Source organism: Chelonia mydas, chromosome 1 (genome assembly GCF_015237465.2).
Source record: "Chelonia mydas isolate rCheMyd1 chromosome 1, rCheMyd1.pri.v2, whole genome shotgun sequence".
Taxonomy (NCBI): domain Eukaryota; kingdom Metazoa; phylum Chordata; order Testudines; family Cheloniidae; genus Chelonia; species Chelonia mydas.
Genome location: NC_057849.1, coordinates 255,845,780 through 255,960,378, shown reverse-complemented (window position 1 = coordinate 255,960,378; position 114,599 = coordinate 255,845,780). Strand labels below are relative to the sequence as shown.

At 46.4% G+C, this 114,599-nt stretch overlaps 1 protein-coding gene and 2 long non-coding RNA genes across 5 annotated transcripts; 2 read left to right on the top strand and 1 right to left on the bottom strand.

The window, feature by feature from the left end:
• The first annotated feature begins 43,108 nt into the window (after positions 1–43,108).
• PDGFB (platelet derived growth factor subunit B) lies at positions 43,109–73,054 on the top strand. 3 transcript variants are annotated; one of them, XM_037881931.2, is made up of 8 exons: positions 43,109–43,271; positions 48,386–49,309; positions 62,402–62,498; positions 65,464–65,544; positions 66,567–66,766; positions 68,547–68,688; positions 69,108–69,275; positions 70,620–73,054. In XM_037881931.2, exons 2-7 carry the CDS (start codon positions 49,220–49,222, stop codon positions 69,242–69,244), a joined length of 747 nt encoding a protein of 248 aa, XP_037737859.1. In that variant the 5' UTR covers positions 43,109–43,271; positions 48,386–49,219; the 3' UTR covers positions 69,245–69,275; positions 70,620–73,054. The 3 variants fall into 3 exon arrangements, with proteins under 3 accessions (XP_037737859.1, XP_027687048.2, XP_043399551.1); XM_027831247.3 differs by having other exon boundaries at positions 43,138–43,271; positions 48,211–49,309; XM_043543616.1 differs by having other exon boundaries at positions 43,139–43,271; positions 48,211–49,309; positions 69,108–69,271.
• A 1,439-nt stretch (positions 73,055–74,493) lies between these two features.
• LOC122465176 lies at positions 74,494–95,165 on the bottom strand. Its single transcript, XR_006289806.1, has 3 exons — positions 95,155–95,165; positions 77,177–77,181; positions 74,494–74,696 (listed from the first exon to the last, which is right to left on the bottom strand). It is a non-coding gene; the product is annotated as an uncharacterized LOC122465176 (long non-coding RNA).
• Positions 78,650–81,632, top strand: LOC122465175. The gene is made up of 2 exons (XR_006289805.1): positions 78,650–78,939; positions 79,469–81,632. It is a non-coding gene; the product is annotated as an uncharacterized LOC122465175 (long non-coding RNA).
• Positions 95,166–114,599: the final 19,434 nt, after the last annotated feature.

Here is a 114,599-nt window from a genome sequence, read left to right as displayed (position 1 = left end):
TTTCTTTTATGTTCCTCCTCTTTCTTAAATCAAGTCATTGGTCAGCTTCTCTCTCCCTGTTATTCTTTCTCAGAGGCTAGAGGATGGTTGGATGAGCTCCATTAGGAAATCGAGTGAGTGCCCTTTAAAAGTGAGGCATGATGGGGACCATCTCTAGACTATAAAGTCCAGTGGTACAGAGCTTACTCTGCTGATGGTTTTAACAGAGAAAGGGCCTGGTGATGTACTTGGGAAACCAATTCTGCTGGTTGTGGGCTATGTCTGATTTGTTTTGATTGTTTTTTTTTTTTAGGGTCAACAGATCAGAACTGTATAAAACTGGCTCCCCGTGGGTTAGTGTGTGACAAACCATGTCTGCTGGCACGCAGCGGCATTACAATCTTAATCAAAGCTCAGCACTGGGATCTTCAGCTCCCAAAACACAGGTCTCTATTACTTGTGCCAAATGAGAACTTTTACCAGAGAACAGTAGTAGGCTGTAATAATTTCTGGGGTTAGGCACTAGAAGGAGACGTAAACACACACACTAAGCCACTGTGTGTCATATGGACTCCTTGTTAGAGAAGCCAGACTGAGAGTCTTAGGGCCACAGAAGTTCAAACTCCACCAGGAGTGCAACATTTTTCTGACTCTCCCTCCTGCATATATGCTAAGGGAGGGTTATAGGTGCATTTCATGTCAGGAGTTTACATAGTCGGGACGTCACAAGATCATGTTATAGGAATTCACATGCTTAACAGGGAAGATGCAATTGTTTTCATGTGGCAGCCAGTAGGGGGTCTTCTTTGCCACATGCCCTGGATCACTAAGACCCTATCTATCCTAGGAAATGGAGCTGCGTTTGAATGAGCCGAAGTATGTTTGAGGATCCTTGTTTGGTCCTGTCTGTACAAGCTGGCTTATTGACTTTTGGTTTTGGATTGTGGTGGGGACAAAGCCATGTTTGGAAATGTTTTTCCACTATAGCTTAATTTTCTAGTTGTGACATTCTATACCTTGGGGGAGCGTACTGTAACCCCTATATTCCTCATTTTCACTAATCGTGATCTCACATACAAAGCATGCCTTGTAAGGTATTGGGGAAAGGTTATGATCTGCTGAAAGTCATTTCTCTATCCATAGATGTGTATCATTAATGCATATGAAGTTATGAGAACTGTGTAGTACGGTAGTCACTAAAACATGCTGTAAACTGGGGAATCAGCCAGATATTAGCTCCCCAGGGGCAACAGCAAGGAAAGTAACCAGCTCCCTGGCGGGGTGTGAAACAACCGATCAACAGCCATTGTCCAGTAAAGGAGCTACAATGCAATGACTCACCTGCATGAGGCTACACCAGGGGAATTGCTCAACCTTGCTTGGAGAGACTCAGCAATGCCCCCCAGACATGCCTGGACTTGTGCTCCCCAAGCACATGGACTGAGGGTATAAAACAGACAGAGTGGACACATACTGGGCCCTTCTCCTGCCCCCACCTATGCTACAAGCAATTAAGACACTGAGAAGAAGACAAGACTCCAACACAGGAGTTTGGCCCAGGTTTAAGGAACAAGCCTGTATATTAAGGACTGCAATATCCAGCGGGGTGAGAAAAACTGCTTAATCTAGATGTTGCCCAGTCTAATAGGGTTGAGAGTTTAGACTGTGTGCTTATATTTTCTTTTCTTTTGGTAACCACTCTGACTTTTTGCCTATCACTTAATGTCACTCAAATCTATCTTTGTAGATAATAAATTTGTTTGTTTATTCTATCTGAAGCAGTGCGTTTGGTTTGAAGCATGTCAGAGACTCCCCTTGGGATAACAAGCTTGGTACATATCAATTTCATTGTTAAATTGATAAACTCATATAATCTTGCAGTCAGTAGCGTAGCCGGGGGGAGAAGCGGGGGGAGCGGCTGCTCCCCCTCTGAGCACAAGTTAACTTATAGGCGCCTTTTTTAATTTTTACTCACCCGGCGGCGCTCCGGCTCCTCGGCACTCTGGGTCTTCACGCACTCCGGCTTCTCGGCACTCCGGGTCTTCACGCACTCCGGCTCCTCGGCGCTCCGGGTCTTCACGCACTCCGGCTCCTCGGTGGCGGGGGCCTTCACTCGCTCCGGATCCTCGGTGGCATTTCGGCAGCAGGGGCCTTCAGTGCCGCCGAGGACCCGGAGCGACGCCCGGTGAGTACAAATGGGTGGCACCTTTTTTTATGTCCGCTGCCCCTGTTCGCTCCACCTAGCTACGCCACTGCTTGCAGTGTCCAGCAGGCAAAACTGGACACTGCAAGATGGAGGGTCCTAGGGTTGTGTCTGGGACCGGCGATATTGGCTAGTGTCATTCAGTTGCACAATCCAAGGAGCAGCTTACATGCTAGAGCAGGGGTGGGCAAACTTTTTGGCCAGAGGGCTACAGCTGGTATGGAAACTATATGGTGGGCCATGAATGCTCATGAAATTGGGGGTTGGGATGTGGGAGGGGGTGCAGGCTCTGGGGGTGGGGCCAGAAATGACGAGTTTGGTGTGCGGAAAGGGGCTCTGGGCTGGGGCAGGGGGTTGGGGTGCAGGTGGGGGGATGAGGGCTCCGGGGGGAGGTGCAGGCTCTGGGGTGCAGGAGGGTGGGACTGAGGGCTTCAGAGGGCGGGAGGGGGATCAGGGCTGGGGCAAGGGGTTGGGGCACAGGAGGGGGTCGGGGTGCAGGCTCTGGGTGGCGCTTACCTCAAGCAGCTCCCGGAAGCAGCAGCATGTCCCCCACCTGGCTCCTATGTGGAGGCGCGGCCAGGCAGTTCTGTGCGCTGCCCCGTCCGCAGGTGCTGCCTCTGCAGCTCCCATTGGCTCTGTTTTCTGGCCAATGGGAGCTGTGGGGGCGGTGCTTGGGTGGGGGCAGCATGCAGAGCCCCCTGACAGCCCCTGCGCATAGGAGCCGGAGGGGGGACGTGCTGCTGCTTCCGGGAGCTTGAGGGCTGTATTAAAATGTCTGAAGGGTCAGATGCGGCCCCCTGGATGTAGTTTGCCCACCCCTGTGCTAGAGGCTGTATGAGAACAACTTGGGAGTGTGGATTCTCACAGCAGAGCAGGGTAAGGCTGGCTCCCAGAGTCGACGATTGGAATGGCCTAGCAGATCACTGGTCCAGATAACACCAGGGGAACGTCACACTAGTGTAGCCAGGCAGGGCTGGAGTAAGAGGCCCTAAGCACTGGAAAGATTATGGTGCCCCCCCCCATATCTAATTCAAAATAAAAACAATATTATACCGTAAAATAAAATTTTATATTTTGAAATGACACAAAACTTACATGTATGCTGAAATTAAAATAGCTTCTTTCTAGATTTTCTGATTGCAAAATTCTGGATAAGTTCATAAAAGCTGACTCGACGAAGCATGTCCTCTTCCATACACAATAGGGCAAGGGAATCAAGTCTATCCTGACACATTGTTGTTCTCTGAGGGTTTTTTATTCTTTTCAGCTGAGAAAAAGAGCATTCTGCGGAGCAGTTAGTAATCATCAGTGTTAGAAAAATATGTAGTGCGAGCTCTACATTTGGAAATACACATTGTATTCCGCCTTTCAGTATTGTGTCATGAAGATCAATGTGACTGAATTTCATTTTTCCTGTTTCATTAAACTTTGTGCACACATAACAGTGGAACTGCCGTACTTCTCCACAGAGATTCATGTTCAAGTCAACAGGGTATGAGTCAACTAGGTTTTGGGAATCTTGTGAATATTGTTCGTCAGATAAGTCCATATCATTTAGCAAAGAAAATCTACTTGATACTTCTTTGTACACTTCACCTCTCCTCTTCATATGAGCTTCAAGTGTATCAATTATAGTGTAGTAAGTAGATACGTGAAATTTGTCTCTAGGATTCAATGCTGTTTCTGTTGCACTGCTATCATTTGCTTGTTTTTTCCTGATTCGCTTGTGGGACTGGGCTTCTTTGTAGTTAGTATCAGGCAAGATATCTTTTGATATGTCTTCAGATCTTTCGAAATCATCCCTCAAAGTGTGTAAGTGGTCTGCAAATGATTGACAGAGGTCTGCACATGTTTTCAAATCCAATTCTTTTTCGTGGAGAGCTTGACTTGTGTGGTAAAAGTGTTGTAAAATTTCATTCCACATGGTCAACATGAATACAAACTCTAGTTCTTGCATCTTGTTTGCAATGTTTTCTGCCTCTCGTACAGTTTCTCCCTTTTGTGATTGGTCTTCAGCTAGACTTTCTAATGCATCCACAATCTTTGAGTAGGACTCCAGAATTGCACTTGTTGCCACTGCATGTGCCTCCCAGCGAGTATTAGAAAGAGATTTCAACACACGATCATTGCCCAAATATGTTTTGAGAACTGCCCATCAGTGTGTTGAGGCGGAGAAAAATGTATAAAGTAACCGGACTGTTGAGAAAAAACTTACTGCCACCGGACAACAATCAACAGCACGGCGGCCAACAAGATTGAGAGTGTGCAGCACATGGTATGAATATGGCATATTTGTTCTGTTCTAAAAGCTTCTTCTGCATTCCTTGATAACGCCCTGACATGTTGGCAGCATTGTCGTAAGATTGACCTCTGCACTTTGAGAAAGCTATTTTGCAAACTTGGCACAGATAACGCAGTACTTGATTTGCCATTTCTTCACCAGTGTGGCTTTTCAAATTGAGGAACGTTATAAATCGTTCAACTGATCAATATGTGAAAGATCAGGTGTAGAGTCGACAGATAAACTGAAGTGCCCAGCAGTACTTATTTCATCCACAATAGCTGAACGAACTTTGTCACTCATTAGACCAATGAGTTCATCACATATTGTCTTGGATAAGTATGATCGGTTACCTTTGCCAGCATTCCCATATTTTGAGATGTTTCAGAGTAACAGCCGTGTTAGTCTGTATTCGCAAAAAGAAAAGGAGGACTTGTGGCACCTTAGAAACTAACCAATTTATTTGAGCATAAGCTTTCATGAGCTACAGCTCACTTCATCGGATGCATACTGTGGAAAGTGTAGAAGATCTTTTTATACACACAAAGCATGAAAAAATACCTCCCCGCACCCCACTCTCCTGCTGGTAATAGCTTATCTAAAGTGATCACTCTCCTCACAATGTGTATGATAATCAAGGTGGGCCATTTCCAGCACAAATCCAGGGTTTAACAAGAACGTCTGGGGGGGGTGGTGGTAGGAAAAAACAAGGGGAAATAGGTTACCTTGCATAATGACTTAGCCACTCCCAGTCTCTATTCAAGCCTAAGTTAATTGTATCCAATTTGCAAATGAATTCCAATTCAGCAGTCTCTTGCTGGAGTCTGGATTTGAAGTTTTTCTGTTGTAATATCGCAACTTTCATGTCTGTAATCGCGTGACCAGAGAGATTGAAGTGTTCTCCGACTGGTTTATGAATGTTATAATTCTTGACATCTGATTTGTGTCCATTTATTCTTTTACGTAGAGACTGTCCAGTTTGACCAATTTTGAGATATGGCCTGCTAAAAATGGGTGAAACTGAGCCACAAAATCCAACAATCCCCAGAAATTTCCATTCTGCAATGATCCAAATGTGTCATTCGAGCCCCGGAAAGGCAGACTACGTTCAGCTAATGTTTGAATAATAGCTATAACACGCTGCAAGACATGTTGCCAGTATTCACGCTCCCCTTTAATTTGTTCTTCCAATTTTTGTGTCAATCCAAAGCCCTGTCTTCAATTTAAATATGTCAACATTGAATCTCTGTGAGTAGTGCTATTTTCATGTTGTTCAATTAAATCAGTATTCCGCCAGTCACTAAATCCATCTGCAGCAAACCGGGATGTTGAAGGTTTATATGCAAAAAGTTTGCAAACAAAACAGTACACAGACCCTGTTGATGGTGAATACAGCAGCCATTCTCAAGTGTATTTCTCACCATTCGCTTTCATGCTGAAAAATATATCGTGTTGATTCGCAATTGGTAAAAGTCCACTGTAATTTCTCAAATGGCCCAGTGTGGTGTTGACAGTCATTTGTGCCCACGATCTATCCAGTAAGCTACATCATTGGTACTGAAATCAACCCACATACCAGGATCTTTTCTCCTATTATTTACAGCATGAGCAGGTTCAGTCTCTGACACACGCACACCTTCTAGAACAATGTCTGTTTTACCACCAGGAGTAGGATGATCAGTTACAGTCTCTGACACATCCACATGTTCTGGAATGGTGTTTGTTTCACCAATAGAAGAAGGGTCAGTCTCTGAAACACCTACAGGTTTTGGAACGATGTCTGTGCTACTGAGAGAAGATGTTGCTTCTGATGGATTCGCTTTGAAAAATGATGTCGGCTTTGGAAGATTTTGGAAAATTTCACTAGTTTTTTGTTTCTTTTCTTTCACCAGTTTACATTTCTGTGCTCCACTCAGTTGGTTACGTTTCATCCTGCCCCTTATCTCAGTTATCTGAACTTAAAAAACAAACAAACTACACAACGTACACTGAAAAAAGAACAGGAGGACTTGTGGCACCTTAGAGACTAACAAATTTATTTGAGCATAAGCTTTCGTGAGCTACAGCTCACTTCATCGGATGCATTCAGTGGAAAATACAGTGGGGAGATTTATATACACAGAGAACATGAAACAATGGGTGTTACCATACACACTGTAACAAGAGTGATCAGGTAAGGTGAGCTATTACCAGCAGGAGAGCGGGGGGTGGGGGGTTGCAGACTTTTTGTAGTGATAATCAAGGTGGGCCATTTCCAGCAGTTGACAAGAACGTCTGAGGAACAGCGGGGGGGGGGGGGGGGGGGGGAATAAACATGGGGAAATAGTTTTACTTTGTGTAGGTTTCAGAGTAACAGCCGTGTTAGTCTGTATTCGCAAAAAGAAAAGGAGTACTTGTGGCACCTTAGAGACTAACCAATTTATTTGAGCATGAGCTTTCGTGAGCTACAGCTCACTTCATCGGATGCATGGAACAGTATGCATCCGATGAAGTGAGCTGTGGCTCACGAAAGCTCATGCTCAAATAAATTGGTTAGTCTCTAAGGTGCCACAAGTACTCCTTTTCTTTTTACTTTGTGTAATGACCCATCCGCTCCCAGTCTTTATTCAAGCCTAATTTAATTGTATCCAGTTTGCAAATTAATTCCAATTCAGCACTCTCTTCTTGGAGTCTGTTTTTGAAGTTTTTTTGTTGAAGAATTGCCACTTTTAGGTCTGTAATCGACCTACACTGTAATCGATCTACTACGTACACTATTTTTATGTATATATAATATATATATAAGAAAAAAAATGAATCAAGTATGTATAACTCAGAAGAATATATCAATAATAAAACATAAATTTATTGCAATACATGACAGGATTAGATTTCCTTGCATTATTTCGATCTATGTTAGTAAGACGCCCTCCTGGTTTAGGTGGGGATAAGTAATAAAAAAAAAACCAGAAAAACGGGGGAAGAGTGTGTAGGGGAGTGTAAGGAAGTCTAACAAAGTTCTGATTTTTCCCATGATGACTACTTCGATGCTTTTTTTGAAATATCAAATATCAAATTTTTTCAAAAAAAAATCTCATTTTTTTTGGTGCCCCCTGCTTTGCTGGTGCCCTAAGCATGTGCTTAGTCTGCCTATTGGGTAATCCAGCCCTGCAGCCGCGGTTTAAGGAATATATTTATGTGCAAATAGCATCTGGGTCTCTTGAGAATTCAGCTACTCATTCTCTTGCCTGAAATTCTCACCTTCTGAAGGTGCCATCCTACTGACTGGCTGACATGGAGATAATTGGGATGTCAGCGATAATGGTGATCTTGGGCAGGGGAATTAACAGCTGGTAATTCTCAAGAAACTCAGATCCTGTTTTTGTGCTAATATTGCCTGAGTTCTAAGAATAAGAGAGAGAGAGAGAAACATAGGAAATTGCAGCGACAGAAGCAGAGTTGCCTCCCAAACAGAATGAAAAGCTGCTGACGCCTGTCTGAGAAACAAAGAAAGAGATTCAGAAAGGCCGCATTCATGGGCTGGAACTACATACAGCTCTGCCAATGCATCACACTCCCTGCTAATCTAGTCTTGGGTTCTCCACATATACAGCTCTACCCGTGCACCTTAGTCCCGACCTGTAGCCCCCTGCAATTCCAGGCCAGGACTCCCTATGCACAGTCTGTGAATTCAGGGGGGTGAAATCATGGCCCTACTGAAGTGAAGGGGAGTTCTGCCACTGACTTTAATGGGCCCGGATTTTGCCCAAAGTACCTAGAGGTACAAGCATTTGCAGTACAACCGTGGATCAATTCTCTGTATCCCAAAGACTTAGAGACTTCATAAGAACCCAACAATTTCTTGGGGGCGGGAAAGAAAGGGAATAATGCTGACATTTTTGAAATGGAGTCAGCTCTGGACAGGACACGGGGGAGGGGGAAAGCCCTGGGACTTCCTTCTAACCTGGATCCAGCTGCTCTGAAAGCTTTGGCTGGCATGTCAAAGGGGGTGGGGAGCGTGCATACAGTAACGCTTCTCTACGGCGTGGGCGCAGGTCTCTCTGCCATTTCAAACGGTTCATTTTCCGCTCCAAAATGCCAGGGCAGCTGTCTCTCTGTTTCTCACACACAACAGACCCTCTGTCTCTAATGCACAGAAGGAAATTTTGAGCAAAAAGGCCCCAAGGCCCGTCTGACTTTTTCACACAAAGTCAGGAGGAAAACGTCAGCACGTCATTCTGTGGGTCCGTCTCTTTCAGACCTACGGCCACCCCTATTCAAAGACAGTTTGATGGGGAGGGGGGGATGACAGACAATGTAGTCCCCTCTAAATCTGATCACCTCTGCCAGTCCTTGGCTCCTTCCACTGACAGATTACACAGAACAGCACTTCCTGTCACCAGTAATGTTACTTCCTGTATGCCAGTTACTCTTTTTTATCCCTCTCTCCTCCACCTCCTCCCAGATTCTGTGGGCGTGGTTCAGTGCAGGGAAACCACTTTGCAGGCCCAATGCCTAAACATCTCTAGCCACATGGCATCTTGGCATTCCCAATAAGTGTTGACCAGAGGGTCTGGGGAAGAGTCGCACTGACTGGTCAAGTCTGGTTCTGACATCTGAGTGCCGGATTTAACAATGACCAGCGTCAAACCCCCCCCCAATCAAAACCACCCCTGCACCGAGGAAGTTCCAAGAAACCAGCTGTGGTGTCCAAAATTCCAAGAATCTGGCAATAAAAAACAGCTGCCTGTCAGGGTGGTGGGAACTGTTCTGACCTCTCAACACCTTCCAAATTAAAGGGGATAATGGTAAAATCTTAGGGCTAGATTGTTCTCTGGCCTCAGGGCTGCCCTAAACTGCAACAAAGGCCAAACCCGCACCCATAGCCTCAGTACTAGGAAGGCACATGCCCCTGTCCTTCAGGCCAGGCACTTCCCAAGTGCTGGCAGACTGATTAGGGTTGCCATCTTTTTAACTGCTGGTAACCAGACCCCGAGGCTCCACCCCCTGCTCTGACTCTCCCCCAAGACCCCGCCCCTGCTCTGCCTCTTCCCCCCCAGGCTCTGCTCCCATTGCTCACTCATCTCCCTCCCTCTTCTCTCCCCATTGTTCACGTGCTGCATCATCGCAAGGAGTCTGCCTGCAGGTAGGAGGTGGCCCTGGCTGAGCAAAGGGCTGGCGCAGGTTAAGCCTCCCCCTGTTCCCCGATAACCGGACTTTTGGTTCGGATGTCATTTAGGGTTGCCAGGTCCCCTTTTTGACTGGACTTTGCAGTCAAAAACTGGGCAGGAACAGGGCCACTCAAGTTGCCCAACAGGATTTGGCCCACCTTACTGAGGTTGCTACTCTTTCAAAAATATGCAGGAATGCTCCTAGGTCATCAATTGAGCCCAGTTTTGCCAAGCTGGGTACTGGACTGGCAAGATCTTCTTCTCCAGAAACTACCCAGGGCCCTGGGATCCATGGCTCTAGGCACTGCAGGGAACATTCTTGCTGTCGTTGCTGCCCCTGTAACAGATTCAACAAACGAGTATGCACCTGCTTCTGTTGGGCTGCCAGCATGCAGACTACCTCCTTCATGTTCCCTGAAGGAGAAAAAAAAGTGTGTTTGGGGGGGGGGGGGCATAGTGTGTCCGTCTGCCCCATATCTTTAAGGTAGTTGGTATCTCCCTCTGTCCACAGAGGGGGTCCCCACGATCCCACTTTTAGTACCAATAGGCGGTGGGGCTCACTGACCCTTGAAGCGCCCCCTTGTGTCGGTGTTGGATGTTGCCACTATCTTCAGCCTCAGCATCTCCTGAAGGCCACCTGCCTCTGGCCCCACAGACCTTTTGTGGCTCAGCCCTCTGGCCAAGTCCCCTAAGTTCAGACCCCTTCTGGGGTATCAGAAACAAGTCCAGCGAGACTGAATAATTCTTTGATCCTCTTGGGCTACTGAAATCTTTTCCTGTCTACTTACGAACTGTATCTCAGGGCTTCCCTATCTCGCTGCCCTTATAGTGCCCTGCTTCCATTGCTGCTGTCTGTGTACCCCAACCCTGAGACACCCTGTCTCCTCTACCACCTCTCCGCCAACTGAGCTCCTTCAGCTTACTTCTTACCACTTGGCTGGCCAGGAGCCAGTTAGCTACTCCCCTCTCCAGGCGCAAAGCATGACTACTTGGGAGCCTTCGCTAGCCTTGCAGGTGAGGGGGGTTAAGCCCCATCATGCAGTGACAGGGCACTGCTGTGAAGAAGCTCATGGTGCCTGCATCTCAACTAGCACTGACAGGACACTGCTGTGGGGAAGCTCCTGGTAAGTGCTGATTGAATTAGTTCTCGGTGTCTCCGTGTCTGTGAATATGTCCATAGCGGGACATTGGTATGAAAATGTCCAGGTCCTGTTAATACCCATTCAGCCTCTAAAAATAGACACAGCACAGCAAAGAATGTATCACCAAAATAGAGTTGACGCTGGCTCAGTCAGCGCTGAAGTTGACACCGGGAAAGGTTCCCATTGTGGCTCTGCAATGAGATTCTGCTCTATTATTGTTTGCATTTATGCTCTGAAACCACAGTGGTGACTTTACTGCCCATGAGACCAATGTCCAAGCCGAGGCTGCGAAACCCTCCCATGGACATGCAGCCGGGCTCTGCCAATGCGCCTCATTCCAGCCCTGTAGCAACGTCTGCTATGCCAGTCTTTGGGCCCTAGACACAGTCCTGCCACAGTAAGTTGCTGCACGCCTACCACAAGCCCTGCTTCTTAGCTCGGCAGCTCAGCTCAGCAGCACCTACATGCTGACCTACAGCACCGCCTCCGGCTCCAGCGCTCGCAGGGAAGTGTGAAAATGAGGGCTCAGAAACAGTGAGTCACTGTCCAGATGTAATGGACAATGTGGGAGGAGCTGTTTGTCACTGCACGCCACTTTCCCCCTCTCCCAAAAAGGAGTGAGCAGCGGAGGAGGAAGATGGAGGCAGGAAAGCCCTTGTTTGTCCGTTCCCAGGAAAGAGCAGGAATTGCCATATGAGGAATCACCTGGCCTCAAGAACAGCTCCGGATGCTCGACACTGACCTTACCTCATCCCAATCCGTTAGAAGCTTCTTTCTTGGCTGATGGGATGCTCCACTTCCTTCAAGAAATTTCTTCTCCTGCACAGCCTCTTACTCCAGGCTAGCAGTTAGCAGCAGCTGGTTTCCTCTAGGCTGCTGATCCACTTCCTGCTCCTTAAACTCCAGCTTTTCTACACCTGCTGCTGCTCCTGGAGCTCCCACTCTCCTGTACCTTATGGAGAGCTAGAATAGCTACGCTCCTGCAGAGCCGCATAGTCGAGTGGTTTGCTACTGGACTCTGGAAGTATGAAATTCTGAGTTCTAATTCCACCTCTGACACACGCACTCTCTGTGACCTTGGACAAGGCCCTTAAGTGCCATGTTCCTCAGCTCCCCATCTGTGAAGATAATAATGCAGTGTCTATCTCACAGGGCATTCTGGCTTTTAATTCACTGATGTTTGAGAAGTTCTATGCCTTATTATTAGGACCAAACTCTGGAACACAAACATCTTTATATGTTATGGCCTCCTTTATTGCCCTGCTCCCACGGAGAGCTAGGCCAAGATAGATTTGCAGAATCTGAGAGGCAGCTGGGATACCCCAGGAGTGGGTGTTGGGATAAATGCAGAATGAAGCTAAGAGCAAGATCTGGGTTGCACTGTGTAGAAACTGGAGCCAGTAGTGAGGATGTTCATATAGAACAGCGTTCACTAGGAGACAGAGTGGGACTGGGGTGTCCATGGGAAACAAGAGAGGAGAGTCACTGGGAGTGGGAGCGCGGGAGGAGGCTGGGGGTACATAGGAATAGGAGTGGCATTGTGATTCTCCTGAGCTCGGATTCAGGAGTTGGAACAGAGGAAGAGTGAGACTTAACTGAGGAACAGGACTCCGGCAGCTGGGATTCCCTTGAAACTGGACACCGGAGTGGGGCTGGGAGGCACTGGAAATTGGGACCTAGAATGAGAAACTCCAGGGATGGACGTCAGGGACTGAGTGCACTAGCTGGAAATTGGAGCCAGGACACACATGGGGAATGGGAGAAGGAAGGTGAGATTTTTTTTCAGGAATGGTGCTGGGATACTGAGAACTGGAACAGGAGTTAGGTTGAACCAGAAACGGGAACTTGGAGCAAGGGAGGGAGCACTCAGTGGAAACTGAAGTGGGAGGTGGGGATGTACCCAAAGAACGGAAATGTGGGATGGAATGCACTGGCAAGCTGAACCAGGAGTGGAGCAGGGATACAGCAAGAGTAGGGAATGGTGTGTGGTGAGCTGCTGATCTTACAGCCACTACCGCTGTGATACTTTGTCAACTGCTCTGCTAAGGGGTGTTTGTATTTTGTATTGCGGTAGCACATAGAGACCCTAGTCAGGGTTGGGGCTCTGGTACAGTAGGTACAGTATAAAAGCATATGAAAAGACACCATCCCAAAGGGGACATAGTTCAAACCAGAGAGGATAGAGCCCTAAAAGAGAATAACCTCATGAATGGGAAGGATCAGCTGAAGTAACAGGTTATTTCTAGACTAGGAAATGAACGAAGTGGTCTGATGGCCCAGAGGGAGCATGGGGAGGTCTGAGATCACCAAGCTCATGAAGCCATTGAAAGAGAGGTTATATCACCACTCACATTCCAGAGGATAGGAACTGGGGGAGGAGGAAGGGGGACCGGATGTCAGGCCAGAATGCTTAAAGAAGTGATGTTAAGGATATCCCCTCTCCTCCTCCTCCTGAGCCAAGATGTAAGGATTCCTCCCTGGGCCCCTGGAGCAGCAGGGGAAGTCACAACAGGTGTTCCAAGGAGGGGGAGCCATGAATTCCTCCCCACCTCACACACCTCTCCACTAGCTCCCACTGCTTCTCCCAGGTGCCATCTCTTCACTTGGCTTTGCATTTTTTTCTGTTTCACATTTAGAAATGGAAAACAGAGACAGAAAACATACAAACTCACCCAAAGCAAACGGGGGCCTGCTGTTAGGTCAGGACTGAGGGGCTGGCAAGTTGTGGCAGAAGGGCAAGAGTGTTGCAGCAGGAGATGCCTCAGGGCAGACTGGCATGCATGGGCAGAGGGACAGAATCAGAGCAGAAAGGTGCCGCAGGACAGGGTGGAGGAGCCTTGGCAAAGCTGTGTCAGGACTGGAATAGCTGGGGATGTAGTAGGTCAGTATTAATAAATGTTATAGATCATTATTTATGTGTATTATTGTAGTCCCTAGGAGCCCTCCTCCTGGGCCAGGACCTCCTGGTGCTTGGTGCTGTACAAACACAGAACAGTGAGACAGTCCACACCCCAAAGAGCTGACAGTGTATAAGACAAGAGACAGCAGATGCATACAGATAGATGGGGGAGTATAAGGAAACAGTGAGACAGTATTGGTCAGCTCATCTTCAAATGACTTTATAAACATTAACCAAACAGTTCCCTCTCTGTCCCTGTAAGAGAGGTTAGCATCATTATTCCACGGGGGAAACAAGTTAAATGACTTGCCCAAGGTGATCGAGTGAGTCACTGTCACAGTCAGAGGTGGAACTCTAGAGCGTCTGGGCCCAGGCTCAGATCATAGAATCATAGACTTTAAGGTCAGAAGGGACCATTATGATCGTCTAGTCTGACCTCCTGCACAACGCAGGCCACAGAATCTCACCCACCCACTCCTGTAACAAACCCCTAACTTACGTCTGAGCTATTGAAGTCCTCAAATAATGGTTTAAAGACTTCAAGATGCAGAGACTCCTCCAGCAAGTGACCCGTACCCCACACTGCAAAGGAAGGCGAAAAACCCCCAGGGCCTCTGCCAATCTGCCCTGGAGGAAAATTCCTTCCCGACCCCAAATATGACGATCAGCTAAACCCTGAGCATGTGGGCAAGACTCACCAGCCAGACACCCAGCAAAGAATTCTCTATAGTAACTCAGGTCCCACCGCACTTAACATCCCATCACAGGCCATTGGGCATATCTACTGCTAATAGTTGAAGATCAATTAATTGCCAAAATTAGGCTATCCCATCATATCATCCCCTCCATAAATTTATCAAGCTTAGTCTTGAAGCCAGATATGTCTTTTGCCCCCACTGCTTCCCTTGGAAAGCTGTTCCAGAACTTCACTCCTCTAATGGTTAGAAACCTTTGTCTAATTTCAAGTCTAAACTTCCTGATGGCCAGTTTATATCCATTTGTTCTTGTGTCCACATTGGTACTGAGCTTAAATAATTCTTCTCCCTCCGTGGTATTTATCCCTCTGATATAGTTATTGATAGCAATCATATCTCCTCTCAGTCTTCTTTTGGTTAGGCTAAACAAGCCAAGCTCTATGAGTCTCCTTTCATAAGACAGGTTTTCCATTCCTCAGATCATCCTAGTAGCCCTTCTCTGTACCTGTTCCAGTTTGAATTCATCTTTCTTAAACATTGGAGACCAGAACTGCACACAATATTCCAGATGAGGTCTCACCAGTGCCTTGTATAATGGTACTAACACCTCTATCTCTACTGGAAATACCTCGCCTGATGCATCCCAAGACCACGTTAGCTTTCTTCATGGTCATATCACATTGGTGGCTCATAGTCATCCTGTGATCAATCAATATTCCGAGGTCCTTCTCCTCCTCTGTTACTTCCAAGTGATGCGTCCCCAGTTTATAACAGAAATTCTTGTTATTAATCCCTAAATGCATGACTTTGCACTTTTCACTATTAAATTTCATCCTATTACTATTACTCCAGTTTACAAGGTCATCCTGATCTTGCTGTATGATATCCCGGTCCTTCTCTGTATTGGCAATACCTCCCAGTTTCGTGTCATCTGCAAACTTCATTAGCACGTTCCCGCTTTTTGTGCCAAGGTCAGTAATAAAAAGATTAAATAAGATTGGTCCCAAAACCGATCCCTGAAGAACTCCACTGGTAACCTCCCTCCAGCCTGACAGTTCACCTTTCAGTGTGACCCGCTGCAGTCTCCCCTTTAACCAGTTCCTTATCCACCTTTCAATTTTCATATTGATCCCCATCTTTTCCAATTTAGCTAATAATTCTCCATGTGGAACCATATCAAATGCCTTACTGAAATCGAGGTAAATTAGATCCACTGCGTTTCCTTTGTCTAAAAAATCTGTTACCTTCTCAAAGAACGAGATCAGGTTGGTTTGACACGATCTACCTTTTGTAAAACCATGTTGTATTTTGTCCCAATTACCATTGACCTCAATGTCCTTAACTACTTTCTCCTTCAAAATATTTTCCAAGACCTTGCATACTACAGATGTCAAACTGACAGGCCTGTAGTTACCCATATCACTTTTTTTCTCTTTCTTAAAAATAGGAAGTATGTTAGCAATTCTCCAATCATGCGGTACAACCCCTGAGTTTACAGATTCATTAAAAATTCTTGCTAATGGGCTTGCAATTTCATGTGCCAGTTCCTTTAATATTCTTGGATGAAGATTATCTGGGCCCCCTGATTTAGTCCCATTAAGATATTCAAGTTTGGCTTCTACCTTGGATGTGGTAATATCTACCTCCATATCCTCATTCCCATTTGTCGTCCTACCATTATCCTTAAGCTCCTCATTAGCCTCATTAAAGACTGAGGCAAAGTATTTGTTTAGGTATTGGGCCATGCCTAGATTATCCTTAACTTCCACTCCATCCTCAATGTTAAGCAGTCCCACTTCTTCTTTCTTTGTTTTCTTCTTATTTATATGGCTATAGAACCTTTTACTATTGGTTTTAATTCCCTTTGCAAGGTCCAACTCTACCTGGCTTTTGGCCTTTCTCACTTTATTCCTACATGTTCTGACCTCAGCAAGGTAACTTTCCTTGCTAATCCCTCCCATCTTCCACTCCTTGTAGGCTTTCTGCTTTTTCTTAATCACCTCTTTGAGATGCTTGCTCATCCAGCTTGGTGTACAACTCCTGCCTATGAATTTTTCCCCCTTTCTTGGGATGCAGGTTTCTGATAGTTTCTCCAACCTTGACTTGAAATAATTCCAAGCCTCCTCCACCTTTAGATCCAAAAGATTTTCAGTCCCATCCACTTTCCTAACTAATTTCCTTAATTTTTTAAAGTTAGCCCTTTTGAAATAAAAAACCCTAGTCACAGATCTTTTTTTGTTAATCATTCCATTTAGTTTGAACTGAATTAGCTCTTGGTCACTCGAACTGGACCCCACTGTTTTCTCTCAGGTGTGGTACAGCTCAAGGCTGAAGTATGTTGGCCAAGCTGTGCAAGGGAAGCTGGCTTGGCCGCTATCTGGCTCTTCATGCCTCCCTTTTATGAACAGGATTTTTCAAATGCTGAAAGCCCACGCCAAGCCGTATGTGCATCTCAAAGGCATCTGGATGTGTGTTTGCAGCAGGGGCCTCCAGGGGAAAATGGGGACTTGCATCAACAATCCCAGACCAGGAGGGAGAGATGAGAGGCATGCTGGCTGGTGACCCACACCCGGGGGGTGGATGAACAGCATGTCAGTGGAAAAGGGACAGCAATTTGCCACGTATTTACACAGGACATGTGGCAAGTCTTGAATCATGCCCCTAAGGAAACCTGTGACTCCAATATGAGCCCTTGTTGTATGACTTCCCAGCTCTTCTCACCCCGTCTCTCTCCTTACATAGCTGTACCTGTCAGGACCTGCATGGGACACAGATACAATTATACAGCTGTAACAAGTCTCCCCAGCCATCTCCCTGCCTCCAGTGCCTGATCACTGCTCACTTTCCTCCCAGCTCCATCCAGAGCCGGGAACACACACCCAGGGCCGGCTTTTCAGAGTGGCTGATTGCCCGCCGTGCCCACTGATGTCATTTGGAGTTGTGGATGTTCAGCACTTTTGCAAATGAGGCCTACGGTGTCCCTTAGACTGTCAGAGAGGTGTTTAATGGTGGAGATCTCCACAACGAAGCTTGGGGGGAGGGTTGCTCTTGTCTCGCTAAGGGGGATGGATGAGTTCATTCCTGAGTATCTTATCCTCCAAATGATTCCCTGCTCCTACTGGCGAAGGACTGAGGCCAGATGGGGCTGAGTAACAGGGACAGTTTTAAAGAAATGCATGGGAGACGTGAATACAGATGAGACGCCAACATCACTCTCTCTCTCCCAGTCGCCCCTTCATCCAACCCAGTGCTCACCTCATAACCCATCAGCCCACTCTTACCCAGTCCCTCTTCACTGAACCCAACTCTCACCTCTTACCCTACCTGCCACCCCTGGAGCTCCACGCTCACAGTTACCAGGCTAACTGCTTCTCCCACCCATCCTGCTCTCTTAGTGTGCACCTCCCTCCGCCTCTCTCTCCAGGTGCAATCCCACGATTCTCCCACTCTCAGACCAGGCCCTGGCTGCAGTGCCCTGAGATCAGCCATGATAACCTCAGCAGGCTGACGTGTCTTCAGTGTCTGCTGCTCTGTCCCTTCTGTGACTAATGACGGTGCTATCCAGTCACCAAACACAGTTCCTAAAGCAGAGTGTTATTTATTTAGAAGCAAAGCTTTTAAGACAAAACAGATCTTAAAACAATAAACCAGTCTCTACACACATCTGCTTCTCCCTAAGGCTCACCATTTCCAAGGTCTGGGGAAGATCCAACTTCTTCAGCCTCCCTCTGCAGAACCTCTCTCTGTGTCAGCCTGTCCCCCGGACATCCCCTGATAATCCCCTCCTTCCTCTCTTGAGAGTGCTTTTTAACTATTTAGGCCTGGTCTACACAACACAGTTAGGTCAATGTAAGATGCCTTGAGTTGACCTAGCTGTCCATGTGTCTACACTTAAGTTTGTCTCCCACTGACATAAGCACCCGTTTACAGTGACGCGGGGACACCACCTCCCGAGCAGTGTTGGGCCATGGTTGATCTACGGAGGTCGACGCAGTGCAAGTGTAGACTCAGCATTACTTTACAATTCTCCAGCCGCTGTCCCACAATGCCTGACATGATCATTCTCATCACAATTGTGAACTTCACTGCCCAGGGGTCATGGAGACAGCAACCTCCTGCCCCTTTGAAGCCCGGCAAAGTTTTGAAATGCCTTGTCCTGATTGCCCAGCTTGGCGAGCACACCTAGCAGCTCTCCACTGCTGCGTGCAACTGCCCAGCTGACAATGCCAGCTACACACTCCAGATGTGCTCTGGCTTGGAGTAGACAGAGGATAGTGGATCTTCTGAGTCTGTGGGGAGAAGGGGCTGTGCAGGCACAACTATGGACCAGCTAGAGAAACATGGATATCTATGAGCAGATTGCACGGGGGATGCAGAAGAAGGGGTACAATAGGGACCAGCAGCAGTGCCATGTGAAAGTGACTGTGGCAAGCATACCAGAAGGCCAGGGGGGCCAAAAGTCAATCCAGTGCCGAGCCACAGACCTGCCACTTTTACAAAGAGCTGCTTGCCAGGCTTGGCAGAGACCCCCTTACAACCCCGTAGACAAGCGTGGATACCTCTGAGGAGCCAGCGTCACAGGCCCCTGGCCTGAACAGAGAGGAAGAGGAGGAGGATGGGGGACAAGCAACTGGGGGTCTAGCTAAGCGGGAAGTCAGGAACTGTCTGAGACTCCACCACAGTCCACTCAATCCAGGCCATTAAGCATGGGAGAGCCTGATGCAGGGGAAGGATCCTTGGGTAGGTGTGTAAATTTATTCCCCCTTACAGTGATGGCGCCCCCAAAGACTGTTTATTAATTTACTCACACTACACGTGGTAGTGGTACAACAAAGAGCGGTAGTGTTGCTGTCTGCTTTTCATTCCCTGTAAAGTCAGATAAGGGGGGCATGCAGAGCAGTTGGTTTACGCACACAGGGATGTCCCTTGAACCCTCCTGAGAGATCTCGATGAAACTTCCATGGAGCTACTCTGCAATCCTTCCCGAAGGTTTCTAGGGATGGCGGCTTTATTTCTCCCTCCATGGCAGGACACTTTCCCACACCACTCAGCAATAACTTTGGCAGGCATCATTGCATCACACAGGCTAACAGCTTATGGGCCAGAGAGGATTCGGGATACCAGCAGCAGCTGTTCTTGCTCTGCCTTCTGTTACCCTCAGTGGTGAGATATCAGCTAAAATCACCACCGCTTGTGGAAAATGGTGCTAGTACTCAGGGCCAGGGCCCTATACTCTTAGATTCATGCAACGAAGCAATTCCCTCCTCATTTCCTGCACCTCTGGCAGGCCATATTCACCATGGCCAGCGCTGTGAGTGGTGCTGTGCACAAGCGCTCCCAGCCTTAAGTGTCAACAAGCATGTCTTGTTTGAAACTTTAGGGGAGCAAGAGAAGGGAGTTCTGAATCTTAACTTTCCCTTTCCGTTGTGACTATACTGACAATGGTACCTCTGTGTGTCATCTGCGGCTGCTGCCGTTGTAGCCTTGCCCTCCTCCACACCCGTGGAATGCCTGAGTTAGATAAGGAGGAAAAAGAAGAGGACTCAGGATGACATGTTCACTGAGATCCTGCAAGCCAGTGCTGCATCAGGGCATCAGCAAAGGGCCTGGAGGGTGAACAGTGCAGACAACCTGGAGAAGGAAAATGCACACAGAAGAAAGGCTCAGGAGTCCCAGCAGGAAGAGGAGAAGGAGATGCATTGTTAGAGGGCTTTTCCTCAACCCTCCCGCTTCCCTGGTTCTTGTCACACAGACAGCAAGCAGCAAAAGACCAATAGTCCGAAGTCCAGACAATGCAATGTTTATTGGGGTTAGTTTCCAAGCAAACATATTCCGAAGCCCTTCACACCAGTCGGGCTTATCTCTGTACGCCGATAGAGTCTGTTCCCATGTTCCCTTCCCAGCTGTAATGCTGCAGAGCATTTACCCCGTATCCTCCTTCCCAGCTCTCACGCCGCAGAGGCTTGCCTGTGTCCCTGTTCCCCGTTCCCTATTCCCGTTTCCTGCCCCATTAGCAAGCATGATTCCAATTTCCCCTTCCACTTCCTGTTTGACCCAAGTTTATATAGTAATATTCTCAGCTCCACCTTAACCAATCATTTTACTGAAATTTAACCAACCAATCCTAACATATTGTAACATAATTCTTTAACCAATTATATCCCACTTCCCTAATTAACTTACACCTAGCAAAATGAATTATACAGCAGACAGAAACAATTAGAGAACCAGACAGATTAACAATAGAAAAGTGGGGGCCATAAAGATAAAACAATACAGAAATGAGGATTTCACAATTACCACCATTGATAAGTGATTTCTTGCCAGACAGAATGCTATCAAACTAAGTTTTCTTTAACCATCTTAAGATCTGTTTCTTTATCTAGTGGTGATAGGCACTATCAGGACATGATTGTCTTCCTAACAGCCCAATACCACCTTATTTCAATGTGACTGGTTTGGAATGTGAGGATGTGACCGGTCGCTTCCCAGCTTATGGCTGCCCCTGCTGCTCAGCCAAAGGTCTTAGCCTAAGAACAAGCCCTCAGACTATCCTAGTGAGAGAAGGCCCATACACAGGCAGACTGTGATTTTGATTCTTTGTTTTATACCTCTATAACTAGCTAAGTGATAAAAATACACCGAAGTTCTTAAAGTATAGGCCTTTACAGGCAGGCCTGCATAGCTATATTCTTACATGCACCAGGACATAATGGGGCTTCTCCAGCAGCAAACACAGATGCTGTAGACTCATGTGGAGCTACATGTTCAACAACCATGGACTCACCTTCTTTTGCAGTCCATGGAGAACTCCACTGCAGTACCTTCCTACCCCCCTGCCGGCAATACTGCCCCCCCTCAACATTCCATGTGGCATCGGGGGCCACATCACTCCCCGTACCATTCCATCCTGGGGACATTAAGGACTACCACAGCTTCACATACAGTGACCTCTGAGAGCCATGGTTTCTGTATATGTAGGTAAAATGGACATGAATGTGCTTTCCATTTGTTAATTTCTGTTCCATTAATTTATTAAGTTTTTAATGTATTTGCTTTTAACTTGCACAGATTTTTCTTTGCCCTGTTTTTTTTACTGAATACACTTTTATTCTTTGGAAAATAAGGCATCTCTATTAGTTCACAACATACGCTGCAGAGTGCCTAGCAGTTCTGAAAGCACCTACTGACCTGTTACTGTACAATGTGACAACTCATAGGATCAGTGACACAGATAATAATCATAAATGTACAGCAAGCACTGCAAAATTAATATGTGCATTGTCAATGTTATATTCATAGATGTACACCAAGCACTGCACAATTCCTAACAGGCCCTGAAACAGCAGGTCCAGGTAAAGCACAGTATATCACAATGAATCACTGTGGCTCACTGTTAAAGTGCTCTTTCAAAGCCGCCCTGGGCCACTGAGCTCTTCTAATAGCCCCTATGGCTGTTCAAATTCAGCAGACAGCTGCTCCACCTCCACATCCGCGGCAACTCTTCCCCCTTTGCTTCACAGATATTATGCAGGTTTCAGAGTAACAGCCGTGTTAGTCTGTATTCGCAAAAAGAAAAGGAGTACTTGTGGCACCTTAGAGACTAACCAATTTATTTGAGCATAAGCTTTCGTGAGCTACAGCTCACTTCATCGGATGCATACTGTGGAAAGCGTAGAAGATCTTTTTATACACACAAAGCATGAAAAAATACCTCCCCGCACCCCACTCTCCTGCTGGTAATAGCTTATCTAAAGTGATCACTCTCCTTACAATGTGTATGATAATCAAGTTGGGCCATTTCCAGCACAAATCCAGGTTTTCTCTCCCCCCGCCCCCTCCCACACACACAAACCCACTCTCCTGTTGGTAATAGCTTATCTAAAGTGACCACTCTCCTTACAATGTGTATGATAATCAAGGTGGGCCATTTCCAGCACAAATCCAGGGTTTAACAAGAACATCTGTGGGGAGGAGGGGGGAGGAAAAAACAAGGGGAAATAGGTTACCTTGCATAATGACTTAGCCACTCCCAGTCTCTATTCAAGCCTAAGTTAATTGTATCCAATTTGCAAATGAATTCCAATTCAGCAGTCTCTCGCTGGAGTCTGCATTTGAAGTTTTTTTGTTGTAATATCGCAACTTTCATGTCTGTAATCGCGTGACCAGAGAGATTGAAGTGTTCTCCGACTGGTTTATGAATGTTATAATTCTTGACATCTGATTTGTGTCTATTTATTCTTTTAAGTAAATAAATAAATGGACACAAATAAATGGACACAAATCAGATGTCAAGAATTATAACATTCATAAACCAGTCGGAGAACACTTCAATCTCTCTGGTCACGCGATTACAGACATGAAAGTTGCGATATTACAACAGAAAAACTTCAAATCCAGACTCCAGCGAGAGACTGCTGAATTGGAATTCATTTGCAAATTGGATACAATTAACTTAGGCTTGAATAGAGACTGGGAGTGGCTAAGTCATTATGCAAGGTAACCTATTTCCCCTTGTTTTTTCCTCCCCCCTCCTCCCCCCAGACGTTCTTGTTAAACCCTGGATTTGTGCTGGAAATGGCTCACCTTGATTATCATACACATTGTAAGGAGAGTGGTCACTTTAGATAAGCTATTACCAACAGGAGAGTGGGTTTGTGTGTGTGTGGGGGGGGGGAGAACACCTGGATTTGTGCTGGAAATGGCCCAACTTGATTATCATACACATTGTAAGGGATCACTTTAGATAAGCTATTACCAGCAGGAGAGTGGGGTGCGGGGAGGTATTTTTTCATGCTTTGTGTGTATAAAAAGATCTTCTACGCTTTCCACAGTATGCATCCGATGAAGTGAGCTGTAGCTCACGAAAGCTTATGCTCAAATAAATTGGTTAGTCTCTAAGGTGCCACAAGTACTCCTTTTCTTTTTGAGATATTATGCAGGACACAGCATGCAGCTATAGCCATTGGGATTTTTTTCACCGAGATCCAATCTTGTGAGTAAACAACACCAGCATCCCTTCAATCTACCAAAAGCATGTTCAACTGTTGTTCTGCACCTGCTGAGCTGGTAGTTGAATCTTTCCTTGGTGCTGTCAAGATGATTGATGTAGTTTCATGAACCAGGAGAACAAGGGGTAGCCTGGGTCCCCCAGGATCACTACTGGCATTTCAACATCACCAAAGGTAATCCACTAGTTTGGAAAGAAACTCCCTGTTTGTCACTTTCTGAACAGTCCTGTGTTGTTAAAGATGTGAGTGTCATGCACCTTCCCTGACCAGCCAACGCTGATGTCAGTGAAGCATCTCCAGTGATCCACCAATGCTTGCATGTATTCTGGGGCAAAGTGGCCTGGTGCCAAAATAGGGATATGAGTGCTGTCTATTGCTCCACATAGGCGCCAACTCCATGGGTGCTTTAGGGCTGGAGCACTCATGGAAAAAAATTAGTGGGTGCTAAGCACTAAGCCAGTTCCCCCCTTGTCCCCAGCGCCTCCCGTCAGCCGGCAGCCTTGCTGATCGGCTCCTCCCTCTCCCTCCCAGCACCTCCTGCCCGCTGCAATCAGTGTTTCAGTGTGCAGTGCGATCAGTTTCGCAGTGTGCAGGAGGCGCTTGGGGGGGCGGGAGCGAGGATGGGGTGCACTCGGGTCAGGTGGGCATGGGGTCTGGAGAAGAGTGGGGGTTTGAGCATCCCTGGGGCCCGGAGGAAGCCGGCGCTTGTGTGCTCCACCACAGTTCAGGAACCCCATAGTTGCAAATTCATCCACTATGTTCCTGCACATTGCTGAGAGTCACAGTCCTGCGCAGCAGGAGAAGATTAATAGCCCTGCACACTTACATGACAATGGCCCCCACAGAGGATTTCCCAACTCCAAAATTATTTCCCACTGGTCGGTAGCAATATGCTGTTGCAAGCTTCCACAGTGCAATCACCACTCGCTTCTCCACTGTCAGTGCAGCTCTCACTTTGGTGCTCCAGTGCTGGAGGGCTGGGGCGAGTTCTGCACACAGATCCAGGAATGTGGCCTGATGCATCCAAAAGTCCTGCAGCCACGGCTCATTGTCCCAAACCTGCATTATGATGCAATCCCACCACTCAGTGCTTGTTTCTCGGGCCCAGAAGCGGCACTTCACCATCTGCAGCTGCTCAGTGAACACCACCGACAACTTTGAATTGGTTCTTGCTATGTGCCACAGCCATCTATCCCCCAAGAAATTGTCATGTTCCACCGGGGCGGTGCTGGGGGGAGCTTGCAGGAGCGATAGCCACCCCCAAATTTGCCTTAGCTGCTGCTTTCCAGCTGCCTCGCTCTGAAGGCAGAGCGGAAAGAGTGGTGGCTGCTGGCTGGGCACCCAGGTCCAGCAGAGAAGTAAGCCCGGGCAGGGGGTCAGGATGCCCAAGAGCAACCCCTGGCCCATGTCCCCACCAGGCTGCACAGTCTGGGGCTCCCCACAGTGGCCCGAACTGACCCACTCCAGCCCAGGCTCTTGGACCCTGCTCCCCACGGTCACTGTTCCCCTAGGCCCCTATTGACCCCAGAGCCAGGTACCCCCACCCGGGGAGCTCTTACTGGCAGCACAAGCAGCCAGAGCCACTCACTGCCCAGCTCCAGCTTTCAACGTGGCCAGAGGTTGGGGCCTAAGGGGGGACAGAGGACGAGCAGAGGGCAGGGCCATGAAGGGGGTGGGGTCTTGTGGTGAGGGGGAGGGGCTACGGCTCACCTCAGGGCCCCCCCCCCAGTAAAAAGAGGCTGGTGCTGCCCTTGTGTTCCACGCTGACTCTGTTCTTCTTGCAGTTCTTCAAACACCAGAGGATCACGTGACCTGTGCTTGTCATGCTTATAATAATAGTGCAAAGCTGTGCCGGCTCCACACTTCTGTCAGAGATGGCGGACAGCAAGGAGTGTCACGAGGGTTTGTGGGATTTGGAAACAAAACATGAAAATTATGGGATATAGCTTAGATTATGGGATGAAGACCGTTGCAAGCTGGGAAGTTGACTCCTTGCTCCCAGTCACCTTGGCATGACCCATTTCTGCCCTACCATGCATTGCCAAAACTTCCCAAAAGACTGAATGGTGATAGGTTGCATACTGGGATACCTACCCACAGTGCACCGCACTGTGCATTGATACAAGTACTCCTTGGTGAATACACGCAGGGCAAGTGATGGACTAATTGCAGCAGCTTTATGCTGACATAACTTGCATTGATCAAAGTTTGTAGTGCAGACATGGCCTTATTGCCCAGCCTGGCAAAACAAGGCTTGCATCTTCGTTGGAGACAGGATATTTCATTGGAGACAGGATCCTTGAAGCTAATAGCTTTCCCCATTGTCTTTCAAGTATGTGCTGAGATGTTCTCATCTGGGGAGACATTGTGTTGCTTTCCTGCTTGTTGTTCTTCCAACAGCCCCCGTTGAACTAAAGTATAATGAACATTCCACTAACTCTAATCTAGTTATACAGTCTGTCCCAATAACAAGATGATATTCAATATTCATAACATTACTGCATAGCAACTCCACATCTGCCACAACCACCACACCCAATTCTCCAACCTTCCCCTGGCCTTGTGCCAGCCTCCCCTCAAACCGCCTCAGCTTTTGCTCTATTCTTTCCTGTTCTTTTGTCCTTTTCTGCATCCTCTCCCCCCGTCTGCCCCTATTTCTGTCTTCCTGCCCTCCCTCTGCTTTCCTCAATTTCTCTCTCCACCTCTCCTCCCTCCCCTACCCTCTTCTCCAGTCATTCAGTCTTGCTTCTCTCTGGTTGCCTTGATGCTGACATTTCTGTTGCTCATGCGTGGAGGCAGCTCACAGTGTGGGAACAATGGCAGGAATCCCAGTGTAGGCAGTGTGCCGGCATTGTGCCCTCTAGCTCTGCTTGCAGCAGGTGTAGATAACCCGGTAGTAGAAAGCACCTGCAGCTGGTCTACCCTAGTGCTGCCACCTTTGCTAGTAGCACTGGAGCTGCACTAGCATTAGAAGAACAGTTGGAAAGTTTCAGTAAATCCTCAGTAGAGACAAGTCCTCTGAATCTATCCTCCTGCCCTGCCTATGAGCTCACTCAAAGGCATTCGCTTGATTAGATTCCCAAATGTACAGGCACACAATAAGGCAAGGAAACCCTTGTTATGCTGAAGTTCCAGCCCTACTCCCCTGGGTGCATTTACCCTTCCTATCGCTTTCCTGCCACTCCAGAGTTGCTCAGGTGTCCCTCAGCTAGAACAGCCACCTGGGCTCTAGGGCTGAATCATCCCCTCTTCCTCCCAGATCCCCCATGTCAGCTGGAGTTGCAACAAACAACAAAAAATGAACCACACGCTTACGGAAATCAAAGGGACCTTGGCTAACTGTTCTAACCCATCTAAGGTCTAGATGGCTTGGTATGTATATTCCAGTGTCACCACCACCCACAGCTGTTTGAGCCTGGCTTCCAGTACTAAACACTGTACATACTTGAGTTCACTCAGGGTGGAAACAAATCTAGGTCAGGTACTCCTTTTCCCAGGGTCTGTACCCCGGGTTCGTTCCAGGGAGCACAGAAATCCACTTCTCCTAATAGTTCCCCTATCACAGCCGGCACTCAAAGTCCTTTCCAAGAACAGGGCTCCAGTTCAGGCCTTCACTGCCTCCAAGGGGCTGTGCCCAGAACCCATTCCTGGCAGAACAGAACCTCAGTTCATGTTCTCCCCATCTCCAGAGGGTTACACCCGGAGCTCAGGACTGCAGTGAGGGACAGAACACCAGCTCCGTTTTTTTGCCTTGTGTTTTCATCTGCTATCAGTTTTTTTCACTTGAAGCAATCACAAATAAATCCTGGTCTGGATTTCTGTGCCCACCCAAAAGAGATTTCATATCATTCCCCAGAGCTGGCAAGGGAAATGACCACTCTTAGAATTCCAAAATGGGTCTGAACAGCCCAGTCTGGAGAGGAGTTAATTTCCTGTCTGCTGTACAACAGGGTGGGACGCAATTCAAATTCACATTCCTGTTTGTTGGTCACATTTGCTGAGGAGTCAATCAGTAAGGATGCATTGACTAGCTCAACCATAAGATAAGAGCTTGATGCAAGAATTACTGGGTGAAATTTTCTGGCCTGTGTTATGCAGGAGGGTCAGACTAGGTGATCTCAATAGGACCTTCTGATCTTAAATCTAGGAAAGGCATGCTGGGAATCACCTACCTATTCCTGGGGTGAATCTGATGGCCTCAGAACTGTCTCGTGATTTTGGTAGGTTTTCCTCCAGGCTTTTCTTTCCAGAGCTCTATCCCTTCAAAAATATGGAAGCAGGAGATATATTTATAATTTGGCACCGAGTAGGAAAGGCCCAGGCCTACCCCACTATGAGCCCATCCTCATTAGGCAGAAACCTCTGGCCTTTCAGAAGTGTGTGCAGGCCGCTCCAGTCAGCAGCAGCACACCCACTACACAGTGCGGGCGTGTCACTGTGAAGACACAAATCTGGCCACATTGCAGTGCCTCCTCTGGCTGGTTTTGAGAGTGGCAATGGCAAGGTCAGAAGGGACAGGCAAGACAGCCACTGTGATGTGCATATGGGACCTTCCTAAGGAGCCCTAGATTCTGAGACCAGAAAGGACCATTCTAATCTAGACTGACCTCCTGCACAACACAGGCCATAGGACTTTAGAGAATCGTTCAGGTGTATTCATCCCCATGTTCCCCCCCCCCCCCCAAGGGGTGGTGATGAAATGCTATACAAATGTTCTCCCATCTTTATCAATCTTGGCTTTAACATCCTCCTCATTTCATTACCTGAAATCTTGTTTCTCTTTTCCGAAGCCCCTCGAGTTACACAGCCTCTTACAATAATCAGACAGGCATCATGCAGGGAACAAGGGGACATGGGGAGGGGGTTCTTGCCAGAACTCCCTCAAGACCCCATCAGTGCTATTCCCTGGTTGGCAGAAGAGAGAGCGAGGGGGAAGAAACAATCACAGCTGCTCTGTCACTTGTTGGCAGCTCTGGAAGCAGGTAGATTGTGCGAGGCCTGGCGTTATCTCTGGCGAAAGACAAACAGAAAGGGGAAAGTGAGAAGAAATTCCTGATCCAAAAGGGCCCTTATCTCCCTTCCGTTTCCCTTGCCCCAGAGAGATATGGCGGACTCAATGCACTGTTGTTCCTTAGAGGGCTCTCCCTCCTTCTTTCTCTCCCCTGTCACCTGCAAGTGACTCTGGCTGTGTGGTATTGGGTTCTGACTTACAGCACACACAGCTCCTCTATTTCACACAACACACATGCACACACACAGACACTGCCAATGTACCTCAATTCTGACCTGCAGCACACACCGCAATCCTAGCTTTGGGGGACCCTCCTCCCTTAGGGCTTGCTGCCCACCTCAAAATACACAGGTCACAACTGAATTTCCAAGTTCTGTCCTGAAAGACGACCACTTGCAGGGACACAAAAGGTTGTTGTATTTATTTCAGATGTCATGGTAAAATGTTATCATCACACGAGTTTCTAAACGTTGTGATGGAGCATCATGGCCTGGCAACACGAGCCTTATGTTTAACAGGCCAAGTGTATGGAAAGGTAGCAAACCCTACAGTTTTTCTGTGTTAGGGACTGTGTTAGATTCTTAGGATCTATGATGGGATCATGACAGGTCAAGAGGTAATTCTCTCCTTATCCAGTGACTGAGGACCAAATGTGGGGCTCTAGCACTTTACAATAGGTAGGAAATTACAAAAATCAGGGCTTGGTGGGGAGGAGGAGTAAGGGTGTGTGTGAAATTTATTACTGGATACCGAAGAGTGACCAAAGCACCCCTTTCTGAACAAATGGCCTAGTCTCAACTCCTGACTTGTTCATTTCAGTATATGCACCAATTAGAGCTCAGTCCTGTAACAGCAGCCCATAGAGTCAGTGCATATTGACCCCTGCCATGTGACAATGACCCTTTGTAATCTTGACCCATGCAATGTGACTGGGGCCAAGAAATAAAAATCAGTCTCTTATCAGTACTTCTGCCTGTCACCACTTGATTACAAGTTAACAGAAGTAAACTAAACCTTTGTGGGAAATTCAGCAAATGAACTCCCGGGCAGAGAACTGGAGGAGGTTGTTGCAGCGATTTCCCTATTCTCCTGGGAACAAGTCGTATTGAAAAGCAATCAGAGAAGGTGAAATTGTCCACGCTGCTACACGTGGCAGACCCAGAGACACTGGGGATCTACAGTACATTCCAACGGGAGCAAGAAAAGAACTGCAAACAGCTAGACAAAGTCATTGCAAAATTTCAAGGTGACTTTAATCGATGTAAGAACACTACTTGGGAAAGACATTTTCTTTATTAAATATCAGCTGCCAGCCAGCTACAGCTCTTAATTGTTATGTTACAGGCCTATGAAATAAAAAGCAAGATGAATCTGAACAGTTAACGAAAGGCTGGTCTCAGTAGAGACAAAATTTTACGTGGTATAACTGATAACCAGATCAAAGCAACATTATCGCAAGAAAAGGATTTGATTTGGCAAAGACCAGTTGGTATTAGCAAGGCTAGTGAGAACTGTCCTTATTCTGAACAACTGCACAATCTATTGTGAGAGGGCGTCTCATTTTGGCAGCTGGTGAGGGTGGAGTTTATTTTGTGGGTGGAGTTTGGAAGGATAGCTCTGCACTTCTCCCTGCCTCCTGCCCAGTTTAAATTCTGCTTATGGAGGAGACTATTCAGTGACAAAGAAATTTGACCAGACAGAAGAAAGGTGGAGACAATAGTACAAACTGAAAGATCCCCAAACAAGGTGGCCATATGCAGATGCATAGACATGTTAACCTAGCTAAAAAATGCATCCCTAATTTGTCACAATTAAGTTGTCCACTCAGAATGTTTCTTGCAGGCAGTACAGAATGACATTGGGATGACTGGCATGAGGAAAGCTTTTGGAAATTGACAATACTTGTTATAGAAGCACCATTACTCAAATACTGAGATTAACAAAAAGTCTAAAATCTCATCGGATGCAAATTTGCAGAGATTAGCAGCTGTCTAAATGCAAGGTGATCACACAGTGGCATATGCATCCAGAGCATTGACTAAAACACAACAGAACCACGATAAGATTGGAAAAAAATGCTGGCAATTGTTTCAGTTTACGAATGCTTTCATGGATATATTTATGGACAGACATCGGTGGAGGTAGAAGTGGACTATAGGCTGTTGGAAGCCATATTATACAAAATATTGTACAAAACACTCCCTAGACCTCAGAAAATGATCATGAAACTCCAAAACTGTTAAATATGAAATTCAGGCCCAGTAAACAGCCTCTTATAGGAGGCATGCTTTCAAGAGCACCTCCAGACAACAAAAGGAAGGAGATGCAGGAAGTGGAGTTTGATCTAAATATGACTCTTACATGACCTGTTTCTGAAGCAAAATTTGATGAGTTCAGATGCGGAACACAAAATGACTCAACCTTAAGAAACTGACGATAGTAATTCTAGATGGATGTTCATAAATATGAATATCCCAGACACTTCTAAGCATAAACCTTATTGGGACTAGAGAGATTAAATTGTTGCACGGGACAGAGTTGTGTGCAAAGGATATTCTATCATAACACCACCCAGCATGAGGTCAGAAATACCGAGCATAAATCACAGTGCTCATCTGGGTATAGAGAAATGTAAGAACGGAACCAGAGATGTCCCAGTCTACCCATTAGTTGTGATACAAATACCAAAGGCCCCCTAGTACTTTGCAGGGGACAGAAGATAGAAGGAAAAACAGTTATGGGAAAAGCAGATTCCCAAAGATATCTGATTTGCTTCCAGTCTCCAACTTCATGGGGTAAGAATTTTTCCAATGAGGGCCAAATTCTGCTGAGTTATATCAGTGTAAATCAAGCGTAACTCCACTGAACTTAGCTGAATCATCACTGAGGTCCACATTGATAGCAGACTCTTTTGCAAGTTTCCTGTGTGAAAGGGGAAGCCAAAGGCACACTGAATCTTCCATCATCTGTCATCTATTCCATCATCTTAGTTGTCTTTGCCCTCCCCTCCCACTAAATTTCCCCATGTTGAATCATTCCAATAGATTCATATATTAATATATTTCAAGACCAGAAGGGACCATGGTGATCACCTAGCGTAATCTCTTGTGTAACTAGGCTTGGCAGAATTCAATTTTTAGTTTTTTATAATTTCAATGGACAATATTAATGTTTATTTTCAGCACTTTTTTAGATTTGAGTTGATTTAAATTTTGATGGTTTCATGAAATTATAGGGGGCCAGACAATTATTTAATGACTAGATGTTGAGATTAAAAAAAGTTAAAGCTTTATAAACTGTTAAAACACAGCTTGTCAACATCACATCAAAATATACAAAGTAAATATCCTTAAATCAACAAATCTTACCTGTTTTTACTATTTATTCACTAGCCCATTTGTAACAAGCCTAATTAAAAAATCTAAATCACTGGATTTTGACTCTAAGAAGTTCTCAAGGAGCATTTTTCTTGCTTTTCCTATCTGTAAATTTCAAATATTATTGATGGAAATATTATTTTCATTGGTTTGTGTGTGTGTATGGTGAAATCGATGTTTACTGACATTTACTGATAAAAATCGAATCCTTCCAAGCCTATGTATAACACAAGCCACAGAACGTTCCCAAAATAAATCCTAGAGCATATGTTTTAGAAAAACATCCAATGTTGCTTTAAAAATTGCCAGGGATGGAGAATTCACCATGACCCTTGGTAAATTGTTCCAATAGTTAATTACCCTTACTGTTAAAAATGTAAACTTTATTTCCAGTCTAAATTTATCTAGCTTTAACCTCCAGCCATTGGGCCATGTTATACCTTTTCTGTTAGACTGAAGAGCCCATGATTAACTATATTCCTTGTGCTGATACTTATAGACTGTAACCAAGTCACCCCATAACCTTCTCTTTTTTAAGCTAAATAAATTGAGCTCCTTGAGTCTATCACTATAAGGCATGTTTTCTAATCCTTTCATCATTCTCATGGCTCTTCTCCGAACACTCTCCAAGTTGTCAATATCCTTCTTGAATTATAGACACCAGAACTAGCCATAGCATTCCAGCAGTGGTCACACAAGTGCCAAATACAGAATGGATATGTATATACCTAGGAATAAAGAATATAGGCCATACTTATATGATGGCGGACTCTGTCCTGGGAAGCAGTGACTCCAAAAAAGATTTGGAGGTCATGGTGGATAATAAAATAATCTCTTTACTCCTACTTGAGATTCCACTGTTTATTCATCCAATGATCATATTAACTCTTTTGGCCATAGCATCGCACTGGGAACTCATGTTCACTGATTATCCACCATGACCTCCACATCTTTTTCATAGTTATTGCTTCCCATGGAAGTATGGCCTATATCCTTTTTTCCTAGATATACACATTTACATTTAGCTGTATTAAAACACACATTGTTTACTTGTGCCCAACTTACCAAGCAACTCAGATCACTCTGTTTCAGTAATCTGTCTTTTTCATTATTTACCACTCCCCAATTTTTGTGTCATCTGCAAACTTTACCAGTGATGATTTTATATTTTCTTCCAGGTCATTAATAAAAATGTTAAATAGCATAGGGTCAAGAACCAATCTCTGTGGCATCCTACTAGAAACACACCCCATTTACGGTTGCATTTTGAGCTCTATCAGTTAGCCAGTTTTTAATTCATTTAATATGTGTCATGTTAATTTTATATTTTTCTAGTTTTTTAATCAAAATGTCATATGGTACCAAGTCAAATGCCTTATAAAAGTCCAAGTATATTACATCAACATTATCTTTATCAACCAAATTTGTAATCACATAAAAAAAAAGATAAGTTAATTTGACAGGATCTATTTTCAGTAAAATCATGCTGACTCGCATTAATTATATTACCCTCTGTTAATTCTTTATTAATCGAGTTCCATATCAGCTGCTCCATTATCTTGCTCAGGATCTATGTTAGACTGACAGTCCTATAAACTCCTGGGTCATCCTGTTTACCCTTTTTAATAATATATTCCATATTCACTGCTGCTGCAAATCAGAGCCTAGCAAAGTTTCTGGCTTTGGTGACCTTTCCCCAGGACAATGGCACTATTGAAATCAGTCAGGAATGCCGTTTATGACTTGCAACAGCAGAGGCATTGCTCTCATCCATACAAAGAGGGTTCCGCTTAGCATCAGCACAGCTGGGTGCGGGGGAGGTTGGCCTGGAAAAAGATTGAAACCATGAGCCTGCCTTTCATTTGCACCTGATTTCTCATATTTTTCCCCATGGTGTCAACTCTCTGGGGTCACACAGATGCTTCCATGCTTAGCTATGCTCTTTAGCAAATTTAGTACCAGTGCGAGGTGCCAGATCAACCACTCCGGAGATTGAAGTCCTGTTTACTCACTGCATGACCTGCAAGAGGTGACTGCATGGGTAACAAGCTTCTCATCTACACCACACACCACCACTGTACCTCAGCCCTGCCAGAGAGGGACCACCTCTAGAGTTCACCAGGGAGTTCAGTCTCCATGGCTCACTGAGTCCTTGATCCCTTTACCGAGACTGCCAACAAGCAGCAAATTAGTGCTTGGCGACTGTGACAGTATTTTTCTTTTACGCAGACATCTGGCTTACTTGGAATGAGGGGGGCAGCAGAGATGAGCTGTCGGAACATGGCACTAGGAGGCAGAAACCCCTGACTTATAATCTAGGTTCTGACATTAAATCTGTGTCACTTTAGACCTTTGTTCCTCTGTGTATAAAATGGGGATAATAATACATCCCTACCTAATCTGGTGAAGATGAGTTAGTCAATCTATGTACAGAATTTTGAAGATGGAAAGTGCTATATAAATTATTATTATTTTTACTGATCTTAGAATGAGACCACAGGATCATTTCATTATAGCACAGTCTAAATAAATCTCCCCAAATCTGAACACTCCTGAATTTTGGGATCTAAACTTTTCATCCGGGCTCATTTCTATAATGGGATGAGCCCAAATCACAGCTCTGACTTGCCCCACCTTTGGGGAAAGAACTTTGTGCCTCCAATCCATCGCTACAGCCCAGCCTCTAACTCCCATTTGATTATGACCAAACTTAGTCAGGATTAGAAATGCAGAGATGAACGATTCTGTATCCCATCTCCAGTCTCTTGAAATGCAATGCCCATGGAGAATGGTGCCAGCAGAGTTTCAGGTTTTAGATGCTTCGCAGAGGAAGGGGGTGTTAAGGTGCCACTTTTTAATGCTTCTGATGAAACCTGCTCCTTTAGAATACTTGTGAAAAGACAACAGGCAGAGGGAAAGAAACTCCCATCCCATTGAAAGCCAAGGTGAACACCCTGAGCTCAAAAAGACAATCAGCAAAACAAGTAAATGGCATTGATGTAGTTCTTTAGATCAGGTTTCAGAGTGGTAGCCATGTTAGTCTGTATCAGCAAAAACAACAAGGAGTCCTTGTGGCACCTTAGAGACTAACACATTTATTTGGGCATAAGCTTTCGTGGGCTAAAACCCACTTCACCAGATGCATGGAGTGGAAAATACAGTAGGCAGGTATAAATACATAGCACATGAAAAGATGGGAGTTGCCTTACCAAGTGGGGGGTCAGTGTTAAAGAGCCAATTCAATTAAGGTGGAAGCCAACTGTCAACTGTTGAGAATAGGCCACTTCCACCTTAATTGAATTGGCTCGTTAGCACTGACCCCCCACTTGGTAAGGCAACTCCCATCTTTTCATGTGCTATGTATTTATACCTGCCTACTGTATGTTCCACTCCATGCATCTGGTGAAGTGGGTTTTAGCCCACGAAAGCTTATGCCCAAATAAATGTGTTAATCTCTAAGGTGCCACAAGGACTCCTTGTTGTTTTTTCTTTAGATCAGTAATTCTCTTCAGTCCTCAGGGTGAAAGAGCGGTGGTAGGACCTAGATGTTTCCTGAGACTCATAGGGTCATGCAGGGATCTCAGAACTTGTCTATACTGAGAAAATGCATTGTGTTGGAAAATGTGTTAACTAGCACATATTAACTAACACAGCATTAAACATGCTTTTGCCCTTACTGTGGACAAAGACAGTCATGTTTTAAAACATCTTCAATTGTCATGGTTAATCCTAGGGTCACAACGCCTCTAAATTTTTTTTTTCTTTGCTTAGAGAGAAGGAAAAACCTCCCTCCAGAATGCGAGGGCTTCTCCAGAGAGAGACACAGAGACAGACAGAGAGACCACCCCACAGAACTTTAGTGAACCATAAAGCATGGACAGTCTGAGGTCACAAAGCCTTGGAATGCTGAGAATGCATTTTTGATGTAATGTGCAAAACCTGTCACTGATTAACAAGTCATTGCCCTGACTCTTATCTGCTCTATCCCTGAGGGGTCCATTGCTACATGCTGGGTAAGAGAAATACCTGTGACGCAAACCTCCTGTCCCTTCCCAATGGCCCAGGAAATGTGTGTGTGTGAGAGAGAGAGAGTGTGTGTGTGTGTGTGTGTGTGTGTGTGTGTGCATGCACACTTGTGCGTGTATGTGAGAAAGAGAGCATGCACATGCATGTGTGCTCACACCTTGGTGAGGTTCAAAGATCCTTTATCACCATACCCTCTCCTTACATGCACTATAGTTCATGCTCCCACACATGACCTTGGGTCTGATCCTTCCCTTACAGCGAAGAAGAGATACACAGAACTTAGTCTGTCTGGTGGGAAATAGGGGAAGTTTTATCCAGGAGCTTGGCTGACAGCTGGTTACAACAGAAAGCTGTCCATTCTCCAATGTAGGAATTTGTGTTGGGACCTGAGCCAAAGATGAGGAAAGGCAGGAGGTTACCTGTAAAGCTTTTGCTTCTTTTAATGTCTCTCCTTTCAATTCATGTGCAGAAGAAGAAGAAAAATGATTACGCTTTTAGTTTCCCAGCTCTGAGCTGGAAAGAAGAGGACCATGTGACTCAGTGACTTGTGAAGAATCAATTCCCTGAGGACAAGATTAGCAGCAAAACTGTCCACTGGTGCACACGCAGCTATGTATATGCTACATGAAGAAACATACATGAACTCAGATACATATGTATAGAGACACATACACATATATATATGCATAGACACACACACTGTACATGCAGACACATACACATGCATATATATATTCATACACTTAGACATGCCTATGTCTGGAATCTCTCAGTCCTTTTTCCAGACCTGATGAAGAGCTCTGTGTAAGCTCAAGAGCTTGTCTCTCTCCCCACCAGAAGTTGGTCCATTAAAAGATATTACTTTACCCATCTTGTCTCTAGAATCCCACATGCACACAGATATGCTTATATGATCACGCACACATGTACACAGACTCACTTGCATTCATGTGTGGACCCATATAAAGACATAGACACATATATGTAGGGATACACACATGCTTACTAACACGCATGAAAACAGAAAGACAGACTCAGTCACAGACAGACAGACAGACATAAACAATCATTGGTGTGCATGTGTGCGCACACACACCCACACCACACCACCTGACTAGCCACTCAACAGACCTTGTGCCAAGAAGCTACCTGGGGGGTGGAAGAGGAATTTTGCTCAGGGCATTTTGGAACCAAACCTAACCACAGTCCCTGAGTGGCAGGTCCCACACTCAGTGAGAGTAGCAGAAGTGAAGGAGGGGGGCCTGTTGTCACTGGAAAGTTATTTGTCCTGCTGGCATTGCTGACATTCCAATAGCTTTGACAGTGTGGCTGGTGCTCCCGCAGGGCAGAATGACCTAAGAGAGACTCAAGTGGGGGTGAAGGAGAAAGGAAGGCTGGACAGGTTGACAACAGCGTTCAGGGGTCTTGCTGTGACTGGAACTGTGTTTTCTTGAGATAAGTGTAACCTATTCACACTTGCCCCATAGCTGAGGCAGGAGCTAGGGCTTTACGTATAACTTGACCTTCTATTGTGGCTACCAAACATTGGAGAAGATAAACAAGGTAATCAAACAATTCCCAAACTACCACACCACCTCCAGCACACACACACACACACCCCCAATGAGACTGGGGCAATGCTGCAGGGAACCCTTGACCTTGGAGTGAAGTTCAGACTCCAAAAGTAAATGAGTGTATGAAGAACGATCATTATTTTCTGGTAGAAAACATGTCCAGTCCAGTGAGACTCAGACACCAGGAAGGAAGACAAAGGAAGAAGGGCAAAAAGGTTGTTCTGATGCCTTTCTTCCTCTCACGTCTGTCACTTACAGGTGGTCCCTCCTGGTCATAGGGGAGGTAAAACGTGACAAGCTTTCTCTACTGCTGCCGCCTGTGCTGTAATTCTTTTGGGATACACACGGAGCTGGAAGGCAGGATTTTCAAAAGTGCCGAAGTAATCTAGGAACAGAAGAGCCAGTGAAAGACAAAGGGACTCGTGTTCCTTTAGTCACTTTTGAAAATCCCATCCTTAGGGCCCAGGACGGTCAGTCTGGCACTTTTCACCCACATCTAGTTCGCTTAGAATTTAAAATAATGCGCTAGGAAAAGCAAGCTAATGCTTCTAAGGCGTCATCACAATGAAAAAAAAAAAGCAAAAGCAAAAGACATTGCAATCGCAGATCCTTTTATTTACCAATCTTAATCGAACCATCAATAATACAGGATGTATCCCACAAGCAATCTACTCCTTTTAGGTAGCCATGGGTATGTCTACAAGGCAAAGTAAAAAGCTGTGGCCCTGTGTCAATTGACTCCAGCTCACGGGGCTTGGGCTGCAGGGCTATAAATAGCAGTGTAGATGTTCCTGCTCGGGATGGAGCCTGGGCTTTGAAACCCAACGAGGGAGGAAGGTCTCAGAGCCCAGGCTTGGACCATGTGGGGACATCTAGACTGCTGGTTTTAGCCCTGAAGCCCATGTCCCATGAGCTCAAGGCAACTGATCCAGGCCCTGAGACTGACTCACTGTCGTGGGTTTTTCTTAGTAGCATAGATATACCCTGAATGGTCCTGAGCCACAATCACACTTGGTGATGTCATCAGAGTTACATGAGAGATGCATTTGATCCAGGATGCAGGGAAGCTCTAGTCTCTGGAAATTGTCTGTTAGCTACTCAAGAAAGGGACTGAGTGCCAAATTCCAGTCCTGGTGAAGGCTTGATCTGGTTGAAAATTCTTGGCAAACTTTTTGGAGATTTTGTTGTGAAAGTTTGTGGCTGCCTTTTACTAGCAAATAGAATGGTTGATTTTTTTTTTTAATTCAAAACTTTTGCAAAAAGAATTTAAATTTTTGTGTGTGATTTTTTCCCCCCCTGCAAATTTTGACTGGCTCAATTGAAAACAACATGATATTTACCATAGGCTTCAATTATAACAGCACTTGGCCCCTTGTCTTTTCATTTTGCCTGTGAATTGCCAAGCACACGGGCACTCTACGTATAATAATAAATAATAGTGTTTTAAATTGGCAACCAAATATACATTATGCAAATAAAGAGGAGGGGAGAGAACAAGGTGAAGGAATGGGAAAATTGGACCTCTGAAATCTCCTAATTGCTGGTTGCTGATGGGGAAAAGGGATTGGGGTAATTTTGGCATCTGTCCTTAATGTTGAATGGTGGGAAGGGAAATTTAGCTCAAATGAGCTAATTTATATATATATAATTTCCACCCAGTTATAGAAAAGCCAGTCTTAGAGCAGCTGCTAGGTCATTGTTTGTGAATTTAAAAATAAATATTACTTGGCATAGGCTGCTGGGGTGGAGGCAGCCTCTCTCTCTCTCTCTCTGTCTCTCTCTCCTTCTAGGGAGAGGTAGATGAGGTTGGGAAAAGTTAGCTAATCCAACTGTTTGTTGCTCAGGTGTGTCTTGGCTTTCAAATCTCTCTCCTCTCTGGCTTCTCAATGAGTGGATATCTGCAGCCCAGATGGTGCACCCTATTGGTGTGAGATGGTGGGTCCTACACACTAGAGAATTGGGGATGTCCTGCCATGCAAACAGCTAATGGTGTCAATTTAACTTATTTTAGGAGGCTTTGTTTCTGGTAGCCCTTATTGCTAGTTTCCCCCCTCCTCCGTACACTCAGTGATCTGATGCCTTATGGCAGCCCCGCACAGATTTGGAGACTCAGAGGTGAACATTTCCATTCCCTATCTCTGATTCCCTGAGTCATCCAGTCCTCCCAGCCTGGGATGGGAATTGAACTCATAACCTAGGAATAAAAGGCTCCAGGTTCCCACTCTGATCCGCTAAGCATCCAGTCCCCCATATCCCATTTATCATTCCCAACCCCCTGCACAACCCAGTTAGGTTCTTTCCCCCCGTGACTCAGACTATAGTTGCTACCGTCCTCTTCCGCTGCTCCTTGTGGGGATCCAGTGCTTTCCCCCAGTGCCTCTGCTGCATTTGGCACACCAGCCTTGGCAAACGAAAGCAACATTCCGAAGAGCCTGCCCCCAGATTCTTGGCAAAAAGAAAAAACAAGAACACCCCCTGCCAAATCACGCAGCCACAGAAAGAGTGTGAGGTGTAGGAGGGTCTGGCTGGATTCAAAGCCATTCTCCACCTGCTTACCACACTAGAAACGAAATTGGAGAAGGGGACAGAAACCAGCGATATGCCAGAGGGGGCTCTTGTTAAATTTGGCCAAAGCAAAGGGGGAGTTTGAAGAGATCGCCCTGCATTTGATAGAGCTCTCCCTCTCCCTGGATACTGCTGCCACTGCCAGAGCTGGACTTTGTCCCAGGAGCTTACACAAATACTTCTGCAGAACAAATGCACTGGCATGCCCCAAACTGCTCCAAGTATCAGGTATGTTCAAAAACATCTCTTAGGAAGGATAGAGCTGATTCTCCTGCACCCCCTGCATCAAATGACACCAAGATGTACTATCAATGCGCTCCCTCTATTTTTTCAGAACCAAATATTAACATTTCCTGCAGGTGCTCTTCAGACAAGCTTGTTTGCAAAGAGGTGTTGGCGCCCCCTTGGTGGTGGTTATGGGAAAGCATTTTTGTTTAAATAGGAAAACAAATGGAGAGATCCGCCAGACACTGACATACACCCTGGTTATCACCAGCTAAAGGAGAAAATGTTGGGGGGAGTCTCTGGTTAAAACATGGGCAGCAAATCACTTGGTACCCCACCCCAGTTCCTCTGCGACCACTTGCTCGCTTGTTCTGAGATACTGCATTGTTCTTCTCATATCAGCCACTTCTTTTCTAGGAGACTAGGGGGAGTGGGGGAACGAAAACCGATGTGCTGTGAGTGGAGCTAAGTATAGGGCTGCTAGACTTAGAATAGCAGGGGTTGCTGCAGGTAAGCACGCAGAGCTGTAGGGGCGCTGGGGACTGGAGTACAAGAGAGTGCTGCACGCAGGGTGAGGAACCCTGGCAGAGCTGTGGAGGTGGCCCAGGACCAGAACAGTAGTGAGTGGAGGAGGAAATGGGAACAGTGAAGAGAAAGGAGCTCTCTCTCCCATACATACCTAACAGAGCTATGTACCTCCTGATGGCCAATAGCGGTGGCTCCTGACATTTGCCCCCACCTCCTGCCACGGAATCAGGAGGAGACAGAATCAACCTTGGAAATCCCCTCTGTCTCATCACTGGGGAAATGGGGTCTTTGTGGTGATCTCACCCACCCAGTCTGAAACCTTCTGTACTGATGTGTGAGATTAGCAAAAGTGAGCGAGGAGGGAGGCGGGGGAGGAGGGGACGGGAGGGGAGTCATGGGCAGGAAACCAAGAATACATCAGACACTCTATATTTAGATCTTTTTATTCAGCTGAGGACAATATTCCTTGATTTCTCATTGTTTGAGAGAGGGCAGAGGGCAGGCAATCTATTGAAAAAGCTTTGTCCTAAGAGATGCCACTTTGTCTGGGCACACCAGGGGTGGAGGAGGGGCATATTATGCCAGTCAAATGTGCTTTCTGGGGGTTTTGTTAGTCAAAGAGTCCTGGGTTGGATAGGTGGGAGGCTTTGTATTAGTGATGCTGTCACAGGGTATTAGGGTAACTGTTGCAGGGGGGAGGTTTGGACCTGGAACACTTCTGTACTTTGTCCTTGAACAGTGACTCATACCAGACAGAATCTGTTGTAGGGGTGTGTGTGTGGGGGGGTGCGGATTATTGTTATCTTCTGGGGGCAGGGGATAAGAGCAGGCGGGGATTCAATTTAGGAACATATGCGGAATGGTGTGTGAAAGTAACCAGAGTGGAGGTGGCCGGGGAGGAGGGGAGAGAAATCTGGGGCTGCCCATTTATTCCAGCTCCTAAGAGTGGGACAGAATTGTAACGAAAATAATATATTCATCCTAGAAGGGACTCTGGGTGCAGCCCCTGCGGGGAGGGGAAGAACCTGAGCTGGATTCCTGTGTCCCTGGAATGGACACTGGGTGCAGCCCCAGATATGCTGCTGTGTAAAGCTTGCTATTTCATTGACATTCTTCCCCCTTATTGTGCTCCTGAGGTAAAAGATCTGATAGTATCATGCTGGTGAGATCCCTGTTCACTGTGGGCCTGCTTCTCCAATGCCTTGCACTTTGCCTGGTGCAAGTGAGTGGAGAAATCTGATCTGGTAGAATTCTACACCCACTTTGCATGGGTGCAAATAATTATACAAAGTGCAAGACACTGGAGAATCAGACCATAGGTATGTAGGACACATATACCAATCTCTCAATATAACCAGCTCTCTCTTTCCTGCATTTCAGCTCCGAGTCTATTTTTAAACTCCCTCCTCGTTGCATACCCTGCAAGATATCAAGTGCCCCCTCTATCCTGCATTGTGCCATATCCTGCTATATCACACACTTTACCCTTGGGGATCTCAGTCCAGGTTATGTGTGTTCAGAATTTATGTTGTTTGCAGCATTGTTGTAGCCCGGTTGGTCCCAGGATATGAGAGAGACAAGGAAAGTGAGGTAATATCTATGACAGGATACTTCTGTTGGCAGAAGGTACAAGCTTTCAAGCTACACAGAGCTCTTCTTCAGGCTGGGGAAGGAAGCAGAGGGTACAAAACTCAGTCAGAGTAAAGCATTCTGTGTGAACAGAGGGCAACAGGCACAAAACCAACGCCAACCCAGCTGATGCTAACTGGGCCTCTTGTTGGCAGTCTCAGCAGAGGGGCCAAGCATTGAGTGGGCTGTGGAAATTAACCCACTGCCCTCTCTGTGCTAGAGGTGTTTCCTTGAGAGTGGGTTTGAGCCACACAGGCAGGGAACAGTCCATGGGCACAGCTAGAACTGTCAGTTCTGCGGCTGGTAAACAGGACTTCAGGGTGGCATCCTGAGCTCAGCTACACCGCTGTAAAGCAGAAGGCAGGGCCAAGTCCTGGTCCCAGTAAAGTCACAGGGAGCTTCTTTCGTTATTTTAAATGGGATCAAGATTTGACCCTAGCTCCTTTGGAGTCAATGGAGTTACTGCAGATGGAAATGGACGCAAACAAGATCAGGCCTGGAGGGATAGATTCCAACCTCCCTCACACAGGTATAAACCAGAACTGATGTCAGTGGAGTTAGTTACGTCGGTGTAAAATCTGAATGAGAGCAGGAACTCACCCTCTGGGTCACATTCATCTCAGGCGTAACTTGAGTGGCTTCACTGGAGTTACACCATAGATGACTTTGGCCCTCAGACTCCAGTACTGTTAACCAGGCATCTCCACTGGCATAAAAGGGACACAATTGATATTTGGTTCTCTCTTTAGTCATGAAAAATAATAATGCCGCGGGGGGAGGGGGGAGGGGAGGAGGCAGAGGAGAGAAGAGATGATCACTTTTGTTTTTCGCTCCTCATTTTTACTTCACATCATGAGTCATGTTATCATGTTCTCAGGAGCTGAGTAACTGCCGGGGCTATTTTTACCCTTGTTCTTTTTCAGCAGGCTTCCTTTTCTCTGCCGCTGCTGCTGGATGGACGAAGGACATGAGGATGGTGAGTGGCGGGGGGGAAGGGGAACGGAGGGTGGGATGGCTGTCCGGGGGAGGGGGGAGAATGAGCCCCACCCAATTAGGAAACAAAAGCAATATATTAATATCCAAAAACAACAGGATGAGCTCTGATGTATGTCATATATATATATTATTATTATTTATTATATGGGGGGGAGAGAAATTCCTTTCCAATGCTAGTCACCAGTCTGGAAAAATAAAGAAGGAAAGCTGAACATTTTTTCCTTCCATCAAAACAGGAAAGAGATGGGGAGTGGGGTTGGGAGGAGACACATACACATCGTAAAATGTTGCCAGAGTAAGGAGATGGCTACCCTTTGCCCTAAACTTGGGGGGGAGAGCAGGGGACATATATACTGGGAGAGGTGCATTCTCTCTCTCACACACACATAAAAATACATGCACACAGGTAGGTTTGAGGTATAAATCAATCCTCCCACTCTGCTTTATCTTATCCTCTCTTTGTATCTCTCTCTCTCTCTCATTCACACATCCACTGAGGGACGAAGAGGTTGCCCATTTCCCACCCCCTCCAGGTGTGCATGTGTGGGGTGGGAGGGTGAGCAGTGCCAGTCACCATTGTAAGAGCTCCTTTCCCAACCCTTCTGTATCAAGAACTGTGTATGGTCCCATGGGTCTGGCCTGTGGTGTCCCCTTCCCCGACCTCTTCTTTCATTCAGTCACTGCCAGGGATCCCTTAAGGAGAGTGAGAGAGATTTACTAGCCCACCAGGAGGGGCAGAGGAAATCCTGGTTCAGGTGAGTGACAGTAGAAGTGGGGACTCCCTGGGAGGTCCTGGCAGCTCACACCAAACACTAACTCCCCCGGTGGCATCTCTCTCTGCCGTGTAGTTGTTCTGCCAGCGTTTTATTTAACACCTGAAAAGCAATTAGAGCCCAGAGACCCTGTAATCCTTCTCCAGTTCAACACAAAGACAGAATATGCAAACCCTAAACAACTGTAGCTTTTTCTTTCTCTAAGCAATGCTCCCCACCCCGTCTCTGTCTCCTTCCTTCATTCCCTCTTTCCCTTGCCTCCTTTCTGACTCCTTTAGGGCTAAGTTTGACCTTCAGGAAGTGGGTGCAACTCCCATGGAAGGTTCTGGGGCAAATGATAAATGGTGGTGTAGGTGACACAACTGGGGCCTTTTTCTGATCATACTTATACTGGGGTAAACCTGGAGTAACTCCACTGAAGCCGACAGAGTACCACTGATGTGAAATCAGAACTGGCCCCTGGGGTATGTTAGTCACCCCTCTCCAAGATTTAGGTGGCCTGAATTCATCTTTAGCTGTGACTTCACTGAAGTCCATGGAGTTACACAAGGGATGAATTTATCTGGCTGCAATAATGGTAAATTACCTCCTGCTATTTTTGTCCCGGGGGACCCCACCCAAGCGTTGCTAGTGGATCTCAATCTCGCCTATACCACTCATGCTCTTCCACCCTTGGGTCTGCCCTCCCCCCACAGTTCTGCCAATGCACTACCCTGCAGCACCCTCTGCTGCTAATCCACCCTAATCCTCATCAGCAGCACCCTCTGTTTTCCTGTTCTGGGCTCCCATACAACTCAGCCAATGTATCTCAATCCTGCTCTGCAGTATCACCTGCTATTCCAGTCCTAGAAATCCAACTCAGCTACACTAAGGCACTTTAGACCCTGACTTTCAGACCTCCTATTTTTTTTTTTCTGTTGATTAATTTTAAATAGAATTCATCATGGAGAAGCTGAGAGACATGTCCACAATTCAGGCTGTGTCTTGCTTCCCACTAGAAACCCAATTTTGTTTCCTACCCTTACAAAATCCTCAGAAAGGGTTATTAACACTCACATGTTGCATGTGTGATCTGTGGCCAGCTGAGAATTTTTTGCCAACATTTTAGGTGATGGGGGAGAAGCTGTTTATGTGCTAGGGAATCTACATTGTTTCAGGACTTTTATGTGCATGTTAAACCAATTCCCAATAACAAATAAATGATTGGGGCACAATGAACACAATTTTTCATTGTTTAAAGGGGGGGGGAATTTCTAATAAAAACACTTCCTTATTAAAACTCCAGGCTATCGAACGTGGAGGGATCCTGTAGGGCCATCATATTTGTGGCTTGTTTGATGGGATCTGCTCAGTCATCACTAGGTTGTGACATTGCCTCATCAAGTCATGATGACATATAATGACGCTCTGGCTCAGCATCATCCCATTGCATCCAAACCTCATCCCACTGCAATATGATGTGACATAACATAATGACATTGCCACCACCTCAAAAGTGCTTTGAAGTCCAATGAATGTCTCACAGCAGTCCTTATAGAAGGTGTGATTGCCTCATTAGAAAGGTGACGATTCTGGAAATAATGAGGTGAGCAGCAACTTGATTTCATAAAAGCACTGAAATAAAGAGAACAGAGAACTGGCCAAGTTCAGAGCTGGGGTAAGCAGGTATAGCCCCAATGAACTGGTATTGGGCTCAGTGGAGTTGCATCTGCCCAAATCTGAATTTGGCCCAGTACCTTTAAGATTTTTCACAAGAGAAAAATCTGTCCCTGTGTTAAAAACAGAAAAGACAAATAAATAGCCTCTGAAATCCAAGCAAATCTGAATATTATTTAGTTCTATTTTCAGCCAGGGTTACAGGTGGATGATTAGTCAACTTCCAAACATCCTCTTCCTTGTCATTTAAAGATTCAATTGGGATTAGCTTTTCACTGTTGCTGAGCTTCTAAAAATTCCCTCGCATCATCCACATCAAAATAAATAACTTTATTTCCATCTGACCTCACATGTAATTTAGCTGGATATAGAAAAGCCAGTCCCCCAAAAGCAGACCCTAGAGTCATACAACATTTCCTAATGTCTCATGTCTCGGAGAAAAGATGCAGCACTTCCTGCTAGCTTAGTCCTTAGCCCCACTCACTTTAACTGATGTACCTAAAGTGCTGATCAGCTCCCTCGCTGAGTAGAGACAGCCAGTGGGGTCTATGGGCCATAATCTTGGCTGATGTAAATCAGAGTAGCTCTACTGAAATCAGTTCAGGTATGCCCATTTGCACTAGCTGAGGATCTGACCCTGTATGTTCATAAGTGTGATGACTGATGTGATGTGAACCCGGCTCGGATGGTCAGTGGACCATGCCTAGAGAATGAAGGGAGCAGTAACAGTAATGGTGTTAGTGGGGAGTGTGACTAAAGGGACTGGAAGATCTAAGAGAAAGCTCCTTTAAGTTCTGTGAAATATTGCAGAGGTGGCACTATGCCAGAGGGTGTATCAGACACTGCCTTCCCATGCTTCAGTTCTGGAATTAGGCTTGGGTCTGATTCAACACCTTTCCATCCCAAGCCTTTCCTCCTGCACCTGTGTGCCCTGGCTTGGATCCTCAGCTGGTGTAAACTGGCATAGCTCCGGTGACTTTACACCAGCAGAGAATCTGGCCTCTTGCTCCCTAGTTTAGGATGAAGGCGGCCCACGTACCTTGCTAACTCAGGGCACTTAGCTTTGCCCAGCCTTTCTATGTGAATATTATGCTTTTGTGCATTAGGTTACATTTCTCTTGGAAGTAGGGAGCAGAGGGGATTGCTGTGTTGTTATGGGAGACATAGATACAGTGAATCTGATTCTGCAGTCAGGTACTCCACAGATTCCTGATTTACACCAGAGAATATGAGCTCAAAGTCAGGCCCTTTAGGTATGAATAGCTAAGCTGGGAGGACTTGTGATGTCCAGGGCCTCACACTGCAGAGGAGACATTGCACTGGACACCTTTCTGCCCATCTCTTGTGGTTGCTGATCATGGAGAAGTTAAAGATCACAGGGCACTTCTAGAAGAGTAACTCCAGCATCCTAACCAGCCTCCCTTCCCTCAGTGAATGGGGTTCTAATAGCTGCCGCTATGTTCAGACCATTGCTGAGGAGAGAATGGCTGGGGTCTTTGCCTTTGTCACAGTGCCATCAGGATCTCTCTCTCTCTCTCTCTCTCTCTGCTGCATACAGTGTCCTGGGACCCCTGGGCTCTGAAGCTGAAATTCTCTTTCTACCAGAGAAATCACAAGAGCAAGCACCTTCGCTTCAAATGTGTGAGTGTGTTTGTGTGCGAGAGAGAGAAGAGCATGTGGATGTGTCTGTCAGGATGCACGAGTATGTGATTATGGGAGTCTAATTGTGTTTATAGTGTGAGAGAGCACCTGTGAGTATCTCCCAATGCGTGACTCGGACAGAATACGCATATGGTTGTGCATATGTCAAGAGTGAGAGCGTTGGAGAAAGAGCATGCAGTTTGTGTGTAGGAGAGAGCATGGGTGGGTAATGTCTTTGAAAGAGAGAGTACGTGAGTGTGTGAGAAATCACGTGTGATTTGTGTGTGTGTGTTTTGTTAAGTGTGTCATTTTGTTCGTGAAGAGAACATATGAGTTTACGAGAAGTCACGATATGACTTTATCTTGAATTCACCTGTTAACCAACCCTCTTGCTTCCCCCAGCAAATACCTCCTTGCTTAATTTCCCTTTGGATGTTTATTACATGTGGAGATAATCATGCGGCAAAATTCCTTTTAGTGCCAAGAACAACACAAATTCTGTTGTAACAATGTTTGAATTTTGTTGGCTTTCTTCTGCACACAAAGAGATTGAAGATATTAAAATGACATCTCCCTCCAGAGCAAGTGGGATGGCAGGGCAGGGGGAAAAATGCTGAGAGTTGCAACTGTGACAGTCTTAGTCTTGGGCCAAAAAACTCAACTGCACTGCTGGGAATACCTTTCTCCTTATCTCTCTCATTCCTGAAGGAATTTCTCTCCCCACGTCTATGTGAGCGTAGGGACATCACCAATATAAATTATGTTTATTATTGAGGGTCTTTTTTATTTTGGTGAGTACTGAACTGTCAGTGCCTTATTGGATTTTTTTTCTCTGTCTTTGATATACAGCCAAGAAAGGAGTTGCTACTAGCTGTCTCCACCCCTCTCTCGTCTCCTTTAAAAGAACAGCTGAAAGGGTGGCACCTTATTCTCTTTCTTGCAGACTAAAATAAAGACCCACCAGCTCTCTCCCTGCTACTCTCTCTCCTCCCACTTGATTTTACCTTTTTTCTTGTTGCAACAGAGCATAAGAGGCAGCAGCAGCAGCGCCGCTGAGACTTATCAAGACTCAACACACACAGAATCCAGCCAAGACATTTGCTCACCTGTCTGCAAAACCAAACCAAACCAATCAGACCTCACATACAGCAAAACTACCAGCAACATTCTGAAAGAAAAGACACTGAAACCAGAAAATAATTTAAGAGACAAAAATTCAACTTAAAACAACTTTTATTTTTTAAAAAATATGCCAGAGGAAGAAAAACATTAAAAAAAAAACAACAAAAAAAAATTAAGAAAGAAGATTTATTTTCTGATTTTGTATAAACATTTAGGAAAACTTTGTTTCAGACTTTTTCTAGTTTTTTTTTTTTTTGGAAAACACTGCAAATCATTTTTACCTTTTTGTGGGGGACTCTTTTTTTTTAAAAAAAAAGAACAAAAATTAAGAAGGAAAAAGATAAGTGTGTGGACCATCCAATAAAAGGAAATACTGAAAGATTTCTTGTGGAGAGGGGGGAAAACAGACTTTGGATGAATACATTTTTGGGGGGACTGCCTTTTTAGTTTATTTATACTCCTCTCCTATATTCCTGCTGGCTGATGAGGCAGAGAAAGGGTCCGACAAGTAACCGAGAATTACTTTTTAAAAAATAAAGTGTCTGTTTTTTAACCCTTTCTTCCCCACTCCATGATTGTGGGAGACTAGAGAAACTAACTTGGAAGGGAAAATGAAGAAGTGCGGAGCACTCTGTGAAGGAGGCAAGGCTGGAGCGAAACTGTAAGCAGAGACTGCCTCTCTCACCTCTTTGCCTAAGCGTGGGAATTTATTATTTCTTTTAAAGTCTGTCCTTCAATGTGTCTGGAACTTTTGGGGCTCAGAGTCGGTATGAATTTCAGACTGATCTTCATGTCTCTCTGGTACCTGCCTCTCATCAGCACTGAGGTGAGTGTTGAACCATTTTATTTGACAACTGAGAACAATCAATATCTGGTGAACTTTAGACCCAGGATAAAGTATACAGAGCAGAGCGAGACAGAACTCCTTATAGGTGTTTCTTTGACAAGTTTCATTGTGTCTGTGGGAACGGTTGTACATTTGTAGGTTATTTTTAATAATACTTTATTCTGGTTTTTAAAAGGCAAGAAAATGAATAAGGGGAGAATAAATACAGTTGAATAAGCAACATTTAAGCCGCTGAACTGACAGTAAAAGGGAGTTGGGGAGAAGGATTCAGTTTTGAGTCTGGAGTCACAGATGTAGTTTGACTTCTATATTTGGGGTGAGAGGGGGGCAGTTCCAGTCAGGCCAATGGGGCCACACAGGGGAGGGGGAGCAAATTCTGCACCTGCCCAAGGCTTGCAGTTTGGGAGAGGGCAACAGCCCCCAGCCCCCCTCAAACTACACTCATGTCTGGGGTGCACTCCCCATCCCAACCAAATGTAGCAGTTGCAGCTTCTCAATCTCTCATGCATTTATTAGTTTTGCTTTTTAAAACAAACAAACCAACCTTATTTAGGCAACTCTTTCTGCAGCGCACCATGGCTAGCCCTTGCCCTTGCTGGCTAGCTGTTTGTAGGGGGGGGGAACACCTTCTCCCACCACTCCCTAGAGAAAATATGTAATCCAGTGGCATCTCAGATCTCCAGATGGGGATCTTCAAGATGGGTTCTGCTGGAATTAAACAGGGATGAGCCTGTCTGGCAGTTCAAGAGGGAGCCTGGGGTACTTGTTGCAATGCGGGGTGGGCTAGACAGAATGAGAGAGCTCCCAGCAGTTAAAGAAGGCGCTTGTGGTACATCTCACGGTGCTGGTGGAGTCCGAGGGAATGAAAGAGCTCCGGTGTCGTTCAGGACTTACGTCTCTCTCACGCTGGGAGGTCAGGCTGGGTGGAAGTGGGGAGCTCCCTGAGTTCTTGCAGCTGAATTCTAGCCCTGGTTGCCAGCTACAGCTGTTCTGGGCCGGGAGCTGCAGCCGGGATCCTCCTATCAGTTCTGAACAAACACCCAAGAGGAAGGGAAAATAGCAACGATTTGCAGACTGGAGAGAGATTTCGGGGGGGGTGGGGGGGGGAGGGTTCTTAAAGGAACCCAGGTCCTCTCTTTTGCTTTCCTGGTTTTATCCCCCACCCCAAGAGGTTTCTTCAAACACATTGTGCCCGTCTCTTGGGACTCTGCGATATCTCTTACACCAGTGTAACTTAATTGGGCCAGACCCTCAGCATGCTGCGCGGCGTGTGTCCGGATGAGTCAGAGTGCACCTCCAGAGGGTCAGGACGCCGGGCGGGAGAGCTGCGGCAGGTTGGCTGGAAATGCACAGCTGCAGGGGAGAGTCATTACCAAAAAAAAAGGGGGGGGGGGGGGGCTGAAGAAATCAAGCTGGCGGAGTTTGCTCCTCCTTGCAGCGAGCTGGCAACAGCAAAGACTGGAGTCCGGGAGCGAGAGGAGCACCGCGAGTAAGGAGGACTCGTGCCCCTGCCACAGAGCTATTCAGAGAGCGCTCAGGGCAGGGCGCAGCCAAGGATCAACACGCACGCCATGAAAAAAATCCAGCCCCCTGCACATAGCAAAAGGGCGGCGGGAGAGAGGCAGGAGAGGGTTAACACGGAGGTGAGCCTAGCCGAGATGGAAAGCTGGGACCTGGGACCCAGCCAAGGCAGGTTGTTTTGACCACCAACTGGTGGAAAGAATTCTCCTTTTGTTCTCCGTGCTCCTGGGAGTCGTCATGCAGATTTCACCCACCTCCGCTCGCTCCTGCCTTGCGGTGCCAGCGGAGGACGCCCCCCCCCCCCTTGCCTCACCTATTTGGGGGAGGGGCAGGTGCACTTCGGGCCCCACCCTTTCTACAGCTGCAGTCACTCACCGTGCCAGTCTCATTCCCCGGAGCCAAACCAAAATAAAACCCAGGCGGAGGGAGGAAGGGCTTCCTCACCACGGGTGACGATGATGATCATCCTGAGAAAAAAACAGCACAGGGTCATTCCAGGATTTCGGCCCAAAACTCTCTCCACCTTCTCGCCCTCCCAACTGCAGGAGTTTCCACCACACCAGTATTTCTTTCCTTTTAATGAGGATGAATCAACCCCACACTCCTGGTTACTCCTCCACGGGCTTGCTACAGCTTTATCCGGAACAGCTCTGGGGGAAAGTAATCATCATCATACTTAGCAGCTAGAGAGCATTTTACATTTTTTTTAAAGAACTGGGCAAGCCTTAACCAATTAAGCCTCATAGCCCCTCTGTCCGGTACCGTAAGTGCAGTTTAAAACAACAACAGTAAGAGGACCAAGACAATGCAACCATGACTAAACAACAGAGGCAGTTAAGAGACAAAAAGACACCAGTTAAAGTCAAATCCCCCTGAGAAAAACAGAAAGGAACATTAACGCTGTCAAGTCAAGCGTGGAACCCTAGGCCGGCAAGAAAGAATTTGAAGAGTAACTAGCCAAAGGCACAGAAACTAAGAGCAGTTTTTTTTAAAGTGCACCAGAAGCGGGAAGCCGGCCAAACCATCAGTGGGGCCCCTAGATGACAGAGGTGCTAAAGGAACACTCAAAGAAGACCAGGTCATTGCAGAGCGGCTAAATGAATTCTTTGCATCAGTCTTCCCTGCAGAGAACGCGAGAGAGATTCCCACACCTGAGCCATTTTTTTAGGTACCAATCTGAGGAATGGCCCCAGTTTGAGGTGTAAATAGAGGAGGTTTTGGAACAAGCTGATAAATTAAACACTAATAGATCACCAAGACCAGATGGTATTCACCCAAGAATTCTGAAGGAACTAAAATATGAAATTGCAGAGCTACTAACTGTGGTATGTAGTAACCTATTGCTTCGGGCTTGGCTACACTTGCAAGTTACAGCTCAATAAAGCAGCCCTGGGCGCCCTAGCTCACTCCCCGTCCACACTGGCAAGGAACGGAGAGTGCTCTCACTCCGTGGCTACAGCGCCGCTGATACTCCACCTTGGCGAGTGGAATAACGTTTGCTGCGCCGCCGCTGGAGCGCCGCAGTGCCAGTGTGGACGAGGTGTTGCATTACTGTGCTCTGATTGAGCTCCGGAAACGTCCCACAATCCCCTTAAGTCAAGTGGCCACTCTTGTCATTGTTGTGAAATCGGCTGCAGGAATGCGGAAATGCCCACTGAAAGCTCCCTGTGGGAGAAGCTGGCTGCTTATCAGCTCTGAGAAAAAGCAAACATTTACTGTTTGCTTTGAGTGAGTGAGAGAGAGGCGGGGAAGGGAGAAGAAAGCATGCTGACACACTCTCAGCACCCCAAAAACGCACTCTCTCTTCCCCCACATACACACAACACACTCCCTGTCACGCTTCCCCTCCCCCATTTGAAAAGCATGTTGCAGTCACTTGCGTGCTGGGTTAGCTGCCCATAATGCACCACTCCCAATACCGCTGCAAGTGCCGCAAATGTGGCCACGCCAGTGCGCTGTCAGTGTGGACAGACTGCAGCGCTTTCCCTACTGCACTCTATGAAGGCGGGTTTAACCCACAGCGCTCTACATCTGCAAGTGTAGCCATGCCCTTAAATTGGCCTCTGTACCAGATGACTGGTATCTAAGATCTCACCAATTTTTAAAAAGGCTCCAGAGGGGATCCTGGCAATTACAGGTCTATAAACCTAATTTCAGGTCCAGGCAAACTGGTCAAAACTATAGTAAGATACAGAATTATCAGATGCATATATGAACACAATATGCTGGGGAAGAGTCAACTTAGCTTTTGTAACAGGGAAATCATGCCTCACCAATCTACTAGAATTCTTTGAGGGGATTAAAAAACGTGAAGAGTGATCCAGTGGATATAGTACTTGGACTTTCAGAAAGCCTTTGATAAGGTCCCTCACCAAAGGCTCTTAAGCAAAGTAGGCAGTCATCAGATAAGAGGGGAAGGTCTCTCATGGATCAATAACTGGTTTAAAAGATAGGAAACAAAAGGTAGGAATAAATGGTCAGTTTTCACAGTAGAGAGGTATAGCGGGGGTTCCCCAAGGATCTGTACTGGGACCAGTGCTGTTCAACATATTCATAAATGATCTGAAAAAAGAGGTAAACAGTGAGGTGGTGAAATTTGCAGATGATACAAAATTACTTAAGATAGTTAAGTCCAAAGCAGACTGCAAAGTGTTACAAAGAGTTCTCACAAAACTGTGTGACTGGGCAACAAAAAGTAATGCACATTGGAAAACCTAATCCCAACTATACATAGAAATGCTGCGGTCTAAATTAGCTATTAACACCCAAGAAAGAGATCTTGGAGTCATTGTGGATAGTTCTCTGAAAACATCCACTCAATGTGCAGCAGCAGTCAAAAAAGCTAACAATGTTAGGAACCATTCGGAAAGGGATAGATAATAAGACAGAAAGTATCATAATGCCCCTATTTCAAACCCTGGTATGTCCACACTTTGAATACTGTGCGCCCCTCTGGTCACCCCATCTCAAAAAGATATATTAGAATTGGGGAAAGTACAGAGAAGGGCAACAAAAATTATTAGGGTTGTGGAACAGCTTCCATATAAGGAGAGATTAAAAAGACTTCAACTGTTCATCATAAAAAACAGATTACTAAGGGGGAATATGATAGAGGTCTATAAAATCATGAACGGTTGGGAGAAAGTGAACAAGGAAGTGTTATTTACCTCTTCACATAATGCAAGAACCAGGGGGTCACATAATGAAATTAATAGGTAGCAGGTTTAAACAAACAAAAGGAAGTACTACTTCACACAAAGCACAGTCAACCTGTGGAACTCATTGCCGGGGATGCTGTGAAGGCCAAAACTATAATTGGGTTCAAAAAAGAATTAGATAAATTCAGGGAGGATAGGTCCATCAATGGCTATTAGCCAAGATCATCAGGAATGCAACTCCATGCTCTCGGTGTCTTTAAACCTCTAACTGCCAGATGCTGGGACTGGACAACAGGATGGATCACTTGATAAATTGCTCTGTTCTGTTCATTTCCTCTGAAGCATCAGGCAGCAGCCACTGGGATAGATGGACCTTTGGTCTGACCCGGTATGGTCGTTCTTATGTTCCTCATTTTAGAGAAGGGAAACTGAGGCATGGAATGATTAAAGGACAGACTCTTGGATGCTCAAAATTAAGCACCCATTTGGACACTTAACTAGAAGTGGCCTGATATTCAGCCACAACAACCAGAGGCATCAATGTGGGTGTGCTACACCTCTGAAATCCATACCTCATTTTATGTAAGATTTCAGGTGCCTAACTTCAGGAACCCTGGCTTGAAATTTTTGGCCTAAATGATCTACCTAAGGCTACAGGTGGTCAAAGTAAAGAATAGAAGTTATATGCTCAGATCACTCAGCAACATCTTTCTCTACAGCGCTGCCTGACAGGAATGGGAATGGGAAAGAAAGGAGACATATTTTATCAGTGAAAATGGAGCATTAGAGTCAGGAGAACCCCCATTTCCCTGGAAAATCACAAAGAGGCTGCATCTTTGGGCTGGGGATGAGCAAACAGTAGTTCTTTTCTCCTCTGTCTGAACTCACAAAAACTCTGAACTGGAATCAACGGGCAACTCTAAGGGAAGTAGAGACCTGCCGAAGCTGTCTTGGTTGAAAAGACACTGTGCTAGAATGCCTTGGGAACTAATAAGCCCTCCAAATTGTGCCTCCCCCTCCCGCACAGCCTCATGCAAAGACACACATCCATGGATACATTAAACACCCTGTCCTCTATGCAAGTCCCTCCCCAACAAAGCATGTATCATACAAATACACACCTATGCAAATCTGCATTTAAATACATACATGCACGCATCATACATACATTATTGTTATATCTCTGAGCTCCCCCAAAGTATGCAAGGCACTTTGCAGAAACAAGTAAAGGCACAGACCCTGCCCTGAGAAGCCTACAGAGTGAATTCAGACCTGACACAACAAGTTAAGGCATGTGCACATCTTGCTGGTTCTATTAAATTAGATTAGAGAGACCCATCCGTGCACCATAGAGACACCCTAGTGCAAACATGTCATCTTATTCCTGGAGCATACATACACCCACACATACATGCACCATGCAATTACCCCCTCACCTATCCCCCACCCACCCCATACGTGTAGACTGCTTAGGAGAAAACATGCCATGGGAACTGGGATCGGGTGACAAGTTTGATCCATTGAACACATGTGATGAGGGCAGCTTTTGTATTTTCCCAAATGGAAACCAAGCTCTCTTTTCCATTCCAACCCTGGAGCTGTTTTTCCTGCCAGGGAAGATGTGGTCGAGGGGAAGGGACTCTCCCTGATCCTCAGGCCTCTGCACTGTCATTTCTCAGTATCTGACTCCACAAAGGAGTGAGGGGGACAAAAGACCCCTAATATTCCCCACATAACTGCAACTGCACCCAGTGTACCCAGTGGGAAGTGTACCCAGTGGGAAGATGACAAACAAATGGGTTGAATCCTGGCTTGGGACAGGGGCAGGAGACAGGAATGCTCCTCCCCAAAACATCGCCTCCTGCTTTGCATCACTTCTCTCTCTCTTTTCCTCATTTTGGTCTGTCCTGTGTGGGCACAGCAGAGGCGATGGACGTAAAGCAGAGTATGATGTATCCTTTACTCCTCGTGGCTCTCTCTTCTCTTACCCAGACCACAAAAGGGAAGCAGTTGGTGCTGTGGGCTGCCCAGTGGTTGTGTTTGTTTGAGCAGGGGAGTAACTTCCGCCTCGCGCACTAACCATGAAACATCATCTATGTTGGCAGGGAGGGGAAAAAAGAAATGTGCCCATTTCTATGCCTTGTGAGAGGTGTATTCGTGCACATGCGCACTGACACGTGCGTGTGCGGCGACACACACACTGTTTGGGCACTGCTTTAACACTGTCCGGTGATGTCAGAACTCAGGAATGCTGGCCCCCGGCAGTAGGGTTTTTTTGGAGGGACTGTGATGGCATTTCTCACCTCCCTCACCAGGCTGAAGATGGCGCCTGCCTGAGAGGACACACCCCTGACTCCATTCAGCACCCTGGTGGAGTTTCCCTACCCAAACCCACATTCACATGTCACTCTCCCCCTCTCCACCAACCTGCAGAAGCTCCTGAAACTCCTAACTGACTGCTTAATAGCAGGCACTGTAAGAGCAGCATGCATGATGATTCCTCACTGCCTATAAAGGGAGGAATTACTTGATCCTGAACTCACATCTTTCTCAACAATGTCTGGGGGAGGGTCACTAGAAACACTGGGTTTGCATCTGATTCGGACAGATCTGAGCTGGAAGGTGGAGTCCTTTTGGTCCCTCCACTTCTCCAATCACACCCATCTTTAAGGCCTGGGAGCACTTCCAAGGGGAGTGTGGAAGTGGGAAGGTATTTGCCAGTTGGGAAGCAAGGATGCTAACCTATTTGCATTTTCCCTGTGGGTCAGAATAATTGCCTTGCAACCTATAGAGAGATGGGCTAAACCAGGCGTGGCTTTGGTTTTTGTAAATTTCCATTGGCTGGGCCTGCACATTTTGAAGTCCATCTCACAAAGAATGGGGTGGGGCTGTTAAACAGTCCTAGTTTTGGCCCATCTCTAATTTACATCTTCATGGTGTGAAGGCATAGGCCTCTTATACTGTCCTGCACAAGTGAGGCTCTTGCAGGAGTGAAATGGTGCAACCATGGCAGTGAATTTCAGGATGGGTCAAATGTCTGGGGTAAGCCCGTGGAAATGACAAGGTGATCGATGTGGGTCTATCTCTCCTCATCAGCTGATGTGTGGGCCGGGAGAGAATGACTCTGTCTCTTATGGTATTTCCGACACTATTTATACACGTTGTGCTGTTGGGCAAATACTTCCATTATGTTGCCCAGAGGCTGCTGTTGCTTGGGGCTGGGGACTGTATGCCTCCTCTTCATGTCAGGGGATGGGTGGGTGAGACTGGTATTAGTAGATGGTTAGAATACAGCGGGCGAGACTGTGTCACTGGAATCAAGTTAGCAAAGATTGAATGGGATGTTTTAGGGAGCAGACCCTAAACTATATTTCTGTGCCCACATGGAATGGATTCTGGGAGAGATGAAGGGGTTTTCCCTGACTTGTGAGAGAGCAGAACTGGTCCCTGGGAGACGGGTGGAAGGATTCCTGAGAGGTTATCCATGGCTGGGCGTGGCACTGGAAGGGTTAAATGTATCTGCCCAACCAAGGAACCAACAGCCCCTGGGGTTAAGTCAGAATGAGTCTCTTGCCAGGCTCTGCTGGGACTCGCCCGTCTTACTCCACGCTGAGGAATGTCACAGTGTCTCCCCTCACCATCCCCAATCTGAGTTTGAGGTAAAGAGAAACTTCTTCTTTTTGTACCTTGCGCTCTTCATCCTTCATGCACCCACCATGGTAGAATGACACAGCGGCTATCACCCCATCCCTGGCACTGTGATCCCTCTGCTCTGATCAGCAGTGAGGTGGCTCGGGAGTTTCATAACCTACTCCCTTTCCCAGGGAGAAGAGCAGAGAGCTCAACGCCTTTCTGCATTTTCCTCCCCCAAATCAGAGGGTCTCCCCTTCCATCCTCTCTCGTGTGGCATTTATGTGGCACTACCCGGATGTGCAGAATCACAGCCTAAAAAGGAGGGGAGGAATCCTCACCCTGGGAGTGTCCTCAGTTTCTTTCTCCAAGCCCCAAGGGTCTTTCTCAACCCCTCCCTCTCAGTTTCACAATCTTTGCTTCCTCGGGGCCATGCATTTACTGTGCTGTTAAATGAGGAGGAATGAGCTAGATTCCGTTGGAACCCATGACTAGCCGTAGGGATCACTGCAGAATGGCAGTGCATGCTCCATTCACTGCCCTTGCAGAGACTGATCACAACACTTTTCAGCACTCCCAGCTCCTGATGGCTCAGGGAATAGGACCCGGAATCTAACCTGACTTTTCCAAACAGCCCGGCATTCATATTTCTAACCCCAGAGCAGTGAACTGGCCTCTGCAGCACTCCCTCTTCCCTCCCCACCCCAACACGGGTTGGCTCCATGCTAGATTGCCCTGCTCAGTGTACATGTCTACAAGTGTAGGGGAGGGAGAGAGTCACAGTGAGTTAAAGCATTTGGGTTTCACCCTTGGCATCTTGGGGTTCAAATCTCGCCATAGCAGAGGGCCAAGGACTGAAATAGATACGGGCTCCTGGTCAGGACTGAGGGGCATGGGCAGAGCTGTGAGGGGGTCTCAGACTGGAATACCAGAGGGGACTGTAGGACAGGACTGAGCTAGACGTAGAACATTAGCAGAGCTGCACGTGGATTCGTTTGCATCAGCCAAGGCTGCTGACATCTGAAAGTAGGGAGGAAAATCTGACACATAATAGAGACGTGCTTAGAACTTACCAGCACATGAAGATCACACTGTTCTGACTCAACACAGGGCAGGCAAAGCCACCACTGAAGAGACCCCACTGGCTTGCCCAGTACCTGCCCAGCGCTGTACATCCCTTGCTTTCATGAGCACCAAAATCATGTGACAATGTTAAACAATCATAGAAGTGTGTATGCGTCTGTCTGTGTGTGTCTGCCTGCATGTCTCTAGCGTGACGGCTGTGCATGCAAGTACAGAACGTAGGGAAGCAAGGAACTCGGGGTGGGAGCAGAGAGAGGAACAAAATCACCGGGGTAGGAATTCCAAGGCCTTGCAGCGGCCCAAGGCCAGGCCTCAGGCACTTGACAGCCAGCCAGGACTCCATCAAGACAAGAGACTTCTTTGATCTACCGCAGAGTTAAAAGGAGATCATTAACTTGCACCAGACTAATTCCACCCCCCCACCCCCCCCGCCCCCCCCACCCCCCCCTCGGAGTTGCAGGAAAATCCCTGGCTGCTCTGGTTGGCCCCTGGGGAGACTCCACCCCCCTGCTGCTATTCCACCCTTCTCCAAGCCATACCACAGGATCAGGTGGATGTGTTTGCTGGTAATTCGCGCACTGTGTGCCTTCCCTTCTTAGCTTCTAAGGGTCCGTCTGTAACCTGCGTGTGAAGTTTCCTACTCACAGAACTTCCTGCCCTGGCTCTGTGACATGGGGATGCTAGGACAGCTTAGGTGAGCATTCCCCTCACACAGAACCAACTCAGAGAGGTGGGGAGAGCATAACAAGCCTCACAACCCGGGCATAGTCTCTCATAGGTCCCTCTCAGACTTGGCTTTGTGACGGGGAAGAAAGTAAGAAACTTCACAGCCCAGGCATGCAGTCCCCACTCCCAGAGCTGCTTCAGAGATACAGGTAGAGAATAATGAGGCCTACAGCCTGGGTGTGGTGACATGCTTTAGTCAAACTGATAGCATCTCCGACACGAAAAACTTGGCACCTAAAATTTCTTCTATGATCAGGGAGTGGAGCTAATTCCTGTCATCCGGTCCCCAGTGAGGGGGCCTGCTTTTGCAATTCCTCTGCACAGCATTGATCCATAAATGCTCCTCCAGTTTTCTCTCCTCCTCCTCCCTAGCTAGCAAGGTCGCATCTCTCCTCTTCCCACTAATTCCACCAAAGTTGTGCAGTTGTGTAGCACCTCCCTGCTGACCTCAGCAAGTGCCAGAGTTTAAAATAAAGTCTAATTTCCTACATGTATTAAGTATCAGGAAGGACCAGAGTCATCTGTACAGTGCAACATTCAACCACAGATGCATTTCTTGACAGGTGAAAACATTAAAAATCAATTCTAATCTCAAGTTACAAATACTTGGACTCACAAACAATCAGTTTTCTAATATAAACTCCAGTGTGTGTGATACATAAATAGTACCATACAGGAGGAATACAGAGCCTTTCACTTCTAGGTCACTGGTTCCAACTAGGGTGACCACCTGTCCCGAATTTCAGTCCCGAAATGCAGAGTTCAAGTCTCGGTTGTGGGTTGAATGACTCTGTGACAGCATTTGTCCTGGATTCCCTCTGCACCTGCCCGAGGCTCGGAGGCAGCACCAGCCTCTTCCTGGTGTGTGTGTGGGGTGGGGTGGGGGAGGAGGGGGCGCTGAGATGGGCCTTGGCCCTCCCTCACCACAAGGCCCCTCCCCCTGCTCCTCCTCTTCCCCCTGAGGCCTTGCCCCTGGCCAGGCCATAAGCCCGGAGTCGGGCCATGGTAAGAGCTTCCCAGGGAGCCCCAGCCACTGTGGGGAAGACCCAGACCCTCCACCTGCCCTGGGCAGCATGCGACATGGGCATGGGCTGGAGACTGCTCTCGGGCACCCTTGTACCCCACTGAGAGCAGGTGCAGCAGGGTCTGGGGATCACCGCAGTGGCCCAGGCTCCCTGGGCAGCTCTTACCACTGCCCAGTTCCGGCTTCTGACCTAGCCTGGCCAAGGGTCAGGGCCTCAGGGGGAAAGAGGAGGATAGGGGGTGGGAGCTCAGGGGAAGAAGATGGACAGGGACGGGGCCAAAGAGGGGGGGCAATGCTCCTGCATGTGTCCTGCTTTTGCCTTTTGAAAAGATGGTCACGCTGGTTCCAACCCAGGTCCAGCTTGGTAATTATCAGAAGTCATCCTCATGTGACAGCTGTTTGGTGGCCCCGAATGACATGAGTTTATGGCCTCTCCGCAGTGTGTCTTGTGGGAAGATGCCTGCATCACAAAAAACACCATGAAAACTGGCATTAGCTGGCTCCCTTATTGGCAGCCTCAGTAGAGAGTCCAAGGATTTAGTGGGCTGGGAAACTGCACTTCTCTTCTCATCCCTAAAAATGGTCCCTGAAGGTCAGACCTGAGGCCCACTGGTAACAGGGAAGGGGGCAACAGCATGTGGGGTGAAACTTGCATTGCCATTGCCTGTGTGGTACCTGCTCTGTGGATAAACAGAGGATTCACTGTCTCTAGAGTCATCAGTCTGGCACTTTTCCCCAGCACTAAACTGAAATGAAATGTTACACCCTGAAAGCAGTTGAGCAAAGAATAATCTGGCTAAGAGAGCATTCACCAGAACCCAGGGTACAGGCATCTCACTAATAATCATAAAACAGTAAAACAACCTACATTTCATAAACACATGGGGTCAAATTCTCCTCTCCGTTACAACGGGGCAGCCCGCAGGGATTCAGCTACCATGCGCTGCACAGCAACCCAATTAGGCAAGCAGCTGAAAGGCCAACTTTTCACACATGAGTACTCCAGAATAAAGAGAGCGTAGAGCTAACCGAACAGTTGAGTAATACTTTTCTCCGTTTCTTTTCCTATTATTTTGGAAATGTGTTTTAATAAGTACTTGCTTTCCCATGCCTCTACTCTGTAGTCCTGCAGGGCAGTCCCAGGGACCAATTCAGAGTTGATGTAAGTGGCTGAGATTTCATTGAGCTCCATGGAATTGCACTCACTTACACCAGCTCTGAATCTGGCCTGTAACCTGGCATTTGTAATGTCAGCATTCAAGGTTTATGACATTGAAATCCAATGTTTATGACATCACAACCCAGCACCATGGAAATAACTGTGCTGTCGTGGTGCAGAGTTTGTGACTTTACTGCTGGATCAAACAGGAGTAGCAAATTGGTCTGTGAAAGAGGAGTCAGTCTCCCTTTCCACTTCTTTTTTTTAACAGTGCCCAAATGTGCACATAATTGGCCAAGGGGATTTAAAAACAAACAAAACCTGCAGAACATCTGACAGATCATGAATGAGTTTCATAAGAGAGGGAAATATTGGGAAGGTTTTCTCTGATATTTTGAAAACTCCAGTACTGTATGCACCAGGACTGCCAGCCACCTGGTGAGGTCACACAATCTATCCTTGTATAATGAAACTTCCCTGACTGTTGGCAAAGTATTTAGGGCTCCTCAGCGTGTAATGCTATTGCTCAGCAATTCTCAGACTTCATTCCGCAGACCACTTTGTAAGAGGCAGAGATTCTCTCATTTCGCTTCTCTCAGATTTCCCATCCCACACTTTCATGGCAGCTTTTCTCTCTCCATTTGGCTGGTTCCCTACCTCTCCCTCCCACTGCCACCTTCCCCTTCCTCACCATAATTAGAGTTGTTTGTGCAGGATTGGCATTCAATACCTGTGTAACATTTGTTTCCTACTTTGTTATTGTCTGGTAGGGGGACCCCATCCCAGAAGACATTTACAAGATAATGAGTGACAGCTCGGTGCACTCCAGGAGTGACCTCCAGCGTGCCCTGCAGATAGACTCCGTAGGTAAATCTCCTCTACACCAAACACTCCTCTTCCTTCCTTACATCTCATGGTGGGAGTACCTTTCTTTTTCCATCAGGTACACTGGCAAGGCTTACTCACTCTAAATATCAAAACATGTTACTCTCTAGGTACCAGTCTATCAAGCTATACTGAAAAACTCAGTTACAATAGGGCTGGGTGCTGGGGAGATTTAAATAGCCTGGTGCATGGAATGAGGAGCTTGAGAAAAACCCAAGCAAGCTTCTGAACTAGGAGATTCCCAGAGAGGTGGTTGGAGTGGAAGGTGAGTAGATTAGGAGGTGCACAAGCGAGCGAGTGAACTAGCTTATGAGCTGATGCAAAGGCACACAGGTGAATGGATGAAGTGGGCTTTGAGGAGATGCACAAGTGGATGAATTGACTGATCCATGGGTAGACAGAAAGACAGACTAGTGGGTGGTTGGGAGGTGGCCTGGTGAACTGATAGCACTCATCTAGGAGAAGGTGGGCATATGTGCAGGGGGAGGAGGGATGAGAGAGCTGGTCCCCAAGTAGAATAGGTAGGGAGGGGCACAGGCAGGTGTGTGGACTGGTTCACAGGTAGGTCCTTCTATGAGATGATAGAAAAGGGAAGAAGGATGTGGGATTGTGTCAGGCTGACTAAACTGGTGGTGGGATTGGAATTGCTTTGTCATTTTCTGTGGGTAACAGCTCAGAGTTTGCAGTGCTTGGGAACACCTGGCCAGGACTGAAGTCACAGAGCAGCAGCCCAGGGAGCAAAGTGTGGAGGGACTGGCACATGTGGGAATAGGACCACGTGTCACGGTCGCCAGGCTGGATCAGGAATTTATTTATAAACGGTCTCTTCAGAGTGAATTCCATTCTATTCTAACCTCTGCTCCCGCCCGTCCCCCTCCACCCCCCTCGCCTTCTCTCTTGTGTTTTGTCTGTTTGTAGCTTTGTAATCCTTGCCGAGACACTATCTACGGGGGAACAGAATTTCCTGCTTTTGTTTCCTATGCCAGTCGAACCACTGGCACGTTCTCAAAAGCATTCCCGCTCCCTTTCAAAATGGTCTGGGAGGGGGGGAGAGAACCAGCTGTGGGCTGCTATTGTTTTCCTTAAAAAGAGGCGACGAGGTCCCCCCCAGTTCTTCTTCTGAGTCCATGAGCCACACAATGGGGCAGCTTCCAAAATTAGAAGCAGTGCCTTTTGCAAGCCTGGGTCCCCACCCCTGTCAGCAGCAGCAGCAATGGCCTATCAAGAAGAAGGGGGGGAGAAGGGGGACCTCGGTTTTCAATAGAAGATTTGTTTCAAGTCAACAGTGTTGCTATTTTTTTCTCATCAACTCAACCTTTATGCAAAAGGCAACCCCCACCCTGGCCTGATAAAATTCCAGAGAACGCAAGATGGGGGGAGGGGGAGAGACAGAGAAGATGTGTGCAGTCTGTCATGTCCTATAGTTTATGTAAGGGATACATTTCTGTTCCAGTGACTAACCACTCATATGCTTAAGAAATGAAACAGGATTCTCTTGGGAGACCAGGGGTTTGGGAATGGGCTATGAAGCCTTTCAAGTCCAGGTCATTGGTTCCACACTAAACCCAGATTAGGAAAGACTGGATGACACAGGGGATCACATATGGGACTGAAAGCTTTCATACCCAAGTTACAGATTCCAATCTGCCCTCAAGTAGTTAGTGACTGCATGTCATTACTCTTCGCTGGCCTATGTGAAATCAGCCTGGTGCTGTCACAGCAGGCCGGCAGACAGGTGTTCACATCACAATATCCACCAATGATGACTTGTTAACTTGTGAACTGAATAGAGACCAAATGCTCCTCTCACCCTTAAGAAGTGGCCTTCTCCAGGGCAGGGGTGAAGTGCATTATGGGGAGTGATAGGCGTGGGAAGCTTGCTCTGCTGTTGTGCCTGATAAAGAGAGATCTTCAGTCCAGTGCCTTGCCCCGGTCCTGAATTCACTTTAATACAATAACTCCCTGGAGGCTGATACCCATTTTGCCTCCCACTGCAGCTACACCAGGCCACAGAAGGAGAGAGCTGCCACTGGATGGGAGTTGTCTCTGAACACTGCTGTTGTCTGGGGCTCAGGAGGGGCCACTTACTAGAGCAACCCATGGAGACTTTGAGAATTTCTCTGTTCAGCACTTCCTATGGGAAAGCAGTGGGATGGGGATACTGGGAACTGGGCTGACTGCTACCAGTCCTACTCCCCTCCTTCCCAACTACCCCCAGTACCTGAGTTTTAACTGACAGTAATAAGGGGAAGAGTTATTTTAAACTCATTTTTCTATTCTCATGCCAAAAAAGTTGATTACCTCAAATGAGTGTGGTGGGTTGGGAGAGAGAACGCAAGTACCCCACCGCCACCTCATCTAACGCACCTGCATCCTGACCTCCCGCAGCCCTGCTATTCCAGTCCTGGGTCCTCCACTCAGCTCTGCCAGTGCCCCTCAGTCCTGCTCCGTAACACCCTCTGTTATTCCAGTCCTAGGACAAACACACAACTCTACCACTGCTCCTCAAGTTTCACCTGCAGCACCTCCTGCTAATCCAGCCTTGCTCTTTGCCCTCCACCCCAGCTCAGCTGATTCATCTGAATCTTGACTTGCAACTCCCTCTGCTACGCCACTTATATTCCAAATAGCTCTGCTAAAGTGCATCTCAATCTTGCCCTAGAGTATCTTCTGCAAGTCCAGTCCTGGGCCTCCCTTTAACGAGATATGCCAGTTACTGTGAATGGAGCAGTATGATGAGGTGAACAAATGTAGAGACTCCCCACACTCATTGCACTTGTGACCTGAGCTGGGACTTGAACTTAAAACTCTGGACAGGACATGCTAGTGCATTAACTAGACCGATGAATCACCCAAATGCTGCCTCCTCTGTCACTTGATGCCCACACCATTGCCTCACTTTTTTAACCTCTGCATTGTCTTCTTTGGCTATGTCCTTCTCTTGCAGAAGAGGATGGCTCCAATTTGGACCTGAACTCAACCCGAGCCCATCCTGGTCAAAACTTGCCTCGAGGGAGACGAAGTCTAGGTGAGTGACAGATTCAGACCTAACTTCTGTGCAGGAGTTTCAGTGTAAGTGGGAGATTAGGTATACAGATACAGTACATGGGTATATATAGTCTGCGTCTGTGTCCACCAGGAGTGTATGAATGTGCCTGTGCATGTTAAGTGTGTTCACTGTGCATATGTGCATTTAGCCACGCAAGTGTGTTTGTGTTAGGGAGTCTGTGTCTGCCTCTATGCTACCAAATGTAGTCTCCTTCTTTCAGCATTGCTGTAACTGCCCCAGTGCCAGGGGTAGTGCAGACAGCAGGGGGCAGGCATTTCCAGCACTGTGTCCCAATGCCCTTCTCTGGCTGGGGCTTCGGACTTGGTGTTGGAAATGCCTGAGCCCTGTCTGCATTAGCATTCACTTCATAGCTTGTACCAGTACTGGAAAACAAGCACTAGATATGCTATTGTAGTCACGTCTTGTGTCAGTCAGTGACTAACTCTGTTTCTGCTGAGTGTGCTACTGCCCTAAGCAAACGTAGAGACTGCTATTAATTGTTAAGTATTGAAATTAGCTGAAATAATTCAACAGAGCGGAATGATAATGGACCGGGCCTGGTGCCCTAGCAATTGTTATTTGCACTTTTTGACTCCCAATCCCATCCTCCGGCTCCAGCTGGGGCCAGCAGGGCCTGAAAGTGTTGCAGAGGCCAAGCGTTCAGCACCTGCAGTAGAGGAGCTGGTGTTCGGAAGCAGGAGACATCATTCTGCAGCAAATCACTCTGTCTCGTTACACAGCAGCACTGACTAGCCCCTGTCCTTTCCAGCCCGAGATGTTAGCTGTAGTTATTATTTATTATGTACCATCAGGATGCTTGGCCCTTTGAAGGAGACAGTGAGGGGCATTGAATGAGTGTAGGATGGAGAAAGAATATATATCTGTCGCTCCAGGAAAGTGTGAGCCTTTGTCCGATAACCTAGTGGGGTTGCATCAGGTTTCTGGGAGTAGCCTGTGAAGACCTATTTCACCATTTTTCTCTTCGGTCCCTCTATATGCAGTGGTAGATGCTGAGCCAGCAGTACTCGCAGAGTGCAAGACACGGACGGAGGTCTTTGAAATCTCCCGGAGCATGGTAGATTCCACCAATGCCAACTTCGTGGTGTGGCCGCCGTGTGTGGAGGTGCAGCGGTGCTCCGGGTGCTGCAACAACCGCAACATGCAGTGTCGCCCCACAATGGTCCACGTGCGGCATGTCCAGGTACACAAGAGTCCTCTATCCTCTCCCTCCCCCTTGCTTCCTTCTCTCATGGCCCCTCCACTAAAAACACAAACCAACTGTAGTCATACAAGTGAGGGGCCAACAGTGCTGGCCTCTCCATCACCGCCCTGACAATGCACCTCAGCCCAAACACATGAACTGATACAGCGTCTCCTCCTCCTCTCCTTTCCCCTCTGTGATCTTCCTGCCTAGCCCGGCTGTAAACAGACACCTGATAGCTGACCTCTTGCTCTGATCATGCTAGCTCTTCGGTTAATAGTGGTTTCCACACTTCCTCCCAGACAGCTCATTTCAAAATATAATCCTGCCGCACAAATCTTCTGCCTGACCTGGAGAGATTCCCTCAGGCCCTGGGCAGGCTGATGTGTGTGTGTGTGTGTGTCTGCTTTATCAGGAAATTCTTTTCTCAGAAAAGCCACTCTGAATGAGGGAGAAATAAGAGAGAGGGGGAGAAATGGGAGTTGTTTTTGTGGAAAAAGCAAAGGAGAGGGCAAAAGTCAGCCAGGAAAAGTGACCCGGAAATGGCTTCTCTGAGGACAGAAGTCTCTGTATTGTGTGGTTGGAAATGTTTGTCTAGTGAGCAGCGTGTGGTCTGAAGCGTGTGGGCTTTCAAGGAAAGATAAACAGCCAGTAGGTTTGATCACTGGTTGAGTGATGTTGCCAGGGCCAGTGGTTTGGGAGGATTTCAGTTCCAGACTCAAAGCAGTGATAGTATTTATAGCCCGCAGACCTCCTCAGGGAATGTGGTTTTGTTAGATAAGCTAAACTAGGTCAGGCCTGGTCAGTATTTGAATGGGAAACCACCAGCGCAAACGTAGGGACTGTAGCATGTGCTGCCGGAGATCTAGTAAGAGGTGCTCTTCCCCCTGAGGGTACAGCTACACTGCCCCCGCTGGGAAGTGTAAGTCCCACTGCAGGTAGATGTACAGCCCCTAGCTCTGACTGAACTAGTGCTCTAAAAATAATAGCGTGGCTGCAGCAGCTCGGGCTAGCTGCTCAAGTACCATCCCATCCAAGATCCTCGGTACGTACTCTGGCTCTTTTTAGCGCACTAGCTCGATCAGAGCTAGCATGTGTACATCTGCTTGAGCTGGAAATTACACCCTTCAGCTGCATTGTACATGTACCTTGAATCAGTGATGCAAGGGCTGCAGAATGGTTCCTGGGAGGACTGTGTTGCCAGACGTGCTGCCCTTAACATGAGACGTGAGCCCCTTGCCACTGTTAGTCATTACAAATCATGAGACAAATTCAGACGTGGCTTCACTGAAGTTAGTAGATTTGCGCTTGTTTACATGAGGTCTGAATTTCTCCTCTCTGCCATGCTGTTTTTTGCAACAGTAAGGGTTTTAACTCCAGTATCTCAATTCAGTTAATTACATTCTGCCTACCCCAAAACTTCCTCTGTCAAATCTATCAGACCCAGCATTGTTCTGTATTTCTTTTCCCAGCTGTGTAATGTTTCTGGGCACTGTTCATGTTTCATGCAAGAAGCAGCTATAAGTCAGGAGTGGGTGAAGTGATTCTCTATGTACAAAGCCAAAGTCAGACCTGCCTGGCTATGTGCTACTCTACTGAAATCAGTGAAAGTTGCACCAAACTGTACCAGGCCTGGATTTGATCCATGGATTTTAAAGTGCTTTTGGACCCTTTGGGAAGAAGGGCAATAGAGAAATAAAGGTAGTATTCATATCGATGTAGTGGTAGTTGTAGCTGTATTTATATTTTAGATGGGTTTGTTTTTATTCTCACCCAATAGGTAAACAAGATAGAATTTATCCAGAAGAAGCCAATCTTCAAAAAAGCCATTGTGCCCTTGGAGGATCACCTGGAGTGTCGATGTGAGGCACTGTCGTCTCGGCCCTCCGGTCGTCGTCGGCCAGGTTCACGTGAACACAGAGGTAAGGCTGCTGGTATTAGGGGAAGAGAGGGAAATGCTGCAAGATGAGACAGAGGCCTAGAGCCTCAGCTGCTGTGAATCAGCACAGCGCTGGTGAAGTCCATGGAGCTTTGCTGATTTCCAGTGACTGAAGATTCTGCCCAGAGTGTTGCTTGTGAGAGGGGCAAAAATGGGGGGAAATGGAGGCGGGGAAGGGGGAAAGAAAGACAGAGGAAAGTATGGAGTGGGAAAGAGGGAAAGAGCAGAGAGGAAAAGGAGAGTGGAGAAATGAGGAGAATAGATGAAGTGAGGAAGAATGGAGGGGAAGGAAGAAGAGGGTCTTCGGCTCTCTTGCTATAGAGATGGTGGGGAGGGAGTGGTATTTCCAGCTGTCTCCGCTGCTGTTCATGGCATGATACACTCCCGTCTCTGTTTTGGCAGGTGAGTCACCATCGATCACTGCAGCCCCTGTTTCAGTGAGACAACGAGCGCGCCGGCTGCCAGCACGAAAGAGAAAACATCGGAAGTTCAAGCATGTCCATGATAAGAAAGTGCTGAAAGAAATCCTCACAGCATAGAGGTGCTGGCCAGGGAGAGAGTGCAAGGCAGGTAATAACAACTGCCACAGGAGGGGGGGGCACTTTGGGAAGTGAGCCAGTCTGCTCTTTTAGTCATGGGGAATCCCCTTCCCACACACAAGCACTGCCTACGCACCTCAATTGCTACCCACATGCCTGCTGCGACTTCAGCTCTGCAGCCTCAGTTCTGCAGCTCTCATTATTCCAGTGTAGGGCCAAGATGCCCAATAGTGCCAAATTGTGTGATCTAATGAAGTAACAGGACTAGCCTGGTACTCACCAAATTCATCCCACTTATGATTCATCACATTTGAACTCATTCTTGCAGAGGTGAAAGGTTTATGCATTAATCCCACTTTGCCACTGAGCCCCACTCTACCACCTCCCTTAAAGCTGAGCAAGCCCATCCTCTCTATATCAAAAAACCACTGGAGACCATATTACTTGTCTATTATGTGGAGCTCGCTCTGATCTTCCTTCATGGATTGAGTTTCCACTGGAAATGGAGAATTAATGTCCATTTTGTAGTCTCTGTTGCAGGATTGCTTTTTTTAGTTTTTTGGTTAAAATGGTGGAAGGACAGAAAAGGAGCAGCACTTTGATGAGTCTCGCTGCCCTAACAGGAAGTCTGAGAGCATAACAAAGGTTAAAAAAAAGCAACAGGAGAACTGGAGTCTTGGAATTAAATCTGGAGCCTTTCAATTCTAGGGGTCTGACCCTCTCACTTACAGAGACGTAAATCAGGAGTAACTCCATGGACTCCAATGGAATTTCACTGGTGTAAAGCTAGTGTGAGTTAAAGGAGAATCAGGCCTTGGGTTCTCAATAGGCTAGGCCTTTTGAGACAGTGAAAGAACTGTGGTCTGAGTACAGAAACTTGGAGCCAGGAGTCTTCTAACCCCACCTTTAGCACTAGGGCTGCTCTGGGTTCTTCTGCCATTTTAACCAAAAAAATACACCTCTAGGTCCCTGGCCAGCCCAAGAATCCAAATACAAGGGTGATGTGCTGCTATTTTTGCTCCTGTGCCAAGCTTAGCTGGGTCTGTCCTGGAGATAACCAGAAGACTTCAGTGGCTTTGTCTCCAGTGCTATTAATGACAGGTTTCAGAGTAGCAGCCGTGTTAGTCTGTATTCGCAAAAAGAAAAGGAGTACTTGTGGCACCTTAGAGACTAACAAATTTATCTGAGCATAAGCTTTCGTGAGCTCAAATAAATTTATTAGTCTCTAAGGTGCCACAAGTACTCCTTTTCTTAGTGCTATTAAAGTGGTACTTTAAAGCAAACATTATCATAGAAGAATCAAAGAAGGAAGGGGAATAGTAGAGTGAGATGGGTTCTTATTCTAATTCAGTGTCTGTGTTTGTTTCACTTTTAGGTTTATTTAATATACAGTAAAACCTGTCTTAGAGATCACCTCTGAAGAGAAACCACCTGTCACGAGCAACTACTTGCAGAGGCCACAGAACACAACCACTGTCTGGTGTGCAAACCTTTGAAGAGAGACCACTTCTTACAAGTGACCACTTTTGCTAACTCCCATGAGTGGTCGCTCTTGGCAGGTTTTACTGTATTTGCTGTATTGCCCCCATGGGGTCCTCAGAGTGATAACTCTTCCTCTCTGTCGGTCTGTCTCGGTGCCCGAGTCGGACGGCAAATGGTGCTTCCCTTTCCATGACCGGACCTTCTCCCTAGATTTCCCTCTCTTCATTTACTAAAAACATTTTAAAGTTTTCCAAAAAAAAAGAAAAAACATTAGGAAAAAAAAGAAAAAATCACATGCAACTGGAACAGGATGATGCCTTCCCTACTGCAGAGGATAGAACGGCAAATGGGAAAAAGAAAAATGGGTCAATTTTCCTTTGAGGGGGAAAAATGGGGGGGGGGGGGGAAATGGGAGCAATTTTCTTCCTTTCCCCTCTTCTTCTTGGTGAGGGTGAGGGACCCTGGCTGAGATCAATGATTGTGATGGACATGTTTTAAAGCAGTCAGACCTCAGATTAAGAGAGGAAACCAATGATGGAAAATGCACTAAGGACTTTTATTGTCCCGTCTGGACAGATTTTGTGTGTGTGTGTGTGTGTGTATATATTATTTTAAAAACCACTAAAATGTACAACATCTCGGGGAACAGAAAAAAATGAAAGCAAAATGCATTTATCCCATCCACCCCTGGTGCAGACTGGAAGACTTTTGGGGCAGTGGGAAGGAGTGGACAGCTGGCAGAATCATTCTCCCCTCTCCTGGCCCCCTGACAAAGGATGCTGTCTTTGCACATGGCTGTAGAGGTTCGACTTTCCAGTCTGGGGACTTGGGTTATTGTTTAATTCACTTGTATGTATATATATATATCTCTGGTTTTAAAATGGATTTGTTCCACGGTGGGAGGAATCTGCAGGCATGTTTGTGCATCAGCTCAGGTGGGCTAGAAGAAAAGCAAACTTTCCACGGCTTTACCCAGTGTGTGTGGGGTGCAAAATGGGGTGCACAGAGCAATGTCCCTCACTCTCTTTCCCCCTGCTCACAACTCCCCTGCAGGATACAGAATGACAACACAATCAACCAACGAAATACAGGCTTAGAAACATTACTTCATCAGAACAAACTGTAACTGGCTGACCAGTGATCCTGAGGGCAGGATAATATTATCCAGAAATATCTGAGAGCAGAATAACCCTTTCATGGATGTTTCTCATACCACACTCTCAGTTGCTCTCCCCGTCTCTACGTCCCTGGCTCTCCCATTTTCCTCCCCCATTTTTCTCTCTCAAACACACACACGAGGATTTCCTTAACTTACATTAAAGCTCTTTTCAGTTTCAAAAGCACTATAGATCCAAGGAATTTCTTGGGCAGTTGAAGGGGTTTGGGGTGAGGGTAAGGGGAGAAAGTGAACCTCTACTTCACAACAGTGATTAAAAACAGAAACAATCCCCTGTGGTGAAAAAGCATTGATGACTGGTGTCCTGACCTTCACGGACATCTTCGAGAGCCGTAGAAGTCTAGGTGGCAGAGGACAGAATGATTCTTCAGATAGGGACCACCTGTACACACACAATTATTAGGACATTGTTATTTATCATATGTATTGCAGGAGACGACCCAGTCATGGACCCACTGTGCTGTGCACACAGCACACAACAACAACAAAACAACATAAACACACAACAACAACAAAAACTGTCCCTGCCCCAAAGAGCTTACAATGTAAGTTAGAGCTATAACTTTCCCAGCTGCCTCTCCTTATTCCATTTCCTTTACTGTGATCATTCTCCCATGGGAGAATGAGGCAGAAGAAGGGGAAAATATGCAGTACCCTCTCCACGGGGAATAACCCCTCTCATGGTCACTCAGTACAGCATACACATTGGGACAGAGGAAACAAGGAGTAGGCTGGAGGTAATTCCACCCTCATATTTGTGCCCTGTTGGTAAAGGTCCCATCCACCAAATTCAGGTCTCAGTGCAGGCAGAAGTTCCACGGGGAGACTAGCAGCAGGAGAAAGATGATGATGCAGCAGGATGGGGAGTGCGGTTCATCAGACAGGGGCTTAGATCTCCCCTCACCTCAAACCCAGAGCTCCTCACTTGCTGCCAACATCTTTCTCTGCCTCTTGCACTCTGCTCCATTCCCCCTACCCACCCCACGACTTCTCAAGTCTTAAGACACTTTGCTTTCCTGCTCCAAAATCTCCTTCCTGTGGTTTGTAAAGTTGGTGAGGTTTTTTTTTTTTTTCTTTTTTTATTTTAATGTAAGATTAATTTATACTCAGTACTGTATTTAAAGTTGTAAAAAAATACAAAACCAAACAAACACCCAAACTCTCAACAAAGTGTTAAGTTTCTTCTGTATGCAAAACTAAAAAGGCAAAAAGTGATCAGAGGTCAGACAGAGAATCCCAGCTCCTGCACTTCAAATGAGATAATAAAAGCAGCAACTAGAGACTGAACATTCACATTTGCTTTTCTAGTCCACCCCAGCCGCCAGCCAGGGCTGGGTTTTCCCCTCCTGTGTATTCCGCTGTACTTTGTCCAGTCTAGTTTTCAATGACTCAAGTGCTGGGGACTTCTCATGCTAATAGGTCTCACCTTTAGCAATGTTTTCTGATGCCCAGCCAGACTTCCCCATTGCTCACTTTCATCCCATTATTCCAGGTTCTACTCCTTTGAGCAACTCAAAACAATTCCTCTTCCTCTCTGGTGTTTACATTCTTCATAGACTCCTAAACCGTTGACATATTCCCCCCTTAGTCATCGTCTAGACATCTACAGCTCTTCTCACATAAGGGTTCAGAAGGCCAAAGTGTTTCCCCTTCCACTGGGTAAGGGAGGGGTTGCACATTCTGGCACCTATGTGTCATAGCACTGCCCCATGCTACAGTGCAGTTAACACACATGTGGGTACAAACAGCTGCCTCAATCTGGGCTGTTCTACAGAGAACTGTTGGAATGTCCCTATGAACTGGCAAATCACCCCCCATTTCTCTATTCCCTGAGCCCCCTGCTCTGTTTTAGTTAGTAAAACAATGTGGAACAATTGCTTCACTAACTAAAAGAGTAATTCCGAGTCTTGGAGAAGCAGCATTCAAAATTCTCTTGGAACAACTTGTGTACAATTGCACCATGCTACCCCCCAACCTCCCTGGCACTTTAGAGAAGTTATTCTTCCCTTTCCTTCCTAAAATACTCTCGTGTTCCCTGTTGTGGTTTCTGACTAAATGTAGTACAGGAACATCACCGTTTTAACGGCCCTGGCCTCTTCTTACAGTCTACCCACATGTAAGGAAAAGGCCTGACAGCTCTGAAACTCCACCAGCTCATTGAGCTGAGCTCACTAATTAATACTCAGTTCCCTTTACCTGCTCTCAGGTACAGTGGTTTTCAAACTCTTTTCTAGCAACCCAGCTGAACAAAATTGTTGATGCCCGTGACCCAGCGGAGCTGGGGATGAGGGGTTTGGGAGTGGGTCAGGGCTGGGGATGGGGGCAGGATTGAGGGGTTTAGGATGCAGGAAGGGGCTTCGGATTTGGGGTGGACTCAGGGCTGGGGCAGGAGGTTGGGGGTGCGGGCTTACCTCAGGCGGCTTCCAGTCAGCAGCCCAATGGCGGTGCTAAGGCAGGCTTCCTGCCTGTCCTGGCACTGCGGACCCTGCTGTGCTCCGCAAGCGGCCAGGTCCAGCTCCTAGGTGGAAGCACGCAAGTGGCTCTGCTCACCTGTAGGCACTGCCCCACCCCCAAGCTCCCATTGGCCAGGAACCAGCCAATGGGAGTGTGGAGCCGGTGCTCGGGGCGGGGGCAGCACACAGAGCCCCATGACCCCCTGCCTAGGAGTTGGACCAGCTGCTGGCCGCATCCGGGGTGCAGCGCAGTGTCAGAACAGGTAGGGACTAGCCAGCCTTAGCTGGGCAGCACTGCTAATGGGACTTTTAATGGCCCGGTCGGCGGTGCTGACCAGAGCTGCTGCGACCCAGTACTGGGTCGCGATCTGCAGTTTGAAAACCACTGCTCTGGTTGAGGAAGCCAAGCACAACCAATATATTCAACACAGAGGTATACAGACCCAAGTGGGAGCTCCTTTTTCCACCCCCTAGGTGGCAGATCCAAAGAGCTCAATGTTCCATATAGTCCCCAATCCAGAGGCTACCTCCAAATAAAGGGCCTGGATTCCAGTGTTCCAAAGATAATCTCTTATTCGGGCACTGTTCATTAAAGGTGCAGGACAATTGCTACACTCCTCCTATAGGAAGCTTTACTTCAGTGGTAGGCGAATGGCCCCTACCTGCATTCTCTACAGCACATTGGGATTAGCAGAGTGGAAAGTGCTAGCGAAATCTAAGAGATGATGCTGATGCAAAGTGCTTTGGTCTAGAAATGGGGATTGGACTTCTTGTGAGAACAGGCATTTTCTCATGAGACTTCTCCAGGCTAGTCTTACAATTTGAGAGACTTCAAGTAGCTTGGGTTGACGGGAATTGCGTGCAAGGCAATGAAGAATTGGGCATTCAGAATTCAGGTCAGATCCATGCAGATTGTACCCCCACTTGTGGGAGAAGGGGAGGCTGTGTTCCCACTCCATGAGCCCAGGATGGGACATGTTCCCTCTCTGTCCTCTACACACACGCCACTGCTACAGCAGTTCAAACAGACCGGTACAAAATCATCTGGAAGAGTGACAACAAGCAAACATTTATCTATAGCTCCAGCTACTCCTAAATGAGTAAGTGCTGCACGAAACCATTACTCAAAACGCTTTTGACATTACAGCACTTGTTCAATGCCTGGCATCCATACATAACAGCTGTCCTAGAACTGATTATAATGTTTGGGTGCAGAAACTTGGATAAGTTTCTACTTCAGGACTAATTGAACTAGTGTAGTGTACAATGTTTTCTCTCCAATGAGGAGAGGAAACCACAGCACTGACGCTGCACTGGCGTAGTCAGGCCTCCAAACGCCATTCCAGAAAGTAGAAATGAGCTCCCAGCAATTGTGCTGGGCATGATGGGCAATTCAAAAGTCCCAGGATTTTCTGGTACAGGTTTGTAAGGAGTGCTGTATAGAGATGTGCCAAAATAGCTTTGGTGGAGTTGCTGCATGGACACATAAAACCAGTGTTGCCAGCTCTCACGATTTTATCATGAGTCTTATGACAGCTGATGTTTTACTTAAAGCCTCAGCTCCTGGTAGATTGTGATTACACAAGAATACAGATCAATCATCATCATCGTCATCTTTCATTTGTTTCTAGCCCTTGTGGTTGTGGAAAAAAGCTTGACATTTTGACCTGCGTGCACCCCAAAGGCTCAAAACCTATAAGGCAAATAAAAAGACTGCCAAATGTATTATTTTTTAAAATTCGTGAATTTTCAGCCAATCTGATGATTTTTCAGTGCTCAGGGTTAGCAATACTGAAATCATTGCAAAGACAAGGGATGCAACTAATTACACCCAATCACCCTTCCCGCAACAGTTTCCTCACCTAGGCCCCAGTTCAGAAAAGCACTTAATTACATGTTTAAATCTATCCCTGTTTAGAAATGGGCCTTAAACACATACTTAAAAGCAGAGGTTCTCAAACTTCATTGCACCATGACAGGGCTGGGGTGGAGCCCGAGCCCTGCCGCCCCAGGCTGAGTCCCTTGGGCTTTGGCTTCAGCCCCAGACCCCAGCAAGTCTAATGCTGGCACTGGCAACCCCATTAAAATGGGGTACCCGACCCACTTTGGGGTCTTAACCCAGAGTTTAAGAACTGCTGAGTTAGGCACATGCTTACATGCTGCCCTGAATAGGGATGCTTTCCTGATTCAGGACCTCAGAGCCAGATTGTGGTCCTCTTAACTCACACTGGTGATCAGTTACACCCATGAGTGGGCTCATTTACATCAATGGAACTAGTTCTGTAAGTGTTCTCCAGGGTTGGTAAGGGGTCACAATCCGGCTTCAAGGACACTAGCTCTTAGTATAGAAATGACTTCTGAGTTCTCTGTCTGTTTATATCTGTCTGAAAATATGTCCATGTCTCTGTGTGAAAGGGTGTGGGGGGAAAGAGAACAAGGGAAAGATGGAAGGAAAATGAGGAAAATATGAGAAAAAACTAAAAACACCAAACCCCAACCAGACAGCTGTTCATCACTTAATTTCACACAACCCATGACCACATTCTACCGCTCCCTTGACTGCTGTAATCTCCCCATGACCAAGTGAGCATGGCAAGGCCCTGGACATTTCTCAACTTAAAAGGCTTTGTACATCAATTGTTACAGACCTGTAACACACACACACAGTCAAGTGGTGTGTTGGAGCCTAGCCCGGGCCTTTCTCATTGGCAGCTGCAGAACTTACTTAAGATGGTGGACCACAGAGTGAGGCTTTGGTGTTCCCAGAGGTCACCACAGCAGCACTGATAGTGGCTCAGAGAGGTGCAGAGGGGAATGAACCAAGGCTTGTGTCTCAAAATAGGTAATAATACTACATAGCTCTTTTCATAGATCTCAAAGGGATTTGCAAACAAGGTCAGTATCATTGTAGCGGGGCGATGACTCACCAGCACAGCGCCTCCTGCTGGTTGTCTGGGAATTAGCTCTTCTCCAGCATATGGAGCACCCTCTGCAGACCAGTATCTCGCCTGCTGCTGGCCCCGTGTCCCTCCCAGACCCCAGTGCCCTTTACCTTGGGGTGCTGCCCCCTGGCAGTGTCCCCACACTCTGGATCTCCCCTCCCAGGGAACCCCCAACCCTCTAAACCCACCCTGCCTCCGTGGCTACTGCCAGTCATCATCTAGCCCCCGCTCACTGGAGCAGACTGCAGTGTAGTGGCCACTCATCATTGGCAAGGGGTTAGGACCTGCTGCCTGTGCCTATCTCTGGGCTGCCCCAGTACCTTTGTAGGCCTTCACCAAGGCCTGCAGCCTGGAGTTTTATCAGGCTGGAGCTCCTCAGTTCCCTCTACCCTTCCCCAGCACTGCTCTACCTCAGGGGATGTAAAGAGGGATGTAATTTAAGCATGCTCCTGGGCAGCTAGCCCTTCCCACTCTAGGGCTGGAGTGAGACTTCTACAGCTCCTGGCCCTCAGCTTTGCTTCTCCGACCCCCCAGGCTTCCTGCGAATCAGCTGTTCGCACGGGAAGCCGGGGCAGGCTGAGAAGCAGGCTGCAGCTTCCCGCTCAGGCCCAGGGAGGCGGAGGTGAGCTGGGGTAGGGGGGCGCGAGGAGGGCCACCCGCGCCGCAGCAGGTAACCCAGGGGGAGGGGGGGCACACAGAGAAACCACTCCCCTTCCCAGCTCACCTCCGCCACCCTCGGCCTGAGTGCGAAGCCGCTGCCTGCTTCTCTGCCCTCCCCGGCTTCCCGCCAAACAGCTGATTCGCGGGAAGCTGGGGTGGGGGGAGGGGGCGGAGAAGCAGAGTGGGGCAGCGCGTTCAGCGGAGGAGGAGCGGAGGTGAGCTGGGGCCAGGCGCGGGGTGGGGAGGTGCCGGTGGGTGCACCCACCAAATTTTCCCCATGGGTGCTCCAGCCCCGGAGCACCCACGGAGTCGGTGCCTAAGGCTCCACTTTTGATGTGATCAGTGGCGGAGCGGCTGCTCCCCCTGCTCCCCCCCAGCTACACTCCCCCGCCCCTAGGAGCCAGAGGGACGTGCCAGATGCTTCCTGGGAGCTGCCCCAGGTAAGCACCTCCGGGACTCCCCACCTCGCCCCCCGGCAGGTCCCTCTAGCTCTTAGGGGTGAGGTGGGCACCCACTACGGTGGCCCACAAGACCCTCCTGCCTGGTTCTGGGGGCAGTCGGGACAGGGGAGGAGGGTGGATGGGGCAGGGGTCCGGGGGGGGGCATCAAGGAACGCGGGGGGGTTGGATGGGGCAAGAGTCCCAGGGGGCGGGGGTGGGCAGCGACCCCCTCATGGGGTGAGGAGGGAACTCGTTAAGATTTTGGCAGCTCATCACTGCCTAAATGTGTTACCTGTAGCAATCCTTTCCTCCACCATCAGCACAGATACCAAACTAAATTCTCCAGAGACTCCACAGCCTTGGTTTCACACATAGGAGAACAACAGTGCGCCCAGAAGAACAGCACCAACAATGAGCCCCCTCCCCCCCCCCCCCCCCCCCCGCAAAAGTTCTAATTACAAACTCGGTTAAAGAAACAGTCTGGCAGCAATTAAGCCCAAGTCCAAATGTTGTGGGCAACCTGGCAGCATGTAGATTTCAGGTTTGACAGCCAGCACTTACTTTAAAACGTTTGTTGAGACTTTTTTGAATGCTTGTGAAAATGAAGGGCCAACAGCGATGGGCAGAGGCTGGATAGTGTGTATCAGTGGAGGTCCTGGGTGAGCCTGTCTAATGCAGCTCTGCCAGTCACCTGTTGAAGCAATCCCTGCTATTCCAGTCCTTGAATCTCTGAGGAGGCCTGTCAATGCACCTCTACCCTGACTGGCTGCAGCACCCTGTGCTTTTCTGGGCCTGGGCCTCACACAGGTTTTTTCTGCACTAGGAGACTTCTTACCCATTTTTCAGCAGTGGTGCTGCTGTACTAGTTCTACCAACGGTGCAGATTTCAGCGCAGAGTAGGGTTGGATGACTTGGTGGTAAAAATGCCTGCAGCTGGTTTGCACTGCAGTTTACATCACTGGCAGCACTGGCGCAACTGCATCATTGCTGAAGATACAGGTCTGAAATTTCCTACTGCACATGTATCCGCACAGCTCTGACAATGCATCTCTTCCCCTTTAATCCTGCAGCAAAATCACAATGCTGATTTAGTGTCTGTACACTTATCGCCTCCGGCTGCAAGCTGTGATGTCACAAACACAGGATGATGAGATCGGCACAGGATCAAGCGGGGAAGTGGTGAACTGGAATGTGCTTGGCAAGAAAAGCTCTTCCTCAGACATGTGCCTACAATCACAGCAAAAGGCACAAAGGAAATAACCAGCCAAGGAGATATAGAGATCTTATGTATATTCTTGTTGTTTGCTCCTGTATGAAAGTCGCCTTTTAAGGGTGTCTTCGCTGCAGAGGTTACCTGGGTCCAGGCACCCAGGTCTGGATATCCAGGTTAGCCAAGCCCACCTGCAAAGCATTGCTGAGCCGTGCTCAAATCACACCCAAGTAGTTGTGTCCACACTGGTGCCACAGGAACCTGGGTTAGGCTCTAGCATTTCAAGGGGCATATCCCATGGTTCTGAGCACCGCACTAAGCTGAGCTGCTCTAGGAATTGTTTCTTGGTATGTTGCAGGAGAACTTGCCTATCCTGCCCCAGGCCTCTGTGCAGAATGTTTGTAGCCCATCAACTCAGTAAACTAAAACACTTATGACTCTGCATGCTCCTCACTTCTGTCCATTCCAGATGATGCCAAGGCATGGCTCTAGCTCAGGACGATTACCTGTTCCTAATTTTGGCACTGTTAATGCAGCAGAATGCAGACGGAGGGCATAAGACTCAGTGGAGGGCATTGTGGCAGCAGCTCGTGGCCCTCAGGCAGTGGCAATGGGTCCTGGTGAGGAGATCAGACAGGCTGCATGCTAACATGGCAGAGTGGAGATAGCTGATGTAGATTGTGGATTCCTGTGGTTCGCTGTGAATTCTTCCTGTGCTGACTGGAAGAGACTAGAGCAGGACCACAAGCACAGTGAGGTGGGATTCCATCCTCCCGAAGACCTGGGATTACCAACATTGGCTCCAGAACTTTCACATCAGGAAGCAGACCTTCATAGACCTGTGTGAAGAGCTTGCCCTAACCCTCCAGTGCCAGGACATGCAGATGAGGGAGGCCATACTAGTCCAGAATCATAGACACGTAAGACTGGAAGGAGCCTTGAGGTCATCTAGGCCAGTCCCCTGCACTCAAGGCAGGGCTTCATAATAACTAGAAGTGGGTTGCTATTTCCATCTGTGAGCTGGCTATAGGTGGCCGGTGATAAGTTGGTGGCTAACCACTCTGATGCTGGCAAGTCAACTGTTGGTGCTGTGGTGGTGGAGGTGTGTGAGGCAATTATTGCTGTGGTTTACGGAGAGGTGGTGGACATTGCGAATGTCCCCAAATCATAAGCTGACTTTGAGAGAATGGGGTTCTAGAACTGTGCTGGGACCATCAACAGCACAGACATGTGCCCACTGTTTGCCTGCCACAAAGTGCACGTGAACATGCCAACCAGAATGGATACTGCCAGCTCCTTACTCAGGCCTGAGCCGACCATAAAGGGAGGTTTGTGATCACCAATGTTGATCACCTATGTTGGATGCATTGGCAGGGTGCATGAGGTCAGGGTGCTCAGGAGATCTAGTGTTTACCCGTTTGGACAAGAAGGGACTTTATTCCCTCCCAGTAATATGGATATCAAGGGGGTTCTGTGCCCACTGATATTTTAGGGAACCCAGCCCATCTATCCTCCATTGCCCTGGCTCATGAAGCCCTGCCCAAACATCAGAGCACCTGGTAGAAAGCACCTTTATTACACACTGAGCAGTTCCAGGAAGGTGGTGGAATGTGCATTTGGCTTACTGAGGCCAAGACAGTACTGCCTCCAAACTTGTTTGGATGCCAGTGTGCCCAACGCCACTTGTGTCATTAGGATGTGCTGCATACTACACAACATATACAGAGATAAGGGGGACAGCTTTCCCGCGGAGTGGGTTCAAGACACTGCTAAGATACATGCCCATACAGGCAATGAGAAATGGCATCTCTGATCACTGGGGCTGGGTCCAAGAGACCAAGGAAACACTGTGTGCCCATATCTTTGCATCATATGGGGAGATGGGTGGGGAAATGAGATACTATGATAGGGGAATGTGATGTTGTGTAGTCTTGTATTTTGTGTGAGTGTGTGTGTTTATTTGCTATTGCTTTTATGTAATTTTCTGAGAATTTATGAGACTTGATTAAAAGTTTTGGATAAAACTTCCTGCTCCCTCCTTTTTTCCCAAGCGCTCACACGCTGGTGTAATGTACAACCACCATACTTCACTAAAAATTCTTTATTCAGAACAAATACAGGCAGCTCAGCTGCCACTAGGCAAAGTGTGCAAATGTTAATAAAAGCGAAAATGTAGTGTGTGATGAAAATAGGGTGACCAGATGTCCCCATTTTATAGGGACAGTCCAGATATTCAGGGCTTTGTCTTATAGAGGTACCTATTACTCCCTATCCCTTGTTCCAATTTTTCACACTTGCTATCTGGTCACCCTAGATGAAAGCCAACAGTAACGCCAAACAGTGCAATGTCCCTGGTAATGGAATTGCGTATCACCAATGTACCTGTTCTCCTTCTCCTGAGGCTGCCTGGGGCAAGAGTGAACAGGGTACATGCGCCTATGCACCCTTCCATTCTCAGTACTCACTCCAGCTGAGAAGTAATTCTGGAAAGATTTCTTTTTGGGGGTGGGGAGGTGTGGAGAAGGAGAGGTGGAAAAGTGTGCTGCCCCTTTAAAGGCTGCGGAGGTATTATTTAAGTGGAAAAAGTGTTTCATGGTTGCAATGGAATGTGTTTGTGTTTCACTAATTGATTGAGGCAAGAGAAAGAGAGAGCGAAAAGACCTTCCTTCCCCGTGACAGATTCAGGAATTTTTCCGCTAATCAAGAAGGAAAACAAAAAGCTGTGCTATGAGCGGGAGAATAGGAAGAGGGGGGATTCCCAGGTGTCCCATAAACCTGATGGCCATGGACAAAACATTTCAATCTAAGCAGACCCTGCACTGGAAAGTCTGAGGCAGTGCTGGTGAAAGCTACAAATTAGGAGCATGCCTCTCGATAGCAATGACTACCCTGGCAATGCTATACCTGCTGCCAGCAAGCTCTTCCTTTCAAATGCAGAGGACAGGGGCAATAGACTCAGAGTGGGGAAAGTTATTCTAGAGCAGTGGCCACCAAACTTTCTCCATCGCACCCCCACTTACCCATAATGGAATCTATCTGGACACCTCCCCAGAATTGCGGTTGGGAGCTGCGGCTGAAGCTGCAGTTGGGGCAGAGAGCGGGGCCGCAGCTGCGGTCAGGAGCCAGAGCCAGGAGCAGGGCCACCAGCGGGGCAACAGCTGAGGCTGGAGCTGCGGCTCGGGCGTGGCCAACACGGAGCCACAGCCAGGGCTGTGGTTGGCACTGCGGCCAGGAGCAGAGCTGGGGGCCAAGGCCAGGCCTGAGTTGAATCTGCGGGAAGAGCAGGAGCAGAGCTGGGGACAGAACAGGGCTGGGTGGTGCTCCCTTCCCGCCCCACTATGGGGCCTGGCCTGGGCCCCGCCATGTCCCCCGAAAATGTTCCTCCACATCCCACAGTTTGGGGACCACTGTTCTAGAGTGTATGCTAACGGGCAGAAAAATCCTCTGCAGTCTTCCCCTTATGGGAGCTGCACCCTGAGTCCATTCCCTAGGGGAATAAAAATCCAGTTTGATTCTTCTCCATTCAGGGGCTGCACCCCATTCCATTTCAAGGAGCACAGGAATCCAGATGAGCTTCTTCCCCTGCTTCTGGGGTGCTGTAGCTGTCTGACCATACTGCAAACTTAATTAGCCAGTCCTTTTCACAGGGGGGCACGTTACAGGTAAATCGTGGACTGATGCCGAAATTAGAAATAATTCTCCCCATTTGGTTTTGGCAAAGAATGTTTCTCTCCTGGCTCCTGGCTGGGATGAGTTGCCCAGTAATCAAACAAAGCATTTTCTCAGTTAAGCTGCCTTCAATTGTATTTGATGAAATAGAAGGGAGCAGTTGAACAGGATCTACACTTTTCCCCTGATAAGTATTTTCCCCTTTCCATGGATAATTCCACTGGGTGGGATGCAGCATATTATTTTGTCTATTTATTTAGTTTTCGTACATAAATTCAAAGCTTGTGACAGTGAAGGACACATTGGAGACAGTCAGGGTGACCAGACAGCAAGTATGAAAAATCGGGACGAGGTTGGGGGGTAACAGGAGACTATATAAGAAAAAGACCCCAAAATCGGGACTGTCCCTACAAAATTGGGACATCTGGTCACCCTAGAGACAGTTATAGTGCAAGTGGGTACCAGGCAAGCTTTCCCCTCCAAGTAGGGTTGCCAGTTTTGGTTGGACTTATTCCTGGAGGTTTCATCACATGACATAATCTTTAATTAAAGATGAATCTTTAATTCCTGGAGACTCCAGGACAATCCTGGAGGGTTCTCCAAGAATACACACTCAGAAAGGTATGTCCATGTACCTCATTCTTGACCTGCCGCACCTGTTGCTATTCCTGGTCCTTCCTCCTCTCAACTCTATCCCAGTACAGTAGTTCAGCTCTGATCTGCAGTCCCTCCACTAACATCACATTCAAAATCTAAAAGAAGAAGAAATACTTTATTGTAAGTACACTACAAATGTTTTCAGCAAGGAAATACTTCCTGAAGAGGTCTGTGCTAAACAAACACTTTCTATCAGAGGAGGAGCACATGGCATGTGCCCCCTTTCCTCAGAAAAGGATTCGCCTTAAAATATGTGATTACGTGCATGCTAGAAAGCAGATTTATTTATGTATGTAGACTTAAAAAAATCTGTAAGTGTGTGAGCATCTGTAGGGGAAGTGGGAGCATGCAGACAGAAGACAATAGAACACTGGCCCAGTTATTAACGTGCTTGGTACAATCTCTGAAGATTTGCTATCTTACCAACTCAGTATAAACAGCTGGAGGAAATAAGCTATTCCAGTCTTCCACCCTTACCCACTGTTAGACCAATCCACCTCAGTCTTTATCTGCAGCAAGCCATCCAGTTCATGTCCTAGTATCTCCCAAGAGCAAATCCAATACACTGCAAACTTGATCTGCAAGCCCCTCATCACAGGCCAATCCTGGGTCTGTGCTGGGCAGGGACAGCCAATCATGTTTAACATGAAGGAGACAGCAATCATGGGTGATGATTTTGTGATGTGCAGAGACAGGGATTTGAATGAGACCTAAGGAAATCATTCTATATAGACTCTAATCAGAAGCTGAACCTACGTTTCCAAAGGTAAGAGGGAAAGGCTGTAGTCAAATCCCACCCACTGGTTTGAGATACAGTCATTTTATGAGACGGAGTGGATGATTATGTAGATGATAGGTCCAGGGTAATAGGGGGATGCTAAGGTAGTGTTGTTGAAGGCATAATCTCAAATGAACCTCCACCCCTAAAGCCTCACAATCAGAAGACAGTGTTTAAATATACTGAAAAATGCCAGGTACTGCTAGACTGTCCATGCAGTCAGAAATTGCATATGTCCCTCACAGCCTGTGTGACCTAGGACATGTCTCTCTGAGGGTACGTCTACACTGCAAAATTAGGTCAATACTATAGAAGTCGATTTTTAGAAATCAATTTTATACAGTCGAATGCATATATCCACACTAAGCGCATTAAGTTGTCGGAGTGCGTCCTCACTACCATGGCGAGCATCGACTTACGGAATGGTGCACTGTGGGTAGCTATCCCACAGTTCCCGCAGTCTCTGCTGCCCATTGGAATTCGGGGTTAAGCTCCCAATGCCTGATGGGGCAAAAACATTGTTGCGGGTGGTTTTGGGTACGTCATCAGTCGCCCCTCCCTCTGTGAAAGCAACGGCAGACAATTGTTTCGTGCCTTTTTTCCATGCGGATGCCATACTGCTTTCAGCAGACGGTGCAGTAGGACTGGTAACCATCATCATCCACCGCTTCTGCTGCAACTCCGCTTTGCTGCTGTTGTCTCAATAGTGAATTTCTCCATGTTGTCTGTCATGGGCTCCCAGGTACGTGTGTTCTGCGGGAAATGTGCGCAGTGCTAACCGTCAACCTCCACCGCTTCCGCTGCAACTCTGCTCGGCTGCTCTCAGGAATCCACCTCACAGGTCCTCTCGTCATTCTCTATAAATAACTATTCTCGTGGCATCTGTCGTCAGCCACCACTTCCACTGCAACTCTGCTCTCCTGCAGACGCCATACCACGGCAAGCATGGAGCCCGCTCAGATCACCGCGGCAGTTATGAGCACTGTAAACACCTCACGCATTATCCTGCAGTATGTGCAGAACCAGAACCTGCAAAAGCAGACGAGGAGGCGACGGCAGCGCGGTGATGAGAGTGATGGGGACATGGACACAGACTTCTCTCAAAGCACGGGCCCCGGCAATTTGGACATCCTAGTGGCAATGGGGCAGGCTCATGCCGTGAAACGCCGATTCTGGGCCCAGGAAACAAGCACAGACTGGTGGGACTGCATAGTGTTGCAGGTATGGGATGATTCCCAGCGGCTGCGAAACTTTCGCATGCGTAAGGGCACTTTCATGGAACTTTGTGACTTGCTTTCCCCTGCCCTGAAGCGCAAGAATACCAAGATGAGAGCAGCCCTCACAGTTCACAAGCGAGTGGCGATAGCCCTCTGGAAGCCTGCAACATCAGTCAGTCGGGAATCAATTTGGAGTGGGCAAATCTACTGTGGGGGCTGCTGTGATCCAAGTAGCCAACGCAATCACTGAGATCTTGCTATCAAGGGTAGTGACTCTGGGAAATGTGCAGGTCATAGTGGATGGCTTTGCTGCAATGGGATTCCCTAACTATGGTGGGGCGATAGAGGGAATGCATATCCCTGTCTTGGGACTGGACCACCTTGGCAGCCAGTACGTAAACCGCAAGGGGTACTTTTCTAAAGTACTGCAGGCACTGGTGGATCACAAGGGACATTTCATCAACATCAATGTGGGATGGCCGGGAAAGGTACATGACGCTCGCATCTCCAGGAACTCTGGTCTGTTTGAACAGCTGCAGGAAGGGACTTACTTCCCAGACCAGTTGGAGATGTTGAAATGCCTATAGTTATCCTTGGGGACCCAGCTTACCCCTTAATGCCATGGCTCATGAAGCCATACACAGGCACCCTGGACAGTAGTAAGGAGCTGTTCAACCATTAGCTGAGCAAGTGCAGAATGGTGGTAGAATCTGCATTTGGACATTTAAAAGTGCGCTGGCGCAGTTTACTGACTCGGTTAGACCTCAGTGAAACTAATATTCCCATTGTTATTGCTGCTTGTATGCTCCACAATATCTGTGAGAGTAAGGGGGAGATGTTTATGGCAAGGTGGGAGGTTGAGGCAAATCGCCTGGCCGCTGATTACGCGCAGCCAGACACCAGGGCGATTAGAAGAGCACAGCAGGGTGCGGTGCGCATCAGAGAAGCTTTGAAAACCAGTTTCATGACTGGCCAGGCTACGGTGTGACAGTTCTGTTTGTTTCTCCTTGATGAAAACCCGCCCCCTTGGTTCACTCTACTTCCCTGTAAGCCAACCGCCCTCCCGCCTTCGATCACCACTTGCAGAGACAATAAAGTCATTGTTGTTTCAAAATCATGCATTCTTTATTAATTCATCACACAAATAGGGGGATAACTGCCAAGGTAGCCCAGGAGGGGTGTGGGAGGAGGGAAGCACTGGGTGGGGTGGTGGATGAGGAGAGGAGGGAAGGACAAGGCCACACTGCACTTCAAAACTTATTGAATGGCAGGCTTCTGTTGCTTGGGCAGTACTCTAGGGTGGAGTGGTTGGGTGCCCGGAGCCCCTCTCTGCCCGCTTTCTTGAGCGTCTGAGTGAGGAGCCTATGGAACTTGGTGAGGAGGGTGGGTGGTTATACAGCGGCTGCAGCAGTGGTCTGTGCTCCTGCTGGCTTTCCTGCAGCTCCATCAGACGCCAGAGCATCTCATTTTGATCCCCCAGTAGCCTCAGCATTGCATCCTGCCTCCTCTCATCACGCTGCTGCCACCTCTCCTCTTGCTCCCGCAACCTCTCACCTTGCTCGTCCCTCCTGTCCCCACGCTCATTTTCTGTTTTGCTGGACTCTGCCATTGTTTGCCTCCACGCATTCTGCTGAGCTCTTTCAGTGCGGGAGGACTGCATGACCTCAGAGAATATTTCATCGCAAGTGTGTTTTTTTCGCCTTCTTATCTGTGCTAGCTTCTGGGACGGAGATGATAGGGGGAGTGTTGAAACATTTGCAGCTGAGGGAGGAAAAAAAGGGAGAGTAGTATTTAAAAAGACACACTTTAGAGAACAATGGGTAGACTCTTTCATGGTGAACCAAACTGTTAACATTACATAGCACATGTGCTTTCGGTACAAGGTCGCATTTTGCCTCTTATATTGAGGGCCTGCCGGATTGGTGTGAGAGATCACACATGCAGGGCCAGGCAAAAGAATTCAGCTTGCAGACAGCCATGGTAAGCCACAGTCTTTCGGCTTCTTCAATCTTCATAACATGTGGGAATGGTTTCAAACAGCAGCGCCCTCCTTTCCGATACTAAGCACCCGTCGGGTTGATCGTTTAAAAGGAGGGGCTGTGGTTTTTGGGTTAACATGCAACACAAACCCAACTAAACCTCCCCCCCCCCCCGCCAATTCTCTGGGATGATCGCTTCACCCCTCCTCCCACCGCGTGACTAGTATCAGGGAAGATTCCTGCCAGCCAAACGTGAACAGCTCAGCATGAATGCCCTCTCCCCCTGCCCCACCGCGTGGCTAAAAGCGGGGACGATTTATTTTCAGCCACAGGCAAATAGCCCAGCAGGAACGACCACCTCTGAATGTCCCCTTAATAATGTCCCTGGAGGATTTCCACTCCATCCCCAGACACGTTAACAGACTTTTCCAGTAGCTATACTGGCCTTGGGAGAGTTGGGAGGGTATTGGCTCCAGGGTGATAAACAGTTCCTGGCTGTCGGGGAGAACAGTTTCTCTGCTTGCCTGTTGTGCGCTATACTCCGCCTCCTCCTCCTTCTCCTCCTCATCTTCCTCATCGCCAAAATCCTCATCCTTGTTGCGTGAGACTCCCCCCTTGCAGGTGTCCACGGACAGGGGTGGGGTAGTGGTAGGGGCACCCCCTAGAATTGCATGTAGCTCATCATAGAAGCGGCATGTCTGGGGCTCTGACCCGGAGTGGCCATTTGCCTCTTTGGTAGGCTTGCCTAAGCTCCTTAATTTTCCTGCGGCACTGCTGTGGGTCTCTGTTATAGCCTCTGTCCATCATGCCCTTGGAGATTTTTTCAAATATATTAGCATTTCGTCTTTTGGAACGGAGTTCTGATAGCACGGATTTGTCTCCCCATACAGCGATCAGATCCAGTACCTCCTGTTTGGTCCATGCTGGAGCTCTTTTGCAACTCTGGGACTGCATGGTCACCTGTGCTGATGAGCTCTGCATGGTCACCTCTGCTGATGAGCTCGCCACACTGGTGAAACAGGAAATGAAATTCAAAAGTTCCCAGTGCTTTTCCTGTGTACCTGGCTAGTGCATTTGAGTTGAAAGTGCTGTCCAGAGTGGTCACAATGGAGCACTCTGGGATAGCTCCCAGAGGCCAATACCATCAAATTGCATCCACACTACCCCAAATTCGACCCGGCGATGTCGATTTCAGCGCTAATCCATTCCAGAGGAGATGCTTCCATGCTGATGACACTCATTAAAAAATGTGTTAATTAAATTTGTAACTGAAGTCCTTGTGGGAGAATTGTATGTCTCCTGCTCTGTGGTTTTACCCGCATTCTGCCTTATATTTCGTGTTATGGCAGTCTCGGATGACGACCCAGCACATTTTGTTCGATTTAAGAACACTTTCACTGCAGATTTGACAAAACACAAAGAAGGTATCAATGTGAGATTTCTAAAGATAGCTACAGCACTCGGCCCAAGGTTTAAGAATCTGAAGTGCCTTCCAAATCTGACAGGGACGAGGTGTGGAACATACTTTCAGAAGTCTTAAAAGAGCAACACCCTGATTTAGAAACTACAGAATCGGAACCACCAAAAAAGAAAATCAACCTTCTGTTGGTGGCATCTGACTCAGATGATGAAAATGAAGTTGCAGCAGTTCGCACTGCTTTGGATCGTTATCAATCAGAACCCATCATCAGCAAGGAAACATGTCCTCTGGAATGGCAGTCAAAGCATAAAGGGGCATACAAATGTTTAGCATGTCTGGCACGTAAAATACCTTGCAACACTGGCTACAACAGTGCCATGCAAATGCCTGTTCCGACTTTTAGGTGACATTGTAAATAAGAAGCGGGCAGCATTATCTCCCGTAAATGGAAACAAACTTGTTTGTCTGGGCGATTGGCTGAACAAGAAGTAGGACTGAGTGGACTTGTAGGCTCTACAGTGTTACACTGTTTTATGTTTGAGTGCAGTTATGTAAAAAAATAATTCTACATTTGTAAGTTGCACTTTCACAATAAAGAGATTGCACTACAGTGCTTGTATGAGGTGAATTGAAAAATACTATTTCTTTTATCTTTTTTGCAGCACAAATATTTGTAATAAAAAATAATGATATAAAGTGATCACTGTATACTTTGTATTCTGTTGTAATTGAAATCAATGCATTTGAAAATGTAAAAAACATCCAAAAATATTTAAATAAATGGTATTCTATTATTATTTAACAGTGTGATTAAAACTGTGATTAATCATGATTTTTTAAATCTCGTGATTAATCGCAATTAATCTTTTTAATCATTTGACAGCCCTAGGTACAAGCATACTTGCCATCTGGCTCTAGCATGCACCAGTCGAGGAAACAATTGTGCAAATGAAAGAGGAAATCTCTATCTAGACTATTTCCATCCTCTATTGTTTGTTACTCAACCCATTTGTTATAGAGACAAATATGTAAATCTGAGGATTGCAACACTGCATTGTGACATGTTCCTTTTAACATTTAATTTTAGCAGCATGAGAGGGATATGCAATTCAGAAAAATCCCAGTTCAGATGAAAGCGGAAACCTGTGATACTGAGGAGACGATGTTTTTACCATAAAAGGAAACAGATCAGTTCAATGACCCTACAGGTTTGTGTTCTGTTGTGTGGGTGATCCAGTTAGATTTCTACTCCTGCTCTCTCACTTCTCAGGACCTGGTAGGGTCTGGAAGTCCTGTGGAGGATGTTTCCAGTGATCCAGGTGATTAGAGCTTTGTGCTGCCAGCCATGAATCCCAGGCTTGATTCCTGGTCTTTGGGCCTTTGCTCCATGGTGTGCAGGAGTCATATTTCCCTATTCTAAAGGAATCCTAGACTGGGACATTCTCTGCCAGTGAGAAGCTGCATATTGATAAAGTTTCCTCCTTGAACCCCAGATCATTATATTTATTTATATAGCATCTTTTAAAATGAGGTTTGATGGTTCAGCTACCGGGACCCTCCCCTAGCATAACACTCTTTCCACCTCAGCGTGTGAAAGAGTATTTGGAAACAGGCAAAGTTAAGTAGTTATGAATAAAATAACTCAAACAGGGAAGACTCCAGCACTGAGAAGACTTTCCCCTAGCTCGATGCAGACTGGAGCTTGGGACAACGAGCAGGGACAATACATCTGGTCTTAATTACCTTGGTGGGACACAGGGTAAGAGCTAATCTTGCAAATACATTGACCCTAGATTACCAAGGTTCTTATATACTGGAAATATGACCCTAAAGCAGGGGTAGTCAATAGGCAGACCGCAGATCAAATCCGGACCACCAGATGCTTTTGAACAGACTCTGAAATCTTTTTATTTACTTATTATCATTATTATTGTTTTTATTATTTTCTCTGGAGTCTTGTCCTTGACCAAGAAATTTGGACCTTGATAAAAAATAATTGACTGCCCCGGCTCTAAAGTGTTTAACAGAAAAGTGCTGATTTAATGCTAAGTCCCCATCTAAACCACAGCTTTTCACCATGTCACTAACAAGCTAAAGGCACCACTGGCTGAAAATATAGTTTGTGTTCATTGTGCACATGGTCAGTAGTTTGTTACTAATCCATGAATCTTAACCATGCATCATCCCTGACCGTGGCCTAAAGTGGTACATGGCTCCGCTCCTATCAGGGGTAAGGCACATGGTTATTTTGCTGTTTGGATAGGCTGGGTACCTCCAACCGTGTCCTTCTCAATTCCCACTTAAGTCAATGGGAGTTGGGATCATTCACAGCACTTGGCAGGGTCCGGATCAAAGCTTTTAGCATTGCTTGTCAGTTATCACAAGGCTATTGATAAAGTTCCCTCAAGAACCTCAAATCAAGACATTCCTGGCCAGCCAACACTGATGTGCTGATACCTTTATTCCTTAAAACAAGGAAATAAGAACATTTTGTTTGCTGAAATCTTGCAGCTACAACACACTTTCAATTCCTCAAACACAGTGTTCTCCACATGACTAAAAGCATCCCCATGACTAAAAGCATCCCCCGCTTTCCTCCCTATCTCTTTCCTCCCAAGTACACACGCATGTGCAATTGGTGTTCAGAAGGAGAGAGCCTATGCCCTGTTCTTTATAAAAAGGATAAGAATATGATATGTGCATGCTTCATTGAGAAAGTTACCAAACCACAGGAGTTTGTGAAAGGGGAAAGCCAAGATCTGGAAAATGCGCAGAACAAGAACATTTAAAAAAATGTTTTACAGTATCTCCTTCACCAAGTACACTGCTTAGCAAGACTGTAGGGATCCCAATCATTTGCATTCACCATGCAAGACAAAGTGATCATGTCATAACGCTGGTGGGCTAGGTTGCAATGTTGGCCTCTTCACATCACGCTGTTTTATCGGTGTGCAAAAGATGCTGCAATTGCTATGTTTTAAATTAAGAGCTGGATCCTGGCCCCCTGCTCTGGCTCACGTGCACCACTCCACTGTGTAAAGGGGCTGTGAATTGACCTAACCAGCCAGCTGAGAATTTCCCTGCCCTGGGGGAATCTCAGTGAGACATACCTCACCCACACCCTTGTAGCCCTTCGCACAGAGGATAAAATTGGTGATGTGGCCAGAGAATTCCTGCACTCCAGCCACCCTGGCTGCTGAATCAGCCCCATGGGAGTTGTTACCAACTGGTGCAAGTTAGAGCAGCTCTGTGGTTACTCCACCTTGCTTTGGAAAGTGAAATGGTCCAGGACTTGGGGAGCACAAAGGTGATGTAGTCACCTTTGTTCCATTAGGATATCCTGCATGCAGCACAGCATGACCTGAAGATCAGGGCCTGTGACTCCAGAGACAAAGTAGGGAAAAAAAGTGTGTTTATTATGAGAGCTAAACTCAGCCACACACACACAGGCAAATGGTATTCTCATTTTTTTCTGGTGCTCAGTCCACACAACTACCCCAGCAGGATAGAGTGTGATGACATTCTCAACCTATGAAACTCAAGGCCACAAGATCTAACACTGTAACATCAGACAAATTTGTTACTTAGCAACAACCAAAAGCCTTTAACCCTTTGATGGATGTCATCATCACATGAATTTGTGTTGCAATGCAGCGTAGCAAAGTCTGAAATAAATGTGTGGATCTTTAACTGTCATGCAAAGCCATAGGCTCATAGGACACATCATGGAAAGTTAGGAATATACTGTGAATTTAGGGGCAGGTGACTGTAGAGTGCAGATGAAGGAACAGGGATGAAACCAGGTATGAAAATCTAATTTGTGTGAAAAAAATTAAAGGCGGGGTTCTGGGTAGTTCCTTGCAAGGGACAGGAGAGTTTTGAGGTGGCAGATTTGAGAGCTGTTTTAAGTGAATTTGGTGCAAATGAAGTGTGTCAGATCAACCACTCCTGGAGACAGAAGTCTTTTACTTATCTTCATGGTAGGTAGAGCCAGGACAGTGGAAATGCAAGACTCCCCCTAACCCCACCAATGTGCGTCAAATCTTATCCGGGATAAGTCACCTGTACGGACAAGAGAAGAGCTCATTTTCTTTGTCCCATTCAATCCTTGGCCCCTCTAAGACTGCCATCGAGGTTAACAAATAGTGCTACTTATTATGGTGATGATTTTGGTGATATGGGCTCCTCACTAAGAACTGGGCTGAGACTGCTTATTTGTTTCCCACAGAGGCCACTAAAGAGCCAGCAAATGGTGGTAACTTTCAGCAGTGTGAGACAGAACTGGACCCAGAGATCTGTATCCTACAGATCTAGGAAAAGGGCAAATGAGCATTCCAGGTGCATTTGGTTAACATTACATTACATTACAATGTGCCGTTCTGTCCCCCACAGAGCCATTTTGTAGCAGTTAAGGAGTACTTGTGGCACCTTAGAGACTAACCAGTTTATTTGAGCATGAGCTTTCGTGAGCTACAGCTCACTTCATCGGATGCATAGCATATCGTGGAAACTGCAGAAGACCTTCTGGTCTTCTGCAGTTTCCACGATATGCTATGCATCCGATGAAGTGAGCTGTAGCTCACGAAAGCTCATGCTCAAATAAACTGGTTAGTCTCTAAGGTGCCACAAGTACTCCTTTTCTTTTTACGAATACAGACTAACACGGCTGTTACTCTGAAATTTGTAGCAGTTGTGTCCCTGACAGCTGCCCAGGAATTCCAGGAATGTGAAGTCACCGTGTGCTTTCCCCTCCTGCTCCAGCCTGTCGGCAAGAACAGGATATTCACCATAGAGAAAAAGAGACACGTCTTGTTATCAGGAAAAAACACTCAGTCAGCGTCTGCAATATACTCTGATTAACCATATGGCCACCAGGGCTTCATCATCAGGAAGCCAGGGGACATTAGCTTGGGGGAAAGGGCATCAGGGAGGCAGTGGGCTACAGAAATTTGCTCAGCTGGCACTGAAATTATCCATATAGCACTGGAAAAGAATAAAAGGAATAACGGTAACCCCTTGCCAAACTGCAATGTCAGCAAGAAGTTTTATTTACATCAGAATCCTCCAGAACCAGCTGAGATGAGATTATAGACTTACAGAGAGAATAGCAGATGGGATGCACTGAGATACAGAGGAAAAGTCCCATCAAAGGGGTCCAGGGAAATAATAAACTACAAGAGTGGAACTTGAGCCATTTAAGTCTCTCCATTATCCACCCATAACGTGGAACTGCATCCTTAATATAGGAACAATTTGAGGATTCAGTCACTAATATAATAGCTGTCCATGAATCTTCTCCCCATTCGCTGCTTCTTGTCCTCTTTCTTGATGTAGCGTCCCACTAGAAACAGATGGATGGGGACCTCCTTGCAACACTTCACCAGAGATAGGCAGATGGCTGGGACATTAGTGTAAGTTTTCACTGGAAACAGCACCTCTAATGCCCAGTAATGCACTGCAGAACTGAAGTTGGGTATAAACCTGTAGGGGATTGAACCCCCAACATCTTGGCTCCGCGGTAAATGATTTTGGACGGACTGCTGCAGTGATGCCCTACTGGGGTGGCCAAACTTACTGACCCTCCGAGCCCCATACGATAATCTTCAGAAGTTTGAGAGCCACAAGACCTCCCTCCCCGCAGGGCAGAAGGCCCTAGCCACACCATCCCACCACAGGGCAGAAGCCCCAGGCTCCTCCCCACCCTCAATCTGGTAGGCAGAGAATGGGGGGCGGGCATAAGGGGACTCCACAAGCCACATTTTAATTGTAAAAGAGCAGTATATGGCTCACAAGCAGCGGTTTGGCCATGCCCCTAAATGGCAGTACCTACCAGTGCCCTCTCCCATCTCCCTGATCCACATAAACATCTCTCGTTTCCAGCATAGCCTCTGCAAATATGTCCTGTCTCAGGTAAACAGGATTTTGCTGCACTGGCTGACCTTGTTTACCTCCCTGAAAAAAAAACTCATTGGAATTTTTCCTAGGAGCTGGTGAGTCACCTCTTAGAAATGTGCTGGCCGTTCCATACTGAGTCATTCCTATTATACTCCCCCAGCTCACTGTCCTGCAACAGAGAGTCAAGGCCAAACAAGAACCCCCTGCTATCCCGATGATGTAACGTGCTCTCTGTCAGCCCAGCAGCGACTGCCCTTGTTATTGCTGTGGCAATTGTCTCTGCAAAAGGAAGTGAGGCCTAGTGACCAGGCATTCTCTGTGCCACAACACAGGAAGCGCGCTGAAAAATTAACCACGGGCATTGTCAACTCCAAAACCACAACACAAAACAAACCAAAAAAAAAAAAAAAGACTTCACAAGAACAATTACCAAAAGAAAAGAAAAGAAAAAAGGCCAACTAAACTGGAGGAAGGCCAAGGACCCCGTGTTTTCATTTCACAACACAATGCACATTAAATAATACTTCCTTCTTGCAAGAAGGCCCTTGTGGGGCTGTTTTTTTTTTGTTTTTTTTTTCTTCATTACTGGAAGGGAGTCCATCCATATCAGTCATTCTCAGCCACACCACGAGGTCAGGATGAAGGTCTCTTCAGCACTGCTCCTCTGCACCAAGCATATCAGCTATTCTCAGCGCCACTCGGGAGCAAAGGCTGCTTCTGTCTGACCACCAGCCCTTCCCAGCCCCATTGCAACACAATGGTCTTCAGAGTTGCTTCTGCTCATCTGTCATCCTCAGCCCTCCTGTAGAGTAAAGGTTTCTTCCGCCCTTCTCTTGTCCATCCATCCATCCATCCATCTCAACTGTGTCAGCCTCACTGCAGAGCCAAGGTCTCTTCAGCATGGCTACTATTCATCCATAGGAGCTAGGGAGACTATCTGTGCCTAGGAGCAATGTGGACTAAGCCTCCTCAGTGCTGCCCTTCTCCATCCAGCAATATCGGTAGTTCTCACCTCCACTGCAGTCCTCTTCAGCACTGCTCCGCCTGTGCACTTCTAATATGCTATTGCAGTCATAACTAGGCGCTTCTCTCTGAATCTGGCAACCGCATCACCACTCCCAGGCAAAGATCTCTTCCTCACTGCAACTATCCATCCTACTGAAGAGTAGGTCCCAGAACCTCATCACACTTGGTCACTGGCTCAGCAGGACTGACACTAGTTAGCCAAGTCCTGTGTCCACCGCTGGCCTCCTCTGCTGGGAGCTACTACATATGTACAGGTGGCGCTGCTAGTGCCATCTAAGATTAAGGTTGCCTGACACTTCCTATGATAAGACTGTTTCCAGTTGCTTTTACTTTGCCAGACTTTAACTGTTTAGGATGAAACTTCCCATGCTGAGTGTCTGTCTCAGGCTGAAATTTTTTGGAATGCTTAGGCTAAAGTGGTGCAGCTCTTTCTAAGAATGAGACTAGAGGAAAATATGACGTTTTACCCATTTAAAAATAGTCTTACAACTGTTTCGCTGAGAAGCTCTTGTACCTCCATGCTTTGGAGAAGGAACTTGAAATTTGGTAGGGGCATCACCCTGGTGTTAGGGACGTGCCTTTTGCCATCTCTGTGAAACTGTGCTCAAATTGGGCACAATTATAACTTTGAAAAATCTCAGTTCTCACGTGGGCAGTAGAGATTTGCTGGAGTTTGGCAGCTAAATTCCCCAAAGATTCCAGCGGTGCTGAGCATGCACCTTCCCAGGATTGCAGGGGCTGAGTACGACTTTCCTTGCAAGTAATGCTCCTGGCTGCTTGTAGCTGCTCTGATGCCAGCCACAGGAACTGGGAGTGGGGGGATGTCTCTCTTGTGCTATCAATGCTCCTCCTGTTGGCACCCAGGCTGCATGGATGAGGAGGAGGACTCAAACCGACTCGAAGGCACAGGAGTGAGGAACAAGATGAGACATGGGAGAGGAGAGGTGTGTGTGAGGAACGGGGGAGAAGGGTTGAGAGATCCAGAGGTTGTGGGTAGGAGCCACATAGGTGGGGGCAGGGAGGCAGGAGCCAGGGCATAGAGGGGAGGATGGGGAGGAAAGAGTGGGATGGTGGCAGCAGCCAGGGTGGGTGGACTGGATAGGTGCAGAAGGGGATGGGGCAGGAGCTGGAGGCTGGATGGTTTGGTTAGGAGCTACAGCAGACTGGGAGGGAGGAAGGAGCCAGGGTTTTGGGGGGTGGATAGGAGCAGAGTGGGAGGGAAGCAAGAGCTGTGGGGTAGAGGGTAGAGAAAAGCAGATAAAGAGAGAGATTGGAAACGGGGCATGGGAAGTGGGTAGGAGCAGAAGAGGGAACCAGGGGAGAGTGAATAGGCGCAGAGAAGAAAGGGGGCAGGAGCTGGAGTGCTGCAGACAGGAGCAGAGAGGAACAGAAACAGGCTACGGACAAAAGGATCCATAACTCCTGGAGAACACTTCCCAACAGAACCTGGAATTGAATCCAGAAGTGCTCAGTCTCAGCGTGAAACCCACTGGCAAAATGTATGTCTCATCCTCCTCTAGTGACTAGTCCATCCAGAGGATGACACCTACTGCTGCTACCCCTTATTCCATTAGTTCCAGTGGTGAAGATCTTTTCTGTGGATCTAAAGGTTCAAACCCTGCTGATAAGCCAAGCTGGTGGTCTGTATGGTTCCCTGTTACAGAATTCCTGTTTTTTGTGTGTTTTTTTTTTAATTAGGAAATTATGCTATAAAACTGTGTTAAAAGAATGTCAAAGTTGCAAAGTCAAGCAATACAAAGTTAGGGAACACCAGAATTAAGGTTGCCTGTGCAACCTTAATTAAGCCCTCTTGTGTGTATGAATTATAATACAGCCTTTAATATATGGTCACATATTATTTATTCCACAGGACCACTGGCTCATTCAGTGAATGGCAGTTATTGAGTATTTCTTTTTACCCTCCACATTCAGTAACAACCCCAGGCCTTATTAAATGCTCCTCTCAAACTTCTCTTATGCATACTCCCCTTATCAAACTACCTACTCCAAACACTATTAGGTGTGGATGTTTGGTGTAGTAATCAGTTATTTTGGAAGGAAGTTGTTTGGTAAAGGAGGTGATGAAAGGTTAACATCCCTAGGTTAGTAGAGTTAAATTTGGGGTGTGTGGTCTGTGGTGTAAAGTAGTTGTGATAGTGGTACAATGGTGCTTGGGGGTGGACGTTAAGAGGCTATGTACTGTTAGGTGGCTTAACTTTCCATTTCTTTGCTTTTGTGGTTGTGTGTCAGGCATGTTATATGTGTAGCAACCTTAGCAGTTTAATGATATTTTTGTGCATTAATTTCCTAGTTTTTCTTACATTTAAGTGATGAAGTTTTATCCATTCAACAGAGAACATTAATCGACTGGTTACCGTGTTGTGCACAAACTTTCAGTTATAACAAATAAGGGCAAAAAATGACCCTAAATCCTGATTTTTATTGAACCCCCTATTTCATTAGATCCACTCAAGGGTCATCTCTCTGCAAAACTTTGTGTAGGCAGACAATGTTTTTTAAAAGTCAGACTCCAATGGACAAATATGAACCACAGCCCTATTTCAAACATGTACTATTTAAACTTTATGAAAATAAATCAAACAAAAACCACATAGAACATTCAAAGGGCACAAAAAACTAACTAACACTGTATGGAAAGGCCTCTTACATGTAGAGAAAACCAGGAATTTATACTCTATTTTTAGCCCATTTTAAAAAGCAACCATAACTGTCGAAACATGAACAAGCATCTCCATAATATTCTGCAGATTATAATTACTGTATCTAGCATAGCTCATAATTCTAGTTAAACCAAAAGGAGGGGAAAAGGACTCACACCAATTTTGGGATGAGAGTCTGTTGCACAGCACCATTTGGCACAAAGAGTTCCTTATGCTGTGAGAATTCCCCCACCCTGCCCATGTCCTAGCTCTGACTCTTTCCCGTAGCCCCCACCTCATCCCTTCTACCCCAAACAGCTGCAGTATTTGTTTGAAGGCGAGGAGCTGCGGTGAGCTGTATCCCAGAGACATGTTGGGACGCAGAGGGAAGAGCGGAGAGATGGATTCTACTTGTCAACTCATGATAAAATATGGTGATAAAACCAAAAAAGTTCAAATTTTGTGGTTTAAAAAAAAGAAAGAACTTGGCTAAGCCTCTAGACCAGCTGCTTCCTACCTAAATAAGAAGCATGTATGATGCACAAAAGGAATATCTGACATCCCAATCAATTAGACAAGGGGGAAAATGGCTCATTTTCCTTCTCAACATATAATTATTGTAGTTACAGAGGATTTCAAGGACATCTGGTGTTTTGGCAAAACTGGATTGATGACCCAGGAAAATAGCAGGAAAATGGCTGAGTTACCAGTTCGGATTGAAGTGCACTGGCACAACAGCACGTAGAGGTGTGTCAGGAGAGAAATAGCAGGGGATGCTGCCAATCAGGACAGGTGTGCCTTAGTAAAACAGTGAATAAATATCTGTTTGTGATGGTTGAGCCACAGCTAGCATCAAGAGGAACTGTTCTGAGACAGGATCTGGACAAACTGGAGAAATGGTCTGAAGTAAACAGGATGAAATTCAATAAGGACAAATCCAGAGAACTCCACTTAGGAAGGAACTATCAATTGCACACATACAAAATGGGAAATGACTGCCTAGGAAAGAGTACTGCGGAAAGGGATCTGGGGGTCATAGTGGATCACAAGCTAAATATGAGTCAACAGTGTAATGCTGTTGCAAAAAAAGCAAACATCATTCTGGGATGTATTAGCAGGAGTACTGTAAGCAAGACACGAGAAATAATTCTTCTGCCCTACTCCGTGCTGACCAGGCCTCAACTGGAGTATTGTGTCCAGTTCTGGGTATTTCAGGAAAGATGTGGACAAATTGGAGAAAGTCCAGAGAACAGCAACACAAATGATTAAAGGTCTAGAAACCATGACCTATGAGGTTTGGGTTTGTTTAGTATGGAGAAGAGAAGACTGACAGGGGACATGATAACAGTTTTCAAGTACATAAAAGGTTGTTACAAGGAGGAGGGAGAAAAATTGTTCTTCTTAACCTCTGGGGATAGGACAAGAAGCAATGGGCTTAAATTGCAGCAAGGGCAGTTTAGGTTGGACATTAGGAAAAACTTCCTAACTACCAGGGTCGTTAAGCACTGGAATAAATAAGCCTAGGGAAGTTGTGGAATCTCCGTCATTGGGGATTTTTAAGAGCAGGTTGGACAAACACCTGTCAGGGATGGTCTAGATAATACATAGTCCTGCCTTGAGTGCAGGGGACTGGACTAGATGATCTCTCGAGGTCCCTTCCAGTTCTATGGTTCTATGAAAGTCTAAGGATTCAGGTGCATCACCAAAACTATGCAGGGGAAACTTGCATAGCTCCTACTTGTGCTATATCTGGCTTTGGAAACTTTTATAAAAAGTTACCCATGGGAATAAAGAAGAAATATACAGTGGCCTAGATGTCTCAGGGGATTGTAAGAGAACACAGAGTCCTATTAGAATTCAGTTCAGGACATTTCAGTAGTGACTGAGAGTTGGTACAATCTGTTGTCTGTTTTGGACCTTATATGAAATGGATTGGGGATCTCATTCCAATTGCCAGAGATCAAGTGCCCATGTCACAAAACCCACCATCACAATTAACTCTGATTGGCATCCTAATGCAACAATTCAGTAGAGGCCAAGTATTGCATAGGGTACAGATGCTGCATTATCCTATCACTCCACAGAGGGGGCCCTTACGGGTAAGGATTTACACACAGTAGGCCATATGCTGGCCCTCCCCCTGACCCTTTTGTGCCATGCCAGCAATGCAAAGGGGTTGGAAAGTTGCTCTAATGTGTCAGCTGAGAAATCCTCAGGAGCAGGAGAATCCTATACCACACCCTTTTAGTTCCCTTCATATAGTGGGCAGGACGAAGAGGGGGCACGGGAGAAGTGTGCTGTGCTCTGGAGACCCCCAGCAGGCTTAAGAGCCTCTAGGGATCCATTACAGAATCTGAGAGAAGGTCTAAGGCTACTCCAAGTTATGCTAGCAACCACACCCAAGGGTTTGGGGGAGTGCCAAGATGGCTCAATAACATCTTTGCCCCCCAGCCCCCACTTTCTTCATCATTACTGAGCACAGCTATGATGCAGCTGAGGTTCGTGGACATATGAGCCTGATACTTCACTCATTTTTAACAATTTTACATTGGTGTGACTGCAGTCCCTTCAGTGCTATCGCTCCTGATTTATATGGGGAGAGCTGGAGACACTGTATGGGGAAGCTTGACTGCTGCTGCCTTTGCTGTACCTGTTCTGTGGCAAAACAGAGGACTCCAGCCCTGGTCTACACTACAAACTTATGTCGGTAGAACTATGTCGCTCAGGGGTGTGGAAAATCCTCACCCCTAAGTGACACAGACATTCCGACCGAACTCCTAGTATAGACAGCACTATGTTAATGGGAGGGCTTCTCCCCATGCGACCGCCTCTCGGGGAGGTGGAGTACCTATGTGCTTATGGGAGAAGCTCTCCCGTCAGCATAGGTAGCATCTTCACTAAGCACTACAAAACTGCACTGCAGCAGCGCTGTAAGCGTAGACAAGCCCTTAGTCTCCAATGCTGTCAAGACAGCAGCTTTCATCAGCACTCCGTTCACCCGCTCAAAAAAGAGGGGCAGGGTGAGAGGGAGGCCAGGGGGAATTACAGAGATTACAAACCCCAGCCCAGATCAAAAGGAGCCTCAAGAGAGTGCACTCTCCCTGAAACTTTAGGCGTATAGCGCCACCTAATGAGCAATTAGCTTTCAGACATGAACGAAGCACAAAATGAATGTAAACTAAATCAGAATGGTAGCATTTTATATCCCCTATGCACTGGTATAAATGACTACACAAGGTGCAAAGCAATGGTGAATCTGGCCCTATGTCCCCTTCTCCCCACAGCTCTGCCTGTCCAGCCCATGCACTCAAGTCTGTGGACCAATCAGAGAGAGGGTGAGATTGTGGTGCTGGCTCATAGTTCTCCTCTCCTTTTCTTTGTTGACAGTTTCAGAGCCATCACGGAAGGCCATGGGGCACCAATGCACACTTCAGCTGGGAAAAGCGATGGAATGCCGTTCCAACCTGTTCTTCCCACTCCAGGTCTGAGTCCTGCTTCAAAGTATGCCTCAACCACCATCCTGGCAAGTTTATAAATAGCAACTTAGCCATAGGCCAAAGTGCCAAAAACAAAATATATTACAATAAAACTTAAAACTAAATCAAAAAAATTAAACTACCAAAATACATGTAAATACAGATGAAAAAGAACATAAAACTAATTAAACCACGTATAATCACCGTGCCACTTGCCTTTCCCTTATTTTAGCGGCTGACCGTGCAAATAGGACAACCGCTTGGATCACAGTTACATTGTCAGTCCCTAATAAATATTCTGTTTTCTGAGAGCTCACAACTGTATGAAGGAGACTGCACAGATGGTGGATGAGGCCCAACTGCCACACCGGTACACCCAACTGCCACCCTCACAAATCTCCCAGCATCCACCCCTCAGTCCAACCACTCACACAAGAACACAACCCCCATACACAATAGCCTCAAACATCACTCCGTGCAACAGCATGGGCTTTCAGCTACTTAACTGTATAATAGCCCTTCACACTTCCTAGTGCCTTCCAGCCACACATCTCAAGGTGCTTTACAAACATTACTTAAATAACCTTGACAACATGCCTGGAAGCCAGGGAGATAATATTATTCTTGTTTAACAGACAGGGAAACTACAGAACAAAGAAGTGAGGTGTAGCTCATGAAAGCTTATGCTCAAATAAATTTGTTAGTCTCTAAGATGCCACAAGTCCTCCTTTTCTTTTTGCGCATACAGACTAACATGGCTGCTATTCTGAAACAGAACAAAGAAGTTAATTCACTTGCCCAAGGTCAAGCAGTTAGTCAATGGTGGAGCTGGGACTAGAACAGATCCTTCCTCTACTCTAACCACCAGATTTCACTCTTTCCCAAGGAACAATAAGGAAACCTGCCACCATATGGGGGCACTGGAGTACTCATCTGTGTCCTTCGCTCAGCTTGAGTGATACTCATTGGGCAGCTTCCCATACTCTACCATTTGCCATCCTGTTGGTTTCAGCAGCTCCTTCTCATCTGCTGGGCAGCGCAGGAATGGAATTTAGGTTGGTTCCCAGTTGATTAGGAGCTGAGCAGAGCAGTTGCAATATTAGTAGTAAGATAATATTAATAACATCCATAAAGAACTAGACCTACCATTTAACCAGTATGTAATTACCAGATGGAACCCAGCATTTTATATGATGAATTATCTAACAGAAAATGAACAAACTTTCCATGTTGGTGTGAATTTGGTGCTTGTGGAAATTGCTGATTTGACAGATCCAGAGATCAAAATCCTCAGTTTATCCACAGAATAGGGACAGCATGAGAAAGGCATGTTTCCTCAAACTGCCCCATCAACATGTCTCACGCTGAAGAGACCACTGTAGAGATGAGAGGGTAATTCACTTGCATGCTCATTCAGTCCTTGGACTTCAGAGATGCTCAATAAGGGGGCCAATTGTGGTGTTTCTTATGATCTGAGCACTAGGAGCTGGACTAAGACCGCCAAATTTATCTCAGCTAGTGCTATGACACCTAACAGCGATCCGACGATAGCAACTTTCAGTCACTCCAGACCTGGGCAGACTTTGAACCACCAATCTACATGCGAAAGATGCTATAGCCCAGTAACAATTCCCCTACGCCATCCATTCCTCACAATAAACTTCTTTGAGCGTTGTCTGCACAGAATACCTGAACGTCTCATCACTGACCCCTTTGCAATGGAGGAATTGGGAATTTATATATTCCAGCCATTTCAAGAACTAACAAGAGAAATTAGTGCTGGCTAAAACCGCTTCTCTGTTGTGCTTTCTGCAGTGTGCACTTTGAAAGTGTATGTTCCACTCTGAGGCATAAATACTATGAAACAGAAATAATGAACTCTGTGATCAGAGTGGGATAAAATATTGAATTGGAACAAGGTTATATACTCTTTGTGGCGGATACACAAACCCCATGCTGGATCTCGACAGAAAGGGGTTAATGGTCTATCCTGGTAACTGAGACAGTCCAGTCGCCACAGCCAAAAACATCAAGCCTGATACAAAGATCTTCCAGCTGTAGTTGATAATCAGGAGGGAAGATGACATAAAGGGGAGGAAGTATAACCTAGAGTTAGCTATTCTGATAGTGGGAACACACATCCCCAGAAGGAGATGCACCTAGGGATTAGAATCCACAAGCAGCCTTCCCTGAACTAGGTAACGTACAGCCAACAGAATGTTTGACCATCCAGGAAATACTGACCAGATCTCCGTGAGGAAAGGGAATGCCTATGTCATAAATATAAAGGGAAGGGTAACCACCTTTCTGTATACAGTGCTATAAAATCCCTCCTGGCCAGAGGCAAAACCCTTTCACCTGTAAAGGGTTAAGAAGCTAAGGCAACCTAGCTGACACCTGACCCAAAATGACCAATGAGAGAACAAGATACTTTCAAATCTGGAGGGGAGGGGGAACAAAGGGTCTGTCTGTCTGTGTGATGCTTTTGCCGGGAACAGATCAGGTATGCAGCCTCACAGCTCCTGTTAAGTTAGTAAGTAATCTAGCTAGAAATGCGTTAGATTTCCTTTTGTTTAATGGCTGGTAAAATAAGCTGTGCTGAATGGAATGTATATTCCTGCTTTTGTGTCTTTTTGTAACTTAAGGTTTTGCCTAGAGGGATTCTCTATGTTTTGAATCTGATTCCCCTGTAGGTATTTACCATCCTGATTTTACAGAGGTGATTCTTTTACCTTTTCTTTAATTAAAATTCTTCTTTTAAGAACCTGATTGATTTTTTCATGGTTCTTAAGATCCAAGGGTTTGGGTCTGTGTTCACCTGTACAAATTGGCGAGGATTCTTATCAAGCCTTCCCCAGGAAAGGGGGTGTAGGGTTTGGGGGGATATTTTGGGGGAAGACGTCTCTAAGTGGGCTCTTCCCCTGGTCTTTGGATAAGACGCTTGGTGGTGGCAGCATACTGTTGAAGGACAAGGCAAAGTTTGTACCTTGGAGAAGTTTTTAACTTAAGCTGGTAAGAATAAGCTTAGGGAGTCTTTCATGCAGGTCCCCACATCTGTACCCTAGAGTTCAGAGTGGGTAAGGAACCTTGACAGCCTACATTTGGACTGTATATTCTTTTTCTTTCTTGTGAATCTGACCTCAATCCATTCCCAACTTGGGCTATGGTACTTGTATGGTTGTTTTGCTTGTTGGTTTTGAGTAAAGATGATTGTTTTTTCCAATACTACTTACAAGTATCTCATTCTTTTTGGCCATCGCTGTGTCTAGCTGACACTCTACTGGTGTGAAACCCCACTGCAGATGCTGTGCCAGAATATTAAGAGAGTTAACTGAAGGCTCAGATTTGAACACAAAATCACTCTCTGGGTAGGCTTGTGTGTTCCAAGGGTTCTGGGTTAGCCTAAATTGACACCAGTTTGGCAGGAATCTCCTACTGCATTCTTTCCATGTGCTTTTACAAGCAATAAAATTAAAAATACAAAACAAAAAGTCCACACCATACAGGGTAGTTTTTCTGATTCCCCACAGCTTCCTGACTTGGCTTCTAGTCAACACAGCCCCTGTTGGCCTCTTCCTTTTCTTTTAAGCTGTTGAGCCTCTGAACGCTGTCTGGGAACTAATTCCTGAAACTCCAAGCTGTGACTTGCTCATCTGGGCCCTCTCCTAGGGATAGTATTGGCATGAGATATGGCAGGGCTTTGGAGTCACTCACCGTCCATGGAGTGCCGCAAGACCTATATATCCTTATTCCAGTAGGTGGTGCTAGCTAATCTGTCTAGGATCTTGGCTTCCTAGGCCAAAGTGGTATTAACCTTATTTGTGGCATTCAGAAGGCAAGCTCTGATGTCAATTAACTATTTTACTGTGTGGTCCCCCAGCTCTTGTGAGGACATGTATCTCCCTGAATTGCGGTTACGAGAGTTCCATACAAAATACACCTGTTTAGGCAGACATATATAAATAGTGCCACCTACTGATAAGACAATAGCACTGGTTATAACTATGTAAGTTCAGTAAACTTGTTGATATGCATTGTAAATGGCTTCCTGAGTGCAGCTCTTAACGGTTGCCAACTCTTGTGACATTACGGGACAATGGCAGCACAGTGCTATCAGGTTGCCAAGCCTTGCTTCTGTTGCAAGGTCACTACTTGGAGCTCTGCCAAACAGCATTCCTTCAGGGAGGCTACTCACTTCTGCTGAGGCTACCTATGCTGATCATTGCTGCAGACTTCTCCAAGATTAGGTTTTGTAGAGTGCAACTGACCATGAATAGATGTTAGTTATTAGTATCAGTGTCTGCACCAACTGCAAGTTAAATCACTTCATCAAAGAATATTAGCCATTTAAAATGAGAATCACTATGAGCTAAATCCTGCCTGTAGTGCTTATTCTTATCTTACTCAGGCAAAACTCTCACAGCAGTCAGCTGGGATTTTGACTAAGAGATTCTGGATTTGGGTTCACAGATTTGAATGAGATAATGATTCTGAGGAAGGGAAGGAGTGAGAGCAGCAGAATAAGGACAATGGATTTCAAAAAAGCAGACTTTAACAGATTCAGAGAACTGGTAGGTAACGTGTCATGGGAAAAAAAATCTAAGGGATAAAGGAGTTCAGGAGAGCTGGCCGTTTCTCAAGGAGATCATATTAAAGGCACAACTGCAAACTATCCCCATGGACAGGAAAGATAGGAAGAACAGTAAGAGATCAATATGACTCCATCAGGAGCTCTTTAATGACCTGAAAATCAAAAACGAATCCTACAAAAAGTGGAAACATGGACAAATTGCTAACAAGGAGTACAAAAGAACAGCACAAGCATGTAGGAAAAATTCAGAAAGGCTAAGGCATAAAATGATTTACACTTAGCAAGGGACATAAAAGGCATTAAGAAAAGGTTCTTTAAATTTATTAGGAGCAAGAGAAAGATGAAGGAAAGTCTAGGTCCTCTACTTAGTGAGGAAGGAGAGCTAATAACTGATGATATCAAGAAAGCTGAGGTGTTTAATGCCTATTTTCCTTCAGTCTTAACTAAAAAGGTGACCAGATACTCAACACAATTAATACTAACAATAAGGGCGAAGGAAAGTAAGCCAGAATAGGAAAACAACAGGTTAAAGACTATTTAGATAGGTTAGATGTATTCAAGCTGGCAGAGTACTTAAGGAGCCAGCTGAAGCAATATTGGAACTGTTAGCGATTAGCTTCCAGAACTCCTCGAGGACAGATAAGTCTCAGCAGACTGGAGACGGGCAAACATAGGACCTATCTTTCAAAGGGGGAACAAGAAGGACCTGGGGCATTACAGACCAGTAAGCCTAACTTCAATACCTGGAAAGATACTGCATAACTGCAACAAATTATTAAACAATCAGTTTGTAAGCACTTAGAGATTAATAAGGTTATAAGGAATAGCCAGCATGGACTTTTCAAGAACAAATCATGCCAGATCAGCATGATTTCCTTCTTTGACAGGGTTACTGGCCTAGTGGATGGGGGGAAGCAGTAGATGTAAAATATCTTGATATTTAGTAAGGCTTTTTGCACAGTCCCACATTCTCATAAAATGAGGGAAATGTGGTCTACATTAAATCACTATAAGGTGGGTGCACAACTGGTGGATAGACCATACTCAAACAGTAGTTATCAATGGTTTGTTGTCAAACTGAGAGGGTGTATCTAGTTGGGTTCCGCGGGATCAGTCCCAGGTCCAGTACTGTTCAATATTTCCATTAATGACTTGGATATTGAAGTGAAGACTATGTTTACAAAATTTGTGGATGACACCGAGCAGGGAGGGGTTACAAGAGCACTTTGGAGGACAGGATTAGAATTCAAAACAATCTTGGCAAATTGAAGAATTGGTCTGAATTCAACAAGATGAAACTGAATAAAGACAAGTACAAAGTACTACATCTAGGAAGAAAAAATCACATACACGACTACAACATGGGGAATAACTGGCTAGCTGGTAGTACTGCTAAAAGGGATTTGGGGGTTATAATGGATCACAAATTGCATATGAGCCAACAATGTGTTGTACATAAACACAGGAGGTATTTGTTCCGCGCTACTCAGCACTGGTGAGGCCTCAACTGGAGTAATGTATCCAGTTCAGGGAGCCTCACTGCCATAAAGATCTAGATAAATTGGAGAGTCCAGAAGAGAGCACCAAAAATTATAAAAATTTAGAAAACCTGACGGACAAGGAAGGGTTACGAAAACTGGGCACAAGTGGCGGCGGTACTTATAACAGTCCTCAAATATGTTAAGGGATCTCATAAAGAAGATTGTGATTAATTGTTCTCCATGTCCACTGAAGGTAGGACAAGAAGTAATAGATTTAATCTGCAGCAAGGAAGATTTAGGTTAGATATTAGGAAAAACTTTCCAACTACAAGGGCAGTTAATCTCTGGAACAGGCTTCCAAGGGAGGCTGTGGAATCTCCATCATTAGACGTTTTTAAAAATAGGTTGGACAAACATCTAGCAGGGATGGTCTAGGTTTACTTGGTGCTGCCACAGCGCAGGGGGCTGGACTTGATGACGTCTCAAGGTTGCCCTCCAGCCCTACATTTCTGGGATTCTATGATAATATCTGCTTTGAATTGTTCTGGTATTTAATAGTTTAAAACCACTTGCATATTGGGACCCTACACCACCGTGTATTTTAGTGTAACAGCATTTTAAATCATGTGCTATTATGGCACACTTAAAGTCATAACAGGTATATTTTCAAAAAAGATCTCAAATCTACCTGTCCTAGATATGCTATGAAACAGTATTTTATCATAAAATTGCTTTTCAAGCACTTCCAAAATAGACTGCAGGATCTGAACACCTTGGTTATCTGTCTTAATTATCCCTAGTCAATATTAAATGAATCTTACTAGCCTTTACCTGGTATTCAAGTTGTAAAAACCATTATTTTCCTTCTCCTTCCTCTTTAATTTTCCTCTGGATAGATGACCAGAGGTAGAAAAAGTGGAATCCCACTTCAAACCATTACTACACTCCAGTGATTAGCAACTCCAGTGACAATAAATGTAAACCTAATGTAAATTATTTTCTCTGACATATAAGATAAAATCGAGTGAACATGTTTGACAAAAAAAAATTATTTAGATGGTTTATCTCTAGAGTTCAAAAAGATGTATCTCAAATTACATCTATTAGATGTCTTAAATAAGGATTATGAACCCTATCAGCAATCCTTTCCTTTGGAAATAGCCAGTGGTTTTCAACCTTTTTTCATTTGCGGACCCCTAAAAAGTTTCAAACAGAGGTGCAGACCCTTTTAGAAATTCAACCTGTGGTCTGTGGACCACTACCATAGAAGTCTTAGACTGAAAACTAACTGAACGGAATTCAACTATAAACGTTGCAGGTGCTTGGCATGGCATTTGATGCAGCGTGAGAAAGGGCGCTAAATTGTTGACTTCTACGGTAACACTTCCGGGTTTTGACCTGTAGGTGGGAGTATTCACATACTTTTGATAGATCAGAAAAATGGAATGACTACTCTGGGATCTAACATAGTCTGTGGCCCCCCAGGGATCCGCGGACCACAGGTTGAAAATCACTGGTCCAACTGAAAGCGGTGGAGCTACTCATGTAAATAAAGGCTACTTGTCTGAGCAAGGGTTGTAGGATCAGGCTCTTCACCATCATAATCATCACACAGAAAACAGCCAACTTACACATTTTGTGCTGTCTTGGAATCAAACTCGAACTTCGCTGCTACACTGATGTCATCTGGTGCCAAGAATTAATTTGCAGTCATTCCAGGTGAGATAAAAAGTGCCATTTCAATACCTGTAATACCAGTGATATAATAAGTGACATTCATTAAACTTAAAATTTTAGGCAACTATTAATTTGGGGGTTTTGTGATTGTGGATAAATAAATGATACTAATGGAGTCAAATGTGACCATTTCTATTGGATTACCCTAATTTATAGCAACACTGCCAGGTTGGTCAGGCCCCAAATGCAGGTTGCTTAAAATAAAAGTTTGAAAACTTAGTATTAAAAATGTTCACAGAATATTTCTTAAATGTCAATGAAAACAGTGTGCGTTCAAAATTCAAGGAATATCATCTACTAAAAATCAACCTGTAAATCTTTTATGTTTAATGGCTTAGATTACTAAACATTGACATTTTAAAAATTCAATTTGGTTCTTGCTATTCACATGCTGCATGTTTTTCTGCTTCTATCTCACACTGAACTATGTCAATTTTATTATTCTCATTCTCAGGATCATAGTGCTACAATGTCCACTACAAAGGAAGCTGTTTAAAAATCGGATGGATTTGTTGCAGTTCAGAGAAATGTTTCCAATTTGTTCATCTTTTGCTTTCTGAAAGCTTGTGTACCTCAAACTTAAACTTTATGCCAAATTTAAGTTACTGCTGCCCTTTAAAACATTCTCTGTAGAATCTGAACCCCAAAACTATTGAAGTTTGTGCAAGTGCATGAGAAAATGAAACAGACTCAAAATAAATGTGAAATTGTAAAGTCTTATTTCACCATGCAGTTCAGAAAGTAATCAAATATTGGTGGTGAAAGAACTTTTGTTCTAATTTTAATAATCTAAGTTGTTAGATGGTGGTTAAGAAACTTTTTAAAATGACTTCTAACCTAACAGTGTCTACTTAAAACTCAGCAAAAAGAATACAACCTCTACGCTATGCTGTTTGTGCAGTTTTTGAACGAGCGTGTAGCTGCAGTAAATATAAAAACTATTTGCAAGTTCAAATGAAATAGATCAAATGCAACATATTTAAAGCAGATAATTAAATAAAACTTCCCTCCCTCACTTTTTTGAGGAGTTCAAATGTACCTGCAAATTACCCCATGCTGTATATTAGTCTGCTCCTCACATAGGCGTCCTTTTCTCTAACATTTCAAGTTATGTAGCAGAATTCATACCAAAGTCCTCTAAAAACTTACATACATACAGCATCGAAGAAGTGCAGCCACTTCTCCCGGAGCTTGCTACAGCTGTTTGGTGGCGGCAAGCGCTGGGAGGTAGGCAGAGGAGCGGGGACACAGCACGCTCAGGGAGGAGGCAGAGGTGAGGTGGGGCAGGGCGGGGAGCTTGGCTGCCGGTGGGTGCAGAGCTCCAGCCCCGAAGCACCCACGGAGTCAGCGCCTATGCCCCCCACACCCCTAGTTCCAGCACCTATGACCCCAACCCTGTGCCCCAGCCTTGAGCCACTCATACCCTTCCCCACCACACATCCATACTGGCACACATAATAAAATTCATTCCACACATGGGTGGGAAAAATTAGAAGGAACACTGCCCCAGCGTGGGGACACCCCAGCCCTTCTCCTAAGTGACCATGACAAGGTTGGGGGTCAAGCCCCTCAAGAATCTTGGGCCCAGCCTTGGGGTTACAAGGACTCTGCCACACAGGAAAGTGGAAGAGGAGCCCTCGAGGTCAGGCAGGCCTCTGGGTAAAGGAAGTGGGAGCAAGGACTCAGATCCTTTCACTAGCCCATTTCACAGGGGTTATTTATAAGCCAGGAAAGTTCCCCACAATAACAGGACCATTCCCCCGCTTACATACAGCAAAAATGAAAATACGAGAAACCATAAAGCAACAGCAAAGTGACTTACGTGCTAACGGCACAGGGAAGACTGCATCAGACAACATTAACACAATAAGAGAAAAGGCACAAATGTGAAAGCAGCAGTCGAACCAAATTAAAACATAAGAACAGTGCACAATTAGAGAGTGGGAAACCAAAAAAACCTTCATAGGAGGGAAGATTGGAAAAGCTGTGGAAGATGTGGCAAAACACCAAGCCACAGATGACAACAGTGTAAAGAGGCAGAATGTAGGAGATACCATAAAATGAGACATTTTGCAATAGCATGCACCTCACCAAGAGCAGTGGAACAATCCAAGAGGGAGCGTTATCATCAGTTGACAATGAGTTCATATTTCTAGGGACTATAACCTCAACAGAACATACAAACTTTGTTATGCAAGCATGAATCTAAATGGCTGAAACCTTAAATTTAAAATTGATACTGGGGCAGCAATCACTGCAACTCCAAAAGAAAATTATAACTGATCCAGGGATGGAGATCTGCAAAGACAAAATAAGAATCTCCGTGGGGCTAGTAACACTGCATTTCAGAGTAGCAGCCGTGTTAGTCTGTATTCGCAAAAAGAAAAGGAGTACTTCTGGCACCTTGGAGACTAACCAATTTATTTGAGCATAAGCTTTCGTGAGCTACAGCTCACTTCATCGGATGCATAAAGTGGAAAATAAAGTGAGGAGATTTATATACACACAGACCATGAAAAAATGGGTGTTTATCATACACATTGTAAGGAGAGTGATCACTTAAGATGAGCTATTACCAGCAGGAGAGTGGGGTGGGGGGACAGAAAACCTTTTGAAGCGATAATGAAGGTGGGCCATTTCCATTGGATGTCTGTAGCCAGTTCCTTGGGAAACTGGAGAAAGGACAGAAATTTCTTCAACAAATATACGTAATACATGGACTGACAATTCCCCTACTAGGATTGCCAGCAGTACAAGGAATACAGCTAGTAGAGAAACTGGAATGCATTAATGGCAGAAAGCAAACTATACAGGAGATGTATCCACAAATCTTCACAAGGCTAGGAAAGCTGTCAGGGGGGTACAAAATAAAATTGACACCAGCAGCAACTCCCTTTGCTCTCAAAGCTCCAGGTCACATCCCTAAACTCTTGTTAGGGAAAGTTAAAGAAGAATGAAAGAGACTGGAACATAGAGGGTTTATTTCCCAGATAGAAGAACCCATTGACTGGAGTCCAGGGATGATTGTAGTACCAAAGCCCAATGACAAAATCCAGATTTGTGTGGAACTCACACAAAATAATAAAAGCATGTGCAAAGAGAGATACTTGCTTCCTTCAGTTAACCAGAAATTAACTCAGTTATCAGAAGCCAAAGTCTTCTCAAAGTTAGATGCTACAGCAGGCTTCTGGCAAATCCCCCTTGCTAAGAATTAATACATTCATCACCCCATTTGAAAGGTACTGTTTTGGTCATCTTCCTTTTGCCATATCTTCAGCACCATATCTTCAGCATTAGAACATTTCCAGAAGAAACTCTTTCAGATCATTTCAGGTTTGCCTGGCACCCTTTGCCATGCAGATGATGGGTTAGTATACGGCAGAGATAAAAATGCACATCATGAGCAACTACATGCAGATCTGAGATGCTTCCAACAAGCTGGCCTCACTCTGAAATGAGAAATGTGAACATGGAAAGAAGCAGATACGACACATCATTAGCAAATGGAATTTAGCTGAATTCAGACAAACTGATGGCATTACTCGCCTTACCTGAACCTACAGACGTTTTTGCTATAAGAAGATTCCTGGGCATGATTAGTCATTTTTGGAAATTCTTACCAGATTTAGCTCATCTAAAAAAACCCTTAAAAGATCTCCTTAATGGTCAAAATATCTGGATTTGGGGAAGCCGCAACAAAATGCATGTAGTAAAATAAAAGAACTATAGGCATCTCCACCTGTTTTGGCACAATATTCGGTAAACTACCCAACAATTGTAGCAGCAGTGTATGTTCACAGTGGTTAGAAACAGTGCTGACATAAAAGCAGACAAAAGGTGACCACAGACTGGTTGCCTTCATACAATCATAGAATATCAGGGTTAGAAGGGCCCTCAGGAGGTCATCTAGTCCAACCCCCTGCTCAAAGCAGGACCAATCCCCAATTTTTGCCCCAGATCCCTAAATGGCCCCCTTAAGGATTGAACTCACAATCCTGGGTTTAGCAGGCCAATGCTCAAACTACTGAGCTATCCCGCCCTCCCAAAAAAACTTCTCTTCACCCCAGATGGGGCTTGAACCCATAATCCCTGTTTTAGGAGGGCAATGCCTTATCCATTAGGCTACTGGGGCTGCCTCATTTCAAGAAGCCTCACAGAAACCAAGCAACTGTAGGCCCAAATGGAAAGGGAAGCTCTAGCAGTCATGTGGGCCTGTGAACAGCTCAGTGCATATCTGTTTTGCCTGAATTTTAACAGAGAAACAGACCACAAGCCCTTAGTAGCACTATTGGTTCAAAACCATTGGATGACCTTTCACCTAGGATTCAAAGATTTTGACTATGGCTAATGTGATTTTCTTGCAACATACATACTAGGGAACGCACTCATAGCAGCGGACACTCTA

Coding starts and splice junctions, on each gene's coding strand:
- PDGFB (XM_037881931.2), top strand. CDS start 49,220: ATGTGTCTGGAACTTTTGGGGCTCAGAGTCGGTATGAATTTCAGACTG. Junction 49,310..62,401: donor TGCCTCTCATCAGCACTGAG/GTGAGTGTTGAA, acceptor ATTGTCTGGTAG/GGGGACCCCATCCCAGAAGA. Junction 68,689..69,107: donor AGGTTCACGTGAACACAGAG/GTAAGGCTGCTG, acceptor CTGTTTTGGCAG/GTGAGTCACCATCGATCACT.